Source organism: Hyperolius riggenbachi, chromosome 3 (genome assembly GCF_040937935.1).
Source record: "Hyperolius riggenbachi isolate aHypRig1 chromosome 3, aHypRig1.pri, whole genome shotgun sequence".
Lineage (NCBI taxonomy): Eukaryota > Metazoa > Chordata > Amphibia > Anura > Hyperoliidae > Hyperolius > Hyperolius riggenbachi.
Window position 1 is genome coordinate 305838193 of NC_090648.1, and position 121426 is coordinate 305959618.

The window sequence follows — 121426 nt, forward strand, 5'->3', positions numbered from 1 at the left end:
GAAAAGCTGTGATAATTACAAATGTTCATAACAAGTTTCCTCTGCTCTCTTCAAACACTTCAGTCAGAAACACAGGACCACAGCAGCTGCATGTGTTTGGAGCTTTCTCTCTCTCACACACAGAATTACACACAGGGTTAACTGATCAAGTGTGAGGGGAATTTCCCCTCTCCTCATGGCTCATTCTGCCTTCAGTTTTGGCGTCAGTAAAGTTTGAAAGTAGAGGTTGCTAGTGAAATGTATACACCAGTACTTAGCTGCACTTCCCAAACAATTCCTATCTCAATTGAGAAAAAATATGTAAATCGATAGTGTTGATTTAAAGGACTGTAACGAGAGCGATATGAATTCTGCCATATTTATTTCATTTTAAACAAGACCAGTTCACTGGCTGTCCTGCTGAACCTCGGCCAGTAATATTTTTAGTTCTAGACCCGGAACAAGCATGCAGCAGATCAGGTGTTTCTGATATTATTGTCAGATTTGACAAGACTAGCCTCATGCTTGCTTCTGGCGTTATTCAGACACTACTGCAGCCAAATAGACCAGCAAGGCTGCCAGGCAACTGGTATTGTTTAAAAGGGAATACATATGTCAGTCTCCATATCCCTCTCGCTTCAGTTGTCCTTTAAAAAGCTAGACTAGTGTATTCATTTTTTACTTGTGAAAAGATAGTACTGTGAACATAGTACTAAGACTATATATACTTCTTGTCATACCCCCCTTGGCTTTGACATACTGCACTATAAAGGGCTCTCCATCTCTCTCCTTATTCCTCATACAGTACTAAGTATGACATACAATACAGTGATGATGAACTGTAATCTGGGAAATAAGTGACATCATCACACAGCGCCGTCTCAATTTTGGAAAGTTGGGTCAGGAGATGGTAGACCCAGAAGGGGCAGTGTAGATAAAAGTGTGAATAAAAGGGCAAATAAATCAGGTGTGAGCAGAAGCTGACATTTGGTGAAGTGCTGTTACCAATATTATAATACCAGCTGTGAGATGCAGTGTTTTTCAGGGTGGGGAAGATTCCTTATTTATCCCTTTCTCTTTCAGGGGAAGTTGGCAATACTTGTTGTCAAGGACATGGCAAAAGTCAGAAGTTCACATACTTCGGAGTACACATTTTTCGAATGTAAAGAGCCAAAGGTCGACCTATATTTGAGATCGACTTTATTTTAAGTATGGTATACAGAGTACATAAATGTACAGTTTGTACAATATTAGGCTCGGGCCACACCATAACGGATGACGTAGTGCCACTGCCTCATTCACACTAGCATCATTGTGCATCCATGATCACTTGGGTCCATCCCTGCTACCACTCAGGTCTGTGAATGCATCCAATAGTTAACATAGGATTCATTGTCACCTCTGTTTCTGCCTTCTGTGAAATGGACAAAATGGCCTCAATTCTGGTAGCTATGTGCAGTAAATATTTTTTTGCGGGTAAAATATCTCATGTGGTATTTTCCACTTTTTCAGCAATTCTGAAAGATTTTTCTTCATTTCCAAACGTGCGGAAAATGCATAAAGTGCGTCAAAAAGTGTGTTATTTCAGTGGTAAACATGCGGTAAATAAATAATAGTACTTTTTAAAGGGAAGGTCCAAGCAAAATAAAAAAATGAGTTTCACTTACCTGGGGCTTCTACCAGCCCCATGCAGCCATCCTGTGCCCTCGTAGTCACTCTCTGCTGCTCCAGACCCCCGCTTGCAGCTAGTTAGTGGTGCCATGCGTACATTTTTATGTGTTGCACCACTAACGCATAAAAATGTATGCGTTAATGTTCCTGCACTAGCGAGAATGCGTAAAAATGTACGCAATTCGGCCCGCCAACCCCCGAGGTCGGCTAGCTGCCTGCGGGGGACTGGAGCAGCAGAGAGTGACTACGAGGGCACAGGATGGCTGCATGGGGCTGGTAGAAGCCCCAGGTAAGTTAAACTCATTTTTTTATTTTGCTTGGACCTTCCTTTTAAAGGAAACCTAAAAGGAAGTAAAAAAAATGAGTTTCACTTACCTGTGGCTTCTACCAGTCCCCTAAAGGCGTCCTGTTCCTGTGCCTGTCCTTAATGATTCTCCGTTCTCAGGACGTTATTGCAGAGGGGAACACGAAGAAGGATACGCGTGGCCAGGGCCGTGCAGGCGCAGTGGCCCACCGACTCTGCGTAGGCGAAAATGAAACAAGCTGGCAGTAGGAGAATGGAGGATCGTTGAGGACTGGCATGGTCACAGGACAGCTGTGAGGGGCTGGTAGGTTTCCATTAATTGTCTTCCATAAGTTAGGATAGTCTTTGGTAGATTTTTTGATGGGGGGGGGGGGGGGGAAGGTGTATTTGATTTCGTGGCAACCTATTAAAACCTATTAAAACATTAAGACATTCCCTATAAAAAAAATCCAGTAAATGTTTGGAGTTTTATCTTTTCTATTACACAGCCTGAATAGGAACTCAACTTAAAGTGGACCCAAATTAAAAATACAAGATTTCAGAAATAAAATCTATTTTCTAAATTATAATAATAAATAGCAGCCTTTTTTTCAGCTGCATGATGACAAATATAAAATATTTCACATTTATTGGAGGAACCCCTCCCTTCCTTTCAAATTGCCGGGATTTTTCCGGCAAACTGGTGGAGTAGATGGTGTCCAGCAATGGAGGAATTGCTAATGGCTGCCCCCAGTATAACCCTAGCTATGAAAAGAGAAGGGTGAAAAGCATGCACTGAAATGATCATAGGTTTGAAGGAGTGTTTATTTATCTTTGTATGTGTCAGAGTGGTGCAACTAAATATTTTAAATAAAAAAAAATGTTTGGTTTGGGTCCGCTTTAAAACTTTAAAATGCATACAAATTGTAATTTGCTTGAAAACCCGACCAGAATTGAAGCCAATGTGTCAGTTTTCACAGCAAGTGTAAGCTGAGCCTTAGATACAACAAATATATGCATAATAAAGTTAAATAAATCCAGTTCAGGGGCCTAAAGAGAGCAGCCCACATCCACACTGCAGCTGTATAGTAAGTACCATTTTAAAGAAGAAGAATTGAGCTGTTATTCTTTCAGCAGAACATAATATATTTAGATGTAATATTTATTTGGCCATTCGATTTTTTTAGATTTGAATTTGCACATTTTGTGCTTCAAATTACCAAAATAAAGAAAGCTTTTGATGCATACAAATCATAGGCAAAGAAATCACAATTGTTATAGAAAAAAAAGTATTATTAGGGAATCAATCAAGTAAGCTTCCAAATAAAAATGTCCTTGGGCACTCACAAATCACCCTTTCTGCTTCTGCATTAATAGGCAAAAAAGGTCAGTTAGTTTTCAAAGATATCCAAGAGACATGTAGATACATACATTCCTTGTAGAACACGGGCTTCCCTTTTAGGTTTACAAACCATAGAGATTTTGGAGCCTTTCCAGGCAACCTGTTTAAAGAAATGTAACCTGTAATGAGAAAAGTTCCCCTGGAGGGTACTCACCTCGGGTGGGGGAAGCCTCCGGATCCTATCGAGGCTTCCCCCGTCCTCCTGTGTCCCACGGCGGTCTCGCCGTGCGCCTCTGAAAAGCGGGGATGTAAATATTTGCCTTCCCGGCTCCAGCGCAGGCGCAGGCGCAGTATCGGCTCTCCGCTCGGAGATAGGTGGAAATAGCCAATCGCTGTTGGGCCGCTCTACTGCGCAGGCGCAAGTCTCCTGCGCCTGCATAGTAGAGTGGACCCGACGGAGATTGGCTATTTCCACCTATCTCCGACCGGAGAGACACAACAGCACCACCCGCTGGAGCCAGGGAAGGTAAATAAATGTAGCTTGTCAGGCTTGTCGAGCCAGAATTGCCGGAGATTTTGTGGAACCAGCGCTGTATTGCCTGCAGCTACAGGGGAGGGGGAAGCCTCATTGGGACCCTAAGGCTTTCCCCTCCCAAGGTAAGTACCCCCACAGGGGACATTTTATTCAGTACAAGGTCTCTTTAAGATTTCATATTACACAGAAATTGGAGCCTTCTGAGTCTCCACACAATAGGTGTACATGCTATACAGGAATTAGAGCCTTTCCAGTTTCCTTAACCTCCCTGGCATTCAGTTTCTGTGCAAAAACTGATCCTATTAATTTTCACAACCTTTTTTCTTGTAACTTACGAAAATATGTCAAGCAAGGGTCTAGTATACATTTTGAGTTTAATAAAAGCTTGAAACGGAAAATCAAAACTAAATTTCAAAATTACTCCCCAAAATCTCTGATTAGTTATACTTCCAAACTGCAGCTGCTCAACCTGCACTAATGTGAATGTAAAGGTGGCCATACATCTAGCAATGATGGGCAGATTCGACCAAGAGACAAATGTCTTTCTCTAATCTAATCTGATTAGAGAGAAATACTGTGCCCATACTCTGCAGGCCGATTCCCGATCAATTTAAGCATGAAATCACTCAGGAATCAGCTGCGTCCATTGCCTTGTCGCTGTCCTTCACCCCTGTATAAACGTACCCCCGTATGTGCATTTACACATTACCTGTCCTGTGTCGCCCAACACTTGGTGCCCATCTGTCTTCAGAATCCCCCACAAATGAGGTACAGGTGTCTCTCAGTATAGGCTAGCAAGGTACAGGTGTCCCCAGTATAGGCTAGCTAGGTACAGGTGTCCCGCAGTATAGGCTAGGTAGGTACAGTTGTTGCCTAGTATAGGTTAGGTAGGTACAGGTGTCACCCAGTATAAGCTAGCTAGGTGCAGGAGTCTCCCAGTATAGGTTTTGCAATGCTCAAGTGTCCCCCAGTATAAGTTTTCTAGGTGTAGGGGCTCCAGTAAATGTTATATACACACCTGATTAAAAACATACAACTAGATAACCTCAGTTGGAGGAGGATTAAAGTTAAAACGTAACTTTTAATATATTACTGATAAAAGGTCAAAATAAAACTGCTAGACACCAAAAGTGAAGTGAAACAGTGGGCAGGGACATCGTTAGTAAATGATAATCCCAATTAAATTCAAAGGGATATTGTCTCTGCTCACACTGAATTGTAAATCAAAAACACCCCCTAAATCAAGCCAAACCCTGCATGTTTCAACGCCTCGATGAGAGTCTTCGTCAGGGGATAAACAAAGTGCAACGTGCTATAAGTATGTAGTGCAATAAATCTACATAACATTCACATAAAACATCACAATTTGATATGCTGTTATTTGATAGCAACAGTTAACTGGCTGCTGCTTTCAGCTAACAGCATATCAAATGACATAATATTCCACATTTTAACTCTTAGGGCTAGTGCACACCGAGCGGCTTTTTGGCCGGTTTTGCGGATACGCTACGGTAATGCATTTCAATGGGGGTGTGCACACCAGAGCGTGAGGCGTTTTGCTGAAACGCATACTCCCGGGGTGAGGCATTTTTTGGATTGCGGAGGCGTTTCTGCCTCCAATGTTAAGTATAGGAAAACGCAAACTGCTTTGAAAAACAGCAGATCAGAGCGGTTTGCCAGGCGGTTTTGTTACAGAAGCTGTTGAGTAACAGCTTTACTGTAACAATATATGAAATATGCTACACTGAAATCCGCAGCAGCAATCCGCAAAACGCCTCATAAAAATAAAAAAAGCGTTTCAAAATCTGCTAGCATTTTGCGGATCTGCTAGCGGGTTTTGGTGTGCCCCAGGCCTCACTCAGTGGCATAGCTAAGGAGCTGTGGGCCCCGATGCAAGTTTTACAATGGGGCCCCCCAAGCACTCTATACATAACAATTGATACAGCAACTACAGTGTCAGAGGTGCGAGAAGGGGATGGGGAACAGTTTGTTAATGATTAACACTATTTAAAGTATCTATAGAAGTGATTATTATGAGCACAGCTACAATAGAGAGCTAATACTGCAGTTGAGGGAAGGCCCTTCAGGGCCCCTCTGGCCCAAGGGCCCCGATGCGGTGGCTACCTCTGCACCCCCTATTGCTACTCCCGTGTCTTACTGTAAAAACTCCTTCATACAGTATATACATGACAGTCCATTAAGTTGAACTAAATGATTGCAGAAGATGAATAGGGGAATGCTCATACCTCATATCGCTGTCCATCTTCCAGTGAGTTTGCAGCTTTAGCATCCAGATGCAAGAATTGGGTAAGGAGATACACACAGAGAGATTGTTGGTGGAAAATGATGGTGCCACTCAGCTAATGTTTCCTTTTTCACATGAGAATAGTAAACAAATATGGTATTCTCACTCAAATGCTTTTCTGCAAGTGTGCAGGAAAGCATTTGGCACCTTTTGGCGGTTTTCACCGGCACTTCCCGGCGTACATGTTTTTGGCTACTGAAGGGGGACACAGATGCATGACGTTTAGTGATTCTGGAAGCTGCATGCATCGTCCCAGATTGCCTCACGACAGGAAAAATTGGGATCAGAACACAGCATTTTGGTTAACAACAGTAAATGACGGTACTGGTGCTGTCTATTCATTCATTTGTCGTTTAACGTTGTGGGATTCCCATGTGAACCGGGCCTCAGTCAGAAGATACAGCGCAGCAAGTGCTAGCAGAAAGACTGGTGTTTCACCAACTAAAATGTTTCATCTTCGGTCTAGCTACAGACAACCCAACCCACACAGGAAATGCTCTGATTGTTTAGTATAAAAGATTCATTTATTACTGGTAATCTTGCCATTTTCATTGTCAGCATTCCTTGAAAGTACGCTTTATTGGCAATTTTAATTGCTTGGTAATATGACACTTAAGCTGTGTTCTAGATTAATAGTGTCATCAGAACCTCAAGCAATGAATCACCTAAGCCAGCTATAATTGGATGTGTGATTAATTGCTAAAATTAGAAGATATTTTTTTTACACAAAGCTGCTCCATTCCATATGTTTCCTACAAATCTTTTAGTGGCTGGGAAGAGTACTGGGCATAGGACCAATGTCACCGTCCTGTGATCCTAAGCTGGTTGCTTTCCTGGAGGACTCCACTACATCTTGCAATAGTTGCAATGGCTGTCTGTGTGCGATGCATGAGGGCTGCACTGAAACAACGATTTTGCCTGCCATGTTTTACAAATGTCAACCCACTGGGCTCTGCTAATAGCAAGGCTAATAGCTGGCCTCTGATAATAGTGTTTGCAATGCACGAGGGCTGCACTGAAACAAAGATATCACCTGCCATGTTTTACCAATATCAACCCACTGGCTCTGCTGATAGTAGGGAGACATTGTTGGACAATGAAGTATAAAGTATACCTGGCATGAAAAGCACAAGGTGGCTTCCATATTTATTTCCTTTTAAACAATACTAGTTGCCTGGCAGTCCTGCTGATCTATTTGGCTGCAGTAGTGTCTAAATCATACACCTTAAACAAGCATGCAGCTAATTCAGTCAGAATTTTGTCAGAAACACCTGATTGTCTTGATATGTTCAGCGTCTATGGCCAAAAGGAAGTAAAATAAATGAAGCAATACATTGTACTGTATTATTGATGAGGGCTTTACTTTAAGCTATTTAAAGACAACTAAGTATAAGGAACTAAGTCTTATTTTACACTACAAAACACAAATTTCCTCAGGGAAAGCCAGATGCATGGCTATTTACTGTATATTAGGGTGATACAGAAAGTTGTGTGGCTGTCTATTTTGCGATACTGGGAAAGAAAGGTGATACTTGAATCATCCATTGCTGCAGGTGGAAATGTAACTGTTTTCGACCTCTGATGAGGACCCGGAACAGTTTTTTTTTTTATACAATGATGTAATTTCAAATGTGAGATTTTGGGGGTTTCTTTTGCTCTCATTTCATGATATCTCTGTAGCGTGCATACAGTATTCTGAATATTCTGCATCTGCCTTCCCCTAGAAATGTGTTATATATGTGTGTATGTTCACATGTATCACGTGTGCATGCTATGCAGTGCTTAATGAACACAAGCAAGAAGAAAACGCCAATTTCTCCAAACTCAGACAATGCTTCATTGGACTTCTGATCTTGTGGAATCAGCTGTACATATTTCCTTCTTTTTTTTTTTTTTTTTAACAAATATGTAGCACTATACATTACAAAAAGTGCCTTTTTAATCTTGACAACACTTTTATGTATTCATTTTTTCTAGTTCTGAGTACCTTCTTGAAGTACTAAGTACCAGAGATGAGGTGGGGGAATACTTAATTCCACATGTCCTTATCACCAATGAATGAGCTGCGCACACTAAGCATTTTACTGTGGGAGACTTTCCTCACAGACTCCTTCAGACATCTTGAGTGACTTCAACAGCGCAAACCTGCACCAGGAGCTGCCCTCTACAAGCAGCACATTGCGTGCCACACCACGAACCAAAACACCCTGGACCTCTGCTACACATTTTCTAAAAAATGCATATAAGGCAGCTCAAGGGGCTGCCCCGGGTAACTTTGATCAATGCCTAATCTATGTAATCTCCACCTACAGAAGGCACCTTGAGACCACCAAGCCTGCTTCGTCAGCCAGTCATCCCTTGAGTCACCCTGCCTAGATGAATGGACAGAGAATATCACATCCTATATCTGCGAGGCGAGGCGATATACATCCCAACAAAGGTCTTTCCTAATAACAAACCCTGGCTCAACAGAAATCTGCATCAGCTCTGGAAACTCAAGGCGGAAGCACACAATTCCGGCACCCCAGAACAGTCCAGGGTAACCAGAACCTCCCTAAACCGGGTACTAAGAGCTGCAAATAGGGTCTACTCCAATAAGCTGAGCCTTACCCTCCTGTCCAACAACCCATGGGAGGTCTGGAAAGTCCTTAGGGTAACCACAAACTTCAACAACTTGTGCAAGCCAGCTGGCTCCTGTCCTCACCTCCATATTCACCAAATCCCTAACAGAAGGCAAAGTATCCTCCTGCTTCATAAAATGCACAACCACTCCCATCCCCAAAAAGGTGGGAAATACATCCCACAATAACTTCAGGCCTGCAGCCCTAACACCCACCATCATGAAGATATTTGAGAGGTTCTGACCAACCTCACGTGCTCTTCCAATGCCCTATTGAACCTACTCCAATTTGCACACAGGGCAAACAGGTCCCTAGCAGACGCCATCAACATTAGTGTGCCGTATATCATGGAAGAGCTCGACAGACCTGATTCCTATACCAGGATCTTTTTCCTGGACTTAAGTTCCGCTTTTACCATTTAATCAAATATCCTGCATGATAACCTTGTTCAACTCAGAGTTGACTCCACTCTGTGCACATGGTTTAAGATCTTTCTCACCAATAGCACACAACTAGTTAAGTTCGGCAGCTGCTCCACCCATAATAGAACCAACAACATAGGCACCCTGCAAGGGTGTGTACTGTCCCCAATCCTGTTCTCCCTGTACTTAAACAACTGTACCTTATTTACCATCTCTGTCAAGGTCCTCAAATTTGTAGATGACACCAACACCTTGCTCTCATAGATAAAAATAGAGAGAATGCTTACCACAGAGATCGAGAGAATCTGCTAATGATGCAAAGACAACAAGCTCTTCCTCCATGTGGCAAAAACTTTGAACTGAATGTGGACTTCAGAAGGTGCACACCAACACTCAACCCAGTCTTCATTGAAGGAACTGAAGTCACCAGAGCATCAAGTGTTTGGTTCCTTGGCACAACCATTACCAACGATATGAAATAGGGTTAGAATACCACCTAAATTCAGAAGAGGGCCCAGCAAAGGTTGTTCCTACTACAACAAGTGAAAAAGTTTGGAATGCCAAATGAGCTCCTGACCAGCTTCTACACTGCCACCATCAAGTCTATCCTCTGATCCTCCAATATCATCTGGTATGCAAGTGCAATCGCGAGCAATATGTACAAACTTCATAGAGCGATCATTGGGTCACCCCATGCCACCACTGGACCTCCTTCACACTTCCAGACTGAGGACAAGGGCCAACAGGATATCCCACAACCTCTCCAACCCTGGCAGTCACTATTTCAAACTTCTCCCTTTGGGCTTCCACTACAGAACCATTCCCTCCAAAAGCTCTAGACACAGAAAAACCTTCTTCCCCCAAGCCCCTACATCAGAAAATCCCCTATCTTCCCAGAACCCCCGTGCATAACCGATACCGTGCCTTAATCTTCTCTTTCTTTGTGCCTGCCTATCTCATTGTTAATCACTGTCTGTCATCTGCCCTATTTGCCATTGCCACGTGTACCACAAATAATTCCAGGTGTGACACCTGCAGTGCTTGGCAAATAAAGCAGATTCTGATTTTGAAGAGCTCTCTGTTGACTTGTGTTGAGGCCACTGCGCCATTTTTACAGGTGGTATTGTGTGTACTCTGGCGTAGAATGCATTCAAAACAAACACCCCTGTTCTTTATTGAACCCAATAGCATTATCCACTTTCAAAAGGTGAGAATGCCATTTAGGGATCTGTAGAGTATTTATCAGGATGCTCACTCCTTTACAAATATTATAATGGTGCCAGTAAATGTGGATGGGCAATGGAAACAAAAAGTGGTGAATAGAATGCATAGAGCAGTTGATCCCCAATTTTATCATAGGCCCCTTGTGAAATTTAGAACATACGGCCTAAAAACAGCACAACAAGTTTGCCAGGAACAAAACTGGTTACTAAAATTTGTTAGAGAGATTACAGCAGTTTGACTGTATCATGGACTTAAAGTATAGTCATTTCTAATATCTGTGGAGGGATGTGGTAGGAACATTCATTCAGCACTCTGATTCACAACTATAGACAAAAGAGCTGTTCTGGAAGTGTATGGTAAAATGACATAATATGCTGTGACAATATTGTCAGATTGTGTATGAGGCCTGATGCTGAGGAGGAATGCTAAGATTAGTTAATACAAGAGAAAAAAACACCCGGGTAAAGCTGGAAGCAAAAATCTCTGTCAGTGAAATACTCGTTTTGTTCAGTCACCACATTGTTATTTAATCTGATGGCTTTTAGCCTGTGTTAGCTATAAGAACTAGAGAGCTAGGTCGACAATGACATATAAAGAGACAGAGCTAAGGTCTAGCATTGTTTCCATGCAAGACTTCACCCATTGCTTCAACTTAAAGGCAATGGGCCTGATACAGTTGTCAGACTCGCCAGCGTTAAACGCTAGTGAGTCCGATAATCAGGCGACAATAAAGTCGCCTGATCCAATTGCATTTAGCCCTAGGCAGGGTGTTAAAAAAACTTGCTTGGGCGATATTATCGCCCAGCAAGTTCCTTACACCCTAACCTATTACACTTTGCATGCCTCCGGGAAGCGATGCTTCCCAGCAGACATGAGCATTAGCTTAGACCTGCAAAAAGCAGGACTAAACATGCTAACGCACGTCATCGCCGCTGCATCTGAGGGTCTCCTTTAATAAGGAGACCCCCAGAGCTCCCCGCCGGCTGCCGCTAGTCTGTGCAACCCCCCACGTAGCTGCAAAGATACTTGGAAGCAATTTCCCTACTGCCGCTTAACACCCACTGCATCTCGCCGCAAGTCCCTGCCGTGTAATTACAGTGCATGAGTCACTATAATTACTCTCTCTATAGCAGAGTTGCGGCAAAGCATCTTTGAATCAGCCACCAGGGCTCCCCATTGGCTCACAGTCTGAGCCATTTTCATTGGTCCAAACTGTGAACCAATGGGGAGCCCTGGCAGCTGATTCAAAGATGCTTTGCCAGGACTCTGCTATAGCGAGAGTAATTCTCATACACTGTAATTACACGGCGGGGACTTGCGGCGAGATGCGGCGGGTGTTAAGCGGCAGTAGGGAAATTGCTTTTAAGTATCTTTGCAGCTACGTGGGGGGTTGCACAGACTAGCGGCAGCCGGCGGGGAGCTCTGGCGGTCTCCTTATTAAAGGGGACCCCCAGATGCAGCGGTGGAAGATGGCGACGTATGTTCGGCGGGTGTGCGCATGTGTGGGGAGTGAGGCCGTGGTGCTGATGGACAGCACCACAGGGTAAAACCTCGCTCGCCCCTCGCCCATGACAAGGGAGCCTCACTCAGGCTTTTGCCTGAGTTATGCTCCCTAACGATCGACCATCGCATGAGTGAAATTGGCAATAGGATTTGCCGGTAATCCTCGTGCGATGGCAAGGTGATAAGTAGCTTGCATCTGCAAGCTACTTATCACCTTGAATATCATCAGGCCCAATGTATCATAAGTTCATAAATATGATTTCTTCATAATGTTAAGGTTTTTTTTTATAAGTTGTAAAAGTAAATTATTCATTTTAATCACATAAATATGAAATATTAATATTTTATACTCATCACTTTTAGTAAGCATATGGTCAACTCTAAGCATGACCAGCAGCTTAGTGCAGCTCATAAGGCAGCTGCTGTTGTGAAACAGAGCTGATGGTCAGGAAGATGAGATGACACACACTGCAGTCTGGTCCACATAAGTAATATACAGTTACTAATAAAAAGGCCTGCCGGTTAAATAATGGGCGCTAGGCCATGGCCACTAACAACCCACCGCAAAGCGCACACATACGCGTCCTGCTCACCTGTCCCCCACCGCTGTCTGAAGTATAAGCACACAGGGAGATGTTGCTTGCTTGGCAGTTGGAAAAAGCTGTTACTTCCCACACTGAAATGAGGTTCACAGACAGCAAACTGTCAGGTCCGGAAGCACGGACACAGGGACACAAGAGGACACAGGGACACAAGGGTTTTATTTTATAGGATGTACATAAATATTTGGACAGAGACTTTTTTAATTTTGGTTCTGTACATTACCACAATTAATTTTAAATGAAACAATTCAGATGCAGTTGAAGTGCCGACTTTCAGCTTTAATACAGGGGGAGAACAAAACAATTGCATTAAAATGTGAGGAAAATAAAGCATTTTAGTTTCTTGATTTCAGGGGCTCACAAGTAATTGGACACATTAAATGACTGGAAATGAAATGGTTATTTTTGATACTTGGGTGAAAACCCTTAGCTGGCAATGACAGCATGAAGTCTTGAACTCATGGACATCACCCAGTGCTGGGTTTCTTCCTTTTTAAGGCCCTGCCAGGCTTTTACTGCAGCGACTTTCACTTGTTTTTTGTTGTTGGTCTTTCTGTCCAAAGTTTAGCTTTCAACAAGTAAAAATGCATGCTCAATTAGGTTAAGATCAGGTGACTAGCTTAAGAATTTTCCACTTCTTTGAGTTAATAAGCTCCTAGGTTGCTTTGACTGTATGTTTTAGGTCAGTGTCCATCTGTATCATGACACGCCGCTAATTTGACTGTATTTCGCTGAATTTGAGCAGACAGTAGGTCTCTGAACACCTCAGAATGAATTTGGCTGCTTCTGTCCTGTGTCACCATCAATAAACACTAGTGTCCCAGTGCCACTGGCAGCCATGCACACTCAAACCATCACACTGCCTCCATGTTTTACAGATAATGTGGTATGCTTTGGATAATGAGCTGTACCACGCCTTCTCCGTCCTTTTTTTCTTGCCATAATTCTGGTAGAGGTTGCTCTTGCATTCATCTCTCTAAAGGCTGGTTCAGACGGACGTTTGAAGGCGTCGCGTTCATTGGCGTCACGGCGGCAATGCGTTCGGGCTTTCAGCAGTGTTCGTGTTGCGTTCGGATGCGGTCGCGTTTTTTCTTCCCCTAGGGGGACATTACCCGTAGCGGTTAACCGCCCCTGGAAGCTACATGTAGCTTCCAGGGGCTCCTTGAACGCCAGGGAAAATCGGGACCCGAACGCCGCGTTCGTGCAAACGCGCATGAAAGCTTGGTACAAAGGCTCCCATTCACTTGAATGGGAGCGTTTAACGCCAAGCCACGAACGCTGGCTGTAAACGCTCTGCAAGCGTCCGTCTGAACCAGCCCTAAAGAGAGCCAGAACTGTGCTGGCTTTTTTAGATTTCTTTAGCAAAGTCCAATCTAGCCTCTCTATTTGTGAGGCTTATGAGTGGATTGCACCTTGCAGTGCATCTTCTGTATTTACTTTCATGCAGTCTTCTTTTTTAGAAAGTTTTGTTCACTTGGTTGTTTGTTGTGAAGTGGTTTCTCTTCCCCATGAAAATTATTCTATGATCATCCACCACTGTTGTCTTTCATGGACGTCCAGGTCTTTTTATGTTGCCGAGTTCACCAGTGCTTGCTTTCTTTCCCAGGATGTACCAAACAGTAGATTTTGCCACTAGTAATAAAGTAGCAATTTCTCAGATTTTTTTTTGTTTTCACAGCTTAAAAAGACTTAGAGATGAGTCTAACTAAAATTTTTGTTTACTTACCTGGGGCTTTCCTCCAGCCCCATAAGCATTGCTGTGTCCCTCGCCATCCTCCTACGATGTCCGTTCAGCCACGGTGAGCCCTGGTAAGCGGCTGACTTCACTCAGTCAGACTGAGCCGATTACCGGGGGTTGACTGCGGGAGAACGGTGGCACTGAGGAGGACGGCGAGGGACACAGCCATGCTTATGGGGCTGGAGGAAGACCTGGGTAAGTAAAAAAACTACAGTGAGACTTATCTCTGAGTCTCTTTAAGGATGGTTGCTTTCACCTGCATGGAGAGCTCATTTAACCGCATCTTAGCTGTTCACAGCAAAATCTTCCATATGAAAACACCACTCCTCAAATCACCTCTAGGCCTTTTATCTGCTTAAAGGACAACTGAAATGCGAGACATATGGAGGCTGCCATATTTATTTTCTTTTAAGCAACACCAGTTACCTGGAAGTTCTGCTATCTATCTGGCTGCAGTAGTGTTTGAATCACACCAGAAAAAAGCATGAAGCTTATCTTGTCAGATCTGACCAAAAATGTCAGAAACATCTGATCTGCTGCTTGTTCAGGGTCTATGGATTTTTATCCAGAGGCAAATCTCCAGCAGAGCTGCCAGGCACCTGGTTTTACTTAAAATGATAAATAAATATGCCAGCCTCCATATACCTCTCACTTCAGTTGTCTTTAATTGATAATTACATAATGTACTTGTCCACACCAGCCCATGAAATAGCCTTTGAGTCATTTGTCTAATTACTTTTGAGCCCCTGAAATGAAGGGAATGGGTTAAAAAAAATATTTAGTTGCTTTACATTTTTATGCAATCATTTTGTTCCCCCTACTGTATTCAATTTTAAAGTCTGCACTTCAAATGCATCTGAGTTGTTTTATTTAAAATTTATTGTAGTAAAGTACAGAACCAAAATTAGGAAAAAGTTGTCTCCGTCTACATATTAATGGACCTAACTGTATATCCTCTCTTCTCCTAACAGAGTAAACCCATACCTCCAAACTTTTGAAACCAGGAAAAAGGGACACTAAGCACTGCCCCAATTTTATAAGCAATATGCTCCCCCCCCCCCCCCCCCCCCATAAAGTTTCCTGGTGTCTAGTGGTGTTCTAGGGTTGCCAACCCAATTTCTATTTTTTCCTGGACAAAATGGTCAAAAAATCTGGACACCGTGCGTTTTGGACGGACAGGGGGTGGAGTCAGGGGCGGAGTCAATAGCGGGCTTTTTAGGGAAATTCTTGTGAATTTCAGGAGGAAAAAAAACATAGCTGAAGCAGGTGATTACTGCATAAGGCTCATGTGAAATAGCCCTCCTGAAATGAGAAGAATTGTTTCCCCATTAAAGAAACATGTTGTCAGTGCTATATAAATACATAATACTATGGTAAGACCTTAGGCTATGACTATAGTAGGATTAGATTGTGAGTCCCTCTGAGGACAGTCAGTGACATGACTATGTACTCTAAAGTGCTGCAGAAGATGTCAGTGCTATATATAAATACATAATACTATGGTAAGACATTAGGCTATTACTATAGTAGGATTAGATAGTGCGCTCCTCTGAGGACAGTCAGTGACATGACTATGTACTCTGTAAAGTGCTGCAGACGATGTCAGTGCTATATAAATACATAATAATATGGTAGGACATTGGACTGTGACTATGGTAGGATTAGATTGTGAGCTCATCTGAGGACAGTCAGTGTCATGACTATGTACTCTGTAATGTGCTGCAGAAGATGTCAGTGCTATATAAATACATAATAATAATAATATGGCTGGACATCGCAGGGATGCTCAGCAGAGCTTGAATATTCGAGCTCTTTTTCAGCTATTCGAGCTCGGTATTCGAGCTCGAATAGCTGCAGCTATTCGAATGGGCTATTCGAATGAACTCGAATAGCCCACTCACTATACGCGCTATTCGAGCAAACAGCGCTATTCGAGCTCGAATACCGAGCTCGAATAGCGTCATAGCTCAGATTGATGTCCTTAGAGCCAATCAGAGGGCTCCCAGGCCCTTTGACGGCAGCCAAACACAGAGGGGGACCCTGGCCAGCCCCTACCCTATAAATAGCGGCCGCCATGTTCGGTTTTTCCGTCCTTGCTTGACTTGTACAGAGAGAGATCTGCTCCTTTGTGCTTTGGCTTAGCAAGTGCTCTATTGTGGTCAATCACCTAGCATTTTTGCTCACATACACCTGCTATACACACCTATATTGTTGTTAGCTAGATAGAGATTGTATTTTAGTTAGTAGCTTGTGTGTTACATAGAGACAGCTGCTGCTGCAGGCAAGCTTACACAGCTTTAGGCCTCAGGGCCTTGCCTGTGTGGGCAGCTGTCCTCCTGTCCTCTGTTAGTTTATTTCTCATCTATACCAGTGTTTCTGCTGTGTATTCTACCCTGTCTTGTCCTTTACTACTGAGTGATTATTGTATTTTGTAGTTATACTACTGTACTAGGGACACTCACTGTTACTGTTCATAGCTCCTGCGTGTGTGTGTGCGTGCACTGTCTGTAATGTACACAGTACTCCCTTCTACTGAATCATCTGATTACTACTGAATCTGATTATTGTATTTTCTAGTTGTACTTACTGTACTAGGGACACTCAGTCACTGTTCATAGGCTAGCTCCTGCGTGTGTGTGTGTGTGCGTGCACTGTCTGTAGTGTACACACACTCTATTTCCTTCTACTGAATCTGATTACTACTGATTATTGTATTTTCTAGTTAGTGTACTAGTGGACACACTCACTGTTCACTGTTCACACTTACTGATTACTGATTATTGTATTTTGTTTTTGTACTGTACTAGTAATCACTTAGCGATCTAATCACTTAGTGATTAGTGTCACCTCACCCACCAACCCACTCCATTAAAGTACCCCACTTTTTCACCCGCCCTTTTAAAAAACTTTTTTGTTTGCGCCCAAAACATCTAAGATGTCTGGAAGTGGCAGCCAGCGCGGTTTGGGCAAGGGGAAGGGCAGCAAGGGAATCAGGAGGAGAGGGAGCAGCATTGTGGCAAGCCGCGCCACCATGCACAGTTCCGCAGCAGCTGCGTCAGTGGCTAACATTCCGCCTATAGCCACTGGCCGTGGACGCCTTGGCCGCCCAGCAGGAGAATCTGCAACTCACGCTGCAGAGACACAGCAGCAGCAGCGTGTAGTACCTGCTCCTATTTTCCTCCAGCCGGGTCGGAAACGTCCCATTGAGGAAAAGGATGCAGCCACTGTGATGCAACTGATGACGGAGGATGAGCAGCCCGCCATCAGCTCTGCATCCAAGGCCTCCACCCTCACCACCACCACCACCCCTGTTCGCAGCAGCCGCCCAGCAGGGCCTGGGGAGGAGGCCAGTTCACTGTCAGTTGGCGACCTGTCATTCAGCAGTCTTTTGACCCCAGGCATCATGAGTCAATTGTCTGCTGTTGTTGGCGATTTTGAGGAGGAGATGCTGATGGGCACTTTGGGGGAGGAGGGATTGGACAGCAAGACTGTGGCGACAGTCAAGCAGCCCATCCATGCATCAGGAGAGGAGTTTGGGGGGTCATCATCCCAGCAGGACATGTTTCAGAAGGGGGAGGATGATGATGATGATGATGACAGGGTGACAGACAAAGACTAGGTGCCACCAGCTCCTGGGGATGTCATCATCATCAGCTCTGAGGAGGAGAAGGAGGATGCGCTTGTGGGCCTTGCAAAGAGGCGCATCATTGCAAGCATTGGCAGCAGTAGGCAGGTCCCACAGCTTGCTGGTGTCTCAGGCTCAGCAGCAGCAGCATCTGCCAGTACCACCACCAGCCGCACCCAAGCCCCCCCCCCCCCAACCACCACAGGGAGACAGGCAGCAGCGGCTCCAGGCCGTAGGGGGTTTTTCATGTCACCAATCTGGCAATTTTTCACCATGCCCACAGTTTACAGCAAGTACGCCACTTGCAACCACTGTCAGTGGAAGTTGAGCAGAGGTGCAGACCCCTTAAAGTTCAGCACCAGCTCTCTTATCAACCATCTTGCTGCTAAACATTACCACCAGCATGAGGAGTTCCAGAGGCTGAAGGCATCTGGTACTGGCAGTGGCACCACACCCATCACTGCACAGCCTTCAGCAGCAGCAGCAGCAACAGCAGCCACCCGCCCTCCTGCTCCTCCAGCACCACCAGCAGGAGTGCGGAAACGCACTGCTCCTCCCCCCTCTGCAACTCCTGCCGCCGACACTGAGGCCTGTTCTGGCAGCCAGTCCTCAGTGGCCTCCTCTGCTGTCTCCGCTGATTCCCGTGCTAGCAAAAGGCGACGCCAGAGCCTTTTGAGCAAGTCCTTCCAGGGGGTGGTTAGGGCTCTGCCTCCCAGCAGCCGTCGCGTGCGGCAGCTGAACGGCTTGCTGGCACGGGCCATGTGCTCCCAACTCCTGCCGTACACACTCGTGCAGGAGGGGAGCGACATGCGTGCGCTGCTTGCTTGTGCAGCCCCAGACTGGCAGCTCCCCAGCAGACACTTCTTCGCCCGCCAGGTCATGCCTGCACTGCACCGCTTTGTGATGGCCAATGTGGAGCGAGGGCTGGAGCACGCGGTTGGTGAAAGGGTCCACGTCACCATGGACTCCTGGAGCAGCCGCTTCGGGACAGCTCGCTACCTGTCCTTCACTGTCCACTGGGTCAGCTTGGTGGAATGGGGTGAGGATGGGAGAGCAGCAGCGGGCACAGCAGCAGCAGCAACACAGTGGGTGGTGCCACCCCGCAGGGTCAGGGGAACTGCAGCAGGTTCCTCCGATCCTCTGCCATCCTCCGGCACACTTGGCCAAACCCCCCGCCTCAGCAGCAGCGTGAAGCCACGCCACTGCCAAGCGCTGCTGCAGTTGGTCAGCCTTAGGAAGACCAAACTGACGGCAACCCATGTGTTGGCCAAACTCCAGGAGCAGGAGAGGATTTGGCTGACCCCCAGAGGCCTCAGAGTCGGAGAGGTGGTGGCCGACAATGTGGCCAATCTGGTTGCCGCAATCGACAGGGGAAACCTGACCCACATCCCCTGTCTTGCCCACGTGCTGAACCTGGTGGTGCAGAAGTTCATGCGCACCTACCAGGGGATGGGCGAACTGCTGGAAACGGCAAGGAATGTTGTGCGTCACTTCCAGCGCTCGCCTGCAGCCTCTGTGAGCCTGGAAGACATGCAAAAGGAGCTGGAGCTGCCACGCCATCGGCTGATCCTTGACGTTCCAACTCGCTGGAACTCCACCACCCTGGCGATGTTGGAGCGTCTGGTTGAACAGAAGCACGCTGTCAACCAGTACCTTGCTCTGGCCACTGTGTCCGCCGCTCAGAAAAGGGACAAGACCAGCAACATCCCGTCCATCGTCCCCGATGATGACTGGGGGCACATGCAGCAGGTGTGCTTAGTGCTGGCTCCCTTTCTGCAGGCCACCAACATGGTGAGCAGGGACCATGCTATGGTGTGCGAGTGGGTGCCCCTGGTTTGTCTGCTGAACTCGGCCCTCGATGCTTTGCTGGAACAGGGAGTGGCAGCCTTGGCCCAGCAGGAGCGGCATGCAGCTGCACAGTCCACCTCTGAGGGGGAGGAGGACTTGGTGGAGGTCCCTGACCTTGCTGCTGATGAGGGGGATCAGCACAGTGCAGCTGAGTTGGTGCGGGGGTGGAGAGAGGATGAGGCGGCAGAGGAGGAGGATGAGGACAGCACTGCCATCGATGTGCCAGCACACGTGGCCCGCCTCTTCCCAATGGCAGCGCACATGCTGATGTGCCTGCGCAGGGGCCCCAGGGTGATCCAGATGAAGCAGAGGGAGGACATCTGGATCAGCATGATGTTGGACCCGCGCCTCAAGGGGAAGTTGAGCCAGTTCCTGCCTCCTGCAGGAGGAGACCCAGCGCAACAAATAAGGAGCTTGCAGCAGGCCCTTGTTGAGCGCTTGGAGGAAGCCTTGCCCCAGCCTTCCACCCCCACTGTCCAGCCAGCACAGCGGCAGCAGCAGGTGCCTGCATCCAGCAGCAAGCGCCCCACAGACCTGCTGTCTCTCAGCAATGAGCTCTACAGGACTGTAGAGGCTCCAGCAGTGACTAGAGAGGAGGTGCATGCAGCAGCATCCTCCTCCGGTCACAGCCAGCGCCTGACCCGCATGGTGGCTGACTACATGGGGTCCTACAGCGGGCTTGACAGCGATGCCCCTGTTGATCCCATGGAGTATTGGGTCAAGCGCCTGGAGATCTGGAGCGAGCTGGCGCAGTACGCCCTGGAAGTGCTGTCCTGTCCCCCTTCCAGCGTGCTGTCCGAGCGCTGCTTCAGTGCAGCTGGTGGCGTGGTCACCGAGAAACGCTCACGTCTGTCTCACAAGTCTGTGGACAGACTGACGTTTCTCAAGATGAACCAGGCGTGGGTGGAAGGCGAGTTCCTGGCCCCTGTTGTCGGCGAGAGGGGGACATGAACTGGCTGCAGGAACCATCGTTAATATGCCTTACCACCCTTTACCACCTCCTGGCTCCTGCTCACTACTAAGCCAGCCTGGTTCAGTTTGACTATTATGTCGCCTGTAGCCACACATTTTACACCTACAGTGGGCTGCTGTGTACTGCCCTTCTGTTGTCTGTCTGTGTTTCCCACTGCCAGGGTACACAGATTTCTGCTGCCACTCTGCCACCAGCTATTACGTCCAACAATAGCTATCTGTTAAATTTGCCTTAAAAAAAAAAAAAATTTAAAAAAAGGTTTAATTTTTCTGAGGTGCCCGGGTTGAAAACTGTGTTGTCCCAGTTGTGTATTGGACACGATGTGGGCTGCACGACCGCTGTCTGGGACCTCCTGTTGTGTTTATTTACAGCCCTGGTATCACCGCTAGGTACCAGGGCTATTATGTCACGCTGCCTGCCTGCTGCCACACTCACACTACTCCTCCATTCCTCCTGCTGCTGCTGCTGCTGTCGGTCTGTGTTTCCCACTGCCAGGGTACACAGATTTACCTTCTGCTGCCACTCTGCCACCAGCTATTACGTCCAACAATAGCTATATCTGTGTAATTTGCTGTAAAAAAAAAAAACAAAAACATTAAAAAAACATTTTTTCTGAGGTGCCCGGGTTAAAAACTGTGTTGTCCCAGTTGTGTATTGGACATGATGTGGGCTTCACGACCGCTGTCTGGAACCTCATGCTGTGTATTTACGGCCTGGTACCACCGCTAGGTACCACAGCCTATTATGTCTCGCTGCCTGCCTCATTGACTGCCTGCTGCCACACAATCATCCTCCTCCTGCTGCTGCTGCTGAATTTACCTCCTGCTGTCTGTGTGTTTCCACTGCCAGGGAGCACATACAATGGCGCTTCCACCATGCGCCACCAGTTATTTATTACGCTTAAAAATAGCTGCATTTCTTTAAAAAAACGAAAAAAATATATATACTTTTTAATACTTTGTGATATTATTTTTAGAGGTGTCCGGGTTGAAAACTGTGTTGTCCCAGTTGTGTATTGGACATGATGTGGGCTTCACGACCGCTGTCTGGAACCTCATGCTGTGTATTTACGGCCTGGTACCACCGCTAGGTACCACAGCCTATTATGTCTCGCTGCCTGCCTCATTGACTGCCTGCTGCCACACAATCATCCTCCTCCTGCTGCTGCTGCTGAATTTACCTCCTGCTGTCTGTGTGTTTCCACTGCCAGGGAGCACATACAATGGCGCTTCCACCATGCGCCACCAGTTATTTATTACGCTTAAAAATAGCTGCATTTCTTTAAAAAAACGAAAAAAATATATATACTTTTTAATACTTTGTGATATTATTTTTAGAGGTGTCCGGGTTGAAAACTGTGTTGTCCCAGTTGTGTATTGGACATGATGTGGGCTTCACGACCGCTGTCTGGAACCTCATGCTGTGTATTTACGGCCTGGTACCACCGCTAGGTACCACAGCCTATTATGTCTCGCTGCCTGCCTCATTGACTGCCTGCTGCCACACAATCATCCTCCTCCTGCTGCTGCTGCTGAATTTACCTCCTGCTGTCTGTGTGTTTCCACTGCCAGTGAGCACATACAATGGCGCTTCCACCATGCGCCACCAGCTATTTATTACGCTCAAAAATAGCTGCATTTCTTTAAAAAAACGAAAAAAATATATATACTTTTTAATACTTTGTGATATTATTTTTAGAGGTGTCCGGGTTGAAAACTGTGTTGTCCCAGTTGTGTATTGGACACGATGTGGGCTTCACGACCGCTGTCTGGAACCTCATGCTGTGTATTTACGGCCTGGTACCACCGCTAGGTACCACAGCCTATTATGTCTCGCTGCCTGCCTCATAGACTGCCTGCTGCCACACAATCATCCTCCTCCTGCTGCTGCTGCTGAATTTACCTGTCTGTGTGTTTCCACTGCCAGGGAGCACATACAATGGCGCTTCCATCATGCGCCACCAGCTATTTATTACGCTCAAAAATAGCTGCATTTCTTTAAAAAAAAATATAGAAGAGAAATAAGTGAAGAAGAAGAAGACGATATAAAAGAAGAAGAAGATATAGAAAAAGAAAAAGAAGAAGAAGAAGGAGAAGAAGAAGAAGATATAGAAAAAGAAGAAGAAGAAGATATAGAAAAAGAAGAAGAAGAAATAGAAAAATAATAATAAGAAGAAGATATAGAAAAAGAAGATATAGAAAAAGAAGATATAGAAGAAGATGAAGAAGAAGAAGATGAAGAAGAAGAAGAAGAAGATGATGAAGAAGAAGAAGATGAAGATGAAGAAGAAGATGAAAATGAAGACGATGATGAAGAAGAAGAAGATGAAGATGAAGAAGAAGAAGATGAAGATATAGAAGAAGAAGAAGAAGAAGAAGAAGAAGATATAGAAGAAGAAGAAGAAGAAGAAGAAGAAGAAGAAGATATAGAAGAAGAAGAAGAATATATAGAAGAAGAAGAAGAAGATATAGAAGAAGAAGAAGAAGATATAGAAGAAGAAGATATAGAAGAAGAAGATATAGAATAAGAAGAAGATATAGAAGATAAAGAAGAAGAAGTGTATACAGTACTGAACAGAATTTTGGACACAACTTCTCTTTCCACCTTTTTTTTTTTTTAAAAGGAACATCCCCACATAATCACTTGCTGTTGTTACTTGGAAAAAAAAAGATGTTTCTTGCATCATTCACCCCCAAAACAAGTGTTGGAAGCTATTTAAGGCCAATTCGAATAGTCAGCTTGAATAATGAGCTCGAATACCGACTCGAATAGTGAGCTCGAATTCCGAGGTTGAATCGAATAGTAAAAAATATTCGACTCAAATATTCGACCGAACTCGAATAATTTACTATTCGAATTCGACCTAACTCGAATAATAAAAAGGGGTATCCGATGATCCCTGACTATAACTATGGTAGAGATTAGACTGATCTCCTCTAAGGACAGTCAGTGACATGACTATGTACTCGAAAGTGCTGCAGAAGCCCCAGGTAAGTAAAAGCTAGCTAAGGTTTTCATCCCACCTGAGGCTTCCTTTAGAATGTACCGGAGACAGGAAAAAATATATACATACCTGGTGCTTCCTCCAGCCTGATCGTCCTGCTGTATCGTCCACATTTGGCCCCAGAAAGTCCTCCAGTCAGAACAGGCGCAGTCCGGCTGTGCATGCACAGAACGCCCCAGACTGGAGGCTCTCCACGGGCAATTGAGGACAATCAAAGTTTGCGGAGGACAGCAAGGGAAAGATCAGTCTGAAGGGGACAGGAGGAAGCCCCGAATATGTATATTTTTTTAGAGGTTCGTCTGATATATTGTTTAAACATGATGGCGAGGTCCCTTTAAGTCCAGTGTGTTGTTGTGATACTCATGATTATAACTATAGAAGAGGGAAAAGGATAAGGACTGCACTGGTCTTAAAATGAATAGTATCAGACTGCAAAAAAAAAAAAAAAAAGACAACACACACAGTGCTTCTACAGCCTGTCACGTCTCTGATCGTGCACAGCTAGTCTGTTCTGCTTGAGTACCTGCTCGCAAGGGCATAGCTAGAAATGACTGGGCCCCATAGCAAAAAAAAATTATGGCCCCCCACGACCTTCCAACCCCACGGACCTCGGACCTCCCACCCAAACATTTTGTGGGGAAATCTGATTTACCCACAATATGCAACCAGATTGTCAGCAGATTTCCCTACAACATGGAACCAGATTGTCGGCAGATTTCCCTACAACATGCAACCAGATTGTCGGCAGATTTCCCTACAACATGCAACCAGATTGTCGGCAGATTTCCCTACAACATGCAACCAGATTGTCGGCAGATTTCCCTACAACATGCAACCAGATTGTCGGCAGATTTCCCTACAACATGCAACCAGATTATCGGCAGATTTCCCTACAACATGCAACCAGATTATCGGCAGATTTCCCCACAAAATGCAACCAGATTGTCAGCAGATTTCCCTACAATATGCAACCAGATTGTCAGCAGATTTCCCCACAATATGCAACCAGATTGTCAGCAGATTTCCCCACAAAATGCAACCAGATTTTTGGCAGATTTCCCCACAAAATGCAACCAGATTTTTGGCAGATTTTCCCACAATATGCAACCAGATTGTCGGCAGATTTCCACACAATATGCAACCAGATTGTCGGCAGATTTCCCCACAAAATGCAACCAGATTGTCGGCAGATTTCCCTACAATATGCAACCAGATTGTCAGCAGATTTCCCCACAAAATGCAACCAGATTGTCGGCAGATTTGCCTACAATATGCAACCAGATTGTCAGCAGATTTCCCCACAAAATGCAGTATATGTAGTTAGGTCTATAGTGGGCTAACATTAATTACCTGGAGGGAGGGTGGTTGGGCAGGCTGGCACACTATTTGCGGTGCAGGCACTGCACTGGGTAGGCAGTTAGGTAGCTGGGTGGGAGGGTAGGCAGATAGGTAGACGGGTGGGAGGGTAGGAAGATAGGTAGATGGGTGGGCAGTTAGGTAGCCGGGTGGGAAGTTAGGTAGCCCGGTGGCAGGGTGGGCAGTTAGGTAGCTGGGTGGGCAGTTAGGTAGCTGGGTGGCAGGTAGGTAGCTGGGTAGCAGGGTAGGCAGTTAGGTAGCTGGGTGGGCAGTTAGGTAGCCGGGTGGGCAGCTAGGTAGCTGGGTGGGCAGTTAGGTAGCTGGGTGGCAGGGTAGGCAGATAGGTAGCCAGGTGGGCAGCTAGGTAGCTGAGTGGCAGGGTAGGCAGTTAGGTAGCCGGGTGGAAGGGTGGGCAGTTAGGTAGCCGGGTGGGAGGGTGAGCAGTTAGGTAGCCGGGTAGGGATGGTGAGCAGTTAGGTAGCCGGGTGGGAGGGTGGCCAGTTAGGTAGCCGGGTGGGAGGGCCTATCCCCCCTGCCTCACCTGGGGTCCCCCCTCCTTCCATCAGCGGCGAGAGAGCGGCATATACAGGAAGCTCCGGCGGAGTAATCAGCCGCTAGAGGTTCAGCTGCCTTCCGGGCTACGGTGTCTCCTCTGTATTGCTGCTCGCAATAAACCAGGAAGTAGTGCGAGCAGCAATACAGAGGAGACAGCGTAGCCCGGAGGCAGCTGAACCTCTAGCGGCTGTTTACCCCATCCGGAGCTTCCTGTATATGCCGCTCTCTCGCCGCTGATAAAAGGAGGGGGGACCCCAGGTGAGGCGGGGGGATCCCAGGTGAGGCAGGGGGTGGGGGGGGCGCCGAGATGAGGGAGGGGGGCCCCGGCGGGTGGGGAAAAAATAAATAAATAAACAAAAAAAAGTCCTCTCAGCTGCGGGCCCCCTGTGACGTAGGGCTGCCGCGGGGCCCCATAGCAACGCTGTGGCTGCTATCCCCATTGCTACGCCCCTGCCTGCTCGGTTTCCCTCAAAGGAAGAAGTGCAGTGCCCACAGGAAAATTGCAATTATCCTCACCTCAGCTGGATCTGGATGTTTTACAGGGGACTGTAAAAGTTACGTCACATGTTACAGGGGGATGTGAAAGTTACGTCACATTTACGGTCTGATGATTACCTGCTGCTGGGGACATTACAAGAATGAGAGCATAAAAACACTCTGCCACGCGAGCCTCTCTCAATCTGCTGCTCCTGCAGATGGATGGAACGGAGCTTGTCGGCTTCCTCTATCTTTTTTCTTTGGCAGGAGAGAGGAGCCATAGCGAAAAAGAGTATTATTGATCGGAGGAAGGGAGGGATCGAGGGCGGGTTCGGAAAAAAAAGCCTACTTCTATCTCTGAAGTCGGGGATTAACTTGCTTGAATGCCTGTATCAGGAAGTGCACAATGCTCCTGCTCGGCTCAGCTGCTGCCTGTGTCTATGCGACCTCAGCTCCGACCGCCCGTAACACTCGCCGTCCTCCTCGTGACTCGGTGGGCTGGGCCGGCTGCCTGCATCTCTCATTGGGCAGCGAGTGGCTCTGGCACCAAAAGACGTTCACTGATTGGAAAGGAACCTGGAGAGGAGAAGGGAGGCTGAGGGAGGGGGAAGATAGAGCGCGCATAGTGCAAGGCGCATGCGCAGAATAGATTTGCATAATTAATGCGTATTTGGACGGACGACTACCCAGGAAATATGGGCAGTACGGACAGCTGTATTTTGAGGGCTTTTATACGGACAGTCCGTCTTTTGACGGACGCTTGGCAACCCTGTGGTGTTCCCCCTCCCTCCGCAATAAAACGTATTTGGTGTCTAGTGGCTTCGCCCCTCCCCAATAGTTCCCTGGTGTCTAGTGGTTGCCTCCCTACCTTCTCAATAAAGCTACCCTGGTGTCTAGTGGCTTCCTCCCTCCCCAATAAAGCTTTCCTGGTGTCTAGTGGTTGCCTCCCCCTCAAATAAAACTTCTCTGGTATCTAGTGGTTTCCACCCTCCCTCCCCAATAAAGCTTCTCTGGTATCTAGTGGTTTACCCTCTCCCTCCCCCATAAAGCTTACCTGGTGTGTGGTGGTTTCCTCTCACTGTCCCTACTTACCTATGGAGGGCTGCTCTCTAGCATCCCCGTGTATACATGCACCTCCATATCGATTCATCATATGCCGCATTTTAAAGGAGCCGTAGTGATGCCACATGTCCCCAGAAGCCGCAATGCATGCCAAGAGATGAAGCCGATTAATATGATTACATCTCCCAGTTAATTGGCAACATCTCCTGGCATGCACTGCGGCAGCATCAACGCGGCTGCTTCAAAATGCGGTTCTGCGGCACATGAAGGAGCAAGATGGAAATGCGTGTATACAGGGGGCTAGAGAGCAGCCCCTATAGGTAAGTAAATGCCTGCTGCCCCTCCTCAAACACACATTATCTACAATCCTCCCTTACAGGAAGGTTCAGTTGATTTATTTTTTTTATTATGGTGCTCATTTACTTTCAATAAGAGTGGTACATCCAATGACTTTTGTTTTGCAGCTGTATGCTCTTCCCATACCATACAGTTTATGATAGCACTGCCTTGCTTATATAAGCAGTACTGTATTTTTTGATTGGATGTTTAATGTAGTTTAATATATTTTGTGGTATGTTTTTCTAACACACAGAAAAAAATACCAATTTTAAATTATTTTGTGGTAAAAAAAAAGTTCCCATTTTCATACAGAAAAATGCCAATCTCTGTTTCTTTTATGTATTTAATTTTCTTTTAGTTATCAAAAGAGGATCATATAGCAGCAGATGGTCGAAGGCTGTCACATGACAGCTTTCTTTAGTGTACCAGCAGTTTAGTACATGTACTAATAATATCATTTGCGCAGACCATTCTCAGATGTCTAATAAATAGGCATTTCCAGCAAGAAAGGAAGCCATATAAATATATAAGTAATAATATTCTCTACGCAAGTGTTACTACATCTTTTACAACTTCCGTGGGTTAGGGGATTATTATACACTGGACCCTCTTTACACGTTGGGGGCCTTGCCTGTCTGAGTGTGTATTACCACTTCATCTCCCTTGGTGGTGATATGCTGCTTATATAGCCATGCTTTTTCAGCTTTGTGGGTCGATGTCATATGATGAGGTATTGAATCTTTGCATTTGTTATTCTCTCTTATTAGATGGAATCCTCGCTGAAACCTTATCCGCATCCATAAATGTCTGGCGTGGTGAATTATAAAGTCTCATTTCAAAACTTCCTGAGAAAAGGATCATAAACACTGTCGAGAAGGCTTAAAACCCTAGTTCAGAGTGTTTTTAATGCTTATTGTGTGGAATATATCATAATTTACAATGTGCAAGGTTTTGTGCATTGCACAGAAACTATTTTTGCACTATTTATTTATTTTTGTATTTCCTGGCTGGCTGGATTTAATGCTATACTTAAAGAGGAGCTGTTAGGTATAAGGTCTCAGAGAAAATAAACACATATATCAGTAGCTAAATATAGGCTGTACTTACATTACATATGCATTTCACTGTCCACGTTTGGATTTCACAGAATTTTTATATAGTACATGCAGAGATAGATGCTCCTGACAGCTCATGGCAGGCTCCATGTTTTTCTGTCTCCTATGAAGCCAAATGTGTCGTCATGTCCTCCCTGCTTCCTGATCACAGAAAAGCTCCTACTGAATAACACTAGTGTGCAGTGAATATTAATTAGCCATGTGGCTAGGAACAATAGCGGACTCCTGCAGTGTACTCTGCCAGGAGATTTATCAGTGCTGTGCGCTGGACTGAGTTACATGCTATTGTTACTTGACCCTGTAACTTCTCATTAGCAGCCGAGGGGAGGGCCCCAGAATGCTTTGCAGTATGGAATGCGGCTTGCGTCCTCTTAAGAGCTTGGGTCTAACAGCTTTGCTGATAAGCACACATCAAATGAAAGAGAGATTTTTATCTTCACTATTGCCTTTTTGGCTTCCGCCTAAACTGTTTAACATAGGAGAATAGAGGTTTAAATTAGCTTCTGCAGCCTGACAGTTACTCTTTAAGTATGGGCAGACTGACTAAGAGACAGATCTTTCTCTATGATTGAATCTGTTAGGAGAGATGTTCTGTATGGAGAGAGATGTTCTGTTGGCAGCCCATATACTGCAGCATGAAATCTCTGGGGAGTCAGCCCCGTGACAATGCATCTGCCACCTGGCCACCCTCACCAATATCCTCCAGAATTTTAATGCCCCCTTCCCAAGGTGTCTGTGCATTGTAATCTTACCTACTCCAGCTGCTGACCCTGAGAGCCACTGTAACACATCAGCATGTGGTGGTGCGTATAGCACGTGGCATGGTGACAATCGGGGGAGACAGCAGAGATCGGGAGGTGCCACAGCTGCACAGTGTAACGATTGTGTAATTGTTTCCGAGGTCAGCGCACAGGAGGCGCGCTGACACTGCGGAAATCCTCCACAAGCGTATAATCGGAGAGAACCCAGCAATGGTGCTATGCACCTGTAGAGGGGAATTCCTGCCGGCAGATGGAGCTGTGGAGAACAGAGGAACAACCCCTCTGTACTGCCACAGATGCCAGATAGGAATTGTACGAGGGGAAGCAATGCAGGGCAAGATAGCCCTTAAAGAGAGAGAGCACAGAGACAGTATGTATGTGTGTCCACCAATCTAGTCGCCACCCAGCGACGATGAACACATAACAGTGAAACCAATTAAAAACGCAATCGCAAGAGATGACGATTGCTAACAGCGAAACAAGACTGAGTAAGCACAAAGAAGGAATGTATGTGTGTCCACCAATCTAGTCGCCACCCAGCGACTGCGAACACACAACAGCAGAAACCAAGTTACAACGCAATCGCAAGAGATTGTTATAATTTAAGTAGGCCTCAGTTACTTGGCCTGAGTTTTATGTAAAAGGCTTGTCCGCAGTGTATGCCTTTAAAATAGACAGAGGCATCTCAGGGTCTGCGTGTAGCAGAAGATACACGCAGATACTGAGAACATGTTCCTAAGAGAAGGCCATCGGTTTACTCTGACCTCCACTTACAGGGCAGGAACAGTAAACATTGGCCATATTTACTAAACATTCACATTCCCGCATCTGGGTCAAGTGCCTCATCGATTATTAATCGAGTAGGTGTGTATGATGACACCACAAGTGAGTCCACCAATAGACTTATTTAGGGGGTGGCGAAGATGATGTCATATTTAACTCTTTCCTAGCCGGTATTAAATCTGGAGCGAGCAATGGAGAACGCACTTCTGCTTCTTCCTTCTGCACTAGCTCGCAAGGCCGACTGGGACCTAAGCATGTTCGTCCTTTCTGTAATCTGATATAATGTATGTTGTACATATGTAGTTTAGTGTAACGTAGTTAGGAAGAAGGTACCTGATTGACTTCAAGAGGGAGTCTAATCATGAGCTTATAACGCAACATGAAGATTGGCATGGCTAGGATATGATGAATGTATCTATCTGTATTCCTGTGACTTGAATAAATGACGGAAACATTGAAAGAAGCCTGAGCAAGTCTATATCCTGTTTGCTGTGTGGAGAGTCAAGTGATCTCACAGTCTGTGAGACGATGGTGTCGAAGCAAGGTGATAAGAACAGTTTATAACAGTGGTGCCTGAAATCCTTCCCTGCCTAACTATACAGGCAGACGGGGCCGGGGCAGACGGAAAATGGTTTCAAGATATTCCACAGCAAAACAAGCGGAATAGACGGACACGGACTGTAAAGCTTATCACGCTGAGACTGACAAGCTGGTGTGAGTAGTGTGTGGGAGCCAAGCACACAGCTGCAATTCGAGAGAACCAGCGGCGACACTCGTGGATGTTAAACTTAGACTGACAGTGCACATCAGTCCTTGCCTAAACCGGGTCACAGGTGTCTGGAAGCTCCGAGGCCGGCTGGCAGCTGCCGCTGGAGATGATCCGCTGAGCCAGTGTGGGTACACAGAGCTGACGCTCAGTAGTTCCAGAGATCCACTCAGTGTCGTGGAAAGTTGCCAAAAGCTGGTCGAATTCGCAGGCTTACGAAGTCTTCTGCTTAGGCAAGTATGTTTTACGTTGTTGTGTTGCATTATCTTTATTGTAGGAGAGGAGGATAATGTGTTAATGTGTATATTCGGTGTTAAGTGCAGCATGGTGGCTGCGGGCTTCTCATCTCTCCCATGCATGGTGGGAGGGGGGAGTCTGGTTTATGTGCTTGGTTTTTTTTTTCTTCTCCCTCTTCTGATTCAAGCTTTCTGTGTTGTATATTTACGGAGTGGTTATCTCTGCATTTGTCTCAGGCATGTTTGTGCTGGCAAGAAGTTTTTTTTCTCTTCTCTTCTCTTCCCGTCTCTACAGAGGCTGGGAAAAAGGGGGGGGGGTCCCCCGCAGGAGGAGATAAGCCAGCGGTGCTTCAGTCTGTTGGGGCTGGATGGGGGGGAGAGAGGGGAGAGAGGAGGAAAGCGAGTGTCTTTCTGTTTGTGAGATGTTCTGCACGTTTCTCGCATTTCCAGTCGGGCGGTTCTTAGTTATGTCTGTGATAGAGTGAGAAAGATTCCTAAGTCTCTGGGAATCCGTATGTCTGATTGCAGTTCGGATTACAGCTGAGACGTGAAGGAATGCTGAGGCTGATTTTTGTGCACTGTGGATAGATGCTGTGTGTGACTAGGCATAAAAAAAAAAAAAAAAAAAAAAAAAAAAATGTTTGTTTGTATTTTGTTCTCTCTCCTAGGTCTATAGGAACGAGAGGCTGCTATAGGAGCAGCCATCTTGGCTGGCAGTCCAGGACTCAAAATGGCGGCAGTGGAGAGAGCCCGCCCCCGTGAGTCATGGCCCCCACACGTCATGGCAGGGGGGAGGAGGGGCTGGGGGATCCACGTCACGTCAGGCTGTGCTCGCGGCTCCGGGCAGAGCAGCTGGAAGGGAGGGGGGGAGAGATACAGAGACATGCTACTGTGTGTCTCGGGTTGCAACGTATTTCCCCAGAGTTTTTCCCAGAGTCCATGGACAGGAATGCCAGAATAGGAAGTGTTTCCCAGCTTGGTGCAGGGACACACGGAGCAGTACAGATCGGAAATGGGTCTGTACTGTGTTGCTTATGGGATTATTCCTGTAAGTGAGGCACCTTAATGGGTGGTGCAGCATGAGTTCCCAATAGAAGGAAAGGGGGACAGCGCATCAAAGGGGGTGCCGGAGTTGGAAAAAAGGGAGTTGACCAATTCGGGTTTCCGTCGCCGCTTCTGCAGAGCGGTAACGTTTTTTCCGGTGTTGTCGTGAATAGGGCCAGAGCTGGACTGAGAGGTCTATGCTGGGCTGGAGCTGTTTTGTGTGCGTTTTTTTTCGTCCACTGATTGGTCAAATATGTTTTTTCCAGCTCCTATCAATTGTAGCACAAAGAACAAGGACTGACAACAGTTCATGGGGCAATTATACAGATGATAGCATTGCCGTTTACAGAGTGACAGTGTATCAGTACGCTGTTTGCCATGTGACTACCTTCCATGTGGGCATTCAGGGATCTGCATACAGGCATGTGACGCTGGTATGCTTAGCCCTGCACCCTGTGTAGTTTAAGTGCAAAGTGCTCCTTCCTACAGGGAGGCAGCCAGTTTTTTTTGGTAGTTTAGGTGGTGGCACGGCAAACATTGGTCAGAGGGTACAACACACAGAACTTCTAGCAGAGCTGGTATCGCGATGAAGTTCTAGATAAGTAAATGCGATAATGAGTAAGAGCATTGCAGGCTCACCCGCAAAGCAGCATCAGGTGTGGCATCCGTAATCTGTGCATGCGACGGCCGCGCATGGACAGATAAGGGGGGATGTGGAGTGAGCTGCAATGGGGTGAGAGCTTCCAAAGGTGAAGCGAGCTTCCAGAGGTGAAGTCCGCGGGAGCATATTTTAAACAGGTAAGTACTGAAGATAGTACTGAGGTAGGGGGGTGAAGTTTAACTCCAATCTACCAATAAGAGTAAACAGAGTTCATGAGAACCATAAAGCAACGAGATCAATTACGGTATATATTGATCAATTTAAAGTGTAAAGAGTACAAGCCGCAGGGCGAATCCCAAATCATTAATAAGAATTGATTTGTTTGTATTTCGATTTCAGGTGTTTGGCAATATGAATTTGAGACAGATGCCGTGCTGGCAGCAAAGCTGGAGATGTCAGTCGGATAAGCGAAAGGTTCCAGATGCCAATCTAAGCTTGGAGGAACACGAGATTCCTGAAATCGGAAAGAGACTAAAACACGAGATTCCTGAAATCGGAAAGAGACTAAAACACGAGATTCCTGAAATTGGAAACAGACTAAACCACGAGATTCCTGAAATCGGAAAGAGACTAACGAAACTGTCGGAGCAAAGCATAATGCAAAGTGCTAATGTTTTTCTTTCCCAGGGTGGTGCTTTTATAATGAAGTGTACCATGCTGATGGTGATCCTAGGTTGCCATTCCGTCCTAGGTGAACGAAGAGAGGACATTCTCATGTATAATAAGGGGTTAATGAGAATGCAAGGCCCAAGCATGTTAATGTTGGGTGACAAAGGTACTGATCCTTTCACACCTCCCTCCGCTTGGCACAGATGGACCATGCAGGGACGGAGGAAAGGAGCACTTGTGCCAGGAGAAAGCAAATTTCATGGCACAATGTGGGTGAAAGGTCTGAAGGGTCAAGTGTGCGGGCAGTGGGAATTTAATGGCAGTGTAAATCTGCTATTGAATGCCACACTCCCAGAATCAATGCACCGATCCAAAGGTTTGTTAAAAGGTACATTGCAGTACAATGGGTACATGCAAAAGGGGGAGTGTGTGATTCAGGGGTACCTTGTCTTGGTTATGCAGAGTGAGATTGGTCCAGATTGGAGAGGAACGAGCAGGAGGCGTCAATTCTCTTACCAGAGAGACGCAGGGGACCACATCACACTCTGGAGCTACCAACAGAGAGTGCCTCTGAAACAACTATACACACGTAAAGGCTGGAAAGCCAAGGGTGGGAGGTTCTCGAAACAAGAAGTAAAAATCGAGATCAAGCCACATTTCCAGGTGACAAAGAGGGTGGGGAGAGCGGTCCCGGGGGAGGGAAAGCCCACACAGGGAACCCCATTCACACCACACGGGTCACAACAGGGGACGATATTACACAGTCCATATGCAACAGCTTATCCTCATGAGAGTTGGGTAAGTGAAGAGGTACTCTTAATCGAAAGATTGCAGAGAGTACAGTCTTTCCGACCTCAGGTACATATTGTGCCTCAGGACGTAAGGGGGGAAGAGGTCCAATCAGGACAGCTGGGGACATATTTTGTCAGCGAAAGATTGGACAAGGGGAGGTATATTAATTTTTCTGGAGAAGGATCTTTTGCATGGCAGCTTCGAGATGTTTGGGTGAACAAATGGAAACGGTGCAACATTCCTTTAGGCACCGCCACTTCCTTAGTTCCCACCTCAACCCATGTCTTACACCAGGACCTGAGAGGTCAACCTTTTTTGGTGCTAGACAGGGAGGTGAAACAAGTAGAGTTGTCCTCATGTGGGCAATTCTTGCAGAAGTACCTGCGTTGGCCGGGGCAAGTCAAATTTAGTGAAGATGCCTGCAGGCTCAATAACGCAGAGTGCGAGGCTACCATTCAAAAGATCCACCCTGAAGCCCAACCGATAGTTCCGGTGGCGGAAGGAAAGGTTTGGTTTTTTAACATAAGGTCTAATGATACATTCAAGGTATATTCTCATAATTGTTCCGATAAGGGGGAGTTTCCAAGGGGAACATATTGTGTGAGTGGAGATCCCATATGGATCCTGTCATCCAGGTTTGATGACGTTGTTTCTCAAATTGTTAAGAGAACTCTAAAGGTCAAAGTTTCACGGGTAGTTCCCGTCCTGAAAGAGAACACGACATGGGACAAAGGGGAACAGGGTTTGATCCAAGACGGCCACATTTTGTTACAAAGGTTAAACAAACAGTACACTAAGTTAGGGGTAAGATTTCACCATGATACAGGTGATCTTAACGAGGTAGAACACAAAAATGAGCAGGTGAGTTCCAGTCTGCCCTGGTGGACAAAGGTTCCGGTGATGTTCCAGGGACACTCGGACGGGGCATCTGCAGTTCCAAAGTTCTTTCTACACCCACTGGTCGTCTGGATGGGGATGACAACTTTAGGCATCGTTATCCAGGTGAGGTTGCGGGTTAAAATTACGTAAAATAAATTAACCGGTCCAGAGATTGGTGCCTCATAAACAATCTCCGGAACCAATAGTTTAAATTAAGGGATCTACAGGGTTACGGGTATAGGTTTAGTAGTACCTAGGAGCTGATTGTATAAAGGCGCTCTTTTAGAAGGCACCGGGCACTGCTCCGTTTTGTAACAACCAAACGAGTTTCACTTTTCTGTGGTCATGCAAGTTTGTGAGTGATACGCAAGTGACGCAAATGCTGAGCATGTGGTATTGAGGGACTTAGAAGTAGGGCTTCCCCAGAGAGCCTGGTTACAGGAAGACCAAGAGGTCTTGCTCTCTCTCTTCCAGGGGTAACCGCCTAGAGCAGAGAAGTTGTGTGAGCACGAACATCGAAAAGTGAAACATACAAGAAAGAAACCAGGTACAGGGAGGTTCAGACGCTGGGATCTGCGGGTCAAGCCGTTTTAGGGGGGATTGTTATAATTTAAGTAGGCCTCAGTTACTTGGCCTGAGTTTTATGTAAAAGGCTTGTCCGCAGTGTATGCCTTTAAAATAGACAGAGGCATCTCAGGGTCTGCGTGTAGCAGAAGATACACGCAGATACTGAGAACATGTTCCTAAGAGAAGGCCATCGGTTTACTCTGACCTCCACTTACAGGGCAGGAACAGTAAACATTGGCCATATTTACTAAACATTCACATTCCCGCATCTGGGTCAAGTGCCTCATCGATTATTAATCGAGTAGGTGTGTATGATGACACCACAAGTGAGTCCACCAATAGACTTATTTAGGGGGTGGCGAAGATGATGTCATATTTAACTCTTTCCTAGCCGGTATTAAATCTGGAGCGAGCAATGGAGAACGCACTTCTGCTTCTTCCTTCTGCACTAGCTCGCAAGGCCGACTGGGACCTAAGCATGTTCGTCCTTTCTGTAATCTGATATAATGTATGTTGTACATATGTAGTTTAGTGTAACGTAGTTAGGAAGAAGGTACCTGATTGACTTCAAGAGGGAGTCTAATCATGAGCTTATAACGCAACATGAAGATTGGCATGGCTAGGATATGATGAATGTATCTATCTGTATTCCTGTGACTTGAATAAATGACGGAAACATTGAAAGAAGCCTGAGCAAGTCTATATCCTGTTTGCTGTGTGGAGAGTCAAGTGATCTCACAGTCTGTGAGACGATGGTGTCGAAGCAAGGTGATAAGAACAGTTTATAACAGAGATAATGATTGCCAACAGGGAAACAAGACTAAATAAGCACAGAGATGGAATGTATGTGTGTCCACTAAACTAGTCGCCACCCAGCGACGGTGAACGCACAACAAAGGAAATGAAGTGGGAACGCAATCGCAAGAGTAGTGATTGCCAATAGTGACACAAGACTGAACTAGACGGAGCACAAGTATAAAGAAAGAGCACAGTGACAGAATGAATGTGTGTCCACCAATCTAGTCGCCACCCAGCGACGGTGAACACGCATCAGCAGAAACAAAGTATGAATGCAATCGCCAGACTAGCGATTGCCAACAGACACCAGACAAGACAGACAGACAGATGGTGCTACCAGTAGCAACCGCTGCTCTGGCTAGCACCCCTAAGGCAGAATATAAAGGGAACCACCGCTGCTACCGCTAGAGCGGATGCGATCCAGACAGACAAACAGATGGGGCTACCAGTAGCAACCGCTGCTCTGGTTAGCAACCCTAAGGCAGAATACAGAAGGAAGCACTGCCACTACCACTAGGGTGAATGCAATCCAGACAGATGGAGCAGCCAGCAGCAACCGCAGCTCTGGCCTACACTCCCAGACAGACATAACAATTTCCTGTCGACCGCCGCTGGCGACAAGACAATCGAGGCAGAGAAACAGAACAAGGCAATACAAGTAATACAACCTGACTGCACTAGAAGGAATGCCTAGTGCAGTCCCAAGGAATACTCTAAGATAATCTTTAGCAAACAATAGCAAGGCTGACACTCCAGGAGTGTTTAGCAGTAACAAACCATCATGACCAGCAAAGGATCCTGGGAGAACATGGTATTTATACTGCAAGCCTTCAAATGAGGCAGCTAGGCAATTTGCATGCCAAGTGTATGCAAATTCCTCAGTAGCAGAGCAAATCAGAAACTTGCAAAGTAAAGACAGGTCTCTTTTCCAGAGACCTGCAGCCCTCAGACTTAACCACTTAACATCTCAGTCGTTTTCAGCTTATGCATCCGAGCAATGTTCACCTCCCATTCATTAGCCTATAACTTTATCACTACTTATCACAATGAACTGATCTATATCTTGTTTTTTCCGCCACCAATTAGGCTTTCTTTGGGGGGTACATTTTGCTAAGAGCCACTTTACTGTAAATGCATTTTAACAGGAAGAATAAGAAAAAAAATGAAAAAATTCATTATTTGTCACTTTTCGGCCATTATAGTTTTAAAATAATACATGGCTCCATAATTAAAACCCACGTATTGTAATTGCCCATTTGTCATGGTTATTTCACCATTTAAATTATGTCCCTATCACAATGTATCGCGACAATATTTTATTTGGAAATAAAAGAGCATTTTTTCCGTTTTGCATACATCACTATTTACAAGCTTATAAAAAAAAATAGAGAGAAATATTTCATCTTTACATAGATATTTAAAAAGTTTAGACCCTTAGGTAAATATTTATGTGTTTTTTGTTTTTTTTATAGTAATGTTTTTTGTTTTTTTTTATTAAACATTTTATGTGGGCATTTTTGGGAGGGTGGGATATAAAAGTGTTTTATTTGGGGAAATATTTGTGTATTGTAATGTTCTTTTACATTTACTTGTAGTTTTACTTTTTGGCCACAAGATGGCAATCTCGAGTTTGTTTACATGACGTCAATCTAAGCGTACAATGTACGCTTAGAGGGACACAGCTTCAGAAAGAGCGAAGCTTCCGAGAGAAGCTGTCGCTTTTTCAGCGGGGGAGAAGAATCAGTGATCGGGCTCCATAGCCCGATACATTGATTCCGAGGCTACCGAATCCGCGGCCGGGAGTGCGCGTGCACGCGCGCGATCGGGCGCAGGGGCGCGCCTGTCCTCCTCGACGTTTTTATAAGTCAAGGAGGACAAAGTGGTTAAGGAATGGTCAAACATCTGCCTGCCTGTGCAGACAGCTGAGCGGATCATTATAAACAGGCACCGGGAGTACATTTACATTTGGAGGGACAGTGGCTGCTGGTCGGTCATGTTCAACGGTCATCGCGATATCGCACACCATTACTGACTCACACCCGATCGACCACCATGGAGATTTTCCAGCTTGCGCAATTGATACGTTCAACTGATTTCAGACCAAAATCAATTGAAACGTCAATCAAGCATGCGTGTTACGGCAGTAATTGGGCCGCAATAGCCTTATCTATATGGACAGCTTTAGAGTATGGTGACCATATTACTAAATCATGATTAGATTTTAGAAGAAATCTGATAAGAATTGATCAGACTGCTTTACCCACTAGCTTTGGTCCACTTGATGCAGTAGCAATGTGGCCATACAACTCCTATTGCTTTACTCTCTGCCTGACTGCTAAAAATCACCACCAATCATACTTTTCATGAGAAATGTACAGTATTTATCAGCTCCCCTGCCACAGGACAATGGCTCCGCACCATGGTCCTTATGCAGTTCACATTTCTCCTGAGTTTTCTCCTAGGTGGTATTTTACAACTTGTCATAAAATGCCTTTTAAGTCAACAGCAAGCAAGAAAATACTCAAAATAATTTTGATAGTACTTTTGGTTACATTTTCAATTGTAAAAAGGCTGATAATTTAGTTTACAGAGAAGATGAAAATTATCTCCTAGGAGATAACACGGGTGAAAAAATTAATTGCATATGGGCCCATGTGTGAAATCAGCCTTAAGGTTAAATAAAAATGCATTATTTTCATTTTTACCCCTGGTATGTCTCCACACTTACCATACTTTTTCATAGTTGCATTTTGCCATGTTTGCCTGTATCAAAGCTGCCATCTTGTTTTGTGATGCTAGTACTATGAGAAAAGAGGGCTCATTCGCAGTATTTTTTTTACTGAAGTGTTATGTGTCACTTCAACCTGTCAGCATTAAGACTTAAAGAAAAACTTAAACCCAGGATTGAACTTCATCCCAGTTAGTAGCGGATACCGCCTCCACGAGAAACCTTTACCTTGTAATAGTTCACCAGGGGCATCTGTGCAATTGATATTGAGGTGAAACCCCTCCTACAGTGTGATGTTTTAGCCTAGGCTATGACTGTTTCCTGGCTGTAAACCTTGTTGCATTGTGGGAAATAACGGCTGTTGCCTAGCAAGCAGTGCTTGCCACTGTGCAATAAAAAAAATACTTTTTAGCCTATAGCATTGTTAGTGGGCGCTTTTATAGATAAAGGCACGTTATGGTGTCCATTCTTTTTTCATACCTGCCAGCACTAAAGATGCTGACTTGTAGACTCACAGAGGATCAAACAATATGAAAGAATTACATGGCAAGATTATTTGTTTGATGATCACTAAAGGGGCAAACACCTGAAAGGTATGTTGGTTTGTCATGATTATATATGGGTGTCTCCCCCTCAGGTGATCCATTTATAATTATATATATTTTTTTTTCAGTATTGTTTTTCTGTGGGGACACATCGCCCCCCTATCACTATAGTTGTTCTTCCATTCATTTCTTGAGGTTTTATTTTTAACTACTCTCTTTGCTATTATAAGGAACCTGCCTGTTAATGTTTATGTTTCCGCCGAGACCCAGGTGGAATCCGCCGCTTCCGGGTCTCGGCGCTTGTTCCTCGCTGATGACGCAGCTGCTGGAACGCAGGCCGCAAATTCTGATAGGCGGAGGGCGCGTTCCCAGTACGCCCTCCGTGTGTACGTGCCTTAACTCATAAGCATTATCACATGATGGAGAACCCAGAGTGTTTTTCCCCACAAAAAAAGTAAAAAAAATAAAATTAAATCCGGCTCACAACTGCTGTAGCCTACTGACGGTATCTGTAAAGTTCAAATTCTGGGTATACGTCCACTTTGATATAAACAACCTTATCACAGTGTGTCAGAGCATGAATTAATTTAGAATTATATATACCCAAGGGGCAACCATAATTCCTTAAAACCAAAACAGATTAAGCATGGGATGCATTCCTACTCCATTATTTTCCATGGCAGTTGTTTATAATTCATTTTACAGAAAAATAAAAGCGTTGCAAGCTTTTTATCCATATCCACAAAGAAATATCATACACATGACTGTAGTTGTTAGTATTTTCAGAGATCAGGGAAAACAGGATTATGTCACATTACACTCATGCAATGTTCATTCACTTCTATGAACCTGGAAAGGTGGGGCTGAAGGCACAGATTTTACATGCGACTATTTATGCTTGCAAGGGTTTATTCTCACAGTACCTATTGTCTACATGCCATGTCCACATGCCACTGTGATCTAAATTGTAAGACACACCTATTGTTTCTCGTTTTTGGTATACTGGTTCTAGCAAAGCAACAAGCATTTATATTGTTGGATATTCTTGTTGAACCCCAAAACGTATATATTTGTGTTATGTACTATACTGTATAGTGCAATTGAAGACGATGTTACTATATGAATAACTATAATAATAACTATAATAATGGTTACCATTGGGAGGAAAGTGTACACCACGTTAAATATTATTGCTTGGTGTACCTCGGTACAATTATGGGTTTTTTTTAGAATCCCAGAGATTTATTTTCTTTTTAAAAGCTAAAAAAGTAGGTTTAATTTTGGATTGTCTCATATGACTGATACAGTCTTTTAGTCTCCTAGAAGCTAAAATATACTATTGAGCTATTTTGTCTATCCCCTGCACTCAGAAGGAGCTATTCTCTGCCAGACAAGAGCTTTATGGCTTTAATTACTTATCAGTAAGAATTATGCTTAGGGATGAGCTTCGGATAAAATTCAGATGAAATCTGAATGAGTTTCATTCAGATTTCATCCTCTAATTAGTGCACCTGAGCGGGTGTGTGCAGGGGAGGGGGGGGGGTTAAACTTACCCAGCAGCCTTCTTTTTTAACCCGTCCCACGCTGCGTGTACTGCTGCTCTTCCCCCTTCAACCCGGACGGAGGAAGCGTTTGTAGTCACGTGACGCAGCTTGGAACGCGCCGTGGGACGGGTTAAAGAAGAACGCTGCTGGGTACGTTAAACCCCCCGTACACACCCGCTGAGGTGCACTAATTAAAGGATGAAATCCGAATGAAACTCATTCGGATTTCATCCAAATTTTACCCGGAGCTCATCCCTAATTATGCTATAGTCTGACTGTTTTACAACTGTCATTTGCATACCTGGAAGTTTAACTCTTTCATACAGAAAAACAAGAAAAGGAACACAGACCAATTATCTGTATGCACGCACATCTATCTCATGTCACATGTCACCTCAGGTACACTTTAGTTGAGTGAATTAAAATAGTTGTTACTTTCCGGATAACCCTTGTAGTATTAAAAGTTCTGTTTCATAACTTTCTACCACTGCCTCTCTTTGACTGAAAACAGGTCTCAGTATTCTGCCTGTAGTTTGATATTACCAGATACTTCTAATAACAGTACATTTGGCTTATTTTTTGCTTGGGGAAAAGTTGAAAAATAAGATGACTTTTCTTTGCAAAAGAATTACCTTTTAATGCTGAATAACTCCGTGACATGGTAATACTGGCATGAACCCTCCTAATCCATAGAAGAAGATAAGTTAAGGATTTACGGACAGATAGCAAGTTATAGAACCTTTTTGAAATCTAAATCTTAAGAGTTTGGTTGCCAAGGCCTCACTGTTACACGCTCGGCTCTGTACAAACATTTCAATATGCTTGAAAGAATTCAAACTCACCAAGGATCTTTTGAGGTTCATTATAATTTATTATAAGTTGTGGCTACTAAAAAAACACAGGTGTTAACTACATCTCCTACTAACATATGCTGTTGTAAGTGCATTTAAAATAAAACCTTTAAATTCTCCAACCCATTGCTGAAAAGCCTTCAGGGATTGTTCACACTGCAGGCATTTTCGGGGTTTTTTTTGGCCGCGTGCGGTTTTTAAAAATGCCCCCTGACAGCGTGGCCAATGAATGTCTATGAGAAGGTTCATATCAGCGCCGGTCGTGCACGGTGTGGCTAGCAAAGCGGTGCGTGTTCCATTTTCAGGTCGATTCCGCCTCAATGGAAGGTATTGGAGAATGCGTTCAAAAATGCGCAATAAGACAATTGCGTTCGCGTTTTTAAAAATAAATACATTGTATTTATTCTTTTCCGGGTCAAAGAGTTCACTTTCTGACTAACGTCAGGGAGTGAATTACAAAACCGCTCTGAAAAATCTCTTAGAAAACCACTTAGCACAAAAACGACTTGCCCACCCGAGCGCCGGGTTTTAAAAAAAAATATGCGTCAAAAACCGCCCAACACGGACGGACACATGGATGGAACGCAATGTGAAATAGGCCTTAAAATGGGCTTAAGCAATGGAAAAAGACACAGCAGACATACTGTATCTAGCCCATATTTCTGTGTATGAAAAGATCGTACTTCAGACTATCAGCTCATCATTTCCTGCTTTTCTGTAAAGATGAAAGTGATCTTCAATATAAACACAATCTTTTGATCCCAATTATGCCGCAATGGTAAGGTTTGTTTGCCATACATACCCTTATTGGATTATATAGGGGTTTTGGGGGGGATTTCACTGTAATTTTTAAAACTTTACAGGCAGATATGGATGCATAACAGCATGACAAGGTTGCATTAAACATTCATACAGAAGCACTTTAGTCCCTGGCTGAGAGCAGTATGAGAAGATCCATTTCAACATGCTCATCATTTGCATGTAACTAAACAATAAGATCAGTGCTATTGAGAAATCCCCTGTGGACAGTTAAACCATTTTCAGCTTCATCTTTACATTTATCCACAATGTCTCTACAGCCTATAATCTTATTGGAGTACTGTGTTATTAGAGGAGTCTTTTTACTTCAGATTTTTACAGTTGCCATTATTACATCTTTTGTTCCTTGTTACAAAGTGTAGTTTCTCTCTCAAAGAAAATCCCCAACTTCAATAGATTATCACAGGGAAGTCCCTATAGCATTGAGATTCAAACACAAAACCTTGCCATATTCCAGACAAAGATGGAATGTCAGAGACGGTGGTATGGATGAGACTGCACCTGATTTATTAAGCTAAAGGATGGCACATTGTCATCCGGCAGCGTAGTAAACCAATGATTGTCCGCAGGATTACAGTGAGTCCGGAATCCAGAGAACTGTGGCCACCTGTGGCTCTCTGCACATCAGGATCCGGCTTCAGCTCACTCCAGTGAAATGAATGTGGAATAGTGACTATATATCCCTGTTCATTGCTGAACATTGCACTACTTCGGCTACAGGCCAGCTGCATCCATCATTAATGGGAAAAATCACCTGCGGTCAATGCAGAGTAATGGCCAGGAATACAATTTTACCTACCGTACATCTCAGTAAATGCACACACATAGTGTAAATTGTTTTATAAAAAATTAGTAACCCAACCCCCCCCCCCCCCCCCCCCCCCCCAGGGGTCAAGAGGGAAGAGCCAGCGACTCTCGTTCCCCTGGCCATTAGCAAGCCACATGGCACGGAACACTTTTCCTCTGCAGGTGTTAACGTTAACCCAAGATGAGAGGGATACAGAGGCTGCCATATTTGCATGCAGAGCTGGGACAAGGTCCTCCAGCACCCAAGGCTAAGACACTAAAGTGCGCCCCTCCATCCCTCCCACCCCAGCCGCCACACACTGATTGCTATTAGACTAAGGCGCTCCAGGGCCCCCAACATCTTAATCTCTAGTTATCCGCCTTGCAATCACAGCCATGTATCCCCTTTTCTTATTTCTCTCTGCATCAAACACAATAGGGGAATGATAGCTGAGTGAGTTGTGCGCTTTCTCCTACACTGGGTCCTGAAGCTGGAGTCTCTCTTACCTCGGCCCGGCCCTGTTTGTATGTAATAGCCAAACTCCAGCACGATAACTCAACCACGCCATCAGCTGTCGGGTAGCCAGAAATCAACTACAGAATAGCCGATCTACAGCACCCAATTTACTTGGTCTGCATCCCAATAGCCGCAAATGTACACTGCAACTAATTTCACAAATGGGTTGTGTGCACAAATAAACGGCTTTGTCTTTTCGACCCCAAACCTTTAATAAATATACCATAGAGGGTTAGAAGAAAGAAAAAAAAAAAACATATTAACCCCTTGAAATAAATAATGTAATAAAATAACACACACACACCAGGTTTTCAAAGTCTTTTTTAAAACCCAGTAATAGCCATAATCCATGTCTATTGGCTATAATTGTTTACTTAGTTTGTTTTTTACTGTTCCCTTTCTTGCTTGCAGAATGAATAAAGCTCCATAGCAATGATCGGCCATTACATCATCAGTTCTTCATGTGTGACTGTGTGTGTCATGGGTCTTTCTTGCCTAGTGGAGAAATAATAAATCAGCCAATTCCTGTGCTTTCTGAAAGCTGTAAAACCATCATTCTCTTATAAATTCTGCAAATAAGGGTGCATAGCCTTGAAATTCTATATGGTAAATTGTATGGATTTCCCTATGTAACATACATAGATACCTACACTGCTATCATGTTTTGAAAAAATGAAACTGTGTATTTAGTGATCACGTGCACAAACACCAACCACAAGCATTGCTCCTCAGTACTGTCCTGTACCCACACAGAGGAGGAAACCAGGAGTGTCAAATCAAAGCCTCTAGCCACTGATCAGTTCCCAAGCACTATGTTACCTTACCAGCAGCTGAATAATTGATTGGTGGCTATCGCCAGTGATTTGTGTGTTCAGCTTCATTCTCCATGTGAGTAGAGAGTGGTACCTTCTCTGCTGAATATCACACATACATAACACATATGACATTAACTCTGTCAGATTATAAAAACAAAAATATACAAAATGGCTTCTTTGTCAAAAGCATTTTTCTCTGCTGCAGTCCAGGTTATGCAGACAGCTAAGGGAATACTGAGTGAAGTATGAGAGATAACAGTACTGATTAAACCTCAGTGAGGTCTCTTCACAATGTACACTTGACAGCTCACTGGAGCCTCTCATCTTCAGCTGTGTACTGCTATGCAGTGGACAGGTGACAAGGTCACATACTTATGATGTCTTTGCATACATATAATCCTTGAAATAAATGTAGCAGACCTTCTTTTAAATAAAACTTTTATGTGAAGCCCTGCTTTATTTTAAAGAAAAGCCTGCTAAATAGCAAAAGAACTTAGTTTCAGATTCCTCCCATTCTCAATGCAGAACATATTGCAAACAATCTATATTAGTGCGCAGAAACATACTCAGGTCATATTGGAACCATTATGACATGCAGATGATCCAGAGCCAATCATTTTAGATCTACTATTAAACTACCATGGCGATAATTAGTCAAAATGTACTACTGCTCTCAAACAGACTAATCACAGCTGTAGTCAGAGTAACCCAGGTAACCTAATATGTGATAAACCCAAGTTAAATCACCAAAAAATGTCTAACTACTTTCTGCTAGAGATGGTCAGTGAGATGTAAATAATTCTGAGTTGATGCAAGAGTATGCAAATACTATATGCAAATGTATGCAGCTTGAAACTATGCACAACAAAGCTGCAGCCACATAAGGCACATTCTAAGGGCAACCAGAATCATTAGGGAGCTTGACCCAAAGACTCCTTACGGTTTTACATACTAGCTTGGGCCAGGATTCAAAACCCTTGTCAAAGGGCTCAAACCCCACATCAAAGGCAACAGTCTTACCAATGCACTATCCAGTGTACTTCAAGATGATCAACTTTGCAACTTCCAATCATGGGGCAGGCAAGTAGGTAGGGAACCTGTTAATACATGCTGCTCACCTAGGGGTTAATGTTGTCACTAGAATTGTCCCTTAGGGGTTAATGTTGTTACCTCAGAGATACTGGTCAGCTGACCAAGTGGGTGGGGTTTCCTGTTGTGGGTATGGTACACTAGAGTTCATAAGTGGGTGGTGCTGTTTGGGTTACTTGTACACCTGAGAAAGGGGGAAACCCCGAAACATGTTGTGTTAGCTACCTGTGGAATAAATAAGTTTATATGCCTTTTGAGTGCATCCTTCTAATTGTACTGGAATCGTTGTGAGTGGAAGTGGTGATCCACTGAAGGAAAGAGCACCGACGGACCAGGCTGTGAGTCCTGGGAGAGTGACTGCTCTAGTACTTGCCTGACTTTACCATTACACTATCCAGTGTACTTCAAGATGATCAAAATTGCAACTTCCAGTCATGGGGCAGGTAAGTAGGTAGGGACCCTGTCAGGGGCGTAGCAATAGAGGTCGCAGCGGTCGCATGCGCGACTGGGCCCGGCTCCTGAAGAGGCGGGGGAGGGGCCCGGGGGGGGCCCATGTCTTTTTATAGTGCGGCCAGGACTGAGTGCGGCCCGTGCGCCGTGCACGCTATTGGGAAGGGGGGAGCCGCAGCTGCGGGGAGAGCAGCCCGACCTCTCCCTCCCTTCCTCTCCCCGGGCCCCCCCCCCTTCAGATGCAGAGTGACGCGCACGGAAGCGCTGTAGGCTGAAACTCACCTCCGTCCCTGCGTTCCAAGCGCTGCTGATCTCCTCTCGCTGTATAGATGTTGTTACACACTGCTTCCGGCTAAACAGGAAGCAGTGTGTAACAACATCTATACAGAGCGGGAGGAGACCAGCGGCGCAGGGACAGAGGTGAGTTCTGCCCACTACAGCGCTTCCGTGCGCCGCGCACTCTGCATTTGATGGAGGGGGCCCGGGGAGAGGAAGGGAGGGAGAGGTCGGGCTGCTCTCCCCGCAGCTGCGGCTCCCCCCTTCATTATGGGGGGGGGACCTATCTACCTACCTACCTAATCCTGGGGGGCAGCTACCTACCTATCCTGGGGGGGCAGCTACCTAATCTAACCTATCCTGGGGGGCAGCTACCTAATCTATCCTGGGGGGCAGCTACCTACCTAACCTATCCTGGGGGGGCAGCTTCCTACCTAACCTATCCTGGGGGGCAGCTACCTACCTAACCTATCCTGGGGGGGCAGCTTCCTACCTAACCTGTCCTGGGGGGGCAGCTACCTACCTAACCTATCCTGGGGGGGCAGCTACCTACCTAACCTATCCTGGGGGGGCAGCTACCTACCTAACCTATCCTGGGGGGGCAGCTACCCACCTAACCTATCCTGGGGGGCAGCTACCCACCTAACCTATCCTGGGGGGCAGCTACCTAATCTAACCTATCCTGGGGGGCAGCTACCTAATCTAACCTATCCTGGGGGGCAGCTACCTAATCTATAATGGGGGGCAGCTACCTACTCTAACCTATCCTGGGGGGCAGCTACCTACTCTAACCTATCCTGGGGGCAGCTACCTAATCTAACCTATCCTAGGGGCAGCTACCTAATCTAACCTATCCTGGGGGAAAGCTACCTAATCTATCCTGGGGGGCAGCTACCTAACCTATAACTACAATCAGAGAAAGAACATGTGTGCATCAACCAAGTGAACCTGACAAATCTGGCTTTGCAAATTTGGCCTATTGGCTAATCACGAGACATTGCTCATGCAAATAAGCATTTGCTTTCGCATGCCTGAATATGCAGGGTCAAAACCAAAAACCGCAAAACAATCGCCCTGCGGGAATTAGTTCATGCTATACAGCACTATCCAGGGGCGCCACGAGGAGGCTTCCCATTGCCCCCATACAACCGGGGGGCCGCGGTGAGAGTGCCTGGGACCCCCGCGGCCCCCCGGTTGTATGGGGGCAATGGGAAGCCTCCTCGTGGCGCCCCTGGATAGTGCTGTATAGCATGAACTAATTCCCGCAGGGCGATTGTTTTGCGGTTTTTGGTTTTGACCCTGCATATTTAGGCATGCGAAAGCAAATGCTTATTTGCATGAGCAATGTCTCGTGATTAGCCAATAGGCCAAATTTGCAAAGCCAGATTTGTCAGGTTCACTTGGTTGATGCACACATGTTCTTTCTCTGATTGTAGTTAGCTACCTAACCTATACTGGGGGGCACCTACCTCATCTAACCTATACTGGAGGGCAGCTACCTCATCTAACCTATACTGGGGGGCACCTACCTATCTAACCTGGGGGCACTTACTTGTCTAACCTGTATTTGGGGCACCTAGCTAGCCTATACAGGTGGCAACTATACTGGCTACCTATATTGGAGGCACCTACCTAACTAACCTATACTGGGGGCACCTACCTATCTAACCTATGCTGGGGACAACTATTCTGGCTACCTATATTAGAGGCACCCACCTAGCTAACCTGTACTGGGGGCACCTATCTATCTAACCTATACCGGCGGCGCCTGCCTATCTAACCTATACTGGGGGCAACTATACTGGCTACTTATGCTGGAGGCACCTACCTGGCTAACCTATACCGGGGGCAACTATACTGGCTTACCTATGCCTGGCTACCTATACTGGGGGGACCTATAGCTGGCTATAGGGATTTGGATATGTGTGTGCGTCGGGTGTTGCCGGGGGAGGGGGGCTGTTGTTGCCGTGGGGGGCCCACATCCAGATTCCGCATCGGGGCCCAGAGGTTTGTAGCTACGCCACTGGACCCTGTTAATACATGCTGCTCCCCTTCTTCAGTCTGTTACCAAAAAGGGTGGCACATGGTGGCCATCTTGAAAATGTTTTAGCCTGACTCCTTAGGTTAAAAATTTTGGCGAGTAGCTACCCAAGGGTCTGGTGCAGTAAATTCAGGAAAAGTTGCTGTGCACAGGGAGTGCATGGCAATTTTACCCTTACTAGTGCAGGGGGTTCACCGGTCACTAAACCATTAGCACCACACGTTACTGTAATAAATCACCTTTAGCTCCGGCACCAGCAACTCATCAGAGCTGCAACTCACAGCGACAGCATACAGGAGATAGAGCGGAGACAGCCTTCTTCACCTTTCAAAGGGGTTTATTAAGCATCTTGTGTTACAGTTTGATTTCTTCAAAGTATAAATAGTCTTTCCTATGTCCTATGTACATCACATATATTTACATCATACATACAGGAAGCTAGTATTCTAACTAGGAAGCATAGAGAGCCGGATAGCTGGAAAGTAGAGTGCCCCCCTTTTCCCTCCGTGCTCCCTCTTTATATGAACCAGAAAGAGTTAAATGTGACCTCACTGAGCCATCTATGATTGGTTCAGATCCCTTGTGATGTCAGGACACACACCTACTCGATTAATATTCAATAAGATATTATGCCGTAGTTGCAAGAATGTTATGTTTTATAAATATGGCCCATGTTGATTGTTCCCGTAGTCCATTTGTCTGGGGCAGTGTAGGCCTAAGACCTTGGACTAGGAACATCTCAGTATCTGCTTGTATCATTTGCTTCAAGCAGACACTGAGATGCTTCTGCCTGCATCACGAAAACCTCTATTTAAAGGTATATTCTGCGAACAAGCCTTTTACCTAAAACTCAGTCCAAATAACTGAGGCCTACTTAAATTATAACAATCCCCCCTAAAAAGGCTTGACCCGCAGATCCCAGCTTCTGAACCTAACCGTACCTGGTTCCTTTCTTTGTTTCACTTTTCGATGTTCGTGCTCACACAACTTCTCTGCTCTAGGCGGTTAACCCTGGAAGAGAGAGAGAGCAAGACCTCTTGGTCTTGCTCTCTGGGTAGGCCCTACTTCTAAGTCCCTCTATACCACATGCTCAGCATTTGCGTCACTTGTGTATCACTCACAAACTTGCATGACCACAGAAAAGTGAAACTTGTGTGTTTGTTACTCAATGGAGCAGTGCTAGGTGCCTTCTAAAAGAGCGCCTTTATACAATCAGCTCCATCACCGGTACTACTAAACCTATACCTGTAACCCTGTATATCCCTTAATTTAAAAATATTGGTTCATGAGATTGTTTATGAGGCACCAATCTCTGAACCAGGTTACTTTGTTTTACGTAATTTTAACACGCAACCTCACCTGGATAATGATGCCTAAAGTTGTCATCCCCATCCAGACGACCAGTGGGTGTAGGAAGAACTTTGGAACTGCAGAGGCCCAGTCCGAGTGTCCCTGGAACATCGCCGGAAACCTTTTCCACCAGGTCAGACTGGAACTCACCTACTTATTTTTGTGTTCTACCTCGTTAAGATCACCTGTATCATGGTGAAATCTTACCTCTAACTTAGTGTACTGTTTGTTTAACCTTTGTAACAAAATGTGGTCGTCTTGGATCAAACCCTGTTCCCCTTTGTCCCATGTCGTGTTCTCTTTCAGGACGGGAACTACCCGTGAAACTTTGCACTTTAGAGTTCTCTTAACAATTTGAGAAACAACGTCATCCAACCTGGATGACTGGATCCATATGGGATCTCCGCTCCCACAATATGTTCCCCTTGGAAAATCCCCCTTATCGGAACAATTATGAGAATATACCTTGAATGTATAATTAGACCTTATGTTAAAAAAACCAAACCTTTCCTTCTGCCACCGGAACTATCGGTTGGACTTCAGGGTGGATCTTTTGAATGGTAGCCTCGCATTCTGCGTTATTGAGCCCGCAGGCTTCTTCACTAAATTTGACTTGCCCCGGCCAACGCAGGTACTTCTGCAAGAATTGCCCGCATGAGGACAACTCTACTTGTTTCACCTCCCCGTCTAGCACCAAAAAAGGTTGACCTCTCAGGTCCTGGTGTAAGACATGGGTTGAGGTGGGAACTAAGGAAGTGGCGGTGCCTAAAGGAATGTTGCACCGTTTCCATTTGTTCACCCAAACATCTCGAAGCTGCCATGCAAAAGATCCTTCTCCAGAAAAATTAATATACCTCCCCTTGTCCAATCTCAGTTGCACAGGATCTTTAAGCATCTCCCTGACAAAATATGCCCCCAACTGTCCTGATTGGACCTCTTCCCCCCCTTATGTCCTGAGGCACAATATGTACCTGAGGTCGGGAAGACTGTACTCTCTGCAATCTTTCAATTAAGAGTACCTCTTCACTTACCCAACTAGCATGAGGATAAGTGGCTGCATATGGACTGTGTAATATCGTCCCCTGTGGTGACCCGTGTAAGGTGAATGGGGTTCCCTGGGTTGGCTTTCCCTCCCCCGGGACCGCTCTCCCCACCCTCTTTGTCACCTGGAAATGTGGCTTGATCTCGATTTTTACTTCTTGTTTAGAGGACCACCCACACTCGGCTTTCCAGCCTTTACGTGTGTATAGTTGTTTCAGAGGCACTCTCTGTTGGTAGCTCCAGAGTGTGATGTTGTCCCCTGCGTCTCTCTGGTATGAGAATTGACGCCTCCTGCTCGTTCCTCTCCAATCTGGAACCATCTCACTCTGCATAACCAAGACAAGGTACCCCTGAATCACACACTCCACCTTTTGCATGTACCCATTGTACTGCAATGTACCTTTGAACAAACCTTTGGATCGGTGCATCGATTCTGGGAGTGTGGCATTCAATAGCAGATTTACACTGCCATTCAATTCCCACTGCCCGCACACCTGACCCTTAAGACCTTTCACCCACATTGTGCCATGAAATTTGATTTCTCCTGGCACAAGTGCTCTTTTCCTCCGTCCCTGCCTGGTCCATCTGTGCCAAGCGGAGGGAGGTGTGAAAGGATTAGTACCTTGGGCCTTGCATTCTCATTAACCCCTTATTATACATGAGAATGTCCTGTCTTCGTTCTCCTAGGACGAAATGGCAACCTAGGATCACCATCAGCACGGTACTCTTCATTATAAAAGCACCACTTTGGGAAAGAAAAACATTAGCAATTCGCACTATGCTTTGCTCAGTCAGTTTTTTTAGACGTTTTCCGATCTCAGGAACCTCGGTTTTTAGTCTCTTTCCAATTTCAGGAATCTCGTGTTTTAGTCTCTTTGCAATTTCAGGAACCTCGTGTTTCTCCAAACTTAGATTGGCATCTGGAACTTTTCGCTTATCCGACTGACATCTCCATCTTTGCTGTCAGCACTGCCGCTGTCTCGATTCCATATTGCCAAACTCCTGAAATCGAAATACAAACAAATCAATTCTTATTAATGATTTGGGTTTATGCCCTGCGGCTTGTACTCTGTACACTTTAAATGGATCAATATCTACCGTAATTGATCTTGTTTCTTCATAGTTTACTTGAACTTTATTAACTTTTTGATTATGGGAAGGCTCTAAAGCTCTCTCCCTTACTTTATGTACCATAGCATAAGTACTTATCTTGTTACAATGTGCTTCCCTCGGATCTCACCTTTTGAAGCACTGACCTCTACATCCCCCCTGTACATACTTCGGCCGCAACGCTGACCGCAGTATGTACTGAGTAGGGACCACCTGCCCACTACTGCAACGCGCAGTTGAGCTTGAAATGTTCTTACCCCTTTTAGGGTACTTACCTAGGACTTCATATATCGCAACCAGTTCTGCCGGAAGTCCTATTTGTGAACCAATCGGCAATGCTACTACCTCTGCACTTGCCCCAAAAACAAACACAGCTACTTCCTGTAGGAAGGTGTGCTTTCTCTGTTAACTAAGCAGAACTCCATCCAGGGATTCACATGACAGTTTACTACAACTGCATGGGAGTCTCTGACTCCTGACTGTGTAGGGGATCCTAGACTGAACATAGGACTACCACCCCCCAAATACACTGTCACACTATACATGGCAATCTCGCCCCTTGGACTGCTGTCAGTCCTGTGCATTGTGTGAACGCTTGGTACGAGCTGGAAGAAGAAAAAAAAATACCTTTTGACCAATCCGCAGACGCAAAAACCGCACAAACTGCCCAGCCTTGACCTCTGTCAAACTCTGGCTTTGTCCCGGACAAAAACCGAAAAACGCTTACCGCTCTGTAACGTTCCGACAGACGGCTCGATTGGTCAACCCTTTTTCTGTATTATTTTCTTTTTTTTTTCCATTGCTCTGTACCCTTTTATTCCCCTGACCTCTATCGGGGAACTCATGTTACAGTGAATAAAATCACTACCGGCACCCCCCTGATATGCTCTAAGTTATATGAATGCATACCCAGGGAGCCATTTCCTATGTCACCAGTAGCCATCTGACAGCTACTGTGCTTCCCTTGTCTGATGTTCTCCCACTCAAACTGTGGCCACACTCCGTGTAGTTATATCCCAGCTTCACTTGTTCGTCAGGGTGCTTCTGTATTAGCCCAGCACTCAGCATAGGAAACAGCAAACACCTATGGGTGGTACCATTCCCACAGGCCCTACTGAATTTCCTACGCTCTCCTCCTCCACTCCTACCTCCCTCACTGGGGGCGGGGGTGAGGGTTCGTCCCTGGGCTCAGAAGACTCTCCCATTAGAACATCATGACTGCCTGGGATCCTCCCCCCTGAAGCCTGGGACACCATTTTGAGTCATGGAACATCAGACAAGATGGCCGCTATGCAATCTCCCATAGCAAACTCTATGCATGTATGGAAAGAATAAAACAGTTAGAAAAAACATTGCATGCACACTTTAGCATATCACATTGCCACAATACAACTGAATGTAACACACAGCTGAGGAAAAAACTCTGAACCAGCGCACGCAGCAAGTACGCTCTGGATTGTTACACACCTCGAACATTAATCACCCCTCCCACACGAGAGGGCATAACTCATAACCGTACGAACGGAACTACTAGCGAAAGCGCAGCTTCATATCCCTCTCTCAGGAATGCGAAATGAAAAACCTCACTAAACAGATAACTCATGGACAAGAAAACATTTTCGCTGTTATGCACGCCTTACTAGGCTCAAAAAAAACACGTAAAAAATGACATGCAGTATTGCAGCTTCACAGAAAAGCAAAGGGTAAAAAAACAACAGCATCTCTCTGTCTCTCTCTCTCTCCCAAACTCCGAGGAATATAACCCATAGAACATGAGAGAGAGAGACACACACACAGACAAACAGCCCCCCCGCCTCTGCTGCAGGGGGGGGGCGCCGCACTGACAAGTAAAAGAAAACATGTATAACACCATACTCGCCTTATCAAAACCTCTTGCGGTGTGTGGCCTCTGTACCAGAAACGAGCTCTGAGTCTCCCAGCAATCTTGGCCCAAGTTTTCCTCACAGGCGTCGGATGCGCTGAAGGTCCTAATGGGATCTGGCCAAACCCATTCTCTTGGACTGCCTTCCCCTATGTGTGGCATACGTCCACTCCAATTAGGGCGCCCACATCGACCCTGCCGCTGGGATTTTCCCGACTCATTCCGCACAGAGCTTATCTCTGCTTGATAAGCTTTGCACTTCTCGTCTCTGGCCTCCGTAGTCCGCTCTTAACTCTTTCAGCTCAGCTCGCTCTGAGCTTCTCCTGTTCTCTTGTGCTTGCCTCACAGAGATCTAAGTCGCTGCTTCGAGAAGTCTCAATTAGACTGACTCTTGTGCCCACCTGGCTCACCAATCAACGACCTGGGATTGGCCTAGGGTTTTCACGGCACCAACTGTAATAAATCACCTTTAGCTCCGGCACCAGCAACTCATCAGAGCTGCAACTCACAGCGACAGCATACAGGAGATAGAGAGCGGAGACAGCCTTCTTCACCTTTCAAAGGGGTTTATTAAGCATCTTGTGTTACAGTTTGATTTCTTCAAAGTATAAATAGTCTTTCCTATGTCCTATGTACATCACATATATTTACATCATACATACAGGAAGCTAGTATTCTAACTAGGAAGCATAGAGAGCCGGATAGCTGGAAAGTAGAGTGCCCCCCTTTTCCCTCCGTGCTCCCTCCTTATCTGAACTAGAAAGAGTTAAATGTGACCTCACTGAGCCATCTATGATTGGTTCAGATCCCTTGTGATGTCAGGACACAGACCTACTCGATTAATATTCAATAAGATATTATGCCGTAGTTGCAAGAATGTTATGTTTTATAAATATGGCCCATGTTGATTGTTCCCGTAGTCCATTTGTCTGGGGCAGTGTAGGCCTAAGACCTTGGACTAGGAACATCTTCTCAGTATCTGCTTGTATCATTTGCTTCAAGCAGACACTGAGATGCTTCTGCCTGCATCACGAAAACCTCTATTTAAAGGTATATTCTGCGAACAAGCCTTTTACCTAAAACTCAGTCCAAATAACTGAGGCCTACTTAAATTATAACAGTTACCATAGCAACGTGCATGGTAACCTGGTAACGCGCATGGTGCTAATGGTTTACTGGCCAGTGCTTAACCTGCACTTGTAACAGTAAAATTAACATATGCTTCCTGCGTACGGCAACTTTACTGGGGAATGTGCAATGTAGTGGAGGAACATGGTGCCTGATTTAGGGAGATTGCTCTGGAACTTTTGACGCTTTTTTGTTGGTAATGATAATAATGTTGATGACAGGATTGGATCAGCTGTGAACTTTGTTCTTCACCACCAGCGCATTTTTTGTGTTTGTGTATTTTTCAGCAAAAACTGCATTCCACTAGTGCCCAAAATACAAAAATGATTAGCCTTTGTGGGAGTAACCCATTAATTCATTCTTTGCTCTCCTAATATATAAATATATAAAATAATGGTGCATCATAGAAAGCATCACTCGAGTCATGGCTATAATCTTTTGTAAGCTTGCCCTAAAGACTCATATGGTGTGCGACATTTTAAATGGAACAACAACAAAAAATATTAGGAATATGATCCCTTGTTCCAACTAACTCAGATCACATTGGAAGCATCAGACCTTGTAACCAATGAATGGATTTCTTACAATATCAGAATACTTTTTATATTTATGGACTTTTCAGCTTTAAAGAAAAGCGGATGCTATCTGTATCAGCCAAACCTCAATTAAAATGCACCTATCGTATGCACGAAACCATCGAGATTTCATGCCATCTGTTCTTTGGTATCTGCACATATTTCGATTGCCTTCTATTGCATCTATATGTTTCCCAGCATACCAATTAGTTCCTCTGACTTGACAATCCTTCCTTCAATATTGATGCTTTCTGGATGCAATAAGAGGTTTATTAATAAGTAAAAACACATACAATTATAGAGAATAGTGTATATCTACACCATTTTTTAAAAAAAAAATAAGAGTCTTTCTAAATTAAAATAGTGTTTTTTAAAAAAAAAAAGCGTGCTCAATGCCTTATCTGGCATGTAGGCTGGTATAATTCAGGGAGCCTACTAAAGTATGTCTCTGCCCCCTGAGCAATACCAACCCACATAGCCATTTATATTGGGTGGGGGGAATATGTAAAAAGGTGATAAAGCCTCCCCCACCTTAAAAGTGAATCCGAGGTGCGAAGGATATGGAGGCTGCCATTTTATTGCTTTTTAAACAACGCCAGTTGGCTGTCAGTGCTGCTAATCTTATGGGATCAGTAGTGTCTGTGTCACAATCATGAAACATGTGGCTAATCCAGCCAGACTAGAGTCAAAGCAGATGATCTGCATGCTTGCTCAGAGTCTATAGCTAAAAGTATAAGACACAGATCAGGTGATAGCCAGGAAACTTGCATTGTTTAAAAGGAAATAAATATGGTAGCCTTTGTTTTAGTTTACTTAACTAGTTCATGCTAAAAGGACATTTTAAAATGATCGTTTTGCATTAGCAGATCAGAATATGCCCATGGGTGCCGCAGGGGGCGTGCACATACACATGCATGTGCGGCCGCTTAACACTGCCAATGGGCTGCCAACATGTCCACGTTGTGATTCTATGATGCTCCAGCAACCCTCTTTCAGCTGGATGCGCTGTCCCTGTCCACATGCCTCCTGATCGTGCTCCTGTAGATGGGAGCGTTCTGTGCAGTGCATAAAAATCTCTACTGTGCATGCACAGAGATCAGGTGCGTGGACATGCGCAGTGGACACCACTCGACGAGTAGTCCGGCTGTAAGAGGAGTTCTGTGGGTGATTTGAGCATTACAAAATCACGGCACTGGCACAGGACGGCTGGAGGGAGCTGGTAGAAGCCCCAGGTAAGGTTAACTTTTTTTTTCTTTATTTAGGTTTCCTTTAAGGACCATAAGTGGTACTCCTCCCCACCTTGTGCTAGGAATAGTGTATATTACCCTAGAGGGGACTTTGGTTTAATCTAGGACCCCCTTTAATATTAAGGAAACATCAAGCCTGCCTCTTCTTGACTTCAGCCAGAAAAGTCAAATTTTTCGAGGAGTGATTACAGGGAACAAGGAGAACAATGAACAATGCACAGAGGTATGGGAATGTAGCATGAACATACATCTGTGCATATCTTAGGTAGCTTTTTTAAATCAGCTTTCCTTTAACAGAAGTCTTCTGCAGTACTCCACTCTACTCCACTCATTTTCTTGTGGTTAAGCAGTACTCCACTCTACCTGAGCACTGCTGTGGGGCTATCTGCTGTTTGACAGCTTCTCTACAAAAACCTAACTACTGCTCACTGCTGTGCGTGGCACGGTTACTCACACCTGTGACCTGCATATCAGTTATACAAATAAGTGACTCAGGAACATATCCAGGATCTTCTCAAAAAATTAGCATATTGTGATAAAGTTCATTATTTTCTGTAATGTACTGATAAACATTAGACTTACATATATTTTAGATTCATTACACACAACTGAAGTACGTCAAGCCTTTTTATTGTTTTAATATTGATGATTTTGGCATACAGCTCATGAAAACCCAAAATTCCTATCTCAAAAAATTAGCATATTTCATCCGACCAATAAAGGAAAAGTGTTTTTAAAACAAAAAAGGAAACCTTCAAATAATTATGTTCGGTTATGCACTCAATACTTGGTCAGGAATCCTTTTGCAGAAATGACTCCTTCAATGCGGCGTGGCATGGAGGCATTTAGCCTGTGGCACTGCTCAGGTGTTATGGAGGCCCAGGATGCTTCAATAGCAGCCTTAAGCTCATCCAGAGTGTTGGGTCTTGCGTCTCTCAACTTTTTCTTCACAATATCCCACAGATTCTCTATGGGGTTCAGGTCTGGAGAGATGGCAGGCCAATTGAGCACAGTAATACCATGGTCAGTAAACCATTTACCAGTGGTTTTGGCACTGTGAGCAGGTGCCAGGTCATGCTGAAAAATGAAATCTTCATCTTCATAAAGCTTTTCATTGTATGGAATGCAGTGTTCTATGGAGAGGAGGGAAGACAAATGAGAGAGTGGCACCTAGCGAGACAGGTAAATATGAGCACAATGGGCTGATTTGTCACTAAACAATTAGCAAGCCGGTATGATAGTTCTCTAAACAAGAGACAATACGGTACAGCTGGAATCAAGGTAGTCTCAGGCAAGATGGCACCAAACAATTGTCTCATCTGGCATGTTTATAAGGCTATGTGTCTGTATAAAAAAGTGCATGCATTCTTTACCTGTGCCAGGTAGAGTAGTGTCACAAGAGAATAGTGGAGTACAGTGCTATACTGGGACCAAAGGAGAACAGAAATTCAATTCTAGGAAAGAAGCTGGCTTGCTGCCCATCGCACTGCCCACAGAGTACACTACCACTGAGGGACATCAGGCTTCCTAAATGTTTTTGAGGTCACCAGGTTGCCTAGACTGCCTATACATTTTGGAGAACAGTCTGTCAGAATTTTGTCAGGGACACTTTTTATGTAAAAAGAAGTTGTGAATAAAACTTAGAATCATGTTTTTGTTTTATATTGCAGCTAATCTGTTGGAGCAGAGGGGACATTTTGACAGTAGAATGGCAGCTTCAGCCAAGATATCTCTAACAAGTGTATGAGGCTAGATAGATCAATAGGACTGCCCGGGAAATATATTTGGCAGCCTCCATATCCCTCTCACTTTAGGTTCCCTCTAAATTGTTTCTGTCCTTCCTCAGCTAACTTGTCCCATGGCACATAGGGGAAAATCTAAGGTCAGGAATAAAGCTTTTTTTCAAATATAAAAGGAAACTTTTTACTAAAATAAAGTGACTTGGTAATGCTGATGTATGCCTACTGAGTAAACTAAAGTATTATTTTTAATAACAGCTTTAATTCCATCATAGGATGACACGTAACATGTCATTCCACATGATGTTGGAATCGGTCCATAGAAACAGAGTAATTATTTTGCATCCTCCTCCATATTTGTTTTTCAAAACAATCCCATCCCATTTTTGAGAGATTTACTACAGAACAATTATGCAGAACGCACAGATGTTAGGAAGTTTCTTCCTTAATTTTCCACCATTTATAACCACAGTATTTAATTATGTCATTATGGCTTAGCAGCATGGCTCAGTTTTGCTGTTGCCAGCATTATAGTGACAGTCTGTGCGTGATGTATGCTGTGTCGAAGTACTGAAAGATTAAGGGAGAGCACAAACACTCTTACTATAGAAATAATCATTTTGTCTTCTCGTCCATCTTCACATGTGCATCTCTTGCAATGTTTAATGAATGCAGCTGGACATAACAGCACAGATATCCTCTTTCTGGGAAACAAAGGCAAAAAAAAAAAAGTGTGTGGAACACACAAGGAAAAACATGCAAAGGCACTACTGTAACAACAATTCTTGAAACACTGAGAAAAACAGTTTTATTATTTTTTTTTTTAACATTTTCTTATTTTTCTAAAACACTCAGCATAGTATGCACAGTATGGTTGGAGATCAAAAGCCATCCTGGAGTCAATGCTAAAAATTGTTACTGTTGGTAACACCTTCAGGTAACTGTAGTGCACAACTGCTCATTCCCTAAACTTTCAGCAACCATTGCTATAATCTGATACAACCCAGGTGAGTGTCACAGACTTTTGCCATTGTATTTTCAATACATCCAAGTCAATTAAACTGGCACTCAACATGCTCCTAACTCACTGCTAGGGGTGGCACATCATGTGGGAAACTTCACAGTACAGACTAAAGGGGGTATCTTACATAGCCTACAAAAGTTAGCCCCATGAGAGCTTATTTCCATTGACTGCTGGGGCTTGTCTCTGTGTTCCCATGGCCAGGACTAGTGGACCAGAGGGAAGCTCCAATGTGAATTTTACATACACTGATGCTGAGGCTTATTTATATTTACCACAGAGAGCTAACTGAATAATGTTTTGCTAAGTAATCCTATTGCTCCAGATACATTACACTTTATGATGCGAGTTCAGATGTAAACTGAGCTGCTGACATGTGGGAGGAGCTCTGTGTATACATGTAATTAAGGTGGCAGTAAAGCCGAAAAACGGCACACCCTGCACCTGCAATTCCCAGAGACGTTAGTTGTAATTTTCCCTACAGGCAATCATTGAATCGGGAATAAGATACAATTTGGCTTCCAGCTTGCAGCCAGATTACGCTGTTTTTATCTTAATTTGGGCTCCATCTTTTGATTGCGCCCAGATTGCTGACAGAGCGCCACTATAACCGTAATTCACATTACGGCCTATGCCGGCGCCAGCTGTGCCCAAATATCTGGTTCCCTTTTTACCTGAAACAGGCCTCCACTCTTGCCATCTTTCTTCAGCAGCCAAGCATGTGCTCCATCCAGGTGTCTTTAGGCCCTGCCTGTCATAAGCCCCCTGGTGGCCTGTCCGCGCAATGCCTTCCAATCGGTCTCAGCACACAGACTATGCAATCTGTGGTTGCAATCCGTGCGCAGAAACCGCTGGGATTTTGGCAGCCGACCAACTGGAAGGGAGCCTGTGAGTTACGGTAATACACTATTTCAGGGTATAACTGCCACCACCTCTGTTACCATAGGACAGAGGAACCCACTGACTGGCTGACTCTAGACCTGCAAATAAACGGTTAAACACACGCTATTTTATCTAGCTATCAACAATGGTAGCGACTCTTCAGAAGCCAGGGTAATAGGTGTAGCCGAACAAATAAATTACGTTAGCGTCGTTTATTAAAAGTGCAATATAAATAGTTAATATATACAAAAAATCATTAAAATCAACAATTATAGAAACATTAGTAGCCAGTATGAAAATAGCAAGGGAGAAAATACTTAAGTTTGTGGAAATATGTCCTTCTGTGAAAAGAAATGCAAAGTCCTTGGTTTCAGAATCATAGGCCTTTAAGCATATTTTGTAATCCAAGCAGATGTTACAGTTTCAAGATGGCTGCTGGGTGGTCCTCTGACCAGCAGCAGGTCTAGCTGTAATCCAGATGATGTTAAGACCTAGGACTAAAGTCTGCCTGCTGGCAATGTGCTTTTGAAGCTGGTTTGGGGGTGTGGCAACGCCTGCCCACTCTGAATTACCCACCAATGACAGCCCACCTCCTCCTAGGAGGTTTTTGAGCTTAAATTGTAGGAGAGAAGGGTCGTACCCCAATAACCGGACGGGGTATTGTTATGAATTTTATATTAGCACATTGGGCAGATTTTAACAAATAAAACTATATGAATTTTATAGCTGTGCTATTATACACGGTTTTCATTCAACAGACTGAAATCATAAACCACATGCATTTAAATCTATTCCTAATCGGAGCCACTTCGGCTGGCCTCCCACTGGAGAAGCTTGCCTTAGTTTTTCCTGTGATGAAAGGAACTTTTGGTGCTCAATTAGCATCTGAATGTGACCAGCTAGACAACCTTTGACATATTACACCAGGATTCTGGCTGGGATTTCACACCTCTGTGTCACTGGCCAGCAAGGAACTCTTTTGATGAAGTTAGTTTACACAAACATTAACTCCACCGGTCAACAAACATACTTCAGGAAAAGAAAAAATGTCATTCTGATCGCTGCAATGACTGCGCAAATCTAACTGGGAAGCGATCAGAAAATCGACTGTGCGAATCTTCCCGATTCGCCTGCGTTTTTCTCACAGCTGTTCCGTGACAGCCCTCCCTGGGGTGAAGGCATATAGACATGCATCCACAAGATGTGTGGCGTTGCCGCTAACCTGCGATATCGGGTCTAGTTCCCCATTGCAACAGGAAAACTCATTGGAGCCTGCGGCTCGGTTCACCTGGACAGGTCGCTGTCCGCTACCCTCAGGTTTGACCCGACATGGACCAATCTTGACAGGGCGTTTGCACCACCGCATTCGGATGTGACGTCTGCCAGGACTGCTGACAACGGGCAGTAGGTCGGGCAGGTCAACAGCCAGCCCACGTAAGGGTTCCTTGCTAAGTGGCTGTGGACCTAAGGGAACCCCTCGGGAGTCCCTGGACCTTCCCAGCTCCTGAGAGACAGCACATGCCTTGCAGTATCTGGCTACATCCCTGCTCATCCAGGGCCAATAAAACAGTTTTTGAATACAGGCAAGTGTCTTGCGGACCCCCAAGTGTCTGGTCAGAGGGCTGTCATGTGCGGAGTGCAGCACATGGCCCCTGAATGCACTCGGTACCACAAGCCACTTGGTATTCGCCTGCGGCTTACCTGTAGTGGGCTGCACAGTCTCCCTCCTTCCCAGTACACATTGAAAGCGGCCCCGTCTGCGAGGGGTTCAGAGGCTTGCTGCCTAAGCGTCTCCAGGCTTGGGTCACTTTGTAGCGCTGCTGTGAATGCAGCACTGTCAGTTTCAGCCAGCTGGCTCATGTCACAGGAAGTCAGCGGCTGAAAGTTCTCCCTTCTGGGGTCAGCACTGAACGAAGAGTCCGGCATTGAGCCCACAACTCTTGCAGCACTTTCAGTTTCAGCCAGCTGGCTCATGTCACATGAGGCCAGCAGATGAAAGTTGTCACCGCTGAGGTCAGCACTGAACGAGGAGTTGGGTACTGAGCCCACAACCCTGGCAGCACTCTAGGTGACTGCTAGTATAGGCACAGCATTAGCATTACAATAATTGACATTCTTCACATCATTCACACATGCATTAATGACAGTGACAGGTACAGGAACATTTTCATCACAGACAGTTTGTACATTAACCTGCTGGGCGTTCTGATTCTGCGCATGATTTTTAATACCTAATTTTTCTTTTTAAAGCATTGAACAGTGATGCTTTATTTAAATAAGATTTTTATACCTAATTTTTTTTTAATCATGTAGCTAGCCTAGCGCTAGCTACATGATACCCCCCTCCCTGCCAATTTCCACCAACCCTTCCGATCGCCGCCGGCGCCTATGCCCGTCAGGAAATCCTGTTCTGAACGGGAATTCCTTCAGGGCTTTCCCCTTCGCCATGGCGACGAACGTAATGACGTCATCGAGGGAGTCCCGATCCACCCCTCAGCGCTGCCTGGAACTGATTGGCCAGGCTGCACACGGGGTCTGGGGGGGGCCCTATTACGCGGCGCCGGATCGGAGAAACACGCAGCTAGCAAAGTGCTAGCTGCGTGTTTCAAAAAAAATTATTCAAATCGGCCCAGCAGGGCCTGAGCAGTGGGCCTCTGGACGAGCCTAGCTTGTCCAGAACACTAGGGAGGTTAAACACAGGTACCTTTGACTCAGGTACTATTGAATCCGGTACCCTTGAACTGGGCACATTCAACCAACCCCCCCCCCCCGCCCTGGTGCTCCCTCCAGTGTGTAAAGTACCTGGTGGTGGGCGGAGACTCTGTCTCCTTCCGTGAGCATTGAGGCGGTTGCGGCAGATTCGTAATAGGACACAAGCTTGCCCAAATCAGTTCCCAACAACACAGGGACCGGGAGATCATCCACAACCTCAACAACCCTTTCTTGAGCCCCCACCCCCCAGTCAAGCTTCACTCTCGCTTGGGCTATGTGTAAAAGTGTGCCCTCTACTCCAGTAAGGGCAAGGGATCGGCTGGAGCTGATGCTCTCCTTTGGAACAAGGTGAGAGTGAACTAACGTGATGTCTGCTCTGGTGTCTCGGAATCCGGTGACAATTTTGTCGTTCACTCTAACAGGCTGCTGCTGGTCGGTTCGGTCGCAGATTTCCTTTCTGAGGGCAAACAAAACAAAATCTGATGATCCAGATGATGTTAAGACGTAGGACTAAAGTCTGCCAAAGACAGCCCACCTCCTCCTAGGAGGATTTTGAGCTTAAATTGTAAAACACTGTAACTCATAAATGATACATGTCATATTTGGGTGGATAGCAGATTCATAATTGTCAGAAAATACCGATTAATATGACACCTAGCATGAGTGTGCTAGGCTGTCCTGTCCCCGAGAAGGGTCGTACCCCAATAACCGGACGGGTTATTGTTATGAATTTTATATCAGCACATTGGGCAGATTTTAACAAATAAGACTATATGAATTTTATAGCTGTGCTATACACGGTTTTCATTCAACAGACTGAAATCATAAACCACATGCATTTAAATCTATTCCTAATCGGAGCCACTTCGGCTGGCCTCCCACTGGAGAAGCTTGCCTTAGTTTTTCCTGTGATGAAAGGAACTTTTGGTGCTCAATTAGCATCTGAATGTGACCAGCTAGACAACCTTTGACATATTACACCAGGATTCTGGCTAGGGTTTCACACCTCTGTGTCACTGGCCAGCAAGGAACTCTTTTGATGAAGTTAATTTACACAAACATTAACTCCACTGGTCAACAAACATACTTCGGGAAAAGAAAAAATGTCATTCTGATCTCTGCAATGACTGCGCAAATCTAACCGGGAAGCGATCAGAAAATCGACTATGCAAATCTTCCCAATTCGCCTGCGTTTTTCTTACAGCTGTTCCGTGACACTGCCCACCCCATTTGTTACCAAGCCCTTTCCTACATAATTGCTCCCCATCTTGTGCAATGGAGCAAAAGAAGAGTGGGAGTGTCCCAAAAGCTGGACAGACCATGCACTTTTTAGTATTTCAGAGACCTGAAAACAGTGCAACACTGACAGGCAGGCTACTGCAACATAGCTTTACTGTGCAAAAACATGGTCAAAGGACTTAAAACAAAATCAATACAATATGACATCCATTTGCAGCTCCATCAATCTACATCATCTCTGTAGATAAAAGCACATCTCTTCTTCCATCATCCCCTTTTACTTGTTTCCTTTGACCTCATTACCTGCTCTAAACCCAATCATCTATTCTGGCTTTTGCACTGTAACGATCGGTGTCAGCACACAGAGAGAATCTGATTATTGGTGATCTGCAGTATCACCAACAATACAGATATATGCCCGATTATTGATGATCTGCAGAATCACCAATAATACAGATATATAACTAACCTCTGGACACCTGATAAAGTGTAAGTGTTTTGGTGCAACAGTAGGCTGTCTCCCATGGGGGCGGGAGACGCAGATAACAATGAGCATGGACCACCTGAGGAGCAGGTGGCCCTTGGCTGTGTGAGGACTATCTCCTAGGAAAGGGGATAGAGATCACCTAAAAGCCAGTGATTCCCTGCAATACCGGGAATCGGACTATACTGCAGCCAAAGGACTCCTAAAGGAATAGGGCCCTTGGCTGTACTGCAGAGAGGCCTCTCTGAGGAGCAGGAGGTCCCTGCATTTAACAGACACTAGATGGAATAATGTCACGGGTAGTACAGACAGGCTGAACACTCGAGGGATGAGTGACAGCCCGAGGGGTCGGGCAGGCCCGGTCGGCAACACCCGAGCAAATGGTAATAACAGATACAAAGCACAATCCTAGTCTGGGGTGTGAGGTCTCGACACCCAGGAACTAGTCTATAGAATAACACAGTAATAGCACAGTGTTCCTAAGCTTGAGTGTGTGGTCCTTGGTCACAACACCCTGGAACTGGTCAAAAGTATAACACAGCAATGGCATAGTATCCCTAAGCTTGGGTGTGAGGTCCGTGGTCACAACACCCTGGAACTGGTCTAAAGTATAACACAAACGTAATCTGGCTAAGTGTGAATTCCCAGGTCCTCCTGGTTCTAACACACTGTGGGATCTGACTGGTCTGAGTGCTCACACGTTACTATTCGCAACGGCAGACAACCAGCAACTGACAAGCAAGATCTATATATACTTGCAGTGCTGTGCAGCCCCGCCCGAGCCACTCAGCCAATCCAGAGTCCAGCTGGGATCAGCTGATCGGCCTGATCAGCTGATTCCCCTTCTGCTGGTATAAATGTCCTGTCGCCTGGCGCGCGCACGCGTAGCTATCCATCTGTGTGCACTAGAAGGTCCAGCCAAGCCAGACGCGTGTCGCTGCACGGAAACCGTCGGTCTGAACGCTGAGATAGCCGCCCCGTCACGAGACCACGCGGCGGCATCTCCACTGTTCATTATATGCACTGCCAGAACTTCTTTTTTTTTACCTCTCCCTCTCATCTGGGTGTCTCTCCATCTGTCGGCTAGTTTGAAAGTCTTAAGGTGCCCATACACTTAAACGTTTTCCCGCCGATAGACAGCAGATTCGATCACTGTGATCATATCTGCTGTGAAATCGATGCGCAAACGCTGACCGAACGACCGATTTCCATCCGAAATCGATCATTCCCGTTGATCTGTCTGTGCAGATTTCGCTCAATCGCCGGCCGGTCGGGAGTGCGTCGATAGCGGCATTCGATTGTCCGACGTTAGCGGCAATAAATTACCTGTTCCGCCGGCGTGTCCCCACTCTCCCCGCTGTTTCTTCTCCGTGCTGGGATCCGACTGGCTTCACTCCTTCCTGTCCCGACAGGAAGTTTAAACAGTAGAGCCCCCTTTACTGTTTAAACTTCCCACGATAGGAAGTAAAGTGAAGCTGGAGCCCAGAGCGGAGATGGGACAGCGGAGACCGGGGGGACTCGCACCGGCCAGATCAGGTAATGTATGCAGGGGGCGGCGGCACCGGCAGCTCCACAGATTGTGAATCGGTTTCATAGTGAAATCGATTCAAAATCTGTTTGCAGTGTAGGGAGCCAATAGATCCCTCTTTGATCAGATTCGATCACAAAGGGATCTATCTGCTGGTTGATCTGGTGGCAATCGACCAGTGTATGGCTGCCTTTAGGCTAGGTTCACAGTAGGAGCTGTATTGCATTCCCTGTAAAAACAGGAAAGCAACTAACACAAAAGTCACAACAAACACATTATACAGCAACTCACTACATTGGGTACTCTTGTCCGCTGGAACAGATTGCACCAGATGCACTCTGGATGCTAGATAGACTTACTATAGCAATGCGACTTTCTGCATTAAAATGCACTGAGCACCTATCACACTTTTTTTTTCTAACTAAACCTCCCCATGAGGGAGGTTCATACCCCAGTATGCCATTGGGGGAGCTGCAGGGTTAGTGGGTGCATCATTGTTCACCTACGGGGGTTGCTCCTGTAGCCCCCACGCCCATGTGGATTGTGCCATCACTGTCCGCAGCTGCCACAGTTTCATTGTAAAGAAAAAGTGTAGTGAGTGTCCTTTAAGATGCCTCAATAAAGTTGCACCGCAACATCCCACTGTGAACACAGCCTTAGGGATAAAGTAATTGTTGATAAAATAGGGGCATAGCTAAAATTTCAAAACCAAGCTGCCTGATAATTGAAAAATCACACAGCATACTGAAGACTGCAGAGAGCAAGAAATAACGAATATGTTTCAAACCAGAAATGTGTGCTAAGTCATAACTACTGAAAAATAGTGCTCCATTCCCTCCTCTTCCTTCTGCTGTGTGGGTGGTCATCAGAGCAGTGCATTTTGTAAATATTTGATTGTATTGTTATTTTGTAGCAGCTATGACTAAGCACACATTTGTAGTCAGAAATAAATTAGCTATTTTTTGTTCTGTTTTTAATAAACAATGTGATTTTACCATTATCAGTTAGCTTGGTTGCGTACAACAACTGTGTCTCAGCAGTTTACTCACCTAAATGGTGTATGCCTACGTGAATACTTGGGACACAAACACATGGTTTATTGGTCCCTTTTTCACAAGTTCCAAAGCTATTGCTGTTTCCTGGGTTTTAAATGACTTTAATACAGAATTAAAATCCAGAATCTATGTCAGTAACCTTACCATATTCCACCTGCTGGAGGGCACCAGATGTCCACCACAGGTTATAAGAATACTGCCACCAGCAGGTGAAAGGAATGTCTAATTATCCAAACCATCATCCTCTCTCCCTCATTTGTATTTCTTCTTTACTGTAATATTTTGCTTGATTGAAAAACAAGATCAAGCACCCCCAGTACTCATCACATATCCACAACTGATGGCCATGAAATTGACTAATTACCGCTGCCATCACAAGACATGCACAAACTCCTAGCAGTCTAGGCCTAAGCTGCAGCCTCAAGGCCCCTTTTACACTTGCATTGGAAACCTGTGTTACGTTACCCTGTAACATGTTTAGAATTCCTGCTTTGCCGACTGATTTGCAATACTTCCACTGCACCGCCGCGGGAGTTCAACAGTAATGTGCTGCTGACTTTGTGGCAGCTGGACAGTGGATCAAGCACTTGCGACATGATGCAGTAAGTGTGCTAGGTCCCATTGTCTTGCATTGGCCCATTGGCAAGGCAATGGGGCCTAGCACATGGTGCCTGATCCACCATCGAGCTGCCACAAAGTCAACAGCATGTTACCGTCTGACTTCCGCGGTGACATAGAGGAAGTACTGCAAGTCAATGGGCAACGCAGGAATTTTAAACATGTTTGCGGCGGCAGAGTGGCGCAAATGTATGGAATGCCGGGAATACGACAGGGAAACCCAGGAATCCCAGTGACATACTTCCTGTCTAGAAGCACATGACAGATTACAGAGGGCACCTGAGGGACGAAGCAGACGCACTAAAAGAAACTCAGCTGATCGTATCCCCTTTGTCACGAGATACAGTACGCAGTCTGAAGATATAGCTAAAATAATCAGGAAACATTGGTATTTGTTGGCCGACAGTTTTCCTGAAATATCTCATTTTCAGCATTCCCCATTAATATCTTACAAAAGAGCAACAAATCTGAGAGACCGGTTGGTACATGCTGATATGGGCAATGCTGAATTGGGTGAATCTGATACTAAACGTAAAGGCACGTTCCCATGCCTCAACTGCGTACACTGTGACTCAGTGACCAAGGGAGATTACATCAGTCATCCACATACTGGAAAAAAATTTAAGATCAATGGCTATTATACCTGTGATACAGCTTATGTAATTTATGCCCTTAAATGTCCATGTGGACTCTTATATGTGGGCCAGACCACACAAAAATTCAAAAAAAGATCGTCTTCACACAAACATGCTATCAGAGAGAAATTAGTAGATCAGGCTGTCCCTTATCATTTTGTGAGAGCCCGTCATCATGTTAGCCAGCTTAGGTTTCAGATAATAGAACAAATACAGCCATTGAGGAGGGGCGGGGATAGGGAGAGGAGGCTACTGTGGAGGGAGGCCTATTGGATCAAGAGGCTGGACACCATGGAGCCCAGGGGCCTAAATAGAGAACTTGACTTGTCACCGTTTGTTTGAATTGCTCCTCCCCTCCATGCTGTCCAGCCTCCGCGTTTTGTTTTGTTTTTTGTATTTTAAATTTTTTGTATTTTGAATTTTGTATTTTGAACACTTGTCATATCATTATTTTTTGTTTTTGATCCCTGGGTCTCCTGATATACCGCCTCCTCTCCATTTCCCCCTTCCCGCTCCTTGTTCTTCAGTCCCTTCTATATCCACTGTTTCCCGCTTTTCCGTCCATCTCTCTCTTTTTTATCTTCTCAGATGTTGGGAAGCATATATCATTGTCTATATTTTAGCAGCACCTTCTGTTATCCTACAGCAAGCTACTGTGAGTCCTTATTGTAGATTGACATGCTGTGTTAGGAGCGGTGTCGTTGCTAAGCAACAGACACACGCTCTGCTCTCCTGAAGGGGGCGGACACATTGGCTCTCTATTGACATCTATAGTGGTACGCAAGCGGAGACTCTTCCGTTTGCGTCACTAGTTGCTGGGCAGAAGGGGAGCGGGCAGTTAGTTCCGCCCTCTCCCCCACGTTGTGCGAATGGTTTCCCATCAGGTCCGCCGGGGGCGTGGCCTGGTGGTGACGGACTTCCGCATACTAGCCCAGCATGGAGCAGCCGTCTGCCGCAATCAGGATAAGCGTTGTGAGGAGGAGGCTGGAACTCCATTTCAAACGAACCTATCAGGTAAGCAGCACTATAGTTCTCTATCAGGTCCACTAGGTAGGACCTGATATCATTGGTTAACGCTGACGTTTAGTAACGCTGATTGGCTGCCTTTGACCATGTTGTGGGTATATATAAGACTGTTTGTTCAGTATACTTTTTATCATGCATAGCTTAGCTTGAGAAAGAGGCAGTCTGCCTCGAAACGTCGCACTTTGGCTGTATGCATGTTTTATTCTGATTAAAGAGCATAAATATATTTGATGGTGCCGGCTCATCTCCTTTCCTGCAACTAAGATTCTGGAGTGTTGTCAGAACAGCCAAGGCACATCACTACTGATACTTCAAGGGGAAGTGCTCCACCGACTCACTAGCAAAAAGTATGACCCTGTCAGCGCACTCTGCCAGAGGGTCATATGATTGAAGTTTTGTGTGTTGTGGTGCGATGGGTCAGGGCATCTCACCACAAACGCACACAGGTGTAAAACTGGCCTCAAACCCCTTGATGAGGAAGAATTTCAGCATCACGTTCTGTTAAACGCAGTGGAAAAGAAAGTGATCTGCATACGGTCAATAAGTATACATAGGCAGCGCTCCACTTTTTAGTGCAACTCAAGGGAACCCCTCAAGGGGCCGCACTCACCCAAAGGTTGTGACCACTGTTAGATTGGTCTCAAATCGCTTGCAACTCTCCTCCTGGCCGACTGCCCGATTCCTGTTGTGCTGTGGTCCTGCTGAGAGCCTTATTCCACTCCTGTCATGCGGATATCAGTGTTCCTCAGGAAGGGAAAAGACCTCACATAGCGTAATTCCGTAAAGGTTAAAACAATAGCTTTATTTAAAACTAGTTACTCACAAACATCTCATGTTACAGCGCATTGAGTAATAACGGGCTCTCCCCCCGTGCCTCTCCGACTCATCCTCCCCTGATGAGTCGCGCAAACGTGACGAAACGCGTAGGGTGGAGCTAGCAAGACGAGCAGGAAGCACCGCAGCGGAGATACCGGCGAACCCAGCGAGCCTATCCGGAGAGGCACGGGGGAGAGCCCGTTATTACTCAATGCGCTGTAACATGAGATGTTTGTGAGTAACTAGTTTTAAATAAAGCTATTGTTTTAACCTTTACGGAATTACGCTATGTGAGGTCTTTTCCCTTCCTGAGGAACACTGATATCCCCATGACAGGAGTGGAATAAGGCTCTCAGCAGGACCACAGCACAACAGGAATCGGGCAGTCGGCCAGGAGGAGAGTTGCAAGCGATTTGAGACCAATCTAACAGTGGTCACAACCTTTGGGTGAGTGCGGCCCCTTGAGGGGTTCCCTTGAGTTGCACTAAAAAGTGGAGCGCTGCCTATGTATACTTATTGACTGTCTTAAAGGGGTATCTGCTGACCCACAATAGAGCGCATACACCTGCAAGGTTTTACTCTGGATAGAGTGGACATTGTTTTTCCTTGTTGTCGTTTTTGTCTTCTTGTATTTGATACTGGTACAACGGTATCTGGACTTTAGGACATTTCCTGTATATTAATTATTTTGAGCGCTGGACTTTACAAACGATCTGCATACGGGTTTGATACAAAAAGCTTACTTATTTTTCCCCTTAAAGGAAACCAGAGAGTGAGACGTTAACTTCTAAAGATTTGATACATACCCGGGGCTTCCTCCAGCCCCATAAGCACATCTGAATTCCACGCCGTCCTCCCGTGGTCTGCCGTTTAGCCCTGGTAACAGACTCAATCACTTCTGTCCGGGTCTATAGCGCATGCACTGGAGGTCCGCGCATGCGCAAAAGACCCAGACTGGACCCAAGTGAGCCTGTTACCGGAGCTATTCGCGGCTGAACAGCAGACCACGGGGGGACGGCTTGGTATTCAGACATGCTTATGGGGCTGGAGGAAGCCGCGGGTAAGTTAACGTATCTGGTACACTTTAATGGTAAAGAGAGCTAATGCATGAGATTAAAAAAAGTATGGAGAGATAATGCATGATAAACAGATAAGCAGAGATAAATCATGAGTTATGTCAAATATGGAGAGATAAAATCGAAAACCTTGCGCTCCTTTCCTGAAGAAATCCGTGCTTTCCAAATGATCCTTTTCTCCTTGGTCTCTATGCACTGAGCTGCTCCACATATGTTGGACAAAGAGGAACTTATTCTAGAAAAAAGGAAGCGCTCTATCGTGCATTACCCAAGGATATGTTTAATCGCAATATAAGATTATACTCACAAGATGTAAATGGTTAAAAACGCTCATCAGCGGTACAGTCCACCGCTACACTCTCAGGCAGATGGGCAACAACGCGCTGTGGCCGGCAGCGCGTTCTCCGATGCTCGGGGAAGCCGTCTCGTTGTGGGAGTGGGCGTGGCTGTAGGTTCAGCGTGCGTATGGCGTCATTACGCGTTTCAGAGATGCACGATAGAGCGCTTGGGTAATTCACGATAGAGCGCTTCCTTTTTTCTAGAATATGGAGAGATAAACCATGTGTTAAGTCAGGTAAAGGTAACCTGAAGTGAGGCGTATATGGAGGCTGCCATATTTATTTCCTTTTAAGCAATACCAGTTGCCTGGTAGCCCTGCTGATGTATTTGGCTGCAGTAGTGCCTGAATCACACCAGCAAAAAGCATGCAGCTGAACTTATCAGAATTGACAAAAAGTCAGACACACCTGATCTGCTGCATGCTTGTTCAGGGTCTATGGCTAAAAGTATTAGAGGAAGAGGGTCAGCAGGCTAAAAATGGCAGCCTCCATATACCTCTCACTTCAAGTTCCCTTTAAGGAGATATAAATCATGAGTTAAGTCACTTAAGGAGATAAATCATGAGTTAAGTTAGATAGGGAGAGAGAAGTCATAAGGAGATAAGTTGTGACTTAATACATAAGGTGAGGTAGTTCAACAGAAAAGTTTTGTAAATCAGTCCCCATGCTTTTTTTCTCCCCACTGCCAAGTTGTGATCCGCATTACCTTTTCATTTATTCTACTGTAAAAAAACATAATAAAAGTATAGTAAAATCAACTCTCTCAAATGGCAACATAATGTACACACATTGCACGGTTACAATAATACTTGTTCCAGTTGTCCATTTACTTCATTTTGCGATCCCTGCAGCTGAATGTGTTATCAGAATATATGTTGCCGTAGACAGCTAATATACACTATTATTATACAGTAATGCTATTTTCTTCCTGTGTGGCAAGATAATCTTTTTTGGGATAACACGAAACATATCTATAAAACTAGTAGAAACATGAAATTTAAGAACAAAAGTCTTAAAATTTACCATAAAGAGATAACAGTGGTAAAATGCTAATTCGTTCTTCATTATCACTGATTCTGTTTCCACTTATGCCTAACTCTCTGCTTTCATCGTTGCCTGGCAACCTTAGCTACAATGAACAAGAAAAGCAGGAGGGCGACACAGATCAAAGTCAATTCTAACCTTTCCAGTATATTGGTGTACTGTATACCTTATGCATTAGAACTCCACCAAGTGGATAAAGAAATAAATGCACCTTCAAGTTCTTAATAGTTTTATTTAGTTTTGCTGAGAAATTAATACATTTCTTTACTTACTTTTAGCTTCATTTATCCTTGGCTACAAAACTAGGGAGTATAAAATCTACTTGCCCCTATGTGGCACTAGTAAATCTAAATTATTCATAATGGTACTCCATTCATTTTTGAGGAGCTGAGAAGTATGAGAACAGTCTAAACACCTGTAGCCATCTATTTAATTTTATATTTTTATCTTTCAGATACCAGGGCAAATGGACAAGTCGTAGAGCTAACATACAAGCATATTGGTAATGGAGGAAAAAACATCACCTTTTTTTGTTCTCTTATCTTTTAAAATCTGATTGTCACTTTTCAAATGCCACATTTATGAATAGATTGTGAGGGTTATTAACATGGTAATCAGAGGTCCCATAGCCATACCATGATTATCCTCTCTGGTGATCTCCAACTCTGGTTGCTCCTGTTAATCTAGTTTTCTTGGCAGAAGTTAACTGGAGTGGGCTGCCAGTACCTTCTCCAGTGGATCGTATTGTCTACTACTGAGAAAGCTAGTACTGAGCGTTCCCTGGAAGGCTAGAAAATCAGTCAATACAAAGAAATAAGGCCAGAGTGTTCACTAGAAGGGCTGATACTACTATTTAAACACAAATACTCTTCTTGTAATAAAAAATAAAAAATCTTGAAGCGGAATATAACCCTGCATTTCAACTTTGCTCTAAAACATTATTTACAGTATATTATATGCAACCAGCATTTTTTTTTACTAGACCAGCATTGGAAGGGTTACACAGGGCTTTAAAGTTCCTGGAGATTTCTGCAGACGCATCCGAAGCTGAAATAGATACATTTTGTTTACATAAATGTATCTAAGTGTTGAATGTGACTCATCTCTCTGACTGAGAAGGAGTTGGAGGACAGCCAAAGAGTGTGTAACATTTATCAATAGATACATGTAACTAAATAGAATGTATCTATCTGAACTTCTGCATATCTCTCCACAGACCTTTAAACCTCTGTGTTTAACCCTCCCAATGCTGGTCTAGTAAAAAAAATATGCTTTTTGCATATAATATGCTGTAAATAATATTTTAGAGCACAGTTGAAATGCAGGGTTATATTCCGCTTTAAATACTTTGGACACATGGGCCGATATGCAATTAACTTTTTCAACGGAGTTATCTCCTAGGACAGTGCTGTCCAACTTCACGGGCATGGAGGGCCATTTTTTTTTCAGACCCCATGGTGGAGGCCCCCCCCCCCCCCCCGTAAAAAAAATGCAATTAAAGGACAAATAGATTGGCAGCACTTTCCACTTTCCACAAAATGCAATGCAAGATTTCGGTGAAGTTGTGTGGCGCGCGCAGTGTGGCGAAAAACTTGAGGGTTCTGTTGTGCGTATAGCGGCGCGAGCAGCGCGTCGCGCCGAAAAATGGGTGTGGCCATGGACCAGAATGTGGGTGTAGCCACGGGTGGAGACAAATTTACATGAACTTAGCAATGTGGGACATTAGATTAGGACAGTGGTGGTGAACCTTTTGGAGGCCGAGTGCCCAAACTGCAACCCAAAAGTCACTTTATCGCAAAGCGGCAACAGCAATTTAAACTACATACAAACGTTTTAACTCATACATGAACATTATGGAAAATCCAAGTTGAAAATAAACTGTGAAGATAAACAATTTCATCCATCCTACTCCTGAAAAATGTATTCTTTTTTTTTTTACAACCTCCCAGTTTTAAAAAGCTAAAAAGTAGGTTTAATGCTATTGTCTCATATGATGATGATTCAGCTTTTCCCATAGTCTCGCAGTAAGCAATCATGTGACCCCCAACAAGACAAATTCAGCAATCATGAGACCCCCAACAAATTATGAGGCCCCCAACAAGACACATTCAGCAATCATGATGCCCCCCAAAAAGACAAATTTAGCAATCATGAGGCCCTCAACAAATCATGAGGCTCCCAACAAGACACATTCAGCAATCATGATGCCCCCAACAAATCATGAGGCCCCCAACAAGACAAATTCAGCAATCGTGATGCCCCCAACAAATCATGAGGCCCCCAACAAGACAAATTCAGCAATCATGAGGCCCCAACACGACAAATTCAGCAGTCATCAGGCACATAAATAGACACCTCTCACCTGGCTTCTAAATTCTCCTCTACCGGCTGCTGTGCCTGGCTGGCCTGGCAATACTGTTTTTGGCCGGATTGGGGATGATGTGTGGGCTGTGGCCGGGCTGGCGGTGATGCTGTGGTGTGGCCGGATGAGGTAGTGACAGGTGCCCCCCAGTTGAGATAGTGACAGGTGCCTCCCCAGTTAGTGACAGGTGTCCCCCCAGCTGAGGTAGTGACAGGTGCCCCCCCAGTTAGATAGTCACAGGTGTCCTTCCCCCCCCAGCTGAGGTAGTGACAGGTGCCCCCCCCCCCCCCAGTTAGTGACAGGTGTCCCTCCCCCCCCAGCTGAGGTAGTGACAGGTGCCCCCCCCCCAGGTTAGATAGTGACAGGTGCCCCCCCCAGGTTAGATAGTGACAGGCACCCCCCCAGACAGTGACAGGCACCCCCCGGTTAGATAGTGACAGGTGCCCCCCCAGGTTAGATAGTGACCGGTGCCCCCCCAGGTTAGATAGTGACCGGTGCCCCCCCCCCAGGTTAGATAGTGACAGGTGCCCCCCCAGGTTAGATAGTGACAGGTGCCCCTCCAGTTAGACAGTGACAGGTGCCCCTCCAGTTAGACAGTGACAGGTGCCCCCAGGTTAGATTGTGACAGGTGTCCAGAGCCTCCAACCATCCAAACCCCCGTTACCTCTGCCGTGCGCTGCCCGGCCGCCAATGCCTTCTCCTGTATTCCCGCTGGGCTGCCGCTGCCTGCCTCACAGCTCAGACCTCACAGATCGCGGCGACTGAAGCAAGGAGAACGCGCATAGCACCCGCGCGGAGGAACTTCACATGCGGAAGTGACTAATGATGTCACTTCCGCATGTGACGTACTCCATGTATGCAGGTACCGTGCACACTCTCCTTGCTTCAGTCGCCGTGATTTGTGAGGTCTGAGCAGTGAGCTGTGAGGCAGCGGGGACACAGGAGAGGCCACACAAGAGAGAGCAGGCATGGCGCCCATAGCGCACGCCATGCCTGCATCTCGGGGAGACGAGCGGGCTGCAACAGGAGGCCTGGCGGTCCGGATGCGGCCCGCGGGCCACCAGTTGGACAGCGCTGTCCTAGGAGATAATTTTCACCTTCTCTTTAAACTGACTTTTCAGCATTTTTAATTGCAAAAAGTAACCAAAAGTTGGTGAAAAAGTGCTATCAAATTTATTTTAAATATTTTCTTGCTTGCTGGTGGCTTAAAAGGCATTTTATGACAAGTTATAAAATAATCACCTAGGAAAAAACTAAGGAGAAAATGTGATTTGTATATGGAAAATAATGAGGCCATATTCTTTAGAGAAATCATTGATGCTTGAAAACAAAGAGGAAGAAGAGGACAACAGAGGCCAAGATGGTCATATGTGAAGCTATGAATATGCCTATGCAACAGCTGAACAAATCAGTCACCAACAGACACTTCTGATGTGCAAAAGTACACATACCAGTAGTCACAAAGAGTCGGAGATGACTCAATGAATGAGGAGGAGGTCACAAACTGTGCACAATAGGTCTAGCTACAAAAACAACTGGCACATGCACACGTTACCATTTTATTCTGGCTACACAGCACTACTTGTAAAGTGATGATCTGTGGCAAAAGTGATAAACAGGATGTTTGAAGAAAATGCCACTATTCTCCATGTCCCTTCAACTCATTCTATAGGCTGATATCCCTTTCAAACATATGGCTAGCTTCACTGCTGATTGACAAGTGTCAACCAGTACTCCTAAAGTCCCTTTCTAAGTTTGATGTCCCCATCTGTATCCTGTTAATTTTGTATAGTACTATTGGTACGGGTAAGATGCATGACTTTTCATTTTTTTACATTGGATTTTCTTCCTTGAGCCAGGGTATCATTTCCAGTGTCGGTGCAAGAGACCTGAAGTCTTCAGGCGGCTGTGTCCGGCCATGTGCCGTCTTATTTCAGAATCAGGGAGAATCAGAATTTTTTATTTATCGCCAAGCACGATAGGGGGTCGTGCCCGGAATTGGCCTTAGCATACACAGGGCTGAAAGAAGCAAAACAGTACAATAATGCAATAAAACACAGAACCAATGGAATTACAACAAGGCAAAAAGCAATATAGTACAATAAAATCCAACAGATTGCTACAGATTGTGCAAAGTGTGTCTAGTACGATCAAGTTCTATCTAACAACCAGCAACAATAGACCAGGATTGATGAGCAGAGGACTAATTCGATTGTGACAGAGTGGAAACTCGTCAGGAGTTTCTGGGACATACCAAACTTCTTCAGTTGGCGGAGGAAAAATAGCCTCTGCTGGGCTTTTTTCTGGTTGGAGGTGGTGTTGGTCTTCCAAATCAGGTCCTTGGAAATTTTAGTGCCCAAGAGGCGTGCACAGGGAACTATTTCAACTTCCGCACTGTCAATGCAGTTTGGGGGTGGGGAGCGGCCTGTTTCCGAAAGTCTACAACCATCTCAATAGTTTTTGAGGTATTGAGGACCAGGCCGTTTTCCCTGCACTAGTGCCAATTTCTCTCAACCAGGTGGCGGTACTCCTGCTCATCATTGTTGGTGATGTGGATCTGCAGTTATATGTATATAGGGAGAATAGAAACTGAGACAGTACGCAACCTTGTGTTGGTAGACTTTGGTTGTGAGTGGATAGCGCCTAGCTTAACGGTCTGGGATCTGTTGCTGAGGAAGTCTGTGATCCACAGCCGTAGGGTAGGGTGGACTTCAAGCGCAGCAAGGTTCTCCTGAAGTATTTGAGGATTGTTGGTGTTAAACGCCAAGCTAAAGTCTAGTAGTAGGATCCTGGCATATGAGTCGGTTGTGTCCATGTGGTCTTTGACAAGCACCAGGCAAATGTTTATGGCGTCGGTGGATCTGATCGCCCTATACGCAAACTGGAAAGGATTCAGCTGTGCCTCTGTAGAAGTTTTTTGGAGGGGCAGAACCACGCTTTCAAAAGTTTTCATGATGGCAGAAGGGAGAGCCACAGGTCTGAAATTGTTGAGGTCGGAGACGCCCTGTTTTTCGGGGACAGGGATGATGGACCTTTTGAAACATGCTGAAACTTTGCCTTCCTGGAGCGATCTGGTGAAGATGGAGGAGAGAATGGGAGCAAGCTGCTGCGCACACTTTTCAGACAGGTTGGCAACACTCCGTAAGGGCCTGAGGCATTACGAGCATTTATCTTCAACAAGTGCCGCCGAACATCATCCTCGTTTGCAGACAGAGGGGGAAGGCTTGGTTGCATAACACTTGTTGTAGAGGGAGAAGAAGAAAGCAGGAGACTTGCGGGTGTCTTCTGGTTTTCTAACGTGCAGTAGAAGTCACTGAGGCTCTCAGCGAGCTCCATGCTGGAAGTTGTATGCTGAGGCTGGCTTGTAGTTAGTGGCAGGCTTAAGCCCCTTCCACACAGCCTGTGAGTTCTTTGAGGAGAGGTTCTGATCCAGTTTCTCGACATAGTTCCTTTTGGCAGTTCTCAGATCCCTGTTTAACATGTTTTTTGCACTTCTGTAGTTCTCCTGGTTACCGGACTTGTATGCCACTTCCTTGTTTCTCCACAGTTGCCTTAGTTTATTGGAGAACCACGTTTTTTCGTTTGGGTAGTTTAAACGTTTTTGTTTGTATACAGTGGTCCTCGCGGAACCTGATGTACAAAAATATGTTATCCACCCACTTGTCTAAGTTCAGTGCCTCCAGGGCCTTCTAGTAAGTACAGTCAAAGCAAGCCTGGAGTTGTAGTTTGGCATCGCTTGACCAAATTTTGGTGGACTTAAGTGTTGGGTTTTGTGGTTTCCAGGCATCTTCTGTACGTGGGTATCAGGTTGATGAGGCAGTGGTCGGATGAGCCTAGTACTGCCCAAGGGGTTGGCCTTATAAGCATCCTTCAGGACTGTATAGCAGTGGTCTAGAGTATTAGCATTCCTAGTAGGACAGGTGACATGCTGGTGAAATTGCGGCAGCTCTTGGAGGAGTTTGGCCCTGTTGAAGTCCCCCAGGACGATGAACAGAAAGTCTGAGAGGGCCGTCTCCCTCCGTGTGATGGTATCGCTGTACTCCCAAAAGGCCATTCTGTAGTCCGCATCAGGTGGGATGTACACACCTAGAAGAACATAGGAGCAGAAGTCCCTGGGCTAGTATGCTGCAGTTAATTACTAATTAATTATTAGTGAGTGGCCACATTCCACTCCGCTTAAATTGTAAGCTAATGTGCTGCTGGAACTTGTAGCCTCACCTGATTTGTCCCTGCAAAGATAAGACTCTGCCCCTGGCTTGTTTTGGACTGTCTCCTGCTTCCCATTTGGTACTGCGATATTTCCTGATATTACCATTGCTGCATTGAACTGTCTGACTAGTCTCCTGCCCGTGCCCTGCAGGATTCTGGTGGTACTTTTACCTTCCAGACCTCCTAAAGGACAACTGAAATAAGAGGGATATGGAGGCTGCCATATTTATCTTCTTTTAAACAATATCAGTTGCCTTGTAGTCCTACTGATCTATTTGGCTATATTGTCTGAATCATACCAGAAAAAGCATTCAGCTAATCTTGTCAGATCTAACAATGTCAGAAACATCTAATCTGCATGCTTGTTCAGGGTCTGTGGCTAAATATATTAGAATCAGATGCTCAGCAGGACAGCCAGGCAGCTGGTATTGCTCAAAAAGAAATAAATATGGCAGTCTCCATATCCATCTCGTTACAGTTGTCCTTTAAGGCCTTGGTGAAACCAAGTGTTGGAAGGACACATAAAGTTGTCCCTCGGCTGAGCGGAACATGCCAGATAGGGTGATTACTGCCAAGGATATTGGGACATAGGGCCTGAAGGAAGGCAGGAGATCCGCTAGGCCTCACAGATCCATTGAGCACAACTCATTACTTTTCATCCATTAGTCAGTTCCTTTTAAATGTAAACAAATTTTGTCGCAGTTCCAGCATACTCCACTTCTGCACCAGGTTGATGTTGGAAATAGTATCTACAGCTTTCCCAATATCCACATTAGCATTTAGCATCTCATAAAAGCTGAGCATGTTATACTAGGGACACACCATACAATTTTCTGGCAGATTTACCTGCCAGATCATTTTTTTTCCAACATGTCCGATCTGAAATTTGAATCGCTTTTTCAATCTTTTTTTGATCAATTTTCATAGAATTGAATGAAGATCGATCGAGAAACGATCGAAAAAACAATTTTAAAAAAATCTGAAAATTGAAAAATCAATCAAAATTCAGATCGGACATGTTGGAAATAATCGATCTGGCAGGTAAATCTGCCAGGAAATTGTATGGCGTGTACCTAGCAGTAAAACAAGACCCATCCTTACAAAACCGATAATGCTGAGAAATCAGATTAGTCTCTACCTTGTTGTCTTGTATAGCGTCATTTAGGAGATTTTAAAACAGTTTGCACACAAGTGATGTTAAAGGAGTCATCAGGGGATATGAGGACAATAAGTGCTACTTACCCGGGTCTTCGTCCAGCCCCAAGCTCCCAGCATGTCCCTCGCTGCAGCTCTGCGGTGAGTCGTTCGCCTGTGAAGCTTCCTGGTCAGCGGCGATGACATCAGGCCGACCTAGAGGTCGGCCTTTACTGCTCCTGCGTGAGCGGCGCTGTCAATCACCGCCACATGGACTGGAGCATACTGAGCAGGCTCAGAACTACTGCGTCTGCGCAGTATGCTCCGAACCAAGTGGCAGTGATTAACAGTGCCGCTTGCGCAGGCACAGTACACCGACCTCCAGTTCGGCCTGACGTCATTGCCGCGGACCGGGAAGCTTCACAGGTGAACGGCTCACCGCAGAGCTGCAGCGAGGGACATGCTGGGAGCTTGGGGCTGGACGAAGCCCTGGGTAAGTATCATTTATTGTCCTCATATCCCCCTGATGACTCCTTTAAAGGAGTCATCAGGGGAAATATGGTAAAATAAGTGGTACTTAACGGGGGCTTCCTCCAGCTCCAAGCTCCCAGGACGTCCCTCGACGCAGCTCTTCCCACAGCCGTTCGCCGCAGGTCCGTCCTGGTCCCCGGCGATGACGTCAGAGCGCAGTCCGCTCCAGCCCACGTGGAGGTGATTGACAGCGCCGCTCGCACAGGCGCAGTACAGAGCGGGTCGCTCTGACGTCATCGCCGGGGACCGGGACGAACCTGCGGCGAACGGCTGCGGGCAGAGCTGCGGCGAGGGACGTCCTAAGAGTTGGAGGAAGCCCCCGGTAAGTACCACTTATTTTACGATATATCCCCTGATGACTTCTTTAAGCTTACAGGTCTATAATCTCCTGGATGCTAATTTTTGTCCTTCTTAAATAAAGAGAAAACCATTGGCCATATGCCAGTCCGCTGAAAGAGAGCGCTGTCTCGCTTGAAAGAGATAAGATAAAGAGTTTTGGCAATAGATGAACTTAATTCCCTTAGGGCTCGTTCACACCCAAAATCGCTGACCACTAGCGATTTGCGGTAGCGTTTTCCGTGGGTGATTTTTCTGTGATTTAACGTGGAAAAATCACTGTACAAATTTGTGTTTTTGGAGCGGTTGCGATTAGCTTTTCTTTATATGCTAATGGTGATCGCTCCAAAATCGCCAGAAAAATGCTGCTGCAAACGTTTGCAATTGGCGATAATCGCGGAACACATGATTATCGTTAATCACTCAAGTGTGAACACTGCCATAGACTAAAATAGCAATAGTGTTCTTAAAGAGAATCTGTATTGTTAAAATCGCACAAAAGTAAACATACCAGTGTGTTAGGGGACATCTCCTATTACCCTCTGTCACAATTTCGCCGCTCCTCGCCGCATTAAAAGTGGTTAAAAACAGTTTTTAAAAGTTTGTTTATAAACAAACAAAATGGCCACCAAAACAGGAAGTAGGTTGATGTACAGTATGTCCACACATAGAAAATACATCCATACACAAGCAGGCTGTATACACCCTTCCTTTTGAATCTCAAGAGATCATTTGTGTGTTTATTTCCCCCTGTTCTCATGCATTGAAGTTTCAGGCTGCTTGTTTCTTCCTGCAAACAGCTTTGCCCTTGTCTGTAATTCCTCAGTATGTGAAAGCCCAGCCAGCTCAGAGGACGATTTATCCAGATTGTAAAAGATAAGAGAGAAGAGAGAAGCTGCTCTAATCTAAATAATACACAGGCAGTATGCATAGAGGGGCCTGGAAGGGGGAGATGCATCACAGAACCACAACACTGAAGAACTTGGCAGCCTTCCAGACACAGGCCGACAAGTCTGACAGGGGAAAGATACATTGATTTATTACAGAGACTGTCATAGTAGAAAGTGCTGCAGTAAGCCAGAACACATTAGAATAGCTTTTGGAACTTGTAGGATGATAAAAAACAGGATGCAATTTTTGTTAGGGAGTCTCTTTAAGAAACGCTATGGCTTTAGCTTAGGTGTGAACGAGCCCTTAACCACTTGATGACCCACCCTTTACCCCCCCTTAAGGACCAGCGCTGTTTTAAGTGATCTGTGCTGGGTGGGCTCTGCAGCCCCCAGCACAGATCAGGTAGCAGGCAGAGGGATCAGATTGCCCCCCTTTTTCCCCCCTATGGGGATGATGTGCAGGGGGGGGTCTGATCTCTTCTGCCTGCCTGGGTGTTGCGGGGGGGGGGGCACCTCAAAGCCCCCCTCCGCGGCGAAATTCCCCCCTCCCTCTCTTACTTGCTTCCCCCCCCCCCCCGGTGATCGGGGCTGCACAGGACGCTATCCGTCCTGTGCAGCCAGTGACAGGCTGTCCCCTGTCACATGGCGGCGATCCCCGGCCGCTGATTGGCCGGGGATCGCCGATCTGCCTTACGGCGCTGCTGCGCAGCAGCCCCGTACAATGTAAACAAAGGAGACATGTGTCTCCTACGTTTACATTTAGTCTGCGAGCCGCAATCAGCGGCTCGCAGGCTATTCACGGAGACCCGCTCCGTGATCTGACAGGAAACGGCCTTTCCTGATTAATCAGGGAGGCACCTGGCGACGCAGAACTGCGTCGCAGGTCCTCCAGCTACCACTTTGCCGCCGCATGGTATGAGTGTGCGGTCGGCAAGTGGTTAATATCCAAGCAGAGTTGCCAGATCATCCCTTTAAATACTGGGCTCTATTTTCATCTACGTTATGCATGGTTCTGAGGCAATTTCAACATGGCAGAGATGAGATCCAGTGAAGTAAAGTTAACATATGAATGAAGTGCTATAAACCAGTGGCTCTGTATGTATTTCATGGGTTACAGTTACAAACAGGGATGGTTTTGTATGGCTCTAACCAGTGTTTTGAATTGATGTACCGTATTTTCCAAATTATAAAATGCACTTTTTCTCCTCCAAAAGTGGGGAGAAAAAGTCACTGAATCTTATAGTACAAATACAGGGAGTCAACCACTTACGAACGCTTACCAATTCGACCTGTCGTGATGTCGGGGACTCCCTGTACTGTCCCCACGTCCTCCTCCTCTTCCCTGTGTCTTCCTCCGCTCCCCCTGTGGTATGTAATTAGCAGCAGCAGTCGCATGTATCTCTCACCTGAACCCACGGTGCCCACGGCGATCAGCTGTTTCTCCTCTAACTTGCTCTTTCCCCTAGAGCTGGCATTTCCTGGTTGCGTCATTACACACGCATCCGACACTAGGGGGAAGTGCAAGTGAGAAGAGAAGCAGGCATCCTTGGCTCAGGGTGAGATACACATGACTGCAGCTTCTAATTACATTCCATAGGGGGAGCTGAGGAGGACATGGGAGAGTGGAGGACAACACAAAGAGAGAAATCTTGAGCTGCAGTAAAACAGCCAACTTTATTAGGGGTACAATATAGGCATTATACACAAGGATATGTCATATAACTAGGATGGGACCCTGCATTAGTCTAGAATCCCTGTGACCGGTTTGCATGCTCAGTGGATTGGTTTGATAGGTGCATTGTGTACTGCAGCGATGGAAGTGGCTGCAGACCAACAGTAGACAATTTGGAGGCACAATATCTGTACATCAGGAGAAACAGTAATCACCGCAAAGAATACCAAGTTTCTAGGAACTGCCCCTGTATGCATAAATGTTAACTGAAAGCATATCTGGAATTAAAAGATAAATTATTTAACATAATTAAAAGTAGCATAACATCATATATTACTATGTGTACCAAATTACCCATCAAATAACCACATAAACAGTAAATTATGCAGTTGCCTTATAAGATAATCATGTACTCTTTATTACAAGTACTATTCCTAATTGTTTAATTACACATCATTTTTAATGCACAGATAGCAATAGCTAAAGCAAAAGTAATAATATCTGTGGCCTACATATGTGAACCTATTTTTTTTCTTTTTATTCTTATTACTATACATTTATGAGAAGAACATAAATATATGTGTCTTGAGTATTTGCGACCTTTCCCTCTGACCCAGTCTTTTGAAATGAAGGTTTGTTTGTCGGATGTTATTGAAAAGATTCACGTTATCTGGTTTATGTGGATGGTTACCATAACAACAAAGTATCCATTAGAAAGAAATGTTGTGCTGGATTTAATTGCTAAATTTATCACATAAAATGCTTTTGTACAAATGAAGGACGTTGTTCATCATAAACACAGCAGTATTACCACTGCTGTTGTTATAGTATATTACTTACCTATAATTCATTCACACAGCTGCAAATTCAGAACTGCATCACTTTCCTAGGTAAGCGCTGGCTTGACAGTACAGAGAGATAGCACAATTCAGACTGTTTTCAGCAAAACATCAGCAGAACAGTATAATAATTAATTACATCTGCCGAGAGTATACTCACAGGCCGGGCCACCTGCAGAGCTATGTTCTCAAAAAAGACTTGTTTTGTTATATCCTGGATGAATTGTGGACTTTGTTGTCTAAATATTAATATCAAGCCATGTTTGTGTACTTGTGCGTATAGTTGTTTATGTAGCATTATTCAAAGCAGAATGACTGGAATGCTTTCAAAGTACACAAGAGTCACATACCTTGTAAGTTGTCCAATTTTAAAGGGTTAAAAAAACATTACGGTTAAGTAACTACAATGTTACATATAACAGAATGTAGTACATTATTCAGGATACCCATTTTTACGTTAATTATCCTGGTTTCAGCATCAGAAACACTTCCTGTATCTACGGTATAAATTTCTGTATGGTGGTATTTAGCGCTCCTCTCCCAGTGATGCTTAGCTTTGGAATTCTTCTCCTAGTGCACTCTGGGAGTCCAGTGCACTAGTGCATTAGTTAGCCAGTGCTTATAGGAGCTGATTAAGATTGAATTACATTTAGGGCCCTTTTCCACCTGCAGTCGCTAGCGTTCACGCTGAACGCTAGCGATTGCTGAATCGCAAAACCGGCGATTCCCCGACGTTTTGCGGCCGCGATTTTGCTATGCTATGCACTGCATAGCAAAATCGCGGCAAATATCGCTCCGCCGCGCGTTCGGGTAAAAAATGAATCGCGGTAGTGGAAATGACCTACCGCGATTCCTATGTTAAAAAGCAAACCGTAGCGATTGTAAAATCGCTAGCGGTTTGCGACTTTGCGATTCAGCCAGCACAAACGCGCTGGTGGAAAAGGGCCCTTACAGTAACATATGGGTACAATATGCTGTTGCCAAATATTTATATTTAACGTGATATTGTATCTAGGGAATCTTTAGTGTTATTTATTAATATAATAACACTTGATGGTCCATTTTTTATCATTTACATTACATTTGAGTGCAATAAATTGTGCAACTTTTTTATTTTGGTATTTTTATTCTCTCATTCGTATATATGTAGAATTTACATCCACAGTGGATTTAAAAAATGAAGAAATTAGTTGCCAAGTGACCACTGGAGGCTTTTTCCTGCTTGGGGAAATGACCCGTGGCTATATCGACAGTTTCCATCTAAATTGGCTTTTGGAACTGAAATAAAGAGCTTTAAAAGTGAGCAATGTCACTGCATTTGTCCTGATTCTGAGTGAAAAACAACTCCAAGATTGTTTTGCCTATTGTAAATTGTACAGAAGCCCTACAGCAGCTGACAAAAGAAAATTGATTTTGTTTTGTTGCTGCCATATGTGTTACTTCGAAAAATAAATGTAGTGTGTGTATATAAAGCTTTAGTTTTCTCTTTCAGCTTCTATATAAAAAATATGTTAATATTTATACCACAGTAATACAACAGTTTTCATTGCATGTGTTAAAGGGAACCAGAGAGGAACGGGCTGAAAAAAAAAGAACAAGCCTTTATACATACCTGGGGCTTCTTCCAGCCCCATAAGCCTGGATCGCTCCCACGCCGCCATCCTCCCCTTCCTGGAACCGCCGTTACCGGGCCCGTCACTTCCGGCGGACGCGGCCAATTGTCCGCATCACAGGGGCTCCCTCCATACATGTACGCATGCGGCTGCACAGCAGGCAGCCTCATGCGTACTTGTATAGAAGGAGCTCCGTGTGATGCGGCGAATCGGCCGCGTCCGCCGGCCGACTGGCCGACTAGCGGCAATGACGGGACCCGGTACCGGCGGATCCAGGCAGCAGAGGACGGCGGCGTGGGAGCGATCCGTGCCTATGGGGCTGGAGGAAGCCCCAGGTATGTATTAAAGCTTCCCCCCAACCTCTCTGGTTCCCTTTAAAATGATTCTGAACACAGGATTTCTCATCTGTGTCCAAAACACGTTCCTAATGGATCTAGTTATAGTAGGTTTAGTGGGTCTTCCTAATGCTCCTAAAATGGATTTAATTTATTCAGAAACCAACCTTCCTCAAAATCACCCCATCAAAATTGTCTTCTGCTTTCACTTGATTGCATCCAAGTGCTATCAGAGATCGCCTTTAAAGTGACTATGTGTGATTCTGTAAGGTACAGCAAATCTGTGAAATCATCATACAGGTTGCCATCTTATGATTACTTAATGTCTGGCTTCAATGCAAATTCTTTGCTCTGAAATAGCATGTTTCAAATATGTGTATGGGTCTTAAGTCATAAATTATGCCCAACCCTTTGCGCCTCACTTTGCTGCTGCCAAACTACCACAATCACTAGTCATGTGATGTTGGTGACAAGATTAGTGGACACTGGTCATCAGTTAAAGCAAACCTGAAATGAAAAATAAGTCAAACTAAACATACACACGTTATACTTACCTCCCTCTTATTCTACTTCATCTCTTACTCCTCTACCGCGTCCTATTTGTCCACTGTGATCAACGGAATTCCCTGTTGTCCATTTTAAAAATGGTGATGGCCCCATCACAACTCCTGTAATATCGCCCACTTAAACCATAGGGAAACATGGGCATTACCTTGCACATCAGATGTCCTTTCAGATGTAATTGACAGCAACTGATGAATGAAAATACTCTATACTTTCAGTTCTAACTAGATCTAGTCAGAACTGGAAGGAATCATTGCTAGAAGACAATGGTGAGCTTCTGAGAGGAACTGATGGCAAGGTAAGTATGTAATATTAATTTGCAGGTACATCGTGTTTATTTTAAACAATTCTACTCAGTTCAGGTTCCCTTTAACCTAGAACAGCTTTTCCTTTGAGAAGACGAAACTAAAGGTCAGGGCCTCGTAAGCGATATTAGCTAATCCCTCTTGAGCTCTAGCTGTTGCAATGAATTATGCAGGTTCTACAAGATTGGAAACATTGCTGCATCTGCATGGTTCATGATAAGTGGAATGAATGGGTAAGAAGTAACGATTTTAGGGGTGGGAGTGTGGGGAAGGTAAAAGTAATTATGGGATATGAAGTTGATGTTAGTGACTCATGAGTGTAGAACATGAGATAAAACATGTTAAGATGCTTAAATAACCATGAGGTTAGATCATCCAAGAGAAATGTGGTTTTTTTTTTTTGGGGGGGGGGGGGGGGTTGCATTAGAGCTGAGATTTCAGAAGGCCTGCATTATGCATTGTTTTTAGTTAGCTTTCAAAAGTTATATTATTATTTTTTTATTCACTCCAGGTTAAACAGTATTTAGTTTTTAATGTGGATGTTACACTCTATATACATACGTGGTTGCCATACTTGTCCATTACATTTGTCTCATCACTGTTCATATCTCAATTCAAGCCTACAAAACATGGTCTGTTATAATTAACTGTTACAGTGTTTTTTCAGTAAGGCTAGACAGGCCAGTCTTAGGCCCCTTTCATACGGGCAGCTGACAGGTGCTGGGTAGCACTCAGTACCAGCGCTGCACGGGCGCACCCCCCATGGAGTCATATCTGAGCGGAGCTGCAGCCACGCTTAAACTTAACATGTCATGTTTCTCTGCCACCCTGTAACACCACTGCGTGTCAGTGCTTGACACGCGTGGTGTTACAACCCATGCAGTTCAACTGCATTTAAATTTCACTGGTGGGTGGCAGATGGGAGGCTGAACTGCTCAACAAGTGTGCAGTTCAGATGTCTGTCTGAAAGAGGTCTTCCTCACCTCTTAGCCCTCCTCAGGCTGCTCCTAACCCTCTCTTTGGTGCACTCATTTCCAATTTCTCATCACATTCATGTACGGCACATAAGGCAATAGCTTAGTCTTCTGGGCTGTTCCAGCACTTCCGCCCCACCCTCCATAGCTATGCAAGGGTGGTGGGAGTGACTGTATTTGGAAAGTGTGGCGGCTCCACAGGTCATCACTGAGGAAGGGGCAATGAGAGACAGTTCTATGGGGATGCACGGCCTCTACCCTCCCCCCACCCCAGTGTTCCATCCCTGAACTGAACACGTACTGTAAAGGAGAAATTAGTTGAACACTAAAGTGAATTGTTGCTCACTTCAAACATCCACCTATCAGGGCCGGGGCATAGGCTGGAGAGGCTCCAGCCTCAGGGAGCAGTGTAGGAGGGGGCGCACAATTAATTCAGCTGTCATTCCTAATTGTGTATGAAGCAGAAAGAAATAAGAAAAGGGGATACATAGCAGTGACTGCAAGCCAGATAACTAGATATTAAGGTGTTGGGGAGGTTGTGGGCCCTGTGGCCCTCTTAGTCTAATAGCAATCAGTGTGTGACAGCTGGGGTGGGAGGGATGGAGGGGCGCACTTTGGTGTCTCAGCCTTGGGTGCTGGAGGACCTTGTCCCTGCTGTGCCACCCATGTGCTGAATACTTGATGTGAGGAGATGTTTAACTCCTGGCTCTTCAAAGTAGTTCTCATTTACTACATCTACTCCTTCCATGTTCTGTTTGTATTTTCCAATGATGAGAAACATTTAAAATGCTCCTGAGACCATGTGATCTTTTGCTTGGCTATTAAACAACATGTTTAAAAGCATTGCCCTTTTATTATCCATGGAAAAGCGCAGTATTCTTGATATGATTGGTAATGGCAACATATGCTTGATCGGTTCATGTAAAGAAAAATTCTAATGATACAATGTGTTTAGGAGGGATAGAACAGGAAAAAAAGGTGGAGGGGTTTGTATCTTTGTTAAGAATTCTCTTACAGCTGTCCTCAACGATGAGATGGAGGAAGATTGCGAAGATGTGGAGTCTGTTTGGGTAAATATTCATGGTGGAAATAAAAGTTGCCAATTGCTTATTGGGGTATGCTACAGGCCACCTCTTATTAATGAAGCTGCAGAACTGCGATTACTACAGCAGATTGAAAAAGCTGCAAGTAAAAATGAGGTCATAATTATGGGCGACTTCAACTTTCCAGACATTGACTGGGGTATTGAGGCTACCCATTCTGGTAAAAAGCAGCAGATTTCTGGCAGCACTACAGGACAATTACTTGACTCAAATGGTAACTGAACCAACTAAGGGGAATGCGTTACTGGATCTGATCATTTCTAATAGACCAGATAATGTATCAAATGTGCAGGTTCAAGAACATTTGGGAAATAGTGATCACAACATGATAACGTTTGATCTGGTGACTGATAGGCCACGGGGCAGCGGGACCACTAAAACTATGAATTTTAGAAAAGCAAAGTTCAATCAAATTAGGCAGGCACTAAGTTTGGTGAACTGGGATAATGTACTACAAGGGGAAGACACTGAAGGGAAATGGCAAGCTTTTAAACTTATACTCAATCAATATTGTAGTATGTATATCCCATATGGAAACAAAATATCTAGGAATAAAAAAAGGCCTCTATGGATGAATAGAAAGGTTAAAGATAAAATGAAGAGGAAAAAGAATGCCTATAAGGTCTTAAAACAGGAGGGGACCGAGGCTGCACTAAGCAATTATAAGGAGTGCAATAAAAATTGTAAAAAAGAAATTAGGCAGGCAAAGATTGAAGCTGAAAAACAAATCGCTAAGGATATCAAATCTAACCCCAAAAAGTTTTACAAGTACATTAACTCTAAAAAAAGAAAGGTTGACTGTATAGGACTCCTGAAGGATGAGGGTGGGAACTCAATGGTGGTTGACCAAGGTAAGGCAGTTATTAAATGCTTTCTTTGCTTCTGTCTTCACAAAAGAAACAGCACTACAGAGGCGGAAGAGTCTCAATCTTCTAACTGTAATATTAAATACTTAAAGGGGCACTATGGCTAAATTCTTCTTATATTATCACTAGCTGATTGCCCGGCGTTGCACGGGTATGTATTTGGCTGGTGTCGGCTCCACCCACTCTTTCTACCCCTAACACACAATTACTCAATGACCAAGTTTGTGAGCCTTGTAGTCTTTGGCATCAGTAATTTGCATTGAAATGAAAACATCTGATGGGTTGTTTGTGGCTCCACCCCCTTTTCTGGATTTGAACCCCAGTCACACAATGACCAACTGTACCAGGTTTGAGGCCTGTGCCAATAACAGTGCAAAAATGGTAGCAATTAAATATTCCCTTGAAAAGCAATAGGTGAAGCTTAATTCACTTTTGTAGGCTCCACCCACTTTTCTGAATATTAATCCCATTCACTGAGTGACCAACTGTGCAAAGTTTAAGAACCCTCCCATTAACAGTGTAAGAATGGCTGCAGTTTACATTTTCCCAGTGAAATTTGTATTTTTCTCTACCCACTGATTGCCCGGCATTGCCCGGGTATGTATTTGACTTGTGTTGGTTCCGCCCACTTCTTCTAACCCTAACGCACAAACACTCAATGACCAAGTTTGTGAGCTTTGGTGTCTTTAGCATCAATCATTTGTATATTCCCATAGAAATTAAAGTGAACCTCCGGACTAAAAATCGACTCAGCAGCACTGAAAAGGCTTGGTGTTTCTTTAACAGTATCACAGCATCAGAACTTTGTTTCTCTTATCGAAGCCTCATTTTTAGCTGCACAGAAGAAAACTGCCCGGGCTTTTTTCCCCTGATGCTGTGCAAAGCATGATGGGATTTCTGATGTTGTTGCTATCGTTCTGCTGTTTTGGTGCAAATATTTTTTTTTTAATTTTGAATTTGACATTTGAAGCCTAGCGTGTGCAGCTGGGAGGGGTTATTAGGACACAGGACAGTTGGAACTGTGTCTCCTGCTCCTTGTCACCTCCTTTCAACCAAAAAGATGGCTGCCCCCATGAATCACAAACATTTGCCTGTTCTTTTAAAACAGGGTGGGTAAAAAATTATATTACCTATCTATTCCAATTAACATAACTAATGTAACTAAATGACAGTATGTTTGTTTAGGCTGAAGTTCCCCTTTAAACAAATCAGATTGGCTGTTTGTGGCTCTACCCCTCTCCAGCATTTGAACCCCAGTCACCCAATGACCAACTGTAGCAGGTTTGAGGCATCTGCTATTACCAGTATAAAAATGGCAGCAATTTAAATATTCCCCTTGAAAATCAACAGGTGAATTTTGATTGGCTACTATAGGCTCCACCCATTTCCCTGAATAGTAATCTCAGTCACCCAGTGACCATCTGGGCAAAGTTTCTTAACACTGCCATTAACAGTGTAAGAAGGCCCGCAGTCTACATTTTCCCAGTGAAATTTGGTTTTTGCTCCGCCTACTTTTTGTAACCTGGACATACAGTCACTCAATGACTAAGTTTGTGAGCTTTGGGGTCCTTGGCATCAATAATTTGTATTTTCCCAAGAAATTAAACTGTTTGTGGCTCTGTCCTCTTTTCTAAATTTGAACCCCAGTGACTAACTGTACCAGGTTTGAGGCTTGTGCCATTAACAGTGCAATGAATGGTAGCATTTTTAATATTCCCCTTTAAAATCAACAGGTGATTTTGATTGGCTTTTTTAGGCTCCACCCACTTTTCTGAATATTAATCCCAGGCACAAGTAACCAGCTGTGCAAAGTTTGAGATCCCTGCCATTAACAGCGAAGAAGGGCTGCAGTTTACAATTTCCCAGAAAAATCTGTTTTTGACTCCACCCACTTTTTGTAACCTTGACACACAGTCACTACTCAATGACCAATTTTGTGAGCTTTTGGGTTCCTGGCATCAAAATTGTGTGAATGGAAGCAGTTTATCCAAAAAAAGCAAATCTGATTGGCTGTTTGTGGCTCGACCCCTTTAGTGAATTTGAACCCCAGTCACTTGATGACCGACTGTAGCAGGTTTGAGGCCTCTGCCATTAACAGTGTCAGAATGACAGCAGTTTCAATATTCCCCTTGAATATCAATAGGTGAATTTTGATTGGCTCTTGTAGGCTCCACCTACTTTTCCAAATATTAATCCTAGTCCCCCAGTGACCAACTATGTCAAGTTTGAGAACCCTGCCATTAATAGTGTAAGAATAGCTGCAATTTATATTTTCCCATGTAAAAAGTTAGTTGTTTTTGGCTCTGCCCACTATTTCTAAACTTGACATACAGTCACTCAATGACCAAGTTTATGAGCTGTGGGGTCTTTGGCATCAATAAGTTGCATTTTACCATTGAAATTAAACAAATCTGATTGGCTGTTTTTGCTCACTCCCTTTTCAGAATTTAAACCCCAGTCTCCCAGTGACTGACTGTACCAGATTTGATGCCTCTGCCATTAAGAATGTATGAATAGGAGCAATGTAAATATTCCCCTTGAAAATCAAAAGGTTAATTTTGATTGGCTGCTGTAGGCTCCACCCACTTTCCTAAATATTGGTCCCAGTCACCCAGTGGCCAACTGTGTCAAGTTTGAGAACCCTGCCAATAACAGAATGGCTAAAATCAATCTAAAAAATCAGATTGGCTGTTTGTGGCTCCACCCACTTTAGTGAATTCGGACCCCAGTCACCCAATAACTGACTGTATCAGGTTTGAGAACTCTGCCATTAACAGTGTAAGAATGGTAGCAATGTAAATGTTCCCCCTTGAAAATCAATAGGTAAATTTTGATTGGCTGTTTTTAGGCTCCACCCACATTTCTGAATATTAATCCCAGTCACCCAGTGGCCAATTGGGTCAAGTTTGGGAACCCTGCCATGTAAAAAATTAAGTTGTTGGCGCCGCACACTATTTCTAACCTTGACATACAGTCACTCAATTATCAAGTGTATCAGCTTTGGGGTCCTTGGTATCAATACTTTGTATATTCCCATTGAAAAATAAACAAATCTGATTGTCTGTTAGTGGCTCCGCCCCCTTTCTGAATTTGAACGCTAATCACCCAGTGACCAACTGTACCAGGTTTGAGGCATCTGCTATTAACAGTATAAGAATGGTAGCAGCTTAAATATTCCCTTTGAAAACCGAAAGGTGAATTCTGATTGGCTGTTGTAGGCTCCACCTACCTTCCAAATTCTTAATCTCATTCACCCAGTGACCAACTGTGCAAAGTTTGAGAACACTGCCATTAACTGTGTAAGAATGGCTGCAGTTTATATTTTCCTAGTAAAATTTGTTTTGGGCTCCGCCCACTTTTTGTAACCTGGACACACAGTCACTCAATGACCAAGTTTGTGAGCTTTCAGGTTCCTGGCATCAAAAATGTGTGAATAGAAGCAGTTTATCCACCAAGGAAATCTGATTGGTTGTTTGTGGCCCCGCCCCTTTTGTGAATTTTGACCCCAGTCACCCAAAGACCGACTGTAGCAAGTTTGAAGCGTCTGCCATTAACAGTTGTAAGAATGGCAGCAGTTTAAATATTCCCCTTGAAAATCAATAGGTGAATTTTGATTGGCTGTTGTAGGCTCCACCCACTTTCTTGAATCTTAATCACATTCACCCAGTCACCAACTGTGGCAAGTTTGAGAACCCTGCGATTAACAGTCTAAGAATGGTCGCAGTTTACATTTTCCCATTTAAAATGAATGGCTGAAATTTGATTGGCTGTTTTATGCTCCGCCCACTTTTCCTGGATTTGTAACCTCGGTCACCAAGTGACCAACTGTGCAAAGTGTGGGGACTCTGGCTTGTTTACTGTGAGAATGGCAGCCTTTTAAATTTTTTCCATTGACTTGAATGGGTGGAATCTGATTTGCTGTTTGTAGCTCCGCCCAGGTGTGCAGGGGGGGCACGAGACCCCCAGAGCATATCATCCCAGGTAGTAAGGGATCTGTATACCAAGTTTCGTTCAAATCGGTCAAGCCGTTTTCGCGTGATCGCGGCACATACGCACATACACACATACACACACACACACACACATACATCCGATTTTATATATATAGATTTAATATAAAATATGTGCAATTGTAGCAATGTGTAAGACTTGTATTGTGGCTGAATAAAACTCTGCTTCAATATTGCTTTACCCTAAATCAGTGCTGGAGTCCCGTCGCCAGAGAAAGCTAAGCGACGCTGAACCAGCACATTCCATTCTGCAGGAGGAGGCTGCCTTATCAGTCATTTCATCTGCAGTTGTAATCTCCCCCTTTGATGTATCGGGAGAGGTTTCACCCAATGTCTAATTGCACATTAGTGGTGTTACAGCTCCTCTGATCTGCCATACGTCTCAGGACAATGACCTATGATTCTGATTTAAAAAATGCTCCCCGCTGAGGCCCCCCTTCAGAGACACACGCAGGACACTGGCTACACAGCACTTGCGTGTGCTGAATCAAGACGCTGGAATCCTGTGCATAAGAGAATCTGGTCTCCATGGCAACTGACAACAAGTGGTGACCCTGCCTGTGCCAGCTTCTCTGAAGGGGGGCCTCAGCTGGGAGCATTTTTTTCATCAGAGCCGTACGTCATTGTCCTGAGACGTACGGCAGATCAGAGGAGCTGTAAAAGCACTAATGTGCAGTTAGACGTTGGGTGAAACCTCTCCCGATACATCAAAGGGGGAGATTACAACTGCAGATGAAACGACTGATAAGGCAGCCTCCTCCTGCAGAATGGAATGTGCTGGTTCAGCGTCGCTTAGCTTTCTCTGGCGACGGGACTCCAGCACTGATTTGGGGTAAAGCAATATTTAAACAGAGTTTTATTCAGCCATAATACAAGTCTTACACATTGCTACAATTGCACATATTTGATATTAAATGAGAATATAAGAAGAATTTAGCCATAGTGCCCCTTTAACGCAGGAAGAAGTGAAGGCACGACTAAATAAATTAAAAATAGACAAGGCACCTGGCCCGCATGGCATGCATCCTCGGGTCCTAAGGGAATTAAGTTCAGTTATAGATAAACCCCTTTATCTTATCTTTTGTGACTCTCTTGCAACTGGCAGAGTCCCAGTGGATTGGCGTACAGCCAACGTTTTCCCATTATTTAAGAAGGGCAAAAAATCAGATCCAGGAAATTATAGACCTGTAAGCTTAACATCAGTTGTATGCAAACTATTTGAGGGGTTACTAAAGGTGGCCATACACTGGCCCGATTCCCGGCAGTTTCGACAGCAGATTCGATCCTGGGATCGAATCTGCTGCCAATCGTTCGCGGTAAACGCCGCCGACGATCCGATTTCCTCCCGAAATCGGATCGGTCCGTCGATCGCGCCGTGCAGGAAATTACCCTCGATCGCCCGCGGTTAAGTGCGCGTCGCTAGCGGCGGCCGATCCGATGAAAAATACATTACCTGATGCGGGCTCCCGGGCGTCTTCTCTGCATCTTCTCAGCGCTGCACCCGCTCCATCCCGGCGCTTCCTGGGTCACTGCAGTGACCCAGGAAGTTCAAATAGAGGGCGCTCTATTTGAACTTCCTGGTCACGGAGTGACACAGGAAGCGCCGGGATGGAGCGGGTGCAGCGATGAGAAGATGCAGAGAAGATGCCCGGGAGCCCGCATCAGGTAATGTATACGGGGGGGGGGGACAGGCGGCAGGAGCAGCTGAACAGATTGTGATCGGTTTCAGGCTGAAATCGATTCACAATCTGTTTGCAGTAAAGGCAGCCATACGATCCCTATCTGATCAGATTCGATCAGATAGGGATCTGTCAGCTGGTCGATCTGATGGCACATCGACCAGTGTATGGCTGCCTTAAGAGATACTATACATGACTTCATAGTAGAAAATAATCTTATTTCTCAGCATTAACATGGGTTTACTAAAGACAGGTCCTGTTTGACTAACATGCTCAGCTTTTATGAGGTAGTGAATGCTAATATGGATATTGGGAATGCTGTAGATGTGATATACTTGGACTTTGCAAAGGCCTTCGACACTGTTCCCCACAAAAGTCTGGTGCAAAAGTTGAGGATGCAAGGACTGGGGAAGAGTCTGTGTTCATGGATAGGGAACTGGCTAATAGACAGAAAACCAAGAGTTGTGGTCAATGGATCGTACTCAAAATGGGAGACTGTTAGCAGTGGGGTCCCACAGGGGTCTGTTCTGGGTCCAGTGCTCTTCAATTTATTTATTAATGACCTAGTAGATGCAGTAGTGAGCAATGTTGCTATTTTTGCAGATGATACAAAATTGTGCAGAATCATCAACTCTCAGGAAGATAGTGTCATATTGCAACAGGATCTGGATAGGATGGCTATATGGGCACATACATGGCAGATGAAATTCAATGTTGACAAATGTAAAGTCATGCATTTTGCACGTACTAATGGTCTAGCACCATACAAAATAAATAGGATACAGTTGGGGACATCAAACTTGGAGAAGGACTTATGAGTACTCATTGACAACAAGTTAAATAATCGTACTCAATGCCAAGCCGCTGTAGCTAAAGCTAACAAAATTTTGGGATGCATTAAAAGGGAAATAAAAACTCGAGATGCTAGCATAATATTGCCCCTGTTTAACTCTCTAGTAAGGCCACATCTGGAATATGGAATTCAGTTCTGGGCACCACATTCCAAAAAAGATTTTTTTTGTTTTAGAGCAGGTGCAGAGACGAGCAACAAAATTGATACGTGGGATGGAAGGTCTCACTTATCAAGAAAGGTTAGATAAACTGGGTTTATTTAGTCTAGAGAAAAGATGCCTTAGAGGGGATCTAATTAACATGTATAAATACATCAGAGGGCAATATAATAGCTTGGCGGATGAGCTTTTTGTCCCTAGGCCTTCTCTAAGGACTAGAGGACATGATCTGCGCATGGAGTAAAAACGTTTTAGCTATTTATTTACGAAAGGGTTCTTTACAGTAAGAGTGATTAAGATGTGGAATGCATTGCCACAGGAAGTCGTTATGGCAAACTCTATACCTGCATTTAAAGGGGGCTTAGATGCTTTCCTTGCATTGAAAGACATCCATGGCTACAATTACTAGGTAATGCCTAATGTTGATCCAGGGATTTTAACTGATTGCCATCTGGAGTCGGGAAGGAATTTTTCCCTTTAGGGGCTAATTGGACCATGCCTTGTAAGGGTTTTTTCGCCTTCCTCTGGATCAACAGGGATATGTGAGGGAGCAGGCTGGTGTTGTACTTTATACTGGTTGAACTCGATGGACGTATGTCTTTTTTCAACCAAAATAACTATGTAACTATGATAAGCTCTGTATTTTTGAATATGTACACAACCCCAACATGAAAATAACAAAGCTGAAGAAAGAACATAGCATAAAACAATCATAAGTGATATCTTTGAAATATTGTGTTGAGTCAAAGTTGCTAGTGATTCATCAGTGATGTTTAAGTTCAACCGAACATCTGCAGAGATTTCTTATCAGCCCTTTGTTACACTACTTGACAAGTAATATGTAACAGCTCCTTTTATCAGATATGTTTTCACTCTATCTGTTCTTGATAAGTGTTTCCAGAGATTGAATGTTCCTGTGCTGTCTGTGCTGACATTAGATATTCATTGAGGTTCTTAAAATTACACCTCTACACATAAAAAAAGGGCTAGATCTACACAGAGACCCTCATTACTTGAGAAAAAGATGGCAGATGTCACTAAATCATCACCAGAAATGGCATTCATAATGCGGCTCTCCAACAATCATGTAGCAGCTAGAGATGTGCTAAAAAAAACACACTAGTCACTCTTCTTAAAGAATCCCTATCTGAAACATGAACTGAGTGAGAGGCCCAAGCGTGTATTCCACAGAGCCAAACCAATTTGCACCAAGCAAATTGAAAAACTATAACCCCACTTGAACAACCCTGGAACCACTAAACAAAGACTGTGCGAACAGACAAATGCCTCTGTTGCTCAAAAATCAAAGAAGGAGAAGTCTATACCATCAATCAATCATAAGAAACCTGATATGCATTGCAACCATAAGAATTGTTCAACAGACTTTGCAATCTACTTAATAACATGCCCATGCGGCCTACAGTATGCAGGTCGTAAATCCCAACAGTTGGGAAGAAGATGGGGCCAGCATGGGTGGAATATACCTAAAGGTTTCACCAAACATGAACTATCACGTCACTACAGAGAGTTTCACAACCAAGATCCAACAGCCACAGAGATCTGCCCTATAGAACGCATCTTGGAAAATACAGCAAACCGCCATGGAATCCTGAAGGTTCGGGAGATGTTTTAGGTCTTTAGACTCAACACCCTCCAAACAGAAGGACTTAAAGGAAACCAGAGACGAATTAAACGTTTTATACTTACCTGGGGCTTCTTCCAACCCAATGCGCACGCATCGCTCCCACGCCGCCATCCTCAGTCTTCTCCCTCTTCTGTACCAGGTCCTGTAACTTCAGCCAGTCGTGGCCAGTCTGCGCAAGAGAAGTCTGCCCTCTACGTATCTCTTAGGCAGGCGGACTTCTAAAAAAAAAACCTACTGTAAACTACTACTAGAGGGCACTGACCTGGAATGTAAATCTAGCAAGTCTGCAGATAGTCACTGTCTATAGCTGAATGCTTATTCTGGATCATTGAATCACATAACAAGCATGTAAGTATAAAACCTTCACTGAATTACTGTATGCTGTCTTAATTAAAAGTATAATCTAGCCTTCTAACATAGAAGTTATTTGCAAATATAGTGCTCATTTCTGCCATCTAAACAACTCCCAAGGGTTCTAGATCTCCTTACCTTAAAGAAAATATGTAACGAAAAAACCTCCCCTGGGGAGTACTCACCTCGGGTGGGGGAAGCCTCCTGATCCTATTGAGGCTTCCCCCGTCCTCCTTGGTCCCACGGTGGCGGCGAAAATCCTCCCGGGGCGGCAGCAATGTAAATATTTACCTCCGTGGCTCCAGCCCAGGTGCAGTATCCGCTCTGCCCACGAAGATAGGTGGAAATAGCCGATCTCCGTCGGGCTGTGCTCTACTGCGCAGGCGACTGTGCAGTAGAGCGGACCCGACGGAGATCGGCTATTTCCGCCTATCTCCGTCAGAAGAGCCGAAACAGCGTCCCCGCTGGAGCCTGGAAAGGTAAATATTGAACAGGTTGTCGGATCTGTCCGGCCGGCTTTGAAAGGCTGCAGCGAGACCCCCGTGGGACAGAGGAGGACAGGGGGAAGCCTCATTAGGATCCTGAGGCTTCCCCATCCCGAGGTGAGTACCCCCCAGGGGACGTTTTTCTTGTTACAGTGTCTCTTTAACCATTTCCAATCCTGTTTCCGGATCACCCACTTGCTCACCAGCACTTCATTTTTCCGTTGTGCTAGAGGGAGACATGGGTGATCGGGATGCAGGGCAGCAGGGACACAGATGGTCTGTAGCTCCTCACAGTAGAGCAAAGAGGTGACCCGACATCAGTAGCCGGGCCAGCACCAAGTCACACACTGTAGCTCTGACCCCTTGCACACATGCCAGCATAATTTCATTATTACACAGTGCTGCATGGTGCTGGAGAGGATCAAAGTGTCAGACTTTGTCCGACACTTTGAACCACGTAGGGTTGGAATGTTGAACTCCGGTCCACAAGGGACGAGGTCCTCACACATTTTAGGTACAGCTTAAATTAATTGATGGGACGGAATCAGGCAAGCTGTGGTTGATTAAGTAGAACACATTTCTCCATTTCTCAGTCCATCCTAAACACTAGCATGGATATGGCCCTCTAGGACTGGAGTTTGAAAACTGTGAAATAGGATGATGTTGGGCCGGATTACATATGGCAGCAGCGACATTAGTAATCAGCCCAAATATGCCCACGTATTTATATTATTTAGTACAGTATACGGGGCCCAGCGGCAATCAAAGTGTCGGAATAGGGGCTGACACTGTGCCGGGTTTTATCCAGCAACAGCGCATTCTAGTTTTCCTATACCCGACATTGGTCCTATGGAGTAAAATGCCAATGTTGGACATTCTCCGACATAGCACTGAAAAGGGTTAACTAAGTATGCTGTAATACTGCTCTCGTAAGTCCTAACACTGGGACATATTGAACAACTGTCTGAAAGTTGATTTCTATGGCTCTGTAAAATTAATAAGCTGGTTTCTAGCCATGCTATATACCAATATTTATGCAAGTATAACTGCCTTTTCAGGGACATAAAGGAAAAATGTTCATATCCATTCACTGTCCTGAACTGATGCATTATGGCAGTTAGAACTCACTATTGTGAATCGGAATGCCATCTATTTTAAGAATGAAAAATGTACTTTGCATAGTTTTTTTCAGTAGGGGGACTTTTGGATTCCTTTTGGCCCTCAACAAAAACCCCAGTGGTTATAGTTCTTCAAAACGTAACTGGATAGCTTATAACACCCTGGTAACCATGTAACACCACAATTCTGTATTCATTATTAAAGTGGTCTGAAAGCCAGCATTTCTACTTTGCTCTAAAAGATTCCACACAGCTTGAAAGCTACTATCCCAGAAAAAAATTCTAGCAGAACATCACTGAAATGGTTAAACAAAGCACTTTCTCCTGCTATTCAGCTTCAAATCCGCATCCAAACTGGAGATAACAGTATCTTTTTTACTTGTTAAACATAAATGTATCAACACTGGAATGTAAAATCACACTCTCTGAGAAACTGTCTCTGCTTCAGGCACACACTGTGTTCAGAATAGCTCATTAGAGGATTTTAATATATAATAAAAAGCATTTATAACAGAAAAAGAATAAAATGCAATACCAGCTTTCAGGGCAAGATAAACTACACTTTGGAAACTTGTAATTTGTAAACAGACAATATTAGGTGTGCACAAAAGCAAATATGATAACTGTATAAGTAATAAAAAGTAGGAAAACACATTTTTATTGAATGTTATGTCAGAGTTTTAGACCACTTTAAGATTTACCATCTTCCTAGCTTGTTGTACATAATACCCAAGACAGCAAACAAAATGCTTTATCCCACATTTAAAGTGATGACTAGCATCTCTACAAAGCGAGCATTCTGGAACATGGTGCAGAAATCTCTATAGAATTTACCTTGCTACTGCTTGCCAGCTATTGTAAGCGCTTCCCTCGTTTAGAACACGGAGGTGCTAAAAGCAGTGCTTGCGATTCATGACCTGCTTTTCACACTGTACAAGCCTAGCTTCTGTGTCTCCTGGTTTATTCTGTTAGATATACTCATGTAACAACGGTTTTCAAATTGGTGACAATGTATGAAAAAAAAAATATTTAGTCTTTTTTATATGGGTTTAGCGCACCTTCAAAAAGTAGAATTTTCCAATTAAGTCAGCATGCATAATATAGAACAAATCTCAATAATATGAGAAGAAATAGTTCTGTACCCAAAGAATATTTTTGTGACCAGCAAGAATAAGATATCTCTAGAACATTTAGAGTAAAATAGCATTTATCATTATATAACTGGTCTGTGGACAGAATTCTGACTTTCACAACATAATTTTGCAATTTCACATTGAAAGTCAGAATTCCCAGAACGTCAACATCTAAATTTGCAAAGTTACGTTTGTGTGATGCAAACTTTTTTTGCTTTCATTACTCACTCGAGAGACATGAATGCAAATATTTTCTAAACCAAAATGCAAAAATCCTAAGCAAAAATGTAAAACACAATTGTAACCTATTGTGAAAATATTTTTGCAAATTCGCAATAATCATATTTACTTTATGGTTAGTGCGCAAATATATTTCCAAGAATTATTATTAGTTTATATAAACCTATCACAACGCATTGTGCATAGTGTAAAAGTAGGCGAAAGGTGGATTCACACTGTGCATGTTGCAGTTGAAAATGGACATACACTGCAACTCTCATTTTAAATATTTTTTTAACTACGGTATTTTATATATTTTGGGTGCCTCCACCTAACAGATAGATACTTACCTAGGTAGAGGGAAGCCTCTAGGATTGTCCAGAGACTCCCCTTGTCCTCTTCGCCCCCACCATTTCTGCGCACAAGACTCTCTGATAACCAAGGGCTTGTCAGATATGTTCTTGTGGTCTCCCTACCCGCCATGTATGAGCGGCGTTGCCATATTGTGTCTGCAGGAATAAGTTTACACCTGTGCAGTGAGCCGAAGCTGCTCATTAAAAATGTCCTGCCCGGAGAACTGCCTCAACTTCCCTGGGACTGATCACTCTTAGGGACTGAGCACACTCACTTGCTTCCATGAATTTTTCATCAACACATCAATGTTACAGACTGATATGCACAGTTTAAAAATTCACAGTAGCACACAAGTGTGCTCAGGCCTTTACTTACTGCTACCTTCCAGATATCCCCAACAGTTGTTCTACAATTAGACTTATGAAGCTTCCTAAAATCATAGCAATGTCTGTACTAAATTTGCAGTGAATGGTTTCTCTTCTCAGCCATGTGGCATTAGACTTTAAGTGTGGTTGCCTATCTTTAATTTCATTACAAGAGTAATACTTTTTCTTTGATTTTAGAATTGTTATTTATAAGCTGATTATATTTAATTAGGCAAAAGGTAACTAGAAAGGAAAGGTGACAGCAAATGCCCGCAAAGCAAGAGTTATTTCAGCAAACGCAGATGATGTTCGAGCTAGAGTCAATCAATTTTAATGTGCCAGACCATATTTCTTATAATAACATTCTGTAAACCCAAGATTAGGTCCCTGTTAACAAGGATGTCTGTTTTTAAACTGCCCAAACTTCACCTTTCTTCCAGTATACCTCTAATAAAGCACTTCTGAATGTTAGATAATGGTCTGCTCTTAGTTTCCATGGTAACGCAAGTTGCATCACTGAAAGTTGAGAACTGCTCACTGCTGGATGCTGTTAGATTAAGAAGGGCATTGCCTGCTGTCAGACAGAAACCATGTCACTTAATTAAAGTGGCACAGATGGATAACTAGAAAAAAAGGAGTAACAATTTCACTGTTTTACTGATATTCCATTGTGTAGAAGATGTAAAACAAACTATAGTCAAAGAATATAAACACAATGGGTACACTGGTCACTTAACAATGAATATATGGAGTCTCTGTAGGCCACATAAGTCGCTTTGACTAAGAGCCGGCATGTAAGGTAACCGTTTTAGTACATTTACAGTAGCCCATTTCAACAGTATATTTTGCTATTTAGGTGGAAATATACTTTAAAGAGACACTGAAGTGAGAATAAATCTCGCTTCAGTGCTTATATTCAGCAAACGCCGCTATCCCGCGGCTAAACGGGGGTCCCTTACCCCCCAACCCCCCCCCCCCCTGCAAAATCTACTACCAACTTGGTCGTAGATTTTGCTGCTGTTGAGGCAGGGCTAACGGCTGCAGCCCTGCCTCTCAGCGCCGTCTATCAGCGGCGCATCGCCGCCTCTCCCCCGCCCCTCTCAGCAAAGGAAGACTGAGAGGGGCAGGGGAGAGGCGGAGATACGCGCTGACAGACGCGCGTGAGGCAGGGCTGCGGCCATTAGCCCTGCCTCAATCAGGAAGTGATCCCCGGGACTTCTCGAGCGGATTTGGGGGTAAGGGATCCCCGTTTAGCCGCGGGATAGCGGCGTTTTAGCAGGGGCACACATGCCCCTGCTATATATAAGAGCTGAAGCGAGATTTATTCTCGCTTCAGACTCTCTTTAAGAGAAGTGCTTACATACAATGCTGCCGCTTCTGTTATACTCTTTGAAAACACACAAATCTTTGCAACCATGTAACTTGACTCCATAATATAATTTGCATTCATTTACAATCTAAAGCTTCAATAGAGAAAATTAAACGCAATAACCTTAAATCTGAGTTTAGAAATGTTCCACAAAATATTACATTAAACTCAAAAGAAGAAAGTAGCTGTAAAAGCACCACACTGGACCAAAGTGTAGAAATATATCAAAAAGGTACATCTTTATTTCAACATCATGAGGATAATAAAAACATTAAAAACAAGACCATGGGTCTGGGGTCCCCAAATAAAATATATAAATATGTGTAGATATTACCCTAGCACTGTAAATAAGTGACAAAAATGATAATAACACTGCAGTGCTAGGTGCAAACACATACAACTCTCAAGAGTGCTCAAAAATGGAAAAAATCTATGAAAATAAATGAAAATCTATGCTCCAAAATGCATATAATTATATAATAGCATAAGTAATTGATGAAACACAAAGTGCAAAAAATGTGGTTACCAAGAATGGTATTCCATATAAAGTGACACGTGCAAAAAGTCAGTAATCAAAATAAGAACCTCTGTGCAAATGAAGCGGGCGGTTTCCCGCGAGGTGCACTAAGGCGTTCCGTTCGCCTGGGGTCCCCTCAACTCTCTCTTGTGCCACATCTATGTGAGTATCTGCTTATCCCTTCATATCCTACGCTCCATTTTGCCTATTTGCACATTTTTTGCATCCACTACTGTATTGACCATTCAATACATTGTTGTTGCCATTTGCACAGAGGTTCTTATTTTGATTACTGACTTTTTGCACGTGTCACTTTATATGGAATACCATTCTTGGTAACCACATTTTTTGCACTTTGTGTTTCATCAATTACTTATGCTATTATATAATTATATGCATTTTGGAGCATAGATTTTCATTTATTTTCATTGATTTTTTCCATTTTTGAGCACTCTTGAGAGTTGTATGTGTTTGCACCTAGCACTGCAGTGTTATTATCATTTTTGTCACTTATTTACAGTGCTAGGGTAATATCTACACATATTTATATATTTTATTTGGGGACCCCAGACCCATGGTCTTGTTTTTAATGTTTTTATTATCCTCATGATGTTGAAATAAAGATGTACCTTTTTGATATATTTCTACACTTTGGTCCAGTGTGGTGCTTTTACAGCTACTTTCTTCTTTTGAGTTTAATGTGACTATTTAGCTGTTAGCACGCCTAGACCTTATGTATTGTTACTATTACAATTATCTCATTAGTGGTGCTTGTTTCCATTTTTTGATGTAGCCACAAAATATTACATACTGACAAGCTTTATAATTTTTCTTTACACTCAAAACAGATCATTCCAAAAATAACCTTAATATGCATATCATAAACTTTTCTACTTTTAGCCCTCAGCCTAAAATAAAACAAGAATGGAAATAAAACACTATACAGTCCATTTAATATTAAAACACTATACAGTCCATTTAATATTAAAGAGATTGTTTCACTTTGCCCGTTTCCATTTTAAGCACTCAATCAAACTCACAAACACTCTTGGATTTTAGATCCTCTTGAACCTCACTAAACACTGTCTGGACCTCAATCAAAATAGTCCAGTGGACCAATGGGAAGCTCGAGCAGGAGCTTCGAAGATGCTTTGCCGGGGCTCTGAGATACTGTAATTACAGTGTCGGAACTTCCGTAAAGAGGCGGCCAGTGTTCGAGGCTGAAGGTAAATCGACAGAGGTGCCTGCCTCAGCTGCAGGGGGCTTCAGTGATGTGCAGACAGCCCGAAGGGGAGCTCTGGGACGTTTGTTGGGTGCGCGCCCATCTCTGGGGAGCGAGGGAGCAGTGCCATGGTGATAAAGGACACCACCACAGCGCAAAACCTCGATCCCCTTCACCCGAAACATGGAAGCATAGCTTAGGCTTTCACCTGAGTAATGCTCCTTAACAATCGGCCATTGCACAAAGGCAACCGGCAGTAGGATTAGCCGGTAATCCTCGAGCAAAGACATGGTGATAAGTAGCTCAAATCTGAAAGCTACATCACCTGGAATAGGATATGGCCGGAGGTTCCTCTCTCTAAGCGTCTGACGCTACTTCCTTTTGTTTATCAGTAAGTAGTGTGAGGCACTTACAGAGACCGGACCTCCTCAGAGAAACGCATGAAGTTATGTCCGTGTTCTTGCCCGCCGCTGCTGCCACTGATTAATGCTGGAGGGGGGAGAGCGCTGAGGGCAAGAGCCCGCTCCCCAATAAAGTGGGTGGCCAATGCTCTCCCCTCAAGCGCTGTGACCCTGGGGCACCCATGCCTGGCTATACTATGGGCACCTAAACCTAGCTATACAATGGGCACCTATACCTAATACACTAAGGGCACTTATACTTAGCTATACTAGGGGCACTATACATGGCTATACTGAGGGCACCTATACCTGGGTATCTGTACTGGGGGCACCTGGCAGTGAGCTCTGTGCGCCAAAACCACCTGCTTTGGCGCCTATTCCTGGAGGGGTGGGGAGCCATCCAAATTTTCGCAGGGGGGGGGGCCTAGCGATTTCTAGTTACGCCCCTGCGAGAGTGGATTCTTATTTAGTATGGAGAATTCACACTTCTGTACATTGACATTTCCCTCAGTTAGGCTAGACTATTTGTTGATATATTATTTAACAGTGATGAAACATCTCTTTGAAAAAGAAGATCCAGCTGAAACACAGTTATTTGCCGTACGATATTTTGTGAACTGTTCACAAGTCCATAATTATGCATAATAGATAATGTCTACATGCTCAAGGAGGCTGCTGCTATGCTATGTGAAAATATAGGCTAATGTATTTATAATGCCAATTTGTAGCCATATTTGTCATTCATTAAGCAATTAACACTCATCCAGTATGTGCAAAATGTATTTTTAGATGGTAATTATGTTGTCATACTGTGACAACCTTTTTTTTATCAATGACTTTTAACAAATGGAGGGATGAAAAATCACACCATAATATGAAAAAGAAAGTATCTGTTTTTTATTATTTGTCTTCTGTCAGGCATACCGGTGTGTGTCTTTTGCATGTACATAAAGTAAGAAAATAATACAAGTTGCTGCTTTCTGTATCTCCTTAATCATAAATAGTTTTATGGATGCAGTAAATGCTGTCATGCTGTTTTCTACTACTCTGCTTGCTTTACAGCTTTGAAAAACCAAACTGTAAACTGCTTTGACTTCTAAAGATGTCTTTTGGCTGTCTGTATTCTCAGGAGTCAATTGTACACAGAATGTTTCAAGTTATTTGAATAGTATGCCTTTAGACTATCAAGAGTAATGCCTTCTATACACTACTATGCTCGATTAACAATTCAGAGTGGATGCTTGCCATTACTGCATATAAGAAGTATGGCAATGCATCCACTGTATGAACATAAACATACCCGTTGTGTTAGTCCACTGTGGAAACCCAGTGGAAATACTGGATATGGACTTTGGTAAATGGGGCATAGGACTGTCCTACAAGTCCATTGGTCCACTGCTACCCACTCTGGGTAATTGCACACCATAAACCTAGTGTGAACAATGCCAGAGACATTGTTTTAATAGATTAAATGTTAGACTGTATAAAAATATCAAATCTACTGGTTGACCTAAGCCCGTTTAAAAACGGTCTCTAGGTCTCTGTCACACCGCCGCCACGTCAGTGCGCATGCGCGCGCACCCATCCGCCCGGCTCTGTCCTCCTGTCCCAACAGCTGTCCGTGCTGCACATGCGCAGTAGCACAAATGCACGGACACAGGGACAAGATGATACAGGGACACTTAGGTTTTTTTACATAGGATTAATGTGGTGATCAGTGTTCAACCACGTTATTAATTCAGGGTGCGTTCGCAGTGGGACACTATGGAAATACAATAGGGAGATATTGCAACGCGGAACGATACACTACAATGATAAGCTTATGCAGCGTTCGCAATGCGATGTTAGCGTTGCGGTGTAACATTTGCGTTATAGTATCGCACTGCTGCAGTGAGTTACTGCTAAACACGCATTAACAGGTACAGGGAAGCATACTTTGCATTGTCTATATCAGCCTTTCTCAACCTTTTTACCCTGGAGGAACCCTGAAAATAACTTTTCGATCTGAAGGAACCCCTGCAAACAATTTTGTAATATCGAGGAACCCCTGCATTTATTTTTCCTGAGGCATGGTCTTTAAAAGTAGGTGAGGCTGTTAATTTCACTACCCCCTATTACACTGCCACTCATTATACTGTGCTCATTATTATTCTGACCCCCAATTTAGTGCTTTTTCTACAGTACCACCTATTATAATGTTCTCTATTATACTTCACCCACGATGGGGGAAAATGCCAAGGAACCCCTGCAGAGTCCTCAAGGAACCCTGGTTGAGAAAGCCTGGTCTACATGCTTGACTGTACCTCACTGTTTGCGATGTAATGCGGCCTTAATGTGGTCTGAAAGTCTCATATTTCTCGTCTTTATAATCACTCTGCTCTGCCTCTCACTTCTTCCCCAAGTGCTGTACCAAAACAAGCGTGGCTCTTATAATGTCATCAGTCCGGTCCATTATCTGTAACAGAGCATTTGTGGGATTTCACATGCACATTTGCATGAAGGGGAGGGCACAAGGCTGGAGGGGAGGAAAAAATACTGGAGGGGAAGACACAATGAGGGTGTACTTGCAAGGCATCAGCATGAGGAGAAAGATGGAGGTGCTACTACACATATAAATGTCTGTTCTAGACACTTTGGATGTACCAGATGTGACTACATATACGCAGTGCCATTCAACTTTTTTTTTTTTTTTTTTTTTACTTCAGGTAGTCTGTAGGTTTGTGTCCATTTTCTTTGAGACTCAATCACATTTTACCATTATAAATACAATACAATACCATTTCTATAGCGCTTTTCTCCCATAGGACACAAAGCGCTTAGGCTCTCTCAGATTCAGTAATTGGTAGTAGGATGAAGTATTCACACAACAAAAGTTATAATTCTGCAAATGCCAAACTGAACAGGTGGGTTTTCAGTCTGGATTTAAAAACGGCCAGGGATGGAGCTGTCCTGATCTGTTGAGGTAGGGAGTTCCAAAACGTAGGGGCAGCATGACAGAAGGCTCTGGGACCAAAAGTTTCCAAGTGGACTCTGGGTATGACTAGATTATTAGAACCTGTGGATCTGAGAATGCGGGGATTGCTACACAGCTGCAACATATCTTTCATGTATCCAGGGCCCAGATTATTCAGGGATTTAAATGTCAGTAGGCCGATCTTGAATAGGACCCTCCATTCTATAGGTAGCCAGTGAAGGGAGTGCAGGACTGGCGTTATGTGGTAGTGACGGGGTTGATTGGTTAGCAGTCTGGCAGCAGTATTCTGTATCAGCTGTAGACCTTTTTTGGAAGGCCAGTGTAGAGAGCATTACAGTAGTCCAGTCGGGATGTGATGAAGGCATGGACTAAGGTTGGCAGATCTTCTGGGGGGATGAGGTGCTTGATTTTTGCAATGTTCTTCAGGTGAAAATAGGATAATTTCACCACAGCAGAGATTAGAGTTCTGAAGTTTAAATTCCCATCAATTAGAACTCCCAGGCTACGCACATGATCAGAGCTGTGTAGATCCGTGCGTCCTATTCCCAGTGATGAAGACTGCAAGTTAAGTTGTTTTGTTATCATGCTCTGCCCTCCAATCAGAAAGACTTCAGTTTTGTCTGCATTTAGTTTCAGCCAGTTGTCATTCATCCATTGCTGTAGTTCACGTAAGCAGGCGTTTATAGTTAGAGTTGGGTCTGTCACACCAGGCTTGAAGGAAAGATATAGTTGGGTGTCGTCTGCATAGCAGTGGTATGTCAGGCCATGTTTTTGGATTAGTTTTCCAAGCGGTAACATGTAAATCATGAAAAGCAGGGGAGAGAGGATTGAGCCCTGGGGCACCCCATACTTAAGTGATACAGGGGTGGACAGGAAGGGCCCCATAGAAACTTTGTGGGTTCTGCCACTCAAGAAGGATTGGAACCACTGAAGAACTATGCCATCAATGCCGCAGTATTCCTGTAGCCTGTTTATCAAGATGTCATGGTCAACTGTATCAAAGGCTGCAGAAAGGTCTAGCAGTATGAGGATCGAGCACTCTCCTCTGTCTCTTGCCATGAGCAGGTGGTTGCATATTCGGATGAGGGCAGTTTCAGTGCTGTGGTGTTTCCTGAAGCCAGACTGGAATGGGTCATAACTGTTGTTTTGTAGGATTTTGGCTTCTAGCTGGAGGTAAACAGCTTTTATTTAATTAGCTTGCCCAGAAAGGGGAGGTTAGAGACAGGTCTGTAGCTGGTCATTGCATCTGGGTCCAGGGAGGGTTTTTTGAGGAGAGGCCTGATGATTGCTTCCTTCAGTAAAGCAGGAAATATCCCTGATTTTAAGGAACAGTTAACAATTTTGAGGAATACCGGTACGAACAGGTCGGGGCAGTTCAACATGAACTGTGTTGGGCCAGGATCCAGGTCACAGGTATTTAGGCGGAGGTGAAGGAGGATGCTTGATGTGACTTCTTCATCAATTTCTTTGAAGTTTGACCAAGGTGTTACATTGTCTCTGCTAATGATCTTCGGCGCTATATTAGGCTCAGATGCTGTAATTTGGATGGTGGACCTTATAGCGGAGACTTTGTCTGTGAAGAAATGAGCAAATTGGTCACAGAGGTCCTTTGAAGACTCGATATTACGTTTTTGACATGCCGGGTTGCAGAGTTTTTTCACTGTGCGGAACAGTGGGGCTGGTTTAGCAATAATAAATAGCAATAATAACTTTCAATGGCTCACACACATCTGACTTATAAGAGTATGTACAGCTAGAAAGCATTTGTGGTAAATAATGTACATGATTGATTTCCGAGTCAGGTTGCTTTGGCGCCTGCTCACTGCTGCTCTAAATGTGGCAGATTTCCTACTTTTAAATTGGTATTGTCCACTGGTTGCCTCCTTTTAGAACTAAGTTCTGCATCGCCTCTCCCAGATAATATCTAATGCTGGGGATACACGGTACGTTTCTGTACCGTGTATCGACCAGCTGATAATATTCAGCTGGTCCGATCAAGCCGCTCGACCCCCGCCCCCGCTCGATTCCCGCCTGCGGACAATGGCAGGGAATCGAGTGCTGATAAGGAAGCGCCGGTGGGGGCGAGCGGTAATCGATGCGCGGACGAGTGGTGATGCGGCTGGGGTCGATCCAGCGGCTAATCGAGCCGCCGGTCAACCCGTGTATTCCTGGCATTAGTCCTTCTTGAACCTAACCTCGGTTTGTTTGGGGCTATGGATGAGGACCAGCGTTACTTCAAAATATTTCTCAAGGAAACTCTCTTTCTGGCCGCCGGCAACAATAGCAAACAGGGGAACGCGTATATAACGCGTTCCCCTGTTTGGCTTCTCCTGTCGCCATGGCGACGATCGGCATGACGTCATGGACGTCAGCCGACGTCCTGACGTCAGGCGCACTCGATCCAGCCCATAGCGCTGCCCGGAACTCATTGGTCCGGGCAGCGCAGGGCTCTGGCGGGGGGGCCCTCTTCTGCCGCTGCGTGCGGGCGATCACCGCAGAGCGGCGGCGATCAAGCTGTGCGCGCAGCTAGCAAAGTGCTAGCTGCGCGCACAGCACTTTACATGATGAAAATCACCCCACCAGGGGCTGAGATATCTCCCTGTGCGGCATAGCCCGAGCTGAGGTTAAATAAACCGGAAGTGATAAGAGAAGTGAGAAAATTCAGTTTAGGTTTGATACTTACTGTAGTAGAAGAAATGGTCTGGATAGCATATAGCCTTCCAGTTCCTCGGCTGTCCAGCCCATCGGTCCTCTGCTGTAGCCATTTTACCTACAGGGAGCAGTGCACTCATGTGCGGTAGGGATGGACTCAGAACTACTCAGGGACACAAAAAGCTTTGAAAAGCTATTTGGCTGAATAGCTACACCAAAGGATGGTACTGGAACAACAGACCTTACAGTTTATTTTTATTTGTGATTTATAAAGGACCAGTATCTTCCATGGCGGTATACAACAGAATACAGAGTATAATAAAACAAAATAAACAGTACAACAGTTAACAATACAAGAAAATGATGGATCACAGCTGATGCAGTGGACAAAGCAACTACAGATTCTTACACAGGGGTGGAAAATATGCACACACTTTACACAGCATTGTGAGACAAATAGGGAAGAGAGCCCTGGCCAAGCATTACTGAAGTGCCATCAACAGAAATAGTGTCAAAATCATTTGTTTACCTTAGCCAGTATGTAGCTTGACTTCCTTTACTGTAATATTTTACCTTGAGACACACATTTGCCGATGCGAACTGGAAAAATAACACTTACTAGATGAACCAAAGCAGTGCTGTGAAAAAAGGAAGATCCATTTATCCACACAATTACACTGAAAAAATATGAAACAGCTGATAACATACAAACACAGAAATTATTATTATTAATTGTATTTATAAAGCGCATATTACGCATCGCTGGACAATAAATAGGGATACATACATTGCAACAAGGGGTGACAGGGAGGTAGCAAACGGTTATAGAACATAGCACAAGGTTATACATACAATCAGGGTATAAAATGCATTTTACAGGGACCCGGCAAAACAAGTCCGCGTTAGTCCATGAGAAGGGTGTCATTGCTGGGGTAGTAAAATTAAGAACACACTAAGGGAGGCCCTGCCAAAAGCTTACAATCTAAAGGGTGGGGGGGGGGGGACGGGGACATAAGGTAGAACTAAGAAAAAAGTGGTTGACTGGGTTAGAGTGTGGTAGATGTGGGGTAGGCCATTTTAAAGAAATGTGTTTTTGAGGGATTGCTTGAAGGTGTTGAAGGAAGGCGTGAGTCTGAGGTGGAGTGGAAGGGAGTTCCATTGGGTGGGAGCAGCTCTTGAAAAAAATAGGAGCAGATTCATGGTAATTCAACCAATCAAGCTATTAACTACCATATGAGCAGCAAAAAAGGTTGTACGAATTACACAGCGCAAACATTTAAAGGGACCTCAACTCAATGCAAAAAAAAAAAACACAGAAGATGCACATAACATCATTAACCCCTTTGGGACCGCCTGCCTCCCCCCCCCCCCCCCCTCCCTAAGGACCAGGCATTTTACACGCGGGAGGGGCGCGTTTGGGGGGGGGGGGGGGTCAGGCAGCCGGATCCCTGCTTGGGTTTGCTGGGCAGTGCCCCCCCCCCCCCCCTTCCTCCAGATGTCCTCCCTTTTGCCAGCAGCCTGGGAGGTGATCCCAGGCTCCAGCGATGAGCAGCTGTGGACACCTCCGCTCTCGCTGGCTTCCCCGGTCGTAGTGAAGCTAAGTGCCGGGTCCCGGCTTGATGATGTCATCAAGCCGTGTTAATACAGCAGGGATGCGGGCCAGAGCAGAGGGGAGCGGCGATCGTCAGGGGAACGGCAGGAAGGTGGGTGGATTCTCTTCTTCCCCCCCCCCACCGCAGCTCTGTAAGTGATCACTATTATCGGCCGGCGATCATAGTGATCACGTGATCAGAAGCCTTAGGCGATGGCTTCTGATCACTGAGGGAAGATTATTGGTCCCAATAAAAGATGATGCAAACTTGGATAGGACTGGAACGGAACTGTACACCTTTTATGTGTGAACCCAGACTATCTTTTGTGCCAGCTGAAGCAGTTACCATTTTCCCAGCAGCAGCAGTTGCCACTTTTTCAGCAGGAATCACTGTGCCAACGGCAATTACTGTGCCAACAGCAGTTACCATTGTGCTAGCAGAAGTAATCACTGTGCAAGCAGAAGCAATAACCATTTTGCCAGTAGAAGCAGTAACCATTGTGCTAGCAGAAGCAGTAGCTGCGGCAGTAATTAGTGATGGTCAAGTAGATGCAAATAACTGAGTTGATGCACGGTTATGAAAATTTTATGCAAATTTATGCAGCTTGAAAATGACCCAATCAAATCCTGCTGAGGTAAGATTTCAAGCTGCATAAATTTGCATCAACTTGAAGTTATTTGCATCTACTTGACCATCACTACCAGCAATCAATGTTCCACAAGCAACAATCAATGTGCCACCAGCAGCAGCAGTTACCACTGAACCAACAGCAATTACTGTGCCATCAAGCAGTTACCATTGTGTCAGCAGAAACAATCACTGTGGCAGCATCAGCAATCAATGTGTTAGTAGCAGCAGTTTCCCATTTTTCCAGCAGCAGCAAACACTGTGCCAGCAGAAGCTACCACTGTGCCAGAAACAGTAATGGCCACTGAGCCAGAAACAGTAATGGCCACTGATTACCAGCCATCACTGTGCCGGTAACAGTAATAGTTAGTCACTGAATAAGCATAGCTGGCATTTTCAGCTCTTAAAGAGGTTCTGTGTGGGGAACCTTAGGATAAAAACTGCCACTTACCTGGGGCTTCTATCTGTCCCATGTAGCAGTAATGTCCCACGCTGTCCTCCTCCGATCCGCTGTTTCCCACCGCCGGCACCGGGCATTATTCGTCTAACATAGCCGAATAATGCGCCCTGCCGTTCGCGTCCTCGGAAGCTTACTGCGCAGGCGCAGTACGAAGTTTTCTTGTACTGCACCTGCGCAGTAAGCTTTCGATGACGCGGGTGGAAGCAAGCAGACCGCGGCCACGTCGCTCAGTCGCAATTGGACGGCGTGCTGCGCTAGACCGGGGCCGGTTGCGGGGAACGGTGGTTCGGAGGACGACGGCGTGGGACATTAATGCTACAGGGGGCTGATAGAAGTGGCGGTTTTTATCCTCAGACTTCCCCTACAGAACCCTTTTAATACTATTAAATCTAAAACTAGATCACGGGTCAGCGATATAGAAATGAAGTTACAGGTTTGGTCATAAGTTAGACGACGGTTACAGGAATGGTGTGCTTCTCATCAACTATCTCACAGATTATCTTTATTAATATTCCTGAAAGGTACTAGGCCTCATTTTTAAGTGTATTTAGAATAATGCACTCTATTCATGGTTATTAGTATTTTTCTGTATACATGTGATGTGTCACAGAGATCTGAGTGTTTGGTGTGATGTGTCACAGCTTAAAAAAGGCTGGGAACCATTGGCCTATTTTGCCAGGTACAACAGAACAATGTCAGACATTCTCATCCACTCCTTGTAGAGACAAGCGACTACACACAACTGTCCTCTGCACATTTTAATCAGTAAGCTCCTCAGTCAATAAAATCTATGTTTGGTGCACTTACCAAAGGACAGATACTATGCACAATAAGGGCAAAGTTCTATAGTAGTAGAACACATACACTAAGGCCTCGTTCACATCATTTAGCGCAGATGGATGTGCGATCGGAACGCAACGCGTCCGATCGCACGCCATCTGCGCTACTATGCGCTGCAGATCCCATTCATACAATGAATGGGATCTGCGCTGCGATTCCCAAAAATGCGTGCAGCACGCGATAGCGCAATCACGCTGCCACGCAGCGCATATGATGGGAACGGTAGAAGGGCTGTCTATGCCCTTCTAACGTTCTTGCGTGTCGCACACTATACGCGCTGCCAAAATGCGCACGACAGCGCGTATAGTCTAAACGAGGCCTAACTGTACTGGCAGAATTTTGGCAGTCAAGAGCAGCTTAGTGAGCCAGTAAATAGCACGGTGATGCAAGCAAAAAGCAAGCAGGGCCTCATTTCTACTATGACTATGCTATGGTCTGTTACTCGCACAATATCACATAAAGTTCCCGCTGACATGTAAAACTTTGTGGGAGGGAAAGAAATACCGAACCTTACAGAGGATTGCCTGGTAGCTCTTCAGGTGGTGTTCCTGCTTTCAGTCAATGCCACTCAAAAGTTCTCCAAACTGCAGATAATCCATAGGACTCATTTTACTCCCAAACATTTACATCCTGCTGATTTACTCGATTGTCCTACCTGCCCTAGATGTAAAATGGATCATGGGGATCTTTTACATATGATGTGGAACTGCCCTAATCTGCATAGATATTGGTCTGGTATTTTTAGATGTAATAGATAAACTCTATCAGACGGTGGTTCTCAGGATGGTTCTTTTGTGTGTTCTGGGAGCTTATGAGGATGATAGTGTGTCCGAGCATGTTAGAATTGCTATTATTTGTTCTCTTTTTATAGCTAGAAAGCTAATCCTTCAATTCTGGGAAAAATACAGTTCATCCTATCCTAGCTATAGAGACCAAACAAGTAAACCATTCTTTAAAACTAGTAAAGGAGATTTAGGCACACAGAGGTTCCCCCAATGTGCTATGATTAAGGGCCATTGTCGACCCGAAACATGTCAGTCGTCCGGCTGTGCTGGTTTTACCTGATGCAATATAGATTTGTATTTTCTATGTGTCACTGTGGACATTGTGCCGAGTCTTCCCTCTCTTCTGGTTCCCCCAATACATTTGAGAAAATATGGTGAAACAGCCCATGACTATGTAGATAATGACTTGATCAGAGATCAAATTCTCGCAGGGATTAGGGTGTCTAGACGACAGACAGTCGATAACTAATGCATGGAATTTTGCTCTGCATGTATGATGTCTTCCTGTCTATGATATTCCTAAATTGAACTGCTGTAAAATTTTCACTGTACCTGCTATTCAATAAACAGTGTTTCTGTTGGGGGGGGGGGGGGGGGGGGGATGGAGACCAGCTTATGAATACAAGCATCGAAAACTAATCAAGCACAGTGAAAAATGACTATGTAATCCTACACAACTATGTATGGTTTAGTATAAAGTCAAAGGGATAAAATATAATTTGTATACATTCTTCTGTAAATCTTCCATACTACATATCCTCCAACTGTCAGAGTTTGAATAAAGTATTACTGTAAAGGTCTACTTTTTGGATCTTTTAAAGCTAAAGGTGCCCACTAATGATACAGTTTTGATTGAGTAATCTCACTGTGTAATATTGGGGACTACCTCAAACATACCCACTCAATGTAATCTTCTACTACATAGATTTGGTAAGATTGTACAATCAAGACTATACCATTAGTGTGTACCTTTAGTCAATAAATAGTATCATTGATTTAAAACTTTCTGCCTCTAGCAAGATTATTTTGAACATGTGCTGCAGTACTGCAGTTTCTCCACCAGATGGCTTCAGCACACAGTTTATGCATAGTAAAATTGTTCTCTCCTGAAATCCTAGATATATAATCAGTTCCAATACATAATCCACATTTTGTAGACATTTTTGTAGACTATTATTGTGTTAGGATCTTCCATTAAATTTGTACAATGAAGATTACATAACATATGTTCAAATGCATTAAAAATACACACCAATATGCAAAGAAATGCAATTAGTAGTATGAAAGAGCTCTAGTTATCCTGCAGAGAGCCCCAAATCCAGAGCGCACACTATCCACATAGCTTCAAATATGTGCCTTTGAAAAGATATAGGACCTGATTCGCTAAGATACTCCAGTTCTGGAGGAAACTGAAGAACATACCTGATCCTGCAAAGATGATCTAGATTAAAAATGGTCTATTACAGGACATTGGCAGCCCTCATCACTGTCCAATCAGGCCACAGCAAGATATTCTGAAAGGTCTGTGAAACTATGCATGTGTAATCTCCGTTGCATACATGAAAAGGAGCACGGTCATGGTGTGCAGGAGAAAACCAAAGAATTGCATGGGAAGTTTCTGGGGGAAATGCTGAACAGCTGCAACAGTGGAACTCTATGAGGGTGGTTCCACTTGCACCGTTGCAATTCAGTATTTTGGGAGCAATAACATCAGTGGATGCAGAGCCAAATCACAGTTGCCCGAAAATCAGTCTAAATCACTGACTTCCGCAATTTTGAAATGTGACCAGTCAAAGCATTGCCGGTGGGTCCCATGTCTGAGAGCACCCACAAGTATTGTACCTCCCGATTCACATAGCAGTGGTTAGGAGAAGGCATCAGAATGGCTGTATGCGCTGTCCTGCTAAACACATAATTGCAAAATTATGTGAAACTGATGTCTCTTTCTAGGATAGAGGAGATAGTGTAATCGGTTCAACCCTTGTTAGATCTGGTGCATAGGCTCTGCCTTTACATGTTCTACAGTACACCACTGGGTGGGGGAGCACACATGAACAAAAGATCACTATCTTGTGCCAATGCCCAAAGTCACTGTATCAAATGACTTATCTTGCACCACCTCAGAAAAAGTATAGCTTGTCATTGAAATTTGCTGGCAGGCTTACCCTGCAGACCCTTTAAAAAGTCAGTTGCTGTTTGGAAGTGAGCACTTGCTTTGTGTTTCAAACTTACAAGAGTATATTTAACCTCCATGGCGGTAAGCCCGTGCTGAGCACGGGCTATGCCGCCGGGAGGCACCGCTCAGGCCCCGCTGGGCCGATTTGCATAATTTTTTTTTTGCTACACGCAGCTAGCACTTTGCTAGCTGCGTGTAGCATCCAATCGTCGCCGCTACCCGCCGATGCGCCGCTATTCCTTGCGCCGCGGCCACCCCCCCAGACCCTGTGCGCTGCCTGGCCAATCAGTGCCAGGCAGCGCTGTGGGGTGAATGGGAGTCCCCCTTGACGTCACGACATCGGTGACGTCATCCCGCCCGTCGCCATGGCAACGGGGGAAGCCCTCCAGGAGATCCCGTTCTTTGAACGGGATCTCTTGATCTCCGATCGCCGGCGGCGATCGGAGGGGCTGGGAGGATGCCGCTGAGCAGCGGCTATCATGTAGCGAGACTTTGTCTCGCTACATGAAAAAATTTTTTTTTTAAAAACACTACTTTGCTGCCCCCTGGTGGATTTTTTTAAACCGCCAGGAGGGTTAAAAAGGAGTGCATGTTAAATTGTGAGTGAGGGCTGGAACCCACTAGCAGGGCTGTGGAGTCGGTACAAAAATCCACCGACTCAGACTCCTCACTTTAGGATTCCACCGACTCCGACTCCTCGACGCCGACTCCTCTAATTTGCATATTACAATCTTGATGATTGAAAGTATGTAACATGAAATTCGTATCTTAACTGCCAACGCTTAGGAATTTTAAAAGACAACTGAAGTGAGAAGGATATGGAGACTGCCATATTTATTCCCTTTAGTCATAGACTAAAACTAGTCCTTGGTAAGAGTACAGACCGGAACAAAAAACATCTATCAGGTCCTAGGCAATGTAACTGTGGGTACATGTATGAGTGATGTGCAGGTACTCTGCAGGGGAATAAGGAGATTCTTCCTCTATTACACATTCTTCATGCACAATCTGAACCAGGTTTATGGGTGATAGACAACACCTCTGTGTTCAATGTGCACGACAACACCTCTGTGTTCAATGTGCACAACATTCTCAGTGGATTCCCTGCAGCTCTGTGGAGAGTGCATATGTAGAGTATAGTACTACTGTGTAACAAAGTAAACCTGAGACAGATAAAATTAAAAAGTTTTATACATACCTGGGGCTCCCTCCAGCCCCCTTCAGGCTAATTAGTCCCTCGCTGTCCTCCTCCGCCACCTGGATCTTCTGCTGAGTCCAGGTACTTGAGCCAGTCTGGCGTAGTGCGCATGCACACACTCCGCCGCACTATTGCGCAGGTGCAGAACGCTCCTGGCTGTGGAAGCACCATGCGGCCGGACTGCGCTGACTGGCTGAATTACCAGGACTTATAGCAGAAGATCCAGGTGGTGGAGGTGGACAGCGAGGGACTGATTAGCCTGAAGGGGGCTGGAAGAAGCCCCAGGTATGTATAAAACTTTTCTTTTCATCCTTCTCAGGTACCATTTAATTCGTAGTCACCAAACCAAATTTTAACAACATATCAAATTATTTTATTTCATGAGCAAAGAGTACATTTACATTTGCATAAATCAGAATCAACGCAGAATTATTTCCATCTCATTGACCATCTCTATTAGTGACACGGCTACACATCAGGCTTTATACTTACAGCATAGACGTTATTTGGTATATATAAGAGATTCCTGTGTACACATCATATATACAGTCACATATCTGACTTTAAAAATACGGGGACTGCTTTATTGAAGCAGTACAAGTCATTAATTTTGATTGGTTTAGTTCATTTTTGTGGCCTAAGCACAGCTATTACTGTATGTATAAATTATTTATGATGACTATTATCTGAGAAATAGAACATTTTATCATATTTTCTATTTTAATTACAGTTTATATTCATTAGGAGTCGGCGTCGGTGCATTTTTTTTCCAGACTCCGACTCCAGGCACCCAAAATTGCCCCGACTCCACAGCCCTGCCCACTAGAGCGCTTTTTTAATCGTTTATGGAGCGATTTAAATCGCTAGCGCTTTTCCTAAACGCTCTGCTAATGTAAATGAATGTAACAAATTCCACAGTAGCAATTAGCAAAATCACAGTCGCAGGACATGCATCATTTTTTGAGTGTTTGTGCTTCAATGTAAAGTATTGAAGCGCTGGCAGATCACTCATGAATTGCTACACATAGC

General features: G+C 44.7%; 1 long non-coding RNA gene across 2 annotated transcripts; it reads right to left on the reverse strand.

The window, feature by feature from the left end:
• Positions 1-44645: 44645 nt before the first annotated feature.
• LOC137563751 (uncharacterized) lies at positions 44646-113353 on the reverse strand. 2 transcript variants are annotated; one of them, XR_011030427.1, is made up of 3 exons: positions 113249-113353; positions 72230-72638; positions 44646-44760 (listed from the first exon to the last, which is right to left on the reverse strand). It is a non-coding gene; the product is annotated as an uncharacterized lncRNA (long non-coding RNA). The 2 variants fall into 2 exon arrangements; XR_011030428.1 differs by lacking the exon at positions 113249-113353 and adding an exon at positions 73462-73536.
• Between the last annotated feature and the right edge of the window lie 8073 nt (positions 113354-121426).